At 48.5% G+C, this 111,377-nt stretch overlaps 1 protein-coding gene across 1 annotated transcript; it reads right to left on the bottom strand.

Moving 5' to 3' along the window:
• Positions 1-28,392: 28,392 nt before the first annotated feature.
• Positions 28,393-86,989, bottom strand: SMOX (spermine oxidase). Its single transcript, XM_075420288.1, has 7 exons — positions 86,808-86,989; positions 53,657-53,891; positions 49,074-49,300; positions 39,630-39,803; positions 36,315-37,014; positions 30,226-30,386; positions 28,393-28,861 (listed from the first exon to the last, which is right to left on the bottom strand). The coding sequence occupies exons 2-7, from the start codon at positions 53,862-53,864 to the stop codon at positions 28,724-28,726; spliced, it is 1,608 nt and encodes a 535-aa protein (XP_075276403.1). The 5' UTR covers positions 53,865-53,891; positions 86,808-86,989; the 3' UTR covers positions 28,393-28,723.
• Between the last annotated feature and the right edge of the window lie 24,388 nt (positions 86,990-111,377).

The raw sequence follows: 111,377 nt of genomic DNA, 5'->3' as shown, positions 1-111,377 counted from the left end.
ATGATAAAAACAAGTCAGAGGAGGACACTCTCAGCTTTGTGCCACGCAGGGACAAAAGAGTTGCACCAGCCATGTCTTCTCTCAGATGCTCCCTGGAGCAGGAGGAACCTACATGCAACCGTGACCCATGGGCACGAAGGAAGACAGGAGGAGGGAAGGCTGTTGCATAGTTGATAGTCAAGAACAAGCTCTGGTGAAAGAATTTCCATCACAGTGGGGTATTTTAAAGAAAACTGAGATCTCAGGTCATTTCTGTGGAAAATTTTTATTTTTCTTCTAAAGTTCCAGCATCACTCACAAAACCACTACCCGTGGTGAGATGGAAATAGCATTTCTTCTGCTCCAGTCTCACTCCAGGTACTCCTTTTCACAAAACGCAGCCTGACGGTACCGCTAGATACTGGGCATTGGTGTCTTGGGGCTGGGTATCATGGGAAGGAGTCTGAGCTGGAAAGCCCAAAGGGGGAGAACAGCAAAAGCAGACAAAACACCTACCTCACCTCTAGGACTCTAGACCAAGATCCTATGGCAGAGTCTGAAAGGCAGTGAGGGGAGAAACATCGCTCAGAAAACATCCAACAACAAGTATACCAGAAATGTTTCTTTGCAAAACAAATGGCCAAACACAGCCCAAGGCTGGCTGTCCTTCAGGGATGGCTCCAGGCAGAGACAAAGTGAGCAGCCACCAAATGCAACTCAACAGCTCCGGGGACAGATTGTCATGACTGCGCCACGTGTTTTGCTAATGCTGGTGTGTGGTTGAGTCAGACTGATGCTGGGGAAGGGGGATGGATGTTGTGTTCCCTTTGCCCGTAGCAAAGGATGCTCTTGGCTGATGCTGCTCACATTATTCAAAGGGATTTGTTTCCCTTCTGTGTGACTGTCAAGACAGGCTGCTGCCCTGCTTGGATGCCAGGAATAAAGCGTTAGGTGCTTTGCTGTTGACTCCTCCAAGCGTGTGATATGAAAGACCCATGCCATGGCCACAAGGACTGAATGAGCCTTCGGAGCCACAGGGCTCAGCTTGGCGTGTTGCTTTAGGCATCCTTCCTTGCTCCAAGTTTAATCCAATGACAACATTGTGTGGCCTGAGCCACAGACAGGATCAGGGGCCAGGGCTATGCAGTCTTGATGTCTGTCAGAGCCCAGGCTGGTGCTCGCCTGGCTCATCTCACAGCAGCCTGTAAAAGACCATGCATCTATCAATGTAGCCTTGCAAGATCGTAAATGACCTTTGCAACTCCCAGTGCCTCCTTCTCTTCCTTGCCCCATGCATCCCCAGATCTGTTCCTCATGCCAACCAAAACACACGCTATGACTCCTCACACTTTCCATGTGCAGGTTGGACATTGCTCGCACAGAGGAGCAGATCCACTAGGAGGGGGAAGAGTTCTTAGGCATCTTGATCCTGGGAGGAGTTCGGATCCCTTACCTCATCGGAGGCCTTGGTGTGCCTTCCCCAAGGCACAGCCCTTGTAGACAACCTCCAGTTGCAGAAGACATTTTCTTCTCTGGTGGGCAACCAGTGGGCAGATCATTTGCCAAGCACCTTCCTACTGCTGGCCATGATCAAAAGAGCAGTCAGTTACGAGGACCATGTACTCTTTCATTGCCAGTGACATGAAGTGCACCCCTAAAATTCCACTAATGACTGTCCAACTAAGTTCATTATTATTTTTATTTTCTGTTTTTTTCATTTTTATTTATGTTTCATGGAACCTACCACTTGGTGTTTTGGTTTCTCTTTGCTCCGTGATGGACTCGTCAACATTTGAGACTCAGCATTCGCTGAGCTGCTGTATTTGGGTCCCAGTGATCTGTTCCCCTGACCACATCTAGGAAGCTTTCACCTCAGGGTTCTCACACTGCTGGTCAAACCCAGGTGGTCCTGCCCCAATACCCTCCTATGGGGCTTAATGCATACCCTGAGCCTGGCACATTGTATGACGGGAACTTCACCAGGAAAACCTGCCAGGGACAGCACTTGTAAGAGCTTGATGAAAATGCTGCTGAGGCTTTGTGGCGGATCAGCTACTGGGATGTATGACAAACACACACACATATATATATATATATGATATACAACTGGGACAGGAAAGGAAAAGGCAAAAGGGAAAATCAAAAATAGACATAATATGAAAACATTGGATCAATATTTGATAGCAGTTACAGGCAAAAAACGGCATGTTAGGGGATTTGGAAAAGAGATGGAGAATGGAAGAGATGGAGAATAACCTTGAAAATATCTTTGCACCTCTGAATAAATCTATGATGTACCTGTAATTTGACTGCTGTCTGCTTTCTGATTAGCCCAGCTCAGAAAGGGTAGAACGGACTTAGAAAGGGTTCAGAAAAGGCTGACAAAGAACAACCAAAGACATGGGAGAGTTTCCATCCGAAGAACAGTTAAATCAAAGGGCACTTTCCCAGAAAAACAGGATGACTGAGGAAGAACACAATGGAGGTCTATAAAACCAGGAGTGTCAGGGAAAAGATAAATAGTGGATGATTGTTCATTGTTCTCATAATACAAGAACTAAATGACATCAAACCCAATTATCAAAATGAACAAAGCGAGGTGATCCTTCACATGGCGCTTACTTAAATGGGGGAACTCATCACCACAAGATACTGCATCTGCCAAAAGTCCATAGGGGTTAGAAAAGCAATTAGGTGTCTTCATGACAGAAACGTCCATCAAGGGCTGTTGGAAAAATTTATATAAACTCTGAGCTGAGAAGTCCCTGAGGCAGAGATTGTTGTCAGCTGGGAGCATATTTCAAGGGATATTTCACTGCAGGCTTTTTCTTTCCCTCTAGCCCTCCCAAAGTTCCCTTCATCAGAGAGTGGGGAGCCAGCTAGAAGGACACAGGCTCCAAACCAGCACAGCCATTTGTCCCATCCATCTGCAAACTGGGTAGCCCACCAGTCCCATGGTGATGTCGTTCATTTTTTTCTAAAATGAGAATATATACAGAAAACTCAAGGTTGGTCTCCAACGCACATTAGATCAACAAGCTCCCACCACTTTGCCATTGCTGTGTGCCAGTTCCCACAGGGAAATTTCTGCTACTGAACTCAGAAATTGAAAACCACCTCTTAAATAGACTGACTTTTAAAGTCTTTCCATGGAGGACAGGCTTGTAGCTGGGGTCAGAAATTGCCCAGAGGTTTCCCAATAAACTTCGTCCATCTTCTGCAAAGGTTTCAATATTTAAAGTCCATTATGGACTTCTAGAGCAAAAAAATATTGATGCCGAATGTAGATGTTTCATGCCATTTGAGCCATCCTAGGCTATCCAAGACATCTGTACTTGGCCAAGAAGTAGGACAGAAAACCTGTTGTGCAAAATTGACTCAAGAACATGGCAGAAGGACCTGATCTACAAGCTGGGAGCAGAGGAAAATGTTGGACAGAGGACAGAAAGCAAAAGTCTGATCCCCCTTTTTCTTTAGGGGAAAGGGGGCACAGGATATTTGCTGTGGTTGAGTGCATCACCAAAAGTCAGATAACACTTGACTTGCAGGATGGACCACACCACTTAGTCCCTACAGCATGCTGGGAGACAGAGTCCTGCCAAGAGGGTGGGAAGGACAAGTCAGAGATAGCAACTTATCTTGAAGTCTCATAAGGCCGAAAAAAAAGGGTTTAGAGCAAAATGTTCAGTTCTAAGCCAAACTTAGCCAAATTTAAAGATTTCCTGTGTGCAATGCTGGTGGATAATAGATCTCCTGAGGTTTGGAGGGTAGGGTGCAGACATCAAAAATAATTTTTATGCATTCTCTGTAAACATTATGTACCATTTATTATGCCCAGCTCTCCAATTTCATTTTCACAACACAGCCTAAAGCACATTTCACACAGTTTGGAGACTGCTGGACTTTCTGCCCTTCTCTCCTTTACCTTCAAGAAGACTGAAGCAAGACATGGACTCTGCCCGTGACAGGTCCAGTTGACCAACACTAAAAACCTCACTAAGACCTTAAAGAAAGCATTTACGTATTTCACAAAATATGAAGGCCCAGTCAAGGTCCCGTGCTGAATGTTTACTCTTCTTTCCTCCACAGCTGCTACCTTCTGGATGGGAAAAAAAATCCCTAAGGGCTACTGTTGACTCTCATTGAAATCTGACCGTAAATTAAGTAACAGCACCACTGCTGAGAGACACAGCATTGTCTGTTCAAACCCTGCTGCTCTCTCCTAGCAGATCTATGGTTGCTGGAAAGCCTGACAGAATGACACGTGGATCAGAAATTTTTCTGTTGTAGCAGGAGCGTGTTTTTGGAAAGAGAAGGTCCAAAAGCCTAGCCCTCTCCATGACCAGGAGTCTTCAGGTGGCATGGTTAGTAGAGGAACGCTATTGCAACAGCCTTTCTCCTTGTCAGATGCAAAGTTTCCATTTCCAGAGTTTCACAGAAGGTATTTGAAATGCAGAAACCTGACAGGAACGCAAAAAAGACCCAAAAACCCAAAGCCCAACATAAACCGATTTTAACATGCAAGGCAAGACTATAGCTACATTGAGTTATCCCAAAAGCTCTTTGTCATTTGCAAGTTGCTTTGACACAGATTGGAATTTCCTAACAAATTATTGGAAAAAGGGAATGCCCTTGGGTAACCTTGTTTTTATCACAGCGAGGTAGTTTTATGGATTGAAAAGGTTGGCTACCTTGACAGTATTAATGCTAATCTTCAAGTAAATTGCCATTGTTTTATGCATGTTTATTACCACAGTCTTCAACAGATGATTCACAGTAAAAATTAAATTTAACTTTGATTGCTGTGGTGCTTTTATTTCTAACCTGTTTTAGGTTTGCAAGTTTAAATGTTGCTTCTCAAAGCTTTAAGGGATGGGGGTTTGATGGTGTATAAATATATTTTAATATAGGTATATATTCAAACATATGTATAAATAGATAAGTCTGAATAGATACATGTAGATACCCTTATAAATATGTATAGCTTTTATCCTTCAAATACTTCTTTGTGCTCTTTTGGTGAAAACACTTCCATCTGTGCCTAACTTCATACCCAGGCTGTCCCCCATGTCCTCCTGAGCCAGAAGCTACCAACCAAAAGTAAGCATGTGGAACGCGGCTGCTGAATCACCACATGGGTGACACGGAAATCAATAATGAGTTTTTTAATATTCCATTACTGAAATCAGTTGCCCAGAAAGGATGTGGATTTTCCGTCACTGAAATTCAGGCAAATATTTCTCTTAGGCAGCATTTTAGACAGGACGGATCGTGCTGCAGGTTGTGGGGCAATTTAAGCCTTGGTAAGGTTCCTGTGAGCCACATCATTCCATGTTCTATATGGTTCCATATGTTCTTCTCCCTAATCTGCCCCTGAGGAATTGGAAACTGTTTTTGTTTTGTGCATTGGCCATCTATTGCTGATTGCACAATAGGTATATATCCCACCTCCACCTTTTCAAACTGGGAAAGGATGAAAAACTGTGCTAAGAAACTGCCTGTAAAAAAGAATAAACATTCCTCTGTTAATTAATTTACTAGTAGACAAGGTTTAGCTTTTCTGTCCAGTCTCCACTTTCTCCTATTAGCTTCTAAATTTTCAGCTTTCCTCTGGCACAGTACTATTCCTGAGAGTCATACCTGCTTCAGCTGAGCCCCAGTCTCTGCAGACCACATCTACAGCAGTGACCCCGTGGGATCTGGGTGAGGAGGACTCTGCCATTCAACAGGCAAAGGACTAGCAAATCCACTGGCAGGAAGCTGAGGTTAGGCAAATTAGAATTAAAAGTAAAGTGAGCACGGGGAGTAATTAACAACTGGAGTAAATTTTCTCAGAGATGTGAGGAGTTCTTGAAATGCAAAACTTGGGAGTTAAGAAAAGAGAATTATTTTATAATGCACTCTGGCTACAGGAAAAACTAGCAGGCTTGATGTAAACATTTGCTGTCCTGCCCTACTTATACAGGAGGTCAGGCTAAATTATCAAAATATGCTGTCTGCCCTTAAAAATAAATGTTTTTCTGCTTGACTTGGCAAGTCTTGCTGAGCTTAAAATATTGCCCAAAGACAGCACCTGTTTTGCTGAAAGGAGAAAATATGCTGTGCTGAGGCATCTGCCGCTGACCCGAAGGAACCTGGATGGGAAGATCTCTCCTCTCTCCTCTCCTCTCCTCTCCTCTCCTCTCCTCTCCTCTCCTCTCCTCTCCTCTCCTCTCCTCTCTCCCAGAGTCATTTGTTTATTTCTTACTTTATTTTTAGCATCCATTTTCTTTGCATTACATATTTCTATCAAGGGCTCTTGCAGTTATTTTTAACTGGTGGAAATTGGCCAGACAAGTTATTTTTTTACACTTTTCATTTAAGTATTTATTTTGGAGGGATTTATTAGCAGAGAAAGGAAGCTGACTGACAGCCTGAGCAGTCTCTCTCTATATATGTCCTCTCTCTAAGCCAAGGGATTGGATTTTGACACTCTGGGCATGTAAAGAAGTGGTCACAAATGGGTCTCAGATCGGTGGAATTTTGTAAACCCTTTTTTATCTGACATTTACTTTCAGCTTCCAAGTTACCCCGAGGAGATAACTTCTGTCCATCATAGACGGGCTGCCCAGTGCTTCCCCATTTTGAGCTCTGACACAAAATAAATAACTGTTCCCTGTCTGCTGTCTGTAGATAGGTGTAGTTAGTTCGTGGTTTGTAGACCATCATGTCCATCCTCACCATCTCTTTTCCACTGAAGGAGCCTTATCCTATTTAGCCTATCTGAATACAAAGTTTTTCCAGACCTTTTAATGCTCTCCTTGCCTTGACCCTTTCCGGGTCTATTACATCCTTTCTGAGAGTGTGTGGCCAAAGTTAACCCATTTCAGTTGTAGTTCCACCAGGGATATCATTAAGCTCATAACATCATCATGCACGCGGCATAATGATACCTTTCTTTATTCTCCGTTCTTTTCCTCGCAGTTCCTAGCATTTTATTTGCCTTTTTGACCACTGCTGAGCACAGAGCTGAGCTTTTTAGCTATTCACAAAGATTCGGCATCGCTTTCCTGAATACTAATGACCACTTTTGAGTGCGTGACCACCTATGCATAGATTTTTTCCTCATCTGCATTATTTTGCATTCATCAATATTAAATTCACCACCTGCTAATCCAATAGCATGACATCTCTTCCACAAATGTTCCTATTTAGCATTAGTTTTGACTACCCTGAATAATGAGGGATTGTCAGCAAACTGTCACCAACTTATTTACACCTTTACCCAGACCTTTTTGGAATATGTTGACTATTATGGGACCCAGCACTACCTTAAGAGAATTCTAATAGCCTTCCTCCATTGTGAGAAATGACTGTTTAATCATACTTTTTTTGCTCCTTCTCTGTTTATTCCACCAGTTATTAATCCAGAAGACCTTTCTCCTTATCCCATGATAGCTTAGAGAGAGCTAGGATGTGCTTCAAGATAGATTGTTGAATATTAGACACAAGACTGTAAAACCGTGAAACCTTCATAAAAGAAGGCAAGATTGACTATATGGGAAAGAGCATAGGAAGAGCAACAGATGATATCACTGGAGAGGAATTTGCAAAGGCCATTAATGTACAGATACTGTGTAAACTACACGTCGCATGCCAACTTCAGTAGATCAAATACTTTTTTCCATGGGAGCAATGGACAGCTGAATAGCAAAAGTCAATGTGACAGGCAACTGCAAAGTAAAAGGGTCGTGTATTTATTTCATACAAGAAAATGGTGCTTGTGCCAATGTATTCCCAAAAATACTTTTAGCAGCACAGAAAAAGAAGTCACAGGCAGTGAACAGATATTACCCAGGCCTTGCATGAGTTAGCTTATTCCCAGTAATGATATGAAAAAACAAAAACCATAATTGCACTAGGTTAGAAATACCTAATGTAGCTTAAAAATATTCAGACACCTAGGTTTCTTCACCAGCTAATATCTAACAGAGGGATCAGGCACCAAAATAACTGAAAAAGTATTTGGAAACATCTTCAAATGAAATTGAAACCTCTCAGTTGAGTGCAGAACAAAGAAGAAAAAGGCCTCCTGCTCCGCGGCTCACTATGAGAGAGGCTGAAAGAGGAGCTGGATGAACCTCTTGCTTCGAGAGTCTTAGATCAAACAGAGCAGCCAGAATACCACCACTATTTGAAAAGGAAAAAAAAGTAAAAAGAAAAAAAAGTTGACCTTCACATTTGCATAGGCCATAAATAATCAAGGAAAAGAAAAGCTGAAGAAGTATTCTGCTTCCTCATCCAGGGGAGACATCTGGGCACTGATCCTGACACATCAGCAGATCTCCAGCAGATCCTCTTGGGATCCACTAGTTTGGGGAGCATTGTCGGTTTGCTGGCAGACCGGGCTGCCATGCCAGGGGACCTGGACAAACAGGACTAGAGGAGGCCACATCAGTGGTCAGAAGTTTGGAGCACGCATACAAGGAGAGGCTGAGGGAGCTGGATTCATCCAGCCTAGAGAAAAGAAGCTTTTAGGTGGGCATCTGGTTGCACTGCTCTCGTGGGGTTGCAGAGAAGAGAGCACCAGGCTCCCCTTGGATGCAATGGGCTCAATGTTCAACAAGGGAAATTCCCATTAGATACGATTAAAAAAATATTTCCTCGGATTACAGTGCAGCCCTGGAGCAGGGGTCCAGAAAGGCTGTGCAGCCTCCATCCTTGGAGATGCTTGAAACTAGAATGAACAAGACCCTGAGCAGTCTTGAAGCTGGCTGAATGTTGAGCAAGGAGCTGAAATAGAGACCTTCAACCTCATTTATTCCTCAAGCCTATGATTCTGTGGAAAATAGAGCACGTATGCGTAAGGCCTCCAACTCTCCCCTTTAGGAGATGCTTTTTTTGTAAGCTACCATTTGTGTTAGGCTAAATTCCTCTGAGGCTCCAGTGAGAAATGCCATATTTTTTCCATGACATGCAGAGCACGGAGCTTTACAGCAGTCATTTTGTTCTGGAGAGAAGCAATAGGAGGGAGTGATTAGAGGCTCTGAATAGCCTTAGAAGAAACAGCTCTTATCAGGCTGCAGAGCAGCCGTACATACACCCCTCCAACAGCCTGAGAGTTGGCTGGGCACGTATGTTAAAGAAACTTCATGGAGAAATGTAGACTGCTGTCCAGAATATTGAAAACATAATAAAAAAGTAAAAATGCTCTTCTTCCCTGCTGGTTTAGATTTGTTTATATCAAGGGGAAAACACAACCCCTGTTGTTTCATTTCAGATGTGCTCTTAAGGTCGGCACACCCTGCACACCCACGTTTCTCATAAATCATTAATGATCTAAGTTTTCATCACTCGACTTTGTTCTGACTGGTTATAGCTCTTCATTACATCTGTCTTGTCATCAGAAAGGCCAGCGACAAAAAAGGCACCAAGGTCAAGCGATGTGCTTCCAAGAGAAAGAGCTTCCCTCCCCGACACCCCAGTATTTACTGTCTGCGTCTCACCAAGGTGGGTACCAGGAGAGAGGAGAGGAGTCAGCAGTGCTCAGCAGGAGATGGTTGTGACCCATTTCTCCAGGACACCCCACATGGGTGACAGCCAACATCTCTCAGAGCTCGTGTTTCTGGGCTTAGCAGCGTCCAGGAGTCATTTGGGGGCACAAGCAGCATTTGCCCAGATATTCGAGAACGTCAACCCAGAATGCCAGTCTCATTTGGATTTCTCTCAAGTCACTCCCAAACAAAAGGCGTGTAAATATCATCAGCTAGCAAAAAATTACTGATAACTGAAAGTGAAATTTGTCATTAAAGGTGGAAAATAAATGGAGTGTACTCGGAACAATCTAGACATAGAGAGACTGAGTCACTTTTATGCTAATACATCTTCACCAGACCTCCCCAGTGAATACATAAAATGGTCTTATTTATTGTAATTGAAGTTTATAGTAAAAGCACTTTCATATTCTCTATGTACGTACACAGCTATTCATTAAAACTTTTTTTTCTCTCCCTTTTTGTTTTCCGTAACTTCCCCCTATTCTTTTCTCTTTGGAAAGAGTTGCTTTCAAACAGAGCAAGCAGAGATATCTGCTCAGCTCTATAAAGGCCCAGGTTGGCTCACGTGGGTACCGTACCTCCATCTTCCTTCTCCCTGGTCACCTGTGACCGGTGTGACACTGATTGCCTCTCGTTAGTGAGGTGCACAACTTTATTTTTCGTGCCCTTCTCTGTCTGTTTAACGTCCTCTTTAACGACTCCAGGCTAAGAAACAGAAAATTGTTGCAATTACTGAAAGGTTGTTGCCCTGGTCTAAAATAGTTGTAGTTCAATAAAAGCCCAAAATGCAGCACTTAACTGCAAAGTGCCTTGCTCTAGGGTGGTAAAAATCAACGCCAGAGGAAATAAATATCAATCTTGCAGTCACTCTGACCTGCTGGGAGGGTTGCCTGTAAGCGTTCCCATACTCAAGTCCACTAATCCTGCAGCTGAGCTCTCCTAATGTTTTGCCTCTCTTCGCTGTGGCTGGCTCAGACCTCTTTCTAACCGGGAGTGTTATGAACCACCTCAGCACCTCTCCTTCTCTGTCTCTTTTCAAAATCATGATGGTGGTCAGAATACCCTTCATTCAGGCAGGGACTGGGAAAACGTCCCCGCTGTCAAACCCCCTTCCCCAGTATGCAGTTTAACTCTCACCTCCAACATAGCAAGGACATGTGCTCCAGGCCACCATCCCTCCACCTCACCCACATTAATGACCTGGAATTCGTTAGACTTTTCAAGATTTACAGCCTCTTTGCACCATAGCCCAAGCAACACATGAGCAAGCAGGGTGAGAAGGCGTGGAGACAACCACCCTACCAAATCCCAAAAGGGGTGTGTGATCCCTGATAGGGGTGATGACACTGGGTCTAGTGGGGTCAGGGAGCCCTCCCGCCTCATCGGGACATTTCATAGCATGAGCATCACCCTTGGTGATGCACTCTCCAGTCCTTGCTCCTCGTCATCACTCGTGCTAGGTATCTCTCCAGCTCAAGAGCAAAGGTGACAAACACCTCTGCTCTTGCCCTGGCAACGAGGTGGGATGAGGTCAGAGGACAAAGCAGTGCCAGGATCTGGAAAGCTATCTTGTACCTTGACCTAATGTGACATGGACATCACAAAAGCCCACCAGATGAAGCCAGAGACACCCCAGTGAGTTGAGTTCCCTGCAAAGTACACAAGAGGGATTTCAACATTTTGATTGCATCCTCACAGAATCATACAATCATAGAATATCTCAAGTTGGAAGGGACCCATAAAGATCATCAAGTCCAACTCCCTGCCCAAACTCGTCAGTGAAGAGTCAGATAATCATTCATGAAGGGACAAAATTAAGAGCAGATTCACCAGTAAGAGCCTATGTCAGAAAAAAAGACCCAGCAAAGTGTATCTTTGCCTCTCTGTGAATGGCTCAACACATGTAGAGACTCTGTCGAATTTTTCATATGGCTGTTGCTACCAGAGGTTTTGACTTTCTGGAAAAGTGCCAGAACTTACAATCAAGCATCTGGAGATGCTTGAGATGAGACCTCCCCGGGAGTCCTGCATCCAGCTCTGAAGCCCTCAGCACAGGACAGACATGGACCTGTTGGATCAGGACCAGAGCAGGGCCACAAAAATGATATGAGGGGTGGAGAACCTCTGCTGTGAGGAAAGGCTGAGAGAGTTGGGGCTGTTCAGCCTGGAGAAGAGAAGGCTCTGGGGAGGTCTTCTAGCAGCAAACTACCTGTACCAGAGAGACACAGGGCTCCAGATGGGTTGTTACCATTAATGTCTATCTGGTGTTTTTAGATGACAGGCACTGAGATGAAGGGATGTGTGATTAAAAAAAGCAAAAAAAAAAAAAAAAACAACAATAAAAGCCACTTCTTTTTGACAGTGGGAGCAGGGCCTGCCATGCCATGGCCCAGCAACGTGCTGTATTGATGGTCCTCCAGCAAGGCAAGGCAGGCTCACCATCGTGCTCTTCCCTTCTCGTTACCCTTCTCTGGAAGGAGAGCTGGTCAGGTAAACTAATCCCAGGAGCTATTTTCATTTTGAATCTGCAGGACAGCAGGTCCCAGCAGACCTATGGTCTTCTGCATCCTGTGACACCAACAGTCTGTATTATTTCATATCCTTCTGCAAAATAACCCCCTTATTTCTGTTGTAAATAATGCAAATGTTTTTTAGTCTCTCCCAGTGACTCGGCTGTCTCTAGGTTCTGGATCCCAGTTACCACTATCTGAGTGATTTTGTCATTCTTTTTTTGAGGACCATATATTGATTTTTATGTGAAGGCGCTATCAGTATTAGTCAGCATCCCAGTACTTATAAAACATACTGCTTTGTTTGCGTTCTTGACTGCAATTATGGAGTGAAAAGAGATTTGTACTGAACTGTCTGTCCTGACTCAGAGGTCTCGCTCTTGACCAGGCACAGGTTATCTGAGAGTTCTGTCCAGCTCAGGATTTGCTTAACTTCTCCTCTCTTCTGTGTTAGTTTGCTTTTTATCTGTGCTTAATTTCCTCTGCTGTGGTGATGTTAATTCCCTTGGCTTGTTTAGGTGCCTCTGAGGTTCTACCTTGTCTTTGACTAACTAAATTAGTTCTGTGTCATCAGCGGACTCATCTGCCTTTATTTCCAAGCCATGTATCAGCACATTAACCAGCACGGCACGCCTGGGACTACACCGAGCTGTGACCTTCTGCCATAATTGACCATTTAATCTTCCTCTTTGCATTCTCCTAGGGCAGCTATAGAGCCATGACAACAGTCCCCACTTATCCTGTGACCGCTTAGTTCCCTCAGGAGGCTTTTTTAGTCTGACCTTGTTGAAGACTTTCTGGGTATCCGAATGCACCATGTCTACTGAGTCTCCTTCCTCCACCGTTTTCTTGACACAGTCATTGAGTTGCCAACCCTCCATGAGACCGTTCTTCTCTGCAGGCAGCTGGGTCCATGCTCTCCCATCGTGAGCTATTTCCCTGAAACTTCATTATCCTGCTTTTAAATATCATTTCAAACTAATTTCCCCCGGACACGTGTAAGGAGGGATGACCTGTAGTTCCCCCAGTCACACATTAAGGCTTTTTGAATACACATGTAACCTTCCCTATAGCCCAGTCCTTGCTTCTTTTCTGTAGTAAGTCAATCAAGCCCTATTTAAATTGCTTTAAAATGCCTGCCTGGACAATCTGGACCCCCAGGGAAAGGCCTCCTGAGACAAGATGCAGATGTTTGCTTTTTATGGTTGAGTTTCTCTGCTGGTATGGAGACAGGTATGCAGGGCAGATGCCTGACATGTCCGGTCCATCCACATTTAACCCTACAACTAGAACTGGAAGGTCTATCAAGCAGAGAGACCCAAGTGTGAGCCATCTTGTCTCTGGAAACCATGCTGAAATATTAGCATGGGGCGATGCTTCAGCTCAAAATGCCTCAGGAGGAGATCAAAAACAGACTGCAAGCACCACTATGAGAGTTGTCTTGCTTCTCAGCCTCTTCCCTTTCTGTTGAAGCCCAGGGAGCGTCAGAGGGGTCACAGTGCCTGGCAGTTTTATACCCCTTCCACCTCCAGCACGCACCTCACTTGCACATTTATTTGGATTTAAGACATACGTGTTCTCCAGTTATTCTGTTCAGTTTCTGCAGAAGAACTCCCAGCATCAGAGGAAATCCTCAATTCATATACCGTCCACATGTTCCACCTTCCACATGGAACTAAAGCTTTACTATGAGCTTCTGTAACGAAACCATTGGTGCTTGGCTTCAAAAAATCCTGTAAATAATTCCTGGTCTGCCTCCTTGAGTCAATGGGGTTTCTGCCCAGCAAATACGAAGGGCTGGGTAAGCCAGAAACAACATGCAATACAAGGGAAGTACGAGAAGTACGTCAGAAAATCAGAATTGGTAGGACAGAGATGGAAATAGTGCCATACTGCAGAAGGCAGACAACCACTGGATTAGCACCTACGTGTCTATATGATGCAGAACCATTGGCAACCAGCTACCCCTAACATCCTGAAGTCATCCTGAGTCTTTCCCTTATCATTAATGGGCTTTGGATGAGGCCCAGGATTCTTTGACTTACATCCCAGTGTAAAGCATCAAGTATTTTCTGCTTACCTTTTCCTTTTTTTTTCTTTTTTTTAAACTCTACCCACCATAAGCCACTTTGTATTACGTTAGAGAGTCATTGAAAGCATCCCTCTAAGTCTGTCCACAACACAGGGGCAGTTCAGCACTGGGTAGAGAGCAGCCTTCAGAGGAGGGAACTGCTCGAAAACTCCAAAAACCCATCCACTCTCCAAAAATATGCGTTTCAGTAGATGTCCTTACAGGGGTTTTCCACCTAATGCTGGGCACTTGTCCTTGCCTCTCTCTTCTCTCCTCCTGTAGCCCCGGTCAGAGTTTCTCCTCTCTCCAGATGGACCACACAGACTTTTTAGCAGGGCCCGTTGCGATAGGACAAGGGATAATGGTTTTAAATTTTAAAAGGCGAGATTCGGACTAGATACAAGCAAGAAATTTTTTACGATGAGGGTCGTGAGGCACTGGCCTAGGTTGCCCAGAGACGTGGTCGATGCCACATCCCTGGAAACATTCAAGCTCAGGTTGTACGGGGCTCTGAGCAACCTGATCCAGTTGAAGGTGTCCCTGAATCCTGATACTTGTTTTGATGTATCTAGCAACCCTAATGGGTTTCTCTCTTCCTTGTGATTGCTGCACTTGTAGATTTGATATTTTCCTGCTTGGATGAATATTCCTATACATTTTGAGTACGGTCAGGCTCTGCCTTAGTCACAGCCCAGCAGATAAAAGCCACACGGATATTCATTCTCAGTAACCCCATGCCATCCCCGTCTCCTGAGAGGTCTGCCTGATATGTGGGTCAGCTCTGCTCTCAGGACCCGGATAGAAAGGGAGCATTGGGCTGAAGGCAACGAAGGCGTCCCATCGCACAGCCCGACCCACAGCACGCAGCCCTCCACAGCACTTGCAGAAAGGGCCTGACCCAGATCCCATCAGATGACTGGGGCTGCATACCTTGAAGGCGCATCGGGACGCAGCAACAGGACAAAGATGGACAAGCACATGTATTTTTTACCAAAATCACCAGGCAGCTTTGGGTACCTCCCACCATGTCACTTTTTTGATGAACAATTGTCTCCATGGGATGATGTTGCTAAGCTGAAGGGCTAATCTGCATGAAGCACTGGGTGAGGAACATGCCACAGAATAAAAATCTTCAGATGTGGCCATCTACCTTCAGGTGAAAGGAAGAGGTCAAAAATTTTCGCTGAAATGCAATACAGAAACATCTGCCCTTGTATGAAATACTTTCAGGGTGATGAAAAATGGCATTTCTACCTGGTGTTATTCACATCCAGCAACCAGCATCCTTGGGACTGTCTTCAGAGCACCTGTTTCTTGGAGAGCTCTCTTCCAAAGTCACATCCTCTTCCCTTTCTCTCTAGATTTTCTTGTTATTTGCTCTCTCTTTCTCCATACCCACAGAGGAACTCCTATCTGTGTCCCCTGGAAGGACTGATCGGTGGACTGGTCACTTCTATCCCGACACAAGTCCTCCAGCAAGAGGGAACCTACTCCATCCCAGGATGAATTGAGGTGGGTTACTTTAGGTCTAGAAGAAAGTGTCTCAGCTGTCCTCGGAGCAGGGCTGAGCGGCGATGAGCCTCACTTGGCTCAGCAAAGCTCCTTCTCTCCCACTCTTGCATTTCCCAGTGGAAGCATTTGTCCTGGAGCGACAGGCGTGTCTGCAGTGACGCTACCGCATAGCAAGGACATTACGCTGTACACAGGCTGAAGGGGATGGGAAAGTGGGAGGAGAGTGCAGGGCCAGAGCGAGCTTGGGGAAGGGATCCTGCTGGAAAATGAGTTCAGAGATAGTCCGGTGAGTTCAAGGTCATGCAGCCACTTTATAAAGCCCACGGCATGGGCAGCCTCTGCTTTGAAGAGCCCTGGGACTGAGGAGCATTGGAATTTTATATATTTAAAAATATATATATAAATAGATAAACATACAAAAAGATATAAATATATAGACAAATAGATAAATACACAAAAAATATATTAAAATATATATATTTGTTATATATTTGTATATATACACTTACCAAGAATTTTCAGTTCAAGCAAATAAAACTGACCCATCTGCAGTAACAACTGCATAGAGGTCCAGATCATTTAAAGGGCATTTTGTACAAATCCACCCTTTCCACCCACCTCTGACCTGTTGTTATCTGTTCCTGCCCTCTCCCTACCCCATGCCCAGATTATCTGACAGGACAAGATATCCGAAAGTGGGGGTACCTCAGCACTTCTTTTCATGAAGTGGGATTTCGTGCAGTATTTCAAATGCAGCTTTTCCATCTGAAAACGGGACTGTGTGAGGCACAGGATAGAAGTGGGCTTTACCAGAAGAGCCAGCCCTTGCTAAGAGGGCCAGACACAACACACTGACGGCGGCGTCTCCAGACGTGATTCAGGCAGCAGGGATGGTTGGCCTAAAATGAATCCTTGTCTGAAAAGGTATTATGGTAAAAAGCTGTCATTCCTCCGTCCTGATTGTGCTGAAAGCCTGGCCCATTTAGAGCCGATTGCATCAGCAGGCAGCTTGATGTTCCTATTCTTTGGGGATGGGAAGTTTTTTGCTGTTTAAATGTCATAGCAGAAAGATTTCCATGGGCTCAGCATCGTGAAACAACCATGGAAGATCACCTAGCCCTTCCCAGCAGTCCCATCTGAAGGCTGCTACATGGGAGTTAAATTAGTGTCTTAATTGAGACGGCAACGGAAATTAGAGGATCAAACCTTACTTGGTTTGTTGGGGGGGGGGATTTTTAAGCTCCAGAAGGGATGCTCTGCTTGGGAGATGGTGCACCAAATGTTCCTGTCTGGGTACAGGCGAGTCCCATGGCCCTCCCGTAACAAAGATGATAGACGAATGCACCCTCAGCAGAGGAGCCGTTGAGTTTTTCAGGTGAAATGAGACAAAAAGGGGGGCAGTGGTAGGTTTCTTTTCAAAATGGTACAGAGCTGAACCTTTCCAGCAGGTTGTCCCTAAGCCTGGGTGAAGAAGGAAGGTATCAGGGTCTGGCAGAGACCAAACGTATGATGGAAGAGCACGATGGGGTGCAACCAGCCCTGTGCACAGGGACCAACACACAGGAGCACGTGCCCAGCTTGCGACAAGGGCAGCCACGTGCCACATGGAGACAGGTGATGGGACATTTCGAAAAGACAGGACCTGAGTAAAACACATGGAAACTACTACTCCTTCCCTCTATGCACTGGTGGGTCCTCAGGAGAGATGGTGCCAGGGAATGAGTTATGCACCAGGTAAGTGCTCTGACAGGCTGAATGCAGCCCCTGGGCTGGCCACCCCAAAACAGACATCCTCAAAACAGGGTTCTGGGTATATCCTTACGCCAACAGGTCCAGCTCAGACTGTGGCTCTGCTTGCAGAGCAATCCAAGCCTCCATGGACCATTTCAGGGACACATCAACAGAAATCCACTGCCATGCCAAAGACCACCCTCCTTGACCACACCCCCTCAGCAGAAACTTCAGTGAGAACAGGAACTGCTCCAGGAGCAGAGACCCAATGCCGAGGTGGATTGTCCTGCTCAGCAGTGAGTGGTGGCACCCAACAAATGGATGTACACCAGCAATAAAGGAGGACGACAGTCCAAAACAAAGTCCTTACTCCAGGCCCTTTTTGTGACTGCAACTTGAATGAAGATTTAGTGCAGCCATGTCTCTGCAGAGAGGCCAAAATATCCTTTGTACAATCCTATATCAGGTCAACTGCTGCCTTCCCATTGAGCACTGCAGTGTCCAGAAACGTGAGCCAGGTAGCACAAGGTCACTGACTCAACTAGAAGACGTCCCTTGATGACTGCTGGAGGTTTGTATACACTCAGGTTATCAAGGACAGGCAGGTATGGTCCAGATCAGAAAGGGTGGTAGAGTGGGACTGGCCAGGAGCACAGCTCTGGGCATGTGTGAGTCTCTTCTCTTCCCTCCATGCAGGGGAACAATGGCTGTCATCACAAAAGCTGGTAAAAATTGAACCTTTTTGTGGGGTTCGCTGCTGTAGAGCAGGGCCTGTAGGCCTTGCTTGACCAAAGTCAGTGATTGAAGGACGCCCTAATGAAAGACTCAAGGACTGTGGCAAAGTACAACCAAAGTAAACAAAAACGGAAGCAAAAATTCATAAGGAAATGGGACTGAATGGTCCGCCAAAAAATGCAGGTGGCAAGTAAAGATGCTACTGTGAGAAAGTTATGTTCTGTACTAATGAGCTATATCCTGTACTAATGAGAAACTAGAAATCAAATATAATTAGTAGTTGTCACCATAAATATCAGGTACAATCTGTAGCTGTCACTAGAAAAATGCATGTTCCGATGAGATAACCCTGAAAAATAGTATATAAGGTACTGAATCTACGAATAAAGTTTGACATTTGCAGCATTCATATTGTATGCGTATGCTTTGTCCATCTTCACCACGGGCATGTCACAACACCTTTTCACCTAGGAAAAAGCAGCGTGACCAGGAATAAGAGATGATCTCTGGGCATATTTATGAGCACAAGCAAGTCCAGGTATTGTCAAGATGCTCTGAACATCCCCAAGTCCAGGAGGAAGCACCAGTTTGGACTCTGAAGTACAGGCAGGTAAATTTAGGGTTTCCAGCTGTGTTTTAAATGAAGTGAGCCAGGGCAGGGAAGGAGAGGTTTTGCACTGATGTCCCTGTACCGAAGTTTCCTGGAGATTTCAGGCCCTCAGCTGGTGACTCTTAGCACAGCACCACTGCCCATCCACATTCCCATCGGCAGGATGGTTGCATCCCCTCCCGCCTTGCCCTGCTGTCATCCCCTGCACCCATCCACGCCACCCAGGATGGCCACAAATCCTCCCCCGAGCCTCTGCCAAATCCTCCCACCTCCTTAGCATCCCACCAGCTCAGCCCTCGCCCTCTGCCCAGCCAGACGTGACCTATTTAGATCTGCTAATTTCTTTTTTTTTTTAATCTTTCACCTCCTATATCAACATCTCCAGTCCCTGAATATGACAGCCTGTGCTGTTGCCTTTCCATCAGGCAATGCTTCTGCGCCGAATGCCTTGGAAGTTTCCCTCTGGCAGCCACGCTGCCTGGGGCCACGTTGCCTGTGAGAAAACCAACGCTGTTCCTTCTTCTCCAAATATAATCGCTCATTTTACTGCTGCTCTCACACTCACCTCACTGAAGTTACAGCTACCCAGAGCAAACCACCCTGCCGTGAAGCTGCCAGGCTCGCCAGGTTGAGGAAATCTCTCCCAATACTCCACAAATGATTAAATTTTTTTTTCGTATTGGACAAAGCCAGCGTTGTTGGAATCTGAGTCCTTTGCTTGGACCAGTTTCATGCCGGTTGCTTATACTTTGTGGCCTGTCCCTCTAACAAGGTGTCACCAGTACCCAACCATGAGAAGGGAGGCCAGTCAGCATGGTCGCCAGACCATGACCACGTGTGACCAACTCTCCTTGTAGGCCAGCAAGGGACTATGGTAGGGGAAGAGGGTGGGAGGAGAGAGGGAGCTCCTGGAAGGTGCTGGGCTCTCAGATGTCCTTGCAAATCGTGGAAGTCCTCCATATTCAGCATCCCGGCTGCTACAGACAGGCAATGCTGCTGATCCTGAAGCTCCTGTGGGCCAAGCAAGTAAGAAGCAGGTGGACTGCCATCGCCCAAGACACGAAGAATCATAGAATCACAGAATGTTTGGGGTTGGAAGGGACCTCTGTGGGTCACCCAGCCCAACCCCCTGCCCAAGCAGGGTCACCCACAGCAGGCTGCACAGGACCATGTCCAGGCGGGTCTGGAATATCTCCAGAGAAGGAGAATCCACAACCTCCCTGGGCAGCCTAGGCCAGGGCTCCGTCACCCTCAGAGGGAAGAAGTTCTTCCTCATCGTCAGCTGGAGCTTCCTCTGCTTCATTTTGTGCCTGTTGCCCCTTGTCCTGTCGCTGGGTACCACTGAAAAGAGTCTGGCCCAATCCTCCTGACACCCACCCTGCAGATATTTAGAGGCATTTCTAAGGTCCCCTCTCAGCCTTCTCCAGGCTGAACAAGCCCAGCTCCCTCAGCCTCTCCTCGTAGGAGAGATGAAACCGGCACCAGAGCTCCTAGGGAGCTGCAGCAGGGCCAACATCTGGCACACACACGGGGTTGGAGATCACCCAGCTTCTCCCATCTACCTCTCGGAGCTCCTGCAAGCCCCCCGGGGACATCTTGGACACCCCAGGGCATCTCAGGTTCCGAGCCCCTCAGCCTCATCGAATGGAAATAAAACTCACTGATAAATGACCCGCTCCCTGGACCTCACCCCTCTGGGCTCCCAACTCTTTTGCTTCACTCACATGTGCGTAGGTATGCAGCTATTTCCCACAGCATATGATTTTTAATATTTCTTGATAAGGTTTTAGGTGCCACAAGGTGGCAGCACAAAATCACCTTTCCCTGCCTTGTGTTTGCAGGAGGGCTCCAGGCCAAGGAGAAGCCGGTGGTCTCACCCCACGGATGGCCACAGGACGAGAAAATATCCAGCCCCACCAAGCAGAGGGCCAGGATCCATCTTCATCACTTTCACCATCCGCTTATTACAAGCCATTTTGTTCTTTTGAGTTTGCCCACCATCAATAACTCCAAGGTGACTGCTAAGCCTGGCTTGGACACCCGGAGCCTCTTGGCTTCACCCCGCAGCACCGAGTGGCTGGAGAAGCCGGTTTGATGTGCTCAGCGGTGTTGGTCACTGCAGCAGAGGCAAACCAAGCCCGCGGGCATTGTCAGCTGAACTTTGGGTGAATCAGTCCTGAGGGCATCCAGCAGAAAGCTGCAACTCTTACCGTGGAGGGTGGGTTTCCAGCTTTGCATCTCCATGCAGAAAAAAGCCTCTGTAAGAGGGGATATTTATCATAGAGTCATAGAATGGTAAGGGTTGGAAGGGACCTTCAAGATCATCTGCTTCCAACCCCCCTGCCATGAGCAGGGACATCTTCCACCAGACAAGGGTGCTCAGAGCTCCATCCAACCTGGCCTTCAACACTCCCAGGGAGGGGGCAGCCACAGCTTCTCTGGGCAACCTGGGCCAGTGTTTCACTACCCTCATGGGGAAGAATTTCTTCCTAATATCTCATCTAAATCTGCCCTCTTTTAGTATAGAGCCATTCCCCCTTGTCCTATCACTACACATCCTTGTGAAAAGCCCCTCTCCATCCTTCCTGTCAGCCCCTTCAGGCACTGGCAGCTGCTCTAAGGTCACCCTGGAGCCTTCTCTTCTCCAGGCTGAACAGCCCCAGCTCCCTCAGCCTGTCCTCGTAGGAGAGGTGCTCCAGCCCTCGGATCATCTTCATGGCCCTCCTATTTGGGCTGTGAAGGAGGAGATGAAGGCTGCAGCGAGCTCTGAGCAGCAGCAAAATCAGAGGAGTATGCACGAGTCATGGTAGTGACATGGTACGGTCAGACGTAGAGGTGCACGTACCCCCACATCCCAAGCAGCTGCCGTTCCTTCCTGTCCCTTCTCCTAATCCTGCCTGTCCTCCGTATCTCCTCGGTGGGAGATCCCTGACAGGGCTCAAGGCCAGGTTGGATGGGGCTGGGGGCACCCTGGGCTGGTGGAAGGGGTCCCTGCCCATGGCAGGGGTTGGGACTGGATGATCTATAAGGTCCCTTCCAACCCAAACCACTCTATGATTCTGTGATCCACAGCTCTGTGCCAGAAAACCACGCTGGGAGCCATAAACACGCTGGTGCAGGTGCAGCCTGGATGATGCCCTCTGTGCGTGGCAGCGTGCACAACCACAGCGTCCTCTTAGTGCCACCAGCTCAGGCTTAACCAGACGGTGACACCAAAGGGGTTCTCTGCTCAGCACAGATCAGTAGTGACCTGCGCAAGGAGGGATGTTAAGCCAAAAGCCAGGACCTGGCCCACAGAACCGCCACCCTCCAGCGCAAAAGCAGCTTTGAGCACTTCAACTTCTCAAAGAACCCGTTTTTTAAAGCACTTCTTGCTACCAAGTTTGAGGATCAGCCAGGAAACAGGTAGCTGAGGACAGACGTGCGCGTTCCTCCGCGGCACCGTCACTGGGGTCATCGGGTGCCTCTTTCTACCAATGGGACGGAGCAGGAGAGGGGGTCCTGCAGGTTTTGGAGAAGGGGGAGCGGGGTGCGGGGGTCACACAAGCGGTCACAGTGCCCCGTGGGGATGCCAGGGCCACCTCTCCCTGCCCCATACTCAGGGTGGCCTTCACTGCTGCGGGGGCTGCTAATTTTAAGCACCTCTTAGTAAACAGTGGCTAAATTTAGCACCTCTGAGAGAAACATGAGCCTTGTTCTAAAGGCTGGATTGCTGGTGGCGGAGGAAGAGTAGCGAAGGACAAAGTGGGATCGCTCCGCAAGGTTTTTCCGTTGGGGAAGGAAGACTTGAAGCCCGCTAGAACTGACAGTGTTAAGTTAATGGCTGGACTCGATGATCTGGAAGGTCTCCTTCACCTAAATGATTCTATGGTTCTATGAAGGGAGCATGAAAACCACCACCATGCCAGGAGGCACGAAGCTTCAGCCCAGCCTTCAGCGCTGCTCCTCACCCTCCTCCTCCCCGCTCCTTCACCGACCTGCCCGCGCGCAGGCTCACAGTCCAGCTGCGCGCGTCCCCTGCGAGTCCTGCTGGCTTGCACAAGGGGCAGGGACACCACAGCGCGTCGCACTGGCAGGAGGACACCATGCTCAGCCTCCCAGAGCGAAGGCAGGTCCGTGGAAGTGGGTGATCGGAGCAGGACAGCATCCCTTGCTCCTGAGGCGTACACCAGGACCCAAGGCTGAACGGCACGCGGAGAAACCAGCCGTGGAGACAAGACCCTTTATTACAAGCCACCGCCTTGCGATATTCAATTCCAAAGAGATCCCCCATTTAGCAAAACCAGGCACCATTGTCACTTTGTCTACACACAGGAGAAAAAGGAGCTTTGAAACCCTGATTACCAGCACAGCGGCTTTTCTCGGCTACTCCATGATAAAGAAGCCACAGGAGAAAGCAGCCCTTTGGCTTTTCCTGGGTCATAGCCGCGTATGCCCAAAGAATTTGGTGTTCTTCCACTTTGCAATAGACCTGGACGCTGAGGAATCAGCTCTGGTTCCTTGAGGTTTAAGCTCTGGCAGAAGCAGAGTGACTGAAGCCAGGTTTTCCATCTTTTGTTCTCTTCAGCTCAAGTCCGCTGCGCCCTCTTCCCGCAGCACAACTCTCTCGCAACTCATTAACATCACAAAAAGGGGTTTGCTTCTGAGATAAAATGGGGGAAAAATCATCATCAAGTCAACGTACTGCCATCCTTTCCAACCTTCCAGCAGAATCACACAGAATCACACAGAATATTAGGGGTTGGAAGGGACCCCTGTGGGTCACCCAGTCCAACCCTCCCACCGAAGCAGAGTCACCCAGAGCAGGCTGCACAGCACCGCGTCCAGGCGGGTCTGGAATATCTCCAGAGAAGGAGACTCCACAACCTCCCTGGGCAGCCTGGGCCAGGGCTCCATCACCCTCAGAGGGAAGAAGTTCTTCCTCATGTTCAGCTGGAACTTCCTCTGCTTCAGTTTGTGCCTGTTGCCCTTTGTCCTGTCGCTGGGCTCCACTGGAAAGAGTCTGGCCCCGTCCTCCTGACCCCCACCCTGCAGATATTTAGAGGCATTTCGAAGGTCCCCTCGCAGCCTTCTCTTCTCCAGACTGAACAAGCCCAGCTCCCTCAGCCTCTCCTCGTAGGAGAGATGCTCCAGTCCCCTCCTCATCCTCGTACCCCTCCGCTGGACTCTCTCCAGTAGCTCCTCATCTTTCTTGAAGTACGGAGCCCAGAACTGGACACAGGACTCCAGATGGGGCCTCACCAGGGCAGAGTAGAGGGGGAGGAGAACCTCCCTCGACCTGCTGGCCTGAAAAATTTTAGTTTTGGAAAAACACTGTTTAGGCATTTTAAAACTATGCTGCTGTCTGCATTTTGTTCACTTGACTTCAAAAAAGCACAGCATTTATATCCCTAAGGAAAAAAAACTATGTTTTTTCTTGTTCCAGAAGGCACCTTTTACAGGGTCAAGACAAATCCTTGCTAGCTACTAACATCTGTGCCTACAGACACACATCTGCACAGCTCAGGGGCTGCTGAGACTGGGGGAGTGCTCCTGTTGAGCTGGAGGGCGTGCAATTAGAGCCTAAGTCAACAAAAGCCTCGTTAACAAGGGGGCAGAGAGGAAGGGCAGAGCCAAACGTCACTTGGGTTAAACACCTACCCCTGCAGTGAGGACAGCCGTTCGCCCGAAGGCACAAAAGCAAAAAGCTGAGCTTCAGACCTTCCTGCTGCACAGCCTCCTGTCAAGAGCTCGTCCTCCGAGGACTCGGATGTCAGCCCCGGTGACGCTGAAGCACGATGCGCCGCTCTCGGCATTGGGCTGTTGGCCTCGAGGCACCGTGGCCCGTGACGTCCCTGCCCGGCGGTGCAGAAGACACACGTAGACAGGCGCTGTGTGTTTGCTGGGTAGAGCCTCAGAGCCAGGAGCTGTTAGGCAAAGCCTTCTCCCCAAACCCACGTGGCTCAGGGGAGCCCAAACTCCGACGATCCGCGAAGCCTGCGCCTTTCTCCACTCTGCACCCAGCTCCTCTGCAGGACACACTGGATGTTGTCATGGATGCCACTGGCCTCGTGGTTCGTTAAAGAACTTATCACAGAATCACAGAATGGTTTGGGCTGGAAGAGACCTTGAAGCTCATCTGGTTCCAACCCCCCTGCCATGGAGCAGGGATATCTTCCACCAGCCCAGGCTGCTCAGAGCTCCATCCAACCTGGCCTTGAACCCTGCCAGGGAGGGGGCAGCCACAGCTTCTCTGGGCAACCTGGGCCAGTGTTTCACCACCCTCATGGGGAAGAATTTCTTCCTAATATCCAATCTAATATGTTCTGGCACATACGCAATCTAATATGTCCTTGCACAAACTGAAGCAGAGGGAGTTCCATCTGAACATGAGGAAGAACTTCTTCACTCTGAGGGTGATGGAGCCCTGGCCCAGGCTGCCCAGAGGGGCTGTGGAGTCTCCTTCTCTGGAGATATTCCAGACCCACCTGGACGCTGTGCTGTGCAGCCTGCTCTGGGTGACCCTGCTTGGGCAGGGGGTTGGACTGGGTGACCCACAGAGGTCCCTGCCAACCCCCACCATGCTGTGATTCTGGCAAACACTTACCTACGCAATCAGAGAACACTTTGAGGGAAACAAACCAGGTGCACAAACACGCAGACACATACTGCTTCAGAACCCTTTTTAAAAACAAACAATTTTATTTTCCAGAAGCCGGCTTGGGTCTTAGTGTCATAGGTTGGAAAAGACCTCTAAGATCATGAAGTCCAACCGTCACCCCAACACCAGCATGCCTGCTGAAACACATCCTGAACTGCCACAGCTACACATTTTTTGAACACCTAATTCTCTCCCTAAGCTGAGGGGCAGCTCAGACGCAGCACAGATGGCTTCCCACTTACCTCAGTCCAGTCCGCTTCGCACTAACCGGACCTCTTTGGTCCAGACCACGTTGCTGGAACAGGGAAACCCCAGCTCTGAGAGATTCTCCCCCACAAAGCACCATTTATGTGACCTATTCCTGACGCTGTGTAATCAGAACTGTTTATTTCCTTATGGCTCGCTGTAGGCGATTACCTTCAGGCTCCACTGAGAACCAGCTTGTCTCTCCGCCCAGAAGAGTACTTTCATCTTGGATGCCTTCCCAAAGGTTTGAGTGGTGCACATTAGGACAGGATTGTTGCATTATCTTCATTCATTCACCCCGAGTTAATTTTCAAAGATTTTTCTTGTTCACTTCCCCCTTTTCAACATTTGTAGCTATTTTTTCAAGCACATCTGAACGAATTTTCAAGCAGTTCTGCTCGGTTACCGCAAGAGATGCTCTTCAGATGACGATGTGCTCTCCAGATCAGACACAGAGGAGCTGGCAGGCTCACCAACAAACCTTCTAGAAGCACAGAATGCATTGGGTCAGAAGGGACCTTTAGAGGCCATCTAGCCCAACCCCCCTGCAATGAGCAGGGACATCTTCAACTGGATCAGGTTGCTCAGAGCCCCGTCCAACCTGGCCTTGAGTGTTTCCAGGGATGGGGCCTCCACTACCTCTCTGGGTAACCTCTTTCAGTGTTTCACCACCCTCATGGCAAAAAATTTCTTCCTTCCACCTAGTCAAAATCTACCCTTCTTTAGTTTAAAGCCATTACTGCTTGTCCTATCGCAGCAAGCCCAACAAACCTCGCCAGGCGTTCCTTATCCCCGGCGCTGGCGTTGAGTCTTCTCACGGTTCAGCAGCATTGGCCTCTCTGCCCAGAACATGGAGGAGAAACTGCTTCCACCCAAGCAAAGGAGGGAAGAACACCCGTTTGATCAGCCTTCAACCCCCAGTTGGTCCGGCAGTCCCCTCAAACCGTGTCTCCCGGCCTTTTGCTTTATCACATAAATACTTTAACATGAGAATGAATCTTGTTGATAAACCAAGCACATCTGTACACATCTGGGTCCAGCCTGAACACAAAGGGAGGGACACAGGGACACTCCCCGTGTGTCACAGGCTCTGGGTGCCACCTCCTCTCACACAAATAAAAATCACTGCAGTGTGAGATGCAGCATCCCCACGGGGAAAATTCAGCTTTCCAAGCTGTATCCTAAGGTCTCTGCTCTTCAGGGATAACCCAGGGTCGCCCAGCTTGTATTTGGACTAAGCATAAATCTCAGCTAATTGCATTTAGGAAGTTTTAATTGAAGCCCGTGTCAGGTACTACATGTAGGCTCCATGCAAAACAATTTTAATCCAGGTGCAATACAACTGAGCCAAGCTTTCACATTCCTTCAAAATTCCTTACTAGAGGGAATGCACATCGGTGCTGTCATTCAGAGTTTTGGACCTCCTTTCCTGGAGGTGGGGGGTGAAAACCTTCACCTGTTTTGGGTATTGTTGTTCTACAAGAGGTGGAGTTTCATCGCAGAATGCTGCTTCTCATCGCTCTCCCTCTTGCCCACGCTCCCACTCAGTCTGCCTGGTGTCCTCCACCTGGATTAGTCGCCCCAAGTACAGCCGTAGGCTACAGTCCACCTGCATCGGCATTACCAAGGTAGTCTGGGGGCTTCACCTTGCACTTTAGTCTGGTGCACTGGTGTGAACGCTCCTTCCACAACACAGTGCAAGCATTTTTGAAGGCCAAGTGACAGACTCGACTCTGGTGTTCTCTTTACAGGCTGCACCATACCTGGGGGGGAGCTCCTGCGGAAATGTTTCTGGTTTAGTTTTCTTAGAGAGAAGGCTACCTTGTACAAATCAAAACCATTTTGAGAATCGAACCAGTTTTTGAAAAGTGAGAATAACTGAGGCACTCCCCTCAAACCCCAAGATATCTTTCAAGACCAAACGTGGACACACTCCCCAACGCTGCTTTCGTCAAGGCTGTTTGTCTCTCTGCTTTGCAGCGCTGCGATTCCTTTGATAACTTCCCCTTTGATAACTTGGCTGAGTGAACCCAGAGGGAAGACAAATTGCCCCCCAGAATTGTAGGCAGGTTTCCTGAAGAGCAAAGGCCCGCACGAGCTGGCAAACAGGTGACACATGGAGTTAAACATGCAGTGGTACAGACTGATTTCTGCGCTGATCTGCACGAGGCAATGACTGCGTGTCTCAGGCACAATTCTCTGAACAGGCAAGTAAGATCAACCGGTACACTGAGTATCCAGATCTGTCTCAAGATCCATTGAGTATCCAGATCTATCTCAAGATGATAAGGAGACTGGAGTATCTCTCCTACGAGGAGAGGCTGAGGGAGCTGGGCTTGTTCAGCCTGGAGAAGAGAAGGCTGTGAGGGGACCTTAGAAATGCCTCTAAATATCTGCAGGGTGGGGGTCAGGAGGATGGGGCCAGACTCTTTCCAGTGGTGCCCAGCGACAGGACAAGGGGCAACAGGCACAAACTGAAGCACAGGAAGTTCCAGCTGAAGATGAGGAAGAACTTCTTCACTCTGAGGGTGATGGAAAACTAGAACATGTTGCCCAGGGAGGCTGTGGAGTCTCCTTCTCTGGAGATATTCCAGACCCGCCTGGATGCGGTGCTGTGCAGCCTGCTCTGGGTGACCCTGCTTCAGCAGGGGGTTGGACTGGGTGACCCACAGAGGTCGCTTCCAACCCCCACCATGCTGTGATTCTGTGATTCCTCCTGCTCCAAATTTTGTAGGGAGAGAGAAAAACCCTATTTTTATAACGTTGAATAAAAGAGTTGCAAGTTACTGAGTGAAGCGTCCAGAAAGTACCAAAGCACCCAGTCTTTTTATTACAACATTTATTTTAGTATAGAAGGCACTTACAATACAGAAAGAAAAAAAAAATATGATAGGCACCAAAAGTGAAGTTAGAATCCAAATGACAAAGAAACAGTTTACCAGACAAAGGAGCACCCTTCCCTGTTCACAATACAGCACACGGAAATGAAGCTATTGGCGACTAACTTTTTGAACAGTTAGGGCTTTTCTTCTTTTTATTTAATAGAAAAAGATAAAGGCTGTTCTACTGTGAACTGAAATAAAAAAAGAACTCCTCCACACACACCTGTACAAGGAATTGGGTGTTGGTGGCGTTGGCAAAACGTGGGACATTTCAGCTCCGGCACTGCAGGAGGTCCTGGTACATCTCGATGAGGTGAGCGGCCTCTCTCTGCCCGGAAAGCACAGCACCGTGGGTAGTGGAATAATATTTCCTGTGAGTGGCCTCCCCTGAAAACAACACCTGCATCGGCTGGAGAGGACGAGAAAAGCAGAAAAGCTCAGCAGGGCTCACTGGAAAGCAGACGCGAGGGGTACGATCATCAAGTCCAACTGTTCACCCAGCACTGCCAAGGGGGTAAAAGGAGACAAAACTTTCTGCGCCCTCCCACGCCCCCGGGAGCCGACGCCGGTGTTTTTGGGGTGCCGGTTCTCGAAATCCCGATGCGGAGGCCCGCGGGGACAGGCACAGCGCACGGCTGCGCAGGGCAAGCTTGTCCTCGGTGCTATGCCTGCGCGGGGCTGTTTGCAGGGCTGGGGCAGCGTCACAGGGCCAGATACGAGCTCCAACCTCACACAACATCTGCACGGGTCACCGAGTTCCATCTCTGTCAACTCCTCTTTTTGCTCCCCCAAATTATACTTCAGCCTTCTAAGCATTAAGGGTTTATTTTGCTTATTATGTCTTATCTTCCATCAATAGTTCGGTGCTTGCTAAAATTACTGCTAGCTCAGTTCTGAGGCAGGAATTTCAGGTACCTCTCTTCCCCCAGAACTACAGCGAAGGATTCCTAAAGCTTCTGCTCTTCTTTTTTAATAGATTTCTGTGCTGAATAAAATTACGTGGTGGGGTCAGGCTCTGGGCGGAGGAAACGGACTGGGCAGCTGCTTGGAGCCATTGTTTTTGGACTCGGACACAAAACCCCGACTGACGGGGTGAGTTTGGCTTAATGCGTTACTGCTCATCAGCCAAGCTGTAGTAACCACCTCCATGTGTGGTCTTGCTCTCCTTGCTACGTTCAGAAAGCGAAGGCAGCGTTCTGAGGAGCAAATTCGTTGCCCCCTGCCAGCAGGCGAGTCCCCCAGCCAAGGGCTGGGCCTCCCTCACCCTCTACTGTCAACACAGAAAGACTTGCTAATAGGCACCTCCAGAATCATAGAATCACTGAGGTTGGAAAAGACCCCTGAGACCATCGCGTCCGACCGTCAACCTCTGACATGTTCAGACCCAGACGTTAGCAGGGTCATTTATTTACTACTATGTATTCAGACTATGCTTTAAAACAGAATAACACATGCTTTCCTACAGAATTTTGAACTGGCCAACAAGGCTAATAATGGTCATTAAATGCAGAGATCACAATTCCAAAAGCCACACAGATGAGCAGCTCTTGGCAATTTCAGAGATGTGGGAATCCCCGAGATGTCGGCATTCCAAACACTAACGAGGTGGAACCCTACATACATCACTTATCCAGAGAGGTATGTACAAAAAACCTGGAAAAAGCACTACTGGAGGCCCAACACGAGATTCTCTTTCGACCTCCCGCCCAGAAAACCCACTACCCAGCGTCACATCAGCCTTATTGCCAGAGGGCCGATTTGGGCCATACTCACCGTCGTTTTGGAGCTTTCAGCGTAAGGCAGTGGTTTAGCGAGTTTCTCTACATCAGCCCCACTAGACCCGACTTGGGTGTAAGAGTAGGATCCGCGGAAGTTGGGATTGCTGCCCCAGGAGGACCGCAGGATCCGGCGAGGTTTCGGAATGTTTGGATTCCCTGGGGAAAAAGCAGGAGAAGACAAAAAAGTAAGACCGTGTCCAAGAGAAAACATGGCAATGGCTGTGCAAGGCGTGGGGTGGCATGTATTCAGTCTGATTTATTGAAAATACATCCTAGCAGAGCCTGCAGGCTACAGGGAAGAGGTCCTCAACCAGATCTCTTTTCTGTTACTGAGTTCTAGATAACAGAAATAGCATCCCTTTGAATCTCAGCTGCAGTCTTCCATTTTGGGAAAGACCGTTAAAATGTTTATGTTCTTAAAAGACTGGGGAGCTCCAGGGAACCCTGGACACAGTCTGGTTCAAATCACAGACCATCTCCTGGTCTCATTTGCCATGGGGAGCCTGGTGGTGATCCAGCATATGTTTGATCTCACCTAATGTTAGGTATTTAACTGGGTGCCCAGTCTACACTGGATTTTAGGTAGTCTTGTGAGAGAGGTGTGCCTCCAAAGAGGAACGTATATAAGGATGTTATTATGCAGGGGCACAGGAAAACCTGTCAGGAAGTTCTCAAAACCTGTTACCCAGTTGCCCCCAAAATGATCCTAAAATCCAACAGACCTATTTTGTGGGATGCACATGGCATGGGAAGCAGGATTTTGAGGCTGCAAGTAGGATTCCTAGATTGCTGTAGGATTTCCACTGCTAAGAGTATGTAGGACCTAGAATGAGTGCACCAACGACAGGGCCATTATCAGCCACTGTCCCCATCCCAAAGACCACAGGAGTACATGGGATCCAGGACTGTAGCCAAGGCAGCTGGCTCAAGAGCCTCAGGTAGAACTGAAATACGGAGGGTCATGCTTCAGAGACCCTCTTGCTAGGCTGGTCTGGGACCATCTCAGTGTCGTTGACCGAGATTTTGTTGGCGTCCCATGATCGTATCTGGCTTGGCAGGAGACGAATGGGGAGATAGGACATGGAGAATTGCCATGAAGAGAAATTCCCTTTCGAGGAGAGCTGAGACCCACCCTTGAGGCCACCCTTGAGGCAGCCTTACATGCCCAGGCAAGATTTAGCTACCTAGGTTGAGTCTAAGTCTTCCTCACCAATAGGGTTGTCAAGCATTGGAACAGGCTGCCCAGGCGAGTGGTGGAGTCACCATCCCTGGAGGTATGTAGAAGACGTGTAGATGTGGTGCTTAGGGACATGGTTTAGTGGTGGACTTGGCAGTGCTAGGTGAACAGTTGGACTTGATGATCTTACAGGTCTTTTCTAACCTAAATGATTCTATGATTCTAAGAGACTGCCAACACAAGGAGTACTGAGACATGTCTGCATCTTGCACAGTTCCTACGCCTCCTTCAGACCCTGACTACAACACTTCAGCACGCTTAGCCTGTGCTGAAGGAGATCCGAATTCCCCCACTTCCTTCATCATGGCACAGAGAGGGAGACATCCGACTGTACAGACTGGCCAGGCACTACATTACTTAGCTCTACTAAATGATTATTTAGCCGTGCCTTCAATTCCTTAAAATCAGCAGCAGGTTACTTCCCTGGCTCAGCTACTGCTTTTAGGAGTATCGTGTGTCAACCAGAATGATGAAACACAGGGCTGGAAGGGAGCAAAGGCACCTGGATGGCTTGCCAGAGCACACTGCGAACACTTTCTAACCACTAACCCCCAGATGAAAATATGGCACAGACTAGCAAATAAATACACCCTACAAACCAAACACATCCTGTGACTGAATGTTGTTTCAGGAGTAACAACTTAGCATAACAAAGCCTCTAAAATATGCTCCGCCAGGCTTCTTCAAAGCAGGAATGCCTGGGATGGAAGTGAAAAGCCCAAGGGAGTCTGAGAACAGGGAGCTCTCAGATGCGTCAAGCAAATCAGTTACCACGTTTTATTTTTAAGGGCTGTGGGAAAGCCCAGGAGAACACACCATGAAAGCTGCTAGACGACACACCACCAAGCAGGGCCAAAGCAGTCATCCACCACACCGCATGACACAAAAACAATCACACAATGTATTTTCAAATAAAAGGAGTCTCTGCAGTGCACTGGTGGTGTCTATTCTGTAGCTGGTGCAGGTTCTCATGCTCCGCTGTCAAGGTGCCCAGAAGCTCTTCAATACAAGAGTCAACAAGATGTTGATGAAAAGATGATCAACATTAGGAACACGCAGTGTTACAAGCAAGGAGATGAGGGCTTGTCAGCCTGCAGATAAGGCCACAGATCTGCTAAAAGACTGAAATTTGTTAACGAAACAGTTTGTGGAGTCAATGGCCCAATCAATAAACGTATAAAACCAGCAATATTTAAGAAAGCGATCATTCAGATTGGTAAAGCAACAGCGTTGTTCCTCTCTAGTGCTTCCCATGGATGACCTAGTACTGTGTGTACGAGCAGGTAGACAGCGGCCTTCCCATTGAGGAGATATTCTTCACAGAGTAACTTCATCACAAGGGAAACTGCAGCGCAGCAACATGAAGCACGTGGCCTTGGGCACACGGCACAGCTTCGTGCAGAGATGACCGAGCCAGCTGCCAGTGTGGAGCAGGGCTAAGGAGCCTGCGTAGATGAAAATGGAGCCATACAGCTCCCAGAGCCGACGCCAGTCTCCTTCCCCAGCATCGTGCTGTGTGGTGCAGACGCACCAGCTCTCGTGAGCTCCTCTGGGTTCTCCAGCACGTCAGACTGCGTGAGCATGATCCAAGTGTCCATTGTGCCCTTGCGCTTCTGCACTGATGCACCTTTTACTGTGAGGAGCTGTTTCTAACAGCAAGATCAAGAGCCCAGAAAGCCACCCGTATCCTGGGCTGCATCAAGAGCAGCGTGGCCAGCAGGGCGAGGGAGTGGATTCTGCCCCTTGACTCTGCTCTCGTCAGAGCCCACCTGGAGTCCTGCGTCCAGCTCTGGAGCCCCCAGCATAGGAAGGACATGGATGGGTTGGAGCGGGGCCACGAAGATGATCCGAGGGCTGGAGCACCTCTCCTACGAGGACAGGTTGAGGGAGCTGGGGCTATTCAGCCTGGAGAAGAGAAGGCTCCGGGGTGACCTTAGAGCAGCTGCCAGTGCCTGAAGGGGCCGACAGGAAGGATGGAGAGGGGCTTTTCACAAGGGTGTGCAGTGATAGGGCAAGGGGGAACGGCTCTAAACTAAAAGAGGGCAGATTTAGATTGGATATTGGGAAAAAATTCTTCACCATGAGGACGGTGAAACACTGGCCCTGGCTGCCCAGAGAAGCTCTGGCTGCCCCCTCCCTGGCAGGGTTCAAGGCCAGGTTGGATGGAGCTCTGAGCAACGTGGTCTGGTGGAAGATGTCCCTGCTGATGGCAGGGGGGTTGGAACCAGATGATCTTTAAGGTCCCTTCCAACCCAAACCATTCTATGATTCTATGACTTTCATTTCTGCTGCACACAGAGAGGAGGAACTTGGCTGAAGGTCAGACAGGAACAGGTAACACAAGCTCTGATCCTGAACTGTTGTTTGCAAGACAGAAAGATAACTCCATGTGTCCCAAACAATTCTGTCTTTTTGCAGCTACTGGGAGGTGTGGGTACATAGATTCATTAGTTATGGGGCTGATTATGAGACACAGGATTATCATAAAATCACCTCACAGATCTAAATTAAGACGCCCAAATTTAGTTGCCCACCTGAGAGCAGGGCATCTAAGATCCCATCAAGGCCAACAGAGATTTTTGCTACTACTCACACGTTCGTGTCTACAGCCACCAGAGAGACCTTAGGGTACACCAGGCATCCACATGCGGGTGGTAGATGTGACACAGAACCTAAAAGAGATCCTTTCCTCTCTAGAGAAACAGCTGGAGGATGGGGAGTGCAACTCAGGGCATCTCGAGCCGCAGCTTGACACATCAGTGAGTCCTTCAGAAGGGAGCAGGCCTGCAATTACTGCCTTCTGGCTTCTAACACTCGGAGCTTAGCCAACAAAGAAGCCAGAGCAAGACTTCTAATTGTACGAAGGCATCCCATTTAATCAGATTTAGAGGACGCTGCTTTTCAGCCATCCAGTTGCGACAAGCAGTAATTGTCAATGGTTCTTAGGTTAGAACAATCCTTATGCCCAAAGCGTTCACTGCAGGGCAAGGCCCTGGTAAATTCAGTCTGAAATTCTCCGGGGTTAGGTAACCCAGGATTAGCAGAAGGCTGAGATAGGGCTCACACTGCTGAAGAGTCTGATGGGCAGTGACCAGGTGCAGCATCAGCTGGAACAGCAACTGCGGCACATACCCACGACTCCGTGCCAACGTATTTCCATCCTGGGAGGAAAAGAGACACAGCCAACGCACACAAACAAGAACAACAGTGAAGGAGCCCAAGAAGAAAGAGAGAGAGTACACCCCCATCCGCCAAACTAAGAAAGACCCGCAGAGCCAAATTCCCACTGACGAGTCGAGGGGTTTTAGGAAAAAAAGGTCATAAGCAAGAAGCGCTGCAACAAACAAGGTTGTTCACAGGCTCTGGGAGATGTCAGCACTGGAACAACTTGACCTTAAAGTGCAAAGCCTCCCGCTATGCCTGCGTAGGGCAGCAGTTGGCCTGCTGAGGTCAGGAGGAATGCAGGCGTCTGTGTACTGACATTGCAACACAACGTAGGGATACCCAACACCACTGAAAACAACCAGCTCGGGAGGCAGAAGCTGCTCCGAGTCCAGCATTCAGCGATTCATCCTGCTTCTCCGCAGGCTGCAGAGCAGCCACAGGTTCATCACCCTACACAAACGCAACACCAAACAAGATGAAACAAAGGATTCCGTTTTGGTCACTGCGTTAGGGTTTCTGAATCCAGTGTCTGCCCTATGGTTTCTGAAGAGAGCAGTAAAACACAAAACCTCCTTTGGCAGCAGCCAGTTATGCAGGTAGTCCTCAGCTCCCAGGACTCTTTCTCTAGATCTCCACGTCGTTGGTAGCAAACGGTCTGTCAGCACAGAGGGAAGCTACACTTGTGAAGGCAAATTTCTTCAGTTAATTGGCAGTTCGTGGACAAGAGGTAAGGCTGGAAACCCACTGGGTGTTGAGATTTGGCTAACATGAACTAACAGATATAAATAGCTTAATCTTGGGATCTATCTCTAGAATAGCATAAAATACATCTAACCTTGAGGACGCTGCTCTTATAATTGCTTATAATTATGTATAAATTCCAAATCCTTATTTCAAGACTGCCAACGAATCAACCACTACTTCTTCCAGCATTACTATCTGATGCTTGAGCTCCGCAGACACCAAAAGCCCTTTTCTTCGGAAGGTGTGTAACCCCTAGAGAAGTGGCTGCAGACAAACTAAGGCCCAGCATGTTCCAGTATTACTACTTGTAGTGATTTCATCTCAGCTTTTCTTGGCATAATACACACAAGATGTGTCTCGCTCCAACTGCTGCCTTTAGTGTGACGCGTGCTCAGTAAAAGTGAAATCTGTGAAGTCCAGGGACGTTTAGGAAGGGCACCCAGAAAACTGGAACTCTCAAGATCAATGGATTCTTCAAAATTTAGGCTAATGAGATTTCCATATAGCCTCATGTCGAATGGAAGTCAGGGATGCGATTCAACCACCACATCTCAGCTGATCTGAGCAGGTTCAACACCACTAGCTGTACATGAGCTATGCTGCTTTCCACAGCTCAGACCAGTCCTCAAGCGCCCCGAGTCCGACAGCTCCATCTGCTAAAGAGTTATTTGTGATTAAATAAAGCAGAGGATGTGGAATCCTCCAGCACTTCTGCCCACCACTTCCTGAGCTGGTTATCAGCCCCTCCGTATAAATAGATTCAGGCACACCCGAGCAGGAGGTACGCTGGAAGCACAGGCACAGCCCATGCAAAGGGACATCAAATGCCAAAGAACTAAAAATTACTTCAGCGCACTTCCTTCCTAGGGGCTATTCAACACCCCAGCCCCGCTCTCCCTCTGTTCTCCACTCACCAAAGGAACCAGAGCATGGCTGACCTGTAAATTTCCGTAGCATTTCGGTGCAGGTTTCTGCCACAGTTTCATCATCGCACTTCTCCATAATCAAAGCCTCTTCTCCGCAGATCCAGCCACTCAGGACATGGCCGTACCTCTCTGGTGGGTAGAGCACATCAAAGCTGCAGATCTTCTTGTACCACAGCTCCTCGGGATAAGTCAAGCTCTCACTCTCTGCCTCGTCTTCCCAGACAAACTGGATGCTGTTGCACTCAGAGCTCCAGAAAGGCTCTTCGAACTCCAGGAAAATCTTGTCAGTCGTATTGATTCCTAGTTTCTCAATGGCCATCACCTTCTCCTCGGGCAAGCGGGGATGGAATAAGCTCTCGTGGCGTTTCTTCAAGACTCCCAGGGACACGGTCACAATGACATGGTCAGCTGGGATGAACTCACAGTCCTCGCACTCTACGAAGACATCGGAGCCCTTGTCCTCCTCAGGGAGGTCACTGTTGTGGTCAGCCACCCTCTCAATCTCCTTGCTGACCGACTGGTTCCAGTGGATGCACTTGACCGGCTTGCGGAGCTGAATGACAGACTCGGGAATGGAGCGGGCCAAAATCTCCACAATTTTAATGAAACCGCAAGGAATGATGTGATGAGCCCCAGGGATTTCGGTCCATTCCCCAAATTCACTGAGAGAGACTTCATCCATGCTGTGGGAGCTGCTCTCACAACTCTCTACCTAAGGAAAAGCAACACAAAAGCAACATTGCCACAGAGCCACTCATTTTGCTGCAGCACAACATTGCAAGGGCACAGAGGAGCTGCACAAGCTGGGAGTCCTGAATCCCACTCTTAAACAACATTATTTTTGACAGTAAAGAAGAGTCTGGCCATAGGATGTGACAAAATCAATCCTTAGCCTTCCTTCCAACCAGAGAAACCGTCCTGTCATGGTAACAAGCCGCATCAGCTTTGGCTGCACGGGCTGTGGTTGAATCATCCAGAGTTCAGAAATGATGTCTTTCCTTCTGCACGATTCTGGGTTACAGTTCTGACTGTTTTCAATCATTTAAAACCCACTTCACTGGCCAAGGACTGGCTGCTCGGTGCTCCTACAACAGAATCTGGAGCTATGTTAATCAGATGCTCTTTCCAACACTAATAAATGTCCCCATGAGGAGCCATGAAAAACTTTTGGCAGCTCTTTCCGCTGTCTGCAGCTTTCAGCATGCTGTCAGACAGACAGCAGTCAGCAAGCTACCAGTCTGCAGGAGGTGAGAGGACCCCGCACAGCAGGAACTGAAGGAGACAGAAAAGGGAAATGCCAAGATGTGAGATGCATTAGATTCACTGGATGTGACTATCAAAGCTTTGATAGCTTTTGATTGACCTGTCGGTTAATGTTTGCAGGAGTATTAGGCCTAGCCGTAGCTTCCAACAATCCCTGGAACAAAGGCAGGATGTTTGGCCTGTCTTGCGATAAGTAATGATAATACTGATGCATGGGACACAATGCTCTCAAAATCTTCAAATCACCAGAGCCACAATGATTTGCACGCTGTATTTCTTTCAGGATTTTAGGGAAAGGGAACATTATAATTCCTTGCCTCACCCTTTGGCCAATTTTCCAGGCCTTTCCAGGTTTTAATGACAGCGTTTCAAAGCCTGGCAAGCCCAGACCCTCTCCCTGTGAAGCATCCTGGTGCAGGGCAGGAATCTCTGTGCTGGGCTAAGATGTCGAGCAAACGAGTCAAAGGTGTACGAAGTATTTCACAGGCTGCTCCTGTGGCTGTATTGACAAAGTGGTGGTTGCCCCTTCCTGGTCATTGCCCAACGACTCCAGCAAAGACTGAGCAGGCATAACTGCAGGGCCAGGTTGCCAGCAGCTAGGTCTTGAAGCAGACCTATCCTGTGGGTCTGCTGGGGTTCCTGCCCACCTGATGGCTGAGCGAGCGCTCTCCAAACCTCACCCAGGGTCAGTTCTGCTGGCCCACAACACAAACCCTGCAGCCTGGGTCACCCAACAGGCCGCTCATCCTGCCTGGATGCTCCAACAGGACACTCCACATGATGAAGATAACAAACAGTGATGGCTATTTGATTCTTTCAACCATGAAGGAAAAACGTCAGGGAGAAAACCAGGCAACTACTAAGACTATACATTGCCTGGGACACCAGTTAATCCCCACTCTCTCAGCAACCACTCTGCACTGAGTCTTAAGTATCAGAAGCTTTGTTGTTCTCAGGTATTTACAAATGAGAAGGGATTTGCAAGACTTGCAGAAAAGTCTCTGGCAGTGGCAACCTGCAGCAACCACAGAAGACCTGTAGCAACCACAGCAGTAACCACCAGGAAAGCCAGAGCTGTATCAAACGACTAACACTGTCTGCATGGGTGATGTTACATGGATAACACAATAAACAACCACTCTTTACGTGGCAGCTGTGGAGATGCCCTGCGATACAAGCTCTTGGGTTAGGACACTGAGAGATCAGAACAGTCCTCAGGACACTGGGGTTCAACTCTCAGCTTTATCACAGATCTCCTGTGAGATTCTTTAAGTCTTTATTTCTCTTTGTTTCAGTTTCCCACCTGTAAACAGCGAACACTATACACTTACCCACATCACAGAGTGCTGCTTGCCTCCCCTGCCTCATTTCGTAAGTATTAAGTCATTATAACTGAAACAGGAATGACTGTTACACTTTACTTGTGGAGTGCTTGATGTAGCATTAAGTCCTCATCCCACAGAGATATCATTTAGGCCAAGGCATCAGGGAGATAAAAAGAACTAGGGAAGCGGTGAGGAAAGATGATTAGGATATGGGTTTATACAATCTACCTTTGATTTTATTGCTTCACCTTCAAAATGCTTTCTAGGGATTTCTTCAGCAAATTACTAGTATCAAAGTGACTCTTCTTCTGGTCTCTGAGATATGGACAGAGGCAGCAGGGGGTAAAAGACACTCAGACAGGCTCCTGCAGTCCCAGGTGTAATGTAAAAGACAAGACATTACTAAAAGAACCTGACAATAGAGCAGCTTCACGTGTTAAGAAAACATGAAGTCCCACCAGAAAATTTAGCAGGGCCTAGGAAAGCCCCTCCTAACTAGAAAACTAGAAGCTTAAGGTAAGAAAGGGGGAAAAAAAGAGTAAAGGCATTATTTCTCGCAGCCCACTGTCTTTGGACATGCCTCACATGGAAAAGTTGTCAATACAAACACAAACTGCCCCAGCTGCAAGAGACCACAGAAAGCAATTCCCCAGCGACGGGCAAGGCTTAGCCAGGGGTCTGAGGTTCAAGATTTGTCTGCTCTTAGTTAAAACAAAAAGCCAGTGACATGCACACACACCTTCAGGTACTGCTGGATCATGGCTAGCTTCAGCCTCTTGACGGCCTCTGTGTCATCCGGATCGGCCTTGACACGTTTGCGCACTACGTCCCGTGTAAAGACGCCCACACTATTCTGGCTCTCAGCATTGACTGGTTTACCTCGTTGGAAGAACTCCTGAGTCAGGTTATAGACCTGCCAGAGACAGGACAGAAAGACAGACAATGTGATTCACGGCAGAATCCAAGCCCCAAACAGGATGCTTCTTCCTCCATCCAAAACGAGCGCATTCAGATCACCTTCTCTCGCCAGCTTTAGAGCTCAGCTTTGGCAGTTTATTGTGCGCTCTGCTCCAGCACCACACCAAGTTGCACCCACGTCTGTGCTGGTTAGAAGGCAGGAAGCAACACTTCCCTGCAGGCAAAAATAACCACCCTTACTCACCTGCAACAGGCTGGTTACTCTTAAGTCGTTAAGTTACTATTAAGTTATTTTGAAATCAGAGCATGTCCGTTCTATCACTTGCAGAAGACCAATGTGAGAAGACCATTTCCAGTAGCTAAAGCCTGTCGTTCAGCCAGCTGTTTAGACGCTGCAGCTGGATCACCTCAGCAGAACAGGTCTGGGTTCGCCGCGTGTGATTTCTGGCTCTGCTGAGCAGTGTCACAGCCTGACTTGGCCCCAGTCTCCATCCAAAGTCTACTGGGAGTGAACTCAAGCAGCAGGACCCGCGTGCTTCCTCGCATTAAAGCACCTGCTCTCCTGCCACCTTGGTGCCTCAGGTGCCATCCCAGGTCGCAGGGCCCATACGTTTGATTGCTCTAACCTGGAACCAGCCCTTCCACCCTCTCCATTATTTAGCAAGAACGCCCAGGAATCCACCAGGGCGGGGGAATTCAGTTTCAGTTATTTTTTCTCTTGTCCCCTGAAAAATAGGCAGCAACCAACACAGGCTTAGCAAGGGAATTTTGTATGCACACATATTTCACTTGTTGAGCACCAAACAGGTACAGAACCTTGGAAAAGAAGGATATCCCTAGCAGCCCACCACCAGGAGCCAGCCTGCGAAGGACCCACAAGAAAAATTCCCTGCTAACAAACCATTCTTCTTTGAAGGAGATCTTCCTGACATTTTTTTTAACCCCAGTTTTCCATTGTATAAGCTACTTAAAAGCAAGAAAATAACCATTCACATTGGCCATCTGCTTGTGGCTGTCTGGAGTAACCAGTACTTCTGTCTGTAATACTGCCCAAAGAGCCTGCAGTTGAATCATGGCCCTTCCTTTCCGGGGAAAAACTCCAAGGAATCTTTTAACACAGGAAAGCTTTTAAAAGATGCCTCCCAGAAGTGCAACTCATCCCATTAATGACTCGTTTGTCCAGAATGAGTCACCTTCTCATTTATATCATGCCACAGGGGTGCACAGTACTCCTCCAAGTAGAAAGGCAAGATCCCTGCTTGGTGAGTTTTTCCTGTCAAAGACGGTTTGATGACAACTTATGATCCTTCTTTGGAGACAGATTATTCAGACATACTGAGGAGTTCAACTCAAAAGTAAATGCCTGGCAGGAAGCTGGCAGAACTGTGGCAGCCTCTCCTTCAAAGGCTGCTGCTTCTTATTCTCTGCTGATATGGCTAATTCACTATGCTTTAGTTTCTTCCCATCCCAAGGCTCCCCAGAAGCTTCACTTTCTCTTAGGTTTTAGGAGTAAAGTGAAATTGAGGAGGCAAAATAGAGGGACGATGAGGAAGGGGAAGTTGTGATGGAAAATGAATGGTAGGAGCAAGAGAGCAGGTCTGTGAGTGAATGGAGGAAGGAGAGTAGATAGGGACAAGCAAGGGATGAGGGGGAAACTGAAGAAATAAAAAAACTAAGTGAAAGAATGAAAAAAGGGTAAATAAACTACAAAACCAGAGAAGTAATCACAAGAAAAATGAGTGCAACTGTTGAATACAGAAGAGAACTGTAAACACTGACTGGGACACAGCCTCTCCAAGGAGATTTCCAGACAAGAAAGGTGGAGACCAATGCTCTACACGGCATGAAGGCTTCCAGCAAAGGAAAGGAAATAACGTCTAATACTAAAAAGCTCTTTGGCAGATTCAACATCCCACCGTTCTCAGGTCCACTGATTTCTGAGGCCCAAACCACTTCCAGCAAGTACAAGCTGCACAGACCTTGCGTCAGTATAATGCAGCTCAGCTTTCATAAGCCGATTGCACGCTATAAGCAGATAACGCACTCACAAGACAAGCAAAGCTGTGCTAAAACCCAGCTACCAGTTGGCCAAAAGGATGAAGTGAGCCATGGGGGTGTTTTTATTAACCATTGTATTCGTCATTGCCTAACAGAGAGAAAAGCAGAAATGCACCGTGCTGTAAACATCAAGTAAAGCCTTTCCTATATATGTCATGCCATCAGTCAGACAGCAGGTAAGCTTAATCGCCATCAGGATTTATTATTTTTCCTCAGATTCCCTGTTATTTCTTTGCTTTTCCCTTCTTGGGGGTGCTGAACCATTTGATGAAGAACAGAAGGCAAAGCTATTGTAGGCAAGAAGCAAGAGGAGAAACAACATCAAGTTCTACATTAAGAGATACATTATCATAATAAAAGAATCAAAAAGTCACTTCCAACATATTCTTAAATGTACACACGCAGCAAACAAATTATGTACATGAAACTACGGAAAAGGTTCACTGGCAGTCCCATTAAAGGTACGTTTCTAATGAAGTAGGAGCAGAACCGTACCATCTGGAGTTGGAGTCACCTGGGCTTTGTTTCCTCAGGTGGGAAACTGCTCAAAATAACAGAAAGCATCATCATGCCTACGGCACCGCCTCTGAAGTCACTGGGAAGAGGCATTTGTGAGATTTAAAAACACATTCTCCTTCAATCATTTCATCATGATGTGATGACAGAAGGCTTCCCAAGAGAGTTCAGCTGGGCTTTATTTCAAGGAGCCTGGTGAAACGTAGCATCCAGAACCATCTGAAAGATTCTGCTGATTTTCGAGTTAACCCTACAAAATATCCCCCATCCATCCAAACCGAGAGCACCGTGCCCATCAGCAAGGGGAGACAGACCATACCTAGTCCAGGCTCATCTCCCTTTTCTATTATCATGGGCCTGATACAAGCAGGAAGAAAAAATAAGGACAGACTGCATCAGCTCCCAGCTCCTACCACTGGCAAACTCACACTCCAGCACAACGTCCTAGTCACTTCTCACTCTAAAGCTCCTCTGGGTCTGGGCAGAACAACTGGCTGCAAGAGCCTGCCTGCAAGAACCACCAGCAGAAGCAAACGACACACAACATCTCCAGCAACTGTCCATTCTGTGCAGATTTCCATCCCTAATTCTGAGGGTTTACATACAATCCTGTGGGGAAATGGAGCTGAAGGTCAGAAATTAAAAAGGAGTTAACTGAATGGCCATAATCCTAAAACGGCTTCATGTTGGCTTACATCTTCTGTCTTCTTTCCGACCAGCTTTGGGGCATCTCACAACCAGGGTCTCTGCAGAGAACGTGGGTTCCACCAGTGATGTCCTCTCTGTTACCTCCAGGCTTCCACCTCCACGTGTTTACTACGTACGTGCTCCTCCGCCACAGCAAGAGGCAGTCTCTTAGGAAGAGCAAATCTAAATAAAGCAGTTTCTCAGCGCTGAAGGATGTCAGGAAAGCACATCCCAATCCACGCTCCTTCCTGCCAGCGCCGGTGACGATCCGTAGTATTGTGTTTTTTTCTTACTTGGCTTAAAAAACGCAGTGACTTAATCCCCGGTCAGTAAAAAACCCCGCTGGAGATAGGTCCACGCTGTTACCAGATCAGACATCTGTCAGTGCAATAGAGGGGCAGGGAGGGAACGGTGACTCTTGGTGGCCCTTTGGTCCTGCTTTCTAAGATAACGCAAGGGAAGGCACTGGACTTTAACTGGGGATGGCAGGAAGCCCAGCACTGGGGTGAGAAGGGTGGGGAACTTTGTCATTCTTTGGCTGCATCTCTCCCCCACAAGCTGCATAGCACATAGGAGAAAGCTGACAGATAACAAGGCCATTAATTAGCTGATTGTTAAAGGGAGGGTTCCTGTGAGGCAGGTCTTTAGGGACCACATCCTTACTGAAAAGCCTACGTAAAAATAGACACTTTTTCTAAATCAGGCTGGCTGATGGACTGCGAAATTCTTGGGCAGGCAAAGCAGAGTGATTTTTCACCTGCATTTAACTTGTCAGGCTCACCACCTCCCTTCCACCCTTCACAAACACCTGGGAGCTGGTCTTAAATATCTCTTTGGAGAGGGAACTGAGGATTTAGCAGGGACAGAAGAGCAGCTCTGAGATGGGTTGTCCCTATTCACATTTTCCCAGCAGTTACACTGAAGCTGCAGACATTACCCTCAAAGGTCACGCTCCTGTCCCTTTGCTTTGGGGGTCACGCAGATGTGGTATAAACAGGCAGAGGACAAAACCCACCCCCAGCCCTAGGATTCCCCCAGTTATCCTAGCAGAAGCGGAGAGGAAAGTGGAAAGATTATGAATATGTGACGTGGACATCACACCCAGGGCTGGTGTCTCCTTCCTTTGAGAGACTGACCAAACAGAGTGGCAACGACCCTGACCACTGCCAGCCCCGCACAGTGCATGGTCTAAGGAGGACAGTCTTAAAACAACAGCAGCTGGAGAGCTGTCCTGCCAACAGCAGGCTCAACACCCTTTCTCATGGTGCATCGCTTGGCAACGCATGGTTGGAAATCCAGGTAGGTGCTCTGCAGGACTGGAGACCTTCCTTGCAGGCGTTGCTCATTTTCCTAGTGCTCTCACGGAGGAGGATTCAGGTCACTCAATCACAAGTTTGTGAAAGTTCTTGCCTGACTCCAGTGCAGTGCCAACAGCCTCTCAGTTAAGACAGCCTCTCACAGGGACCTTTCTGCTACAGAAATGAAGAGCTGAGCAGTCTTACTGCTGGCTTTCTCCTAACCAAATAAAGGCTTCTGTGAGGCATCGCTACAGCTATTAAAAATTCAGGCTACTGCAAACAAAAAGAAGCAAAACTTGTACTGAAGTAGAAGAAGCCAGCCAAAAATGGTTGGATAAGTGCCCAGAAAAAGCGTAAGGACTTTCCAAATGAACTACTGAGGCAAAGCTCTGGAGGTACTGGGGTGCCTTGCCTTTCACACCAGGAAAATTCATAGAACCATAGAATGGTTTGGGTTGGAAGGAACCTTAAAGACCATCTGGTTCCAACCCCCCTGCCACAAGCAGGGACATCTTCCACCAGACCAGGTTGCTCAGAGCTCCATCCAACCTGGCCTTGAACCCTGCCAGGGAGGGGGCAGCCACAGCTTCTCTGGGCAACCTGGGCCAGTGTCTCACCACCCTCATGGGGAAGAATTTCTTCCCAATCTCCAATCTAAATCTGCCCTCTTATAGTTTAGAGCCGTTCTCCCTTGCCCTATCACTGCACACCCTTGTGAAAAGCCCCTCTCCATCCTTCCTGTCGGCCCCTCCAGGCACTGGCAGCTGCTCTAAGGTCACACTGGAGCCTTCTCTTCTCCAGGCTGAATAGCCCCAGCTCCCTCAACCTGTCCTCGTAGGAGAGGTGCTCCAGCCCTCAGATCATCTTCATGGCCCTCTTACAGAATCACAGAATCACAGAATAGTAGGGGTTGGAAGGGACCTCTGTGGGTCATCTAGTCCAACCCCCCTGACAAAGCAGGGTCACCTACAGCAGGCCGCACAGGACCCCGTCCAGGCGGGTCTTGAATATCTCCAGAGAAGGAGACTCCACAACCTCCCTGGGCAGCCTGTTCCAGTGCTCCGTCACCCTCAGAGGGAAGAAGTTCCTCCTCATGTTCAGACGGAACTTCCTGTGCCTCAGTTTGTGTCCATTGCCCCTTGTCCTGTCACTGGGCACCACTGAAAAGAGCTTGGCCCCATCCTCCTGACACCCACCCTTCAGATATTTGTAGGCATTTATAAGGTCCCCTCGCAGCCTTCTCTTCTTCAGGCTGAACAAACCCAGTTCCCTCAACCTCTCCTCGTAGGGGAGATGCTCCAGTCCCCTCACCATCCTCGTACCCCTACTTCTGGACACAGAAGAGAGACTTTGCCTTGCTAGGCTCCAGCTTCAGTGACTCCACAGACCCAAGTGAAGCACCCAAGGGAGACCCTCCGCGCCCTGCACATACCGGAATTTGGTGTCCGCACAACAAGGCAACCTGGGCTAGAGAGACACAGATGGAGCAGCAGAGCTAGAGGCAGCACACTCTCGAGGCTGAGCACACGGCAGCAGCTGCAGCGAGAGCAGGGCAGCGTGTGAGTGCATGGGAAGCGAGCCGGCTGTGCAGGGGTGGGCAGGCATCTGAAACCGTGACAAATTTAGCCCCGTTCATTCAGGACTACATTTTCCACTGTTAATGCCAGTGCTCCATCCCTGAGTAGGCTTTGCATCCATCACGTGGTTGCCGGTTGTTGTTGTGGTTTTTTTTTTCTTCTGTTCAAGTCAGGGCAGTGTGTGTCATAGCATTTGCTGTCTCAGCCTCTTCTGAAGGGAGAGACGCAGCCTGGGAGCTGACATGATGCCACGGTGGGATTGCTAACAGCAGGCTGCCCTGAGGCTCTCAGAAGGGGCTGGGATCTCCTATGAGGCAGAGGAGGAGCCTCACCTCAGGATCTGTTGATCTGTAAGACAGCTTTTTATCCTGGACAACTTCAAGATGTTACAACAAAACCTCTCCAAAGACCTGCCTCCTCAAAAAGCAGAGATGCAGAACTGAAATTCCTACTGTTCCTCCCCAGCACCAGTTTCATCACCAGTTAAAACAAGAGAGTATTGGCCAGGCAGGATGAAAAAAAAGGATGGTGGGGGATGAAGAAGGAAAAAAAAAAGAAAAACCAACCCAGAAATGCACCAGGCTAACTCAGCACATGTAAACAGAAACATTCTCTGCACCTTATGCCAGAGGAAAAGGTCCCCAAATCCACACTCCTGCTGCATATGATCCTGATTGCCCACCCACCCAGATACGTGTATTTCATACAGTCTTTAACTGCAGATTTTCAGGAGATCACGTAGTTCACCTTAATTCCCACTTTTGCTAAGCAGCGCAGGGAAGAACCCGGAGTCATCTGTCTTAAATCACTGAGGATTGCCCAACCTGACAGCCCAAAGAGGCTGGGACAAGAAGCTCAACAAAACCGCGAGCTGCCCCCGCAAGAAATTCCAGCACGCTTCGAAAGAAGACGGAGAAAGCACCTCCTCAGCAACATTTCTAGGTTGGCTGATGTCCTCTGCTTGGCTTAAGCTGTCCCTTGCATATTTTTTACTGCAAAGAGTAGCTGTGGACATTTTTACAATCCATAAATGCGAAAGCCTTTTCTGTCTCCTAGCAATAAAGATATCCTGTGGCAATGATAAGCTAATTACGTGTTGCATAAAGAAGATTAACTTTTAATGTGTTGTTCTCTCCTGTCACTGGCTGCCCCCTTTCCCTTGCTTTAAAAGGAAGGGTAGATTTACCAAATTAATCATTTCTAAAACACTGGCACCTTGTCACAGCCTTTATCTTATCGGCTGTATCTCAAAGCTAAGTAGCTCCCGTCTTTGTATTCTCATTTCAGAGTCTGCCTGCCTCCAGCTCCCTCCCTTTGCTGGAGATTTTCCTATCATCTTTGAGACAGGATGATCACCGAGCACTGCACGCAGTTTGGCAGTGTTCCACTTACATAAATAATGCTGCTCACTGCAGTATTTTCACTCCCTCCCTCCCTCTTTTCTAGTCTTAGTTGCTGTTAATCTTGCTCCACACACATCTCGCCTGTCTTTTCCTGGCTAGCCCTGGTTCTGTGTTCAACCCAGCAATATGAAAGAGTTGTTCGGATGAATTATCTCCACCTGCAGTTGTCCAAGAAGAATTCCCTCCCTGCCACGGGTTGCTAAATTCCTTCTGTAATTCAGTTTCTTTGAAATTCCTACACCCCACTCTAAAACTGTAACGATTTTGTGCCATCCCATCACACATTCCTGTTCAGAGCCCCAGGACAGTGTCAAAAGTCTTTACAAACAAACAAACAAAAAAATCCCCATTTCTGCACCACATACAAATCTTGATAATTCTTTACAGCCTACAGCGACTTTTCTCTTGGTGGCTTTCTAAATGCTCGTGGACATATTTTTAAACATAGAGTATGCAAGAGTCACCTCACTCTAGTGTGTGTTTAGCCAAGCGTCAAATGCTGGTGAAGCTCACTGTTGGATATAAATCTGAAGGTTTTAGGCATGGCTACAGCCTGATGAAAATAATAATGTTCTGCTCCGTTTTACATAACCCGCTGAGACATCACATTACCCGGAGGACTACACATTCTGCACTGACTCCCCGAAATGTACTTCAGAAGCGACATTAAAAAAAATGCGGGGAATAATTATAATTAACTTTGGCAAGCCTCCTTCTTTCACTTCACTCTACCTAATGCCAAATCTTCCTACTGAAAGCAGACAGAACTAATACCAATCTTTCACATGTGTTCAACACATAAATTAGTAAGAAACCCGATTTTCTCTGTAAAAGAAACACTAGGATGACAGCAGCAGTGCCAAGTTATTTGAAAGTAAATTTGACCCTTTTTTCCCCCCCCTTTTTGGGGGGTTGGACTAGATGACCCACAGAGGTCCCTTCCAATCCCTACCATTCTGTGATTCTGTGATTCCCCCGAGCCTAACACTGGCTTATTGCTTTTTCAGCAGAGGGTAATTGTTCCACTAAACATGCATTTTCATTTCCATCTTGCAGGCTTCTCTTTAGTACTTTTAGGTTCTGTGTCTGTAGCTGTTTGTTCGGGTTTTTTTTCTGTTTGGCTCTTCTGTCACATGCTGAGGCTCTCATCTACACTAAGTGAAGAGGACGTCACTGAACATTGATAACAAGAAGTTAAAATAACCTTAAAGTGAAGTCCATGCTGGCCTGAACCTGACAGAAAAGATGCTCCTTTTCTTCGGATGGAAGAAAACTTGCAATTCCTACGATACTGCACTGACTTTGACATACTACACAGCACACTACGGTATTTATAACATCAATAAAATGTCACAGGGCTACCATATTTAGCTGGTTGTTGCTAAGGTTTTACGTTCTACTTTGTTTAGTAATTTGATCCCTCCTTTACCCTTTTAATTAAGTAGCAACTTTCTAGAGCAAATGACTGGTTCTCCCTAGCAATAGTTGCTGGAAGTGATTAAATTGATGACAAATGTGGAAAGATTGTTCTTCCTAACAACAGTGAGTTAATCCCACATCAGGGACAAATGAGGTACAGTTCAGCAGATGAGAGCAAACCAAGTGTTGATTTTTTGCAAAGAAATTCAAGACATCACTGGGTTTCAACCTTTGTTCAGTACCTGGGACGTTTTACCTGTGAAAGGGTCCCAGTGTTTCACGCAAGACAGAGCAGCTGAATACCAACCTCGTTGTATAAATCACTGAATTCTTCAACCACATCTTTCGGGATCCTCTGCCCGTTGTTGGTAAGATGATAAGCCACCCCATTCTTGGAGTAAAGACTGATCCGTCCAACACTTCTCTCATCATCAGTAGTCTCTTCAAGTAAACCATTGTCTTCTGCTAGATGATAGACTGGGTTTCCATGCGAACCATGAATCCACGTCGCTCCCAGTTCAAAAGTGGCGTGCCCTGCAGGAGAGTAAACCAAGCAGACTAGTTACAGAAGCCCATGTTTCTGAAAGCGTGTCACACTCAACCCTCAATAAAATGTCCCTGTGCAAAACCAGAAGGAGACCACATGTCTGAACACCACTTCAGCGAGCTTTCTCTGTCAGACCAGGGCAATGCCCGTGTTCTTCAAACCAGTCCTTTGTGATACAATTTTAGATAGTGCTAGAAGGATGGAACGTTTCCAACAAAGATACACCACAGTGACACACCTCTGATACTTACGGCAAAATTCAGCATCTTCTAGGTTCCCAGTTCTTACCATGGTTGTTGCCAGCTGCTCTACCCTTGCTACTCAGCCTTTCTAAATCATCTTCTCTAAATCTGCACTTCAGAACATGACCAGAAAGCAGGGATGTACTGCTCATGCTGCAGCACAAGCCACGTGCTAGTGAAGGGAGTGTGGGAAGGAAGAGAGCTGTAAGAAGCCACTCTGCATTACTGCAAAAAGGACGTATAAGGATACTTCCAGAAATAACAGTTGCAGGGAAAGAACAGAATACCTAAAGTCTTCAAATACATATAATTTGAGAGGAGGGGATGGATACCCAGACACAGGAAGAAAAGCATCTACAGCAGAGAGATGTAGAAAAATCTGGATTGTCCTGTGAGAGCAACATTGGCCTGTAGGCTGAACCTTGTCCCGTGATTAAAAACGCGTGTTATTTACAAATACACCTCAGATTAACTGCAATACAAAATGCCTTTCCATTCCTCATATGAGTAAATGGGTTTTATTTTATTATTTACGCCTTTGAACATTTACATCAGGTTCTTTAAAAAGACGCACGGCCAGGTTAAACACCAAATGCACTTAGCCTTCATCACCTATACACTCTGCCTGCAAAACACACAGGGTTCGATCAGCCCCACTCTCTCCCTTCCTCATAACAGGGTTTGCACCAGGGCTCTGACTCCCCCTAAACCAGCGCTGCCACGACGGGGCTGATAGCACAGGGAGATGTTCAGCAGCTGAAAGAAGGTGCTAGAAATAAGCTTGGGCCTTGTCCTCCACCCACATTTCTACAGAGTCTCCAAAGTCCAAAGCTAACTGTTTCAAAGTTGTGTTCTCCCAGCATCCCAGCCAACACTGCACTGCGCAGCTCGCTCTGCAGAGGTGTGCGAATGCCTGATTAAGTGGGCTAGTTAATAGGATCCTGCCTGACGAAGAAAGGATTGTGCAGTTACCAGTCACCACACGCTGTTTAACATGTAAATACATGCTCAGACAGAGAGACACTGCAGCACTGCGCTGCAGTCAAGTTGAACGGGTGAAAGCGCCGAGGAAGGCTGCTCTCCAGCCGAGACGCTGCCTCCGAGGGAAGCTCCACGCATCTTGTTTTTCAAGCAACCACCTCGTCATTAAGGAGCACGCTGATCGCCCTTCAAAATACGCATTGCAGGACTTCAACGTGTACCTAAAACAAAGCAGGCGCTCCCGAGTGTGCGGCATCCAGTCACAAACGTGTGAATATTTAAGATGCCACCAACCCCACTGCGCTCCCAGAGCACCCAGCCCAACGGAAATGACTGCTGAGCGCTGGCAGCCGAAGGTACAAAGCTCATAAATACTGCACGTGGCAGTCACCTTGTTAATGCAATCCTCCCGCGAGTCATCACATGCCAGAGCAGCAGCAGGGACACTGCCTGCTGCTTGATGTCAGGAGCTTGCTCTCCGCTACACTAACAATCCTCCTCTAGATAGCTCTTATTTATGGGGCACCTCATCTTGGAAAGAAAAAAATACGCCAGCAGGCCCCGCTGTATTGATGCTCGGTAACAATTCCAAGTAGCTGTGTGGAATATAATCAAATACCAACAAATTAAAAATAGTCATTCTTGCCTGTAACACTTCGAAACGCGCTATCATCACTACCAAGCAGATCAGCCAGTTGTTACCTAGCGTAAGTTACACGATTAATCATTTGAAAGTGTAAAATTAAATAACATCTTTTTAAACAGAGATAGCTAATTTACTTCCAGGGCCTTAGAAGATTTTAATTTCAATATTGATCTACTTCAAATGAATCATCCAATACAACAAAAAATAGAAAAAAACCTGCTTCCTATTCTGTGAATATAATCACAGAGACACAAGCAGCAGTCGAAGCAGGCCTATACACTCAACAACACACCATACCAGCAATTTTCCAAAGGAATGCACAGACTGTGTGTCGAGCCTCCTGAGTACGCACAGGAACTTTCACAGTTCCCTTTGCAGCCCTCACTATTGCTCGGGCATCCCGTCGTGAAATACCTGCAGTGGATACGGATGTTACAGCTCATGTACAAAAAACACATTAGGGAAAACACTGTCCCCTGCAAGCCACGGCACAGCTCAGCGAGAGAGGCAGTATGCGGCTAGAACCCGGAGAAGATGTCACCGTAGCTCTGCTGAATGTTTAAATCCAATCTTTAGTCCAGTGTGCAGACAGGGAAGTGGCCAGAGAAGTTCAGCACTTCAATGCCATTTAGACAAGCAGATCACAGCGGGCCTGTGTAGAAGACCCTGAAGAACCACTTCTGTAACGGTTTTTGCAAGCTTTAGCCAGCTCTGAGAAATGAGCAGGTCTCGCCTGCCCCAGGCGCAATCTTGCTACTCCAGGCAGTACAGAAGAAGAAAACACAGCCCAGGACCACTCTGCCCTTGCACCAGCGAATCAGCAGGTTCCAAGTACGTGCCACTTCTGAAGATTTCGCCACCCAACAGAGCTCCAAAACTGTTCGCCTCAAGGGCATGGTAATCTGCAAAGCACACTAGGGGCCAGAACATGGATCCACCTCAGGAGAGAACTGCAGTCCATACCCCCCCGTGTAACTTCCATAGCTTGCAGAAGATGAGACAGACTGTTTGTACTTTTAAGTAAGGTATTAAAAGATCAAGACTTTGGATTCCAGTCCTCTGCTCTGCAAATAACAGTTACATCTACACACGGCACGATCTCCACCCAACTGAAAAGCCTGCTCTTGTCTCCTGTTCCTTGAGAAGTGTTAACGAACAGGAGGCAGATTCCCAGCAAAGACAAAGATATGAGTAACCATCAAAGGTGTCCAAAGGTGAGAGAACTGGTCTCGATACTAGTACAACAAAACTCTTTCACAGGTGCACTGACAAAATGATATATTTCTCCCTGAAGATTTCGGGTCTTTAACACTTCCCTCCTCTCACAGACACGATCCAGGATATTTTTAATACAGTGTATTGTGAGTAAAGGACACACTTCCCATTCTAAGCCCCATGCCAAGTCTCAGCAGAATGTAAAGTGCCCTATTCAAACCGTGGAGATTAGATTTGTCCGCCTGCCTTTTCATTCATTTCCCTTCTGAATGTTCATAGGACGCTGCTGTCTATTTACTGTGGTGAGTTCATCGAGTAAAATCCAGTCAGTGATGTAAGCACCTGACAGATAAAAAGAAAGGAGGGCAGCAAGAGGCCCAAGTTAATAAATACAGAGAGTGGCATCAGAAACAGAGCTAGTTAATTGAAATCAGGAAGGCAATTCAGTAAAAGTGAAGAGCTTTTAGCCTCCTGCGAAGCAGAGAGAAGCAGTGCCCTTCTAGATACCAGGGAAAGTTTCACCGACTACCGTGCTGCAAAGAGCAACGTTTGTTCCAGCTGTTCTGCATTTAGAGATGTTACAAGCCCATCCAACTGACATGGGATTAAAATATCCACTGTCTGCACCTTTATTACACACTGAGAAAGGAAGCCACAGAGGTAGGAAAGCTGCAAATCAGGATGAAAGGATACATTGAAGAGGTTTTTCCAGCAGCCTGATTCACAGTGGGTAGTGCCTTATGCAGTAAATTAGTCCTAGGGAAATGAATGGGGCTATTTGTGAAACAGAATAGCTTGGAGCTTGCCCCTTTGCAAGTGATGTAAGTCACGGAGAAACCAGCCCTTCACTAGCCAGGAGATTTACTGACTGCTCCTAGTCAAGAGTCAAAGCTTGAAAATGGTGGTGGAAACTGTCTTGATGCAGTTATTTAATCACAGAACGCTTCTCACAGACCTGTTACACAGAGTCCTTCCTATACCAGTGGAAACAGTCACCGAGGTGTCTTTTATAGGAACGCGGTTCTGGAGCAGCCCTCCCTCGAAAGAGACGCACAAGATAGCTCAGATTCACCCCCCTCACCCCGAAAGGAGCCCAAAGATTTATGTTCCTGAGAACACCACATCTCAAATCACCTTTTGCATGTGCACATTGACTGAAAACACACATTTCTAAGGTCAAATTCACTCAATGACGATACAAAGCCTCGCTAGCAGAACAAAGCCAGCCCAACGCGTTGCCCTCCAAACGCTGCTCTTACCAAGTTTCACGCTTTGCACGCGGCCTCCGATTCGGTCAGTCGCCTCGAGGATAGTTACATCCGTGAAACCGCTTTCCAGGAGCGCTTTCGCTGCCGACAGGCCCGCGAGTCCAGCACCGATAACTACTATTCGAGGCTGTCGTTTTCTCCGTAGGCCACTACTAAGAGGATCATCCGTGCTGTCTGCAGATATTTCACAACTTTGCATGCCGTCCAAGCTCTCTTTCTAAGGAACCTATGGAAAAAGCAAACAAGCGTGTTCAGGGAATTCAGCTCAAACTTATCCTCTGCAGTTAAAAACCCTGAGGAAGCCTATAAAAAAAAAAAAAAAAAGCCAGCAGGAAAGAAAGAAAACTTGCGAACTAGACCCAGCCTTCAAAGTGGGATGCATAGTAGGGATAACTGAGGTCAAACTGGGATGCAACAAACAACTTTTTGGCCTGGAGCACCAGTACTGGAAACTCCAGAAATCTCCACCCTCTTGTAACATGTAGACTTTTTCCAGAGAAATCAAAGGATTTTCATCTCCCATCTCTTTATATAACCTCCAAAAGTGGCAATTTTGCAGTAAAGACTTAAAAAAAAAAAAAAAAGAAAAGAAAAAGAAGAGCACATGCCCAATGCCCTCAAGCTCCACAACACAGTGATGAAGCTTCACTTTGCCTCTGTGGCAACCACAAAGCATAAGCTTCAGATCTATAACTACGGGACTAGGTAAAGAGGATTTAACTCCAAGCACGGAGATCAGATAACAAACCAACCATTACAGAAACGGGACAGACGGACAAATATTTCAACCAACCAAAGGCAACAAGGGCCAGCTGAAAAAATCACAGCCACAAGATGCAGCCCCTGGAGCCAACACTATCATAGAATCATGGCATGGTTTGGGTTGGAAGGGATCTTTAGAGGTCATCTAGGTCCAACCCCCCTGCAACGAGCAGGGACATCTTCAACTGGATCAGGATGTTCAGAGTCCCGTCCAACCTGGCTTTGAATGTTTCCAGGGATGGGGCATCAAACACCTCTTTGGGCAACTCGGGCCAGGGTTTCTCCACCCTCAGTGTAAAAAATTTCTTCCTTATATCCAGTCTATCTGTCCTGCCACATCAGGATCAGCCTCAGCCTTCGATGCAGGCAGGTTCAGACCCATTCCAGTCCTGACTAGCCCAACTCTGCCTCCATTTACCCAAGGCACCCAAGTGCTCCTCCAAGCAGTATCCTATTTTAATTTGCAAACTCCTAGAAGCCATCTTTTTACCTGTGTATACCCTTCGTTCTCAGGTCCCATCACCTTCTTTTAGTACACGGCCTGAGTCCATAGTTAAGCTTAAACCTTAATCAGGGGTCACCAGCGTCGGATGTCTTTACACACGAATGTCAGTGTCTAGTCATCTGGTGCTGGGTATGTTCACACCTGCCCTCAAGAGCAGGAAGAAACCGAGACCCATACTCCACCGGGCCTAAGACGACGTCAGTCCTGACTCACACAGGATAAACACAGAGCCCTTGAATCGGCGGGCGCCCAACGATTTGGATAAAGCGCATGCGTGATTCCTAGTCTTACCTCCTCCCTACCCAACGCTTACTGAACGCGGCGAAATCCTGCCTCTGCCTGTTACCAAGCTGCTGCATACTCCTTCCGAGCTCTCCCCCAATTCTCCCAACACTTGGCCAGTGTCAAAAAGTCCTGTTTCTCTCCTGCTTCACCAGGAGACTTAAATCTTCGCACTTAAGACACCGCTGGACTATTGCAGCATATGGTCATGTGTACTAATGAAGTACAAGCAACAGTGGTTTCATTTGGAAAGTACCTTTTTCTCTGGGATCTTGAAGCATTTATACATGCTGACCAAGCATCTCCCGCTCTCTCTAACAGCCGTGACACCAGCCTGCAGTCAGCAGCCACTTAAGCAGCAGTATAAAAAGTAAAGACCCCCTGCCAGGGGTCTTGACAACCGCTTTGAAAACGTTTAGTTTCAGCTGGAACAACTTCAGCTCAGTCCACCCTTATCTGGGCTCACCTGCAAGGGAGATCACCACAGCGCGTCTACAACAAACTCTGCTTCTGCCAGCACAGCTTGTTCCAGCTGCCGCTGAGCAACCAACAGGCGACGCTGAGCCAGCTCCTGCTGCAGCCAGGCTGAGAACTTCTACCTGCGATTACATCAATCATCTCACTGTTTTCATCTCCTGACCAACAGATCTCAGCTAGCAGGTATTTGTCATAGGGAGCCAGACACTGGTGTTTGGAGAGTTATTTCCAAGCTGAAGTCCAACATGTCAAGCATGCGATGCTTTCTAGAGTCACGGATCACGATCGTTTGACAAGTGGAAAAGCTGTGAGCAGCCAAAGCCAGGCAGTGGACTTGCTTCTGAGCAAGCTGGATTCAAAAGCAGTACAAGAGTTTGAAGAAGTAGTAGAGAACACTTTCCTCGCCAGTTCCACAAGGAACAGTAAAGATCTGGAGCACGCAGGGGAGAGGAGGATGCAAAGCTCCTTCCCTACAGCAGCTGGGGAGACGGGTCAAGTTTCCACTTGCAGACACCTTAGGACTTGCCTCTACCTGGCTTTGATGCAGACTCATGTCTCCTGTGGACTTTGCTCACCTGGGAGAGGAGTGGGTATTTTAGCTTCTTATCTCAATCCACTCTGAAAGTAGTTTTTCGGAATGGATTAAGACAAACTGGAACATGGCACTCCAGGTACAGAGGGCCACCCTCGGGAGTTACTCGGGACCTGCTCCATGGTGTGTAGATTAAACCCTCACCAGTCAGAGGCTGGTAAGAAAGACAAGACCGCTCCTCAACAGACTCACACAAACACGCACCACAGAGATGAGGGACAACGTTCTAACTTAAAAACCCAACAAAAAAAAAAAAGGAAGCATCATTTTGATCTATTTACCAGTGCAGGACAATAGGCAGGCACTGGGCTTCCTACAAAGAAATGCTTTTTCCACCATCTTCTTTTGAGGTTGAGTGAAGCCACTACATTTCTTGGGCCCTGGCAATCACTGGTCCTCTACCTCCCCTCCCAAGCATTCCAATTTATTGACTTTTAATCTACCAAGATAAGAAGGGAAACTTCTCTGGGTTCTTTTAAGATCTTGAAGATGGGCCCTGAACTTTGGGACCTCTGTATTCAGAGCTTCAGGGAAGTCCACCGCTTGGATACGACGGGCAAAGCAGCAGAGTTATTGCAGGGTACAGAAGGACTGCCACAGCAAGTCATATGGAAGAGTCTGGGGGTGGTACAAAGAAGAATGACCTTCTGGCAGTACCAGCTTCCAGCACTAAGGCCAACAAGGATGCTGTAAGGTAGAGCTAACATCCAGACCTCTAAGCCTAACAACCCCAGGCACTTCTCCCCCTCTCATCTGCCTACTCTTTTCTGAATCCCTCTACACTTCTGGCCTTCGCAAGAATTTTGCGGTGAGGAGCTCCACAGTCTATTAACCTTATGCAAATATTGATGTCTTTTTGAGTGGTTTCAAAACCGCTACCCAATGAAAATTGAGGACATCCCCCAAAACTACATTATAAGAAACACTGAACAGACATTCCCTGTTCACAGTCTTCTCAGCGCTAATGACCTTCATGTATGATCCTTGTCATCTCTTCTTCAGGAGGAAATAAATCTTAATCTGGCTAGTCCTGCCTCATTTGTGAGCTATTATAAACTCACAGCTGAAATAACTCCTACTAGAAACGTCTTCAGGATTTATTACAACCCATAGACATTCTACAACACTCTCCACTTCTCATCCAGCCTCCAGATAACACTTCAACGCACGTACTTTAATTGCCACAGTAAAGAAACATCTTTTCTACAATCTACATCCTATAGAAATTCAACATTTTTAGCTCAGTTCTTGAAGTACAGCTTTCCTAATCCTGGCTTCAGCAAACTCATGTGAATTCTTCACATGAAAGCTTCAGGAAAATGTTTTCCGCTCCTGTTTCAGCATTTTAATACTGGATTAGGTGACCTGTCTAGACAGCTGAGAAAATAACAGGGTATTTTGTGTGTACAGAATCCCGATTTGGAAACCACCCTTAATTAGCCAACAACCTTTACCATATGATTGGCAGGGGAAGGCAATTAAAATTTAGGAAGAGCTTGGGCTTTCCAGCCAGGATACATGCTCCACTGTGAAATGAACAGACAATATAAATACACAAATCCCGACTACACTTTATTTCAGTATCAATTATACACTCTGTCTGGCTCACAAGTCAAACAAGCACATAAAATACCATCTATTACATGCAATGCTCTACCTTCTGTACTTGCCAAGCCACCAGCCAGGGCCTGAGCCAGTGAATATTACTAAGTCCTCTGACACAAAGATAGTTTGGCTCTTTGCTTTTTCTTGAGTGCCAAAAAGGGTTGGGATTTTTTTTTTCCCCCTCTAAAATCACAGGGTAAGAAGTGCTAGCTGTTCTACTGTGAATCTCTCTGAGGCTGTAATTTTACTTTGTGTTCATCTAAGAGCATGGGTAGTACGAAATCATAGCTTGACTAACCGTAAAATTCCCCCCTTGTCTTGCTTACAGCTTTCCTGTGAGACAGCTAACAGGCACCAGCTATCCACAATAAACCAAAATAAAGAAATTGAAACACACATCTTCCTTCTGTCTGAAAAATACAGCTTTGATTCTCTTATCCATTGTGCATCTAAGTGTCTCACTCACAGCATTTCAGTCACTCCTTCCAGACCAGCTCCCTTTTCTCAGTCTCTACCACCGTTCTGTCCTTGCCTCTCTAGGTGCCACCACCCTTCATTCATCCCTTCTCACCCCTGCCCACTTCCTTCATTCAAACAAAAGCCTTAAAAAAAAAACCTCAAAACAACGCCCTCAAAAAAAATCCTGTGCTCAACTGCTGTTTCCCAGAAAGTGAATCTTTGCAAAAATCTATTTTCTCAGATGGGCATCATTCCACCAACCCGGTATGATGGGTTTCCACCCCGGCATTTGTGCCCTTCACTCCTACGAACTCCCTTCTGTCGATCTTTGTCATGCACCCAGCCCGCTGACTGCTCCCAGGGAAACGAATCGTTTCACCGGCACACAGGAGCCTTGGGGGCTTTCAGCAGGACTTCACACCATCCTAGCAATAACTTAGAAATAATTCTGAACAGATTCTTGTGTTTTTAATAAAAACATATTTATCTTTCAATAAAGATATATTTCCTTTAACACAGAGTGCCTTCTACCTATTTAAGTCACAGCGGCCCCGCAGACAATGGCAACCTAGAAATAGCATGAACACAAATGTCACGCCAACCCTCTCTACCTCTAATCCAGCAGCAACAGCAATAAACTTCAGAAGTATGTCCGCTTCATGATTTTTTTTCTCATTTAGGCACTAAAACCTTGCGGGTCACAAAGAAGCAGCCAGAGAATTAAGGCAGTTCAAAACTGCCCTCCTTGTCACAACAATCCTCTCTGATCAGGCTATTCTTCTAAGAGCCTTAAGAAAAAGGTCACCAAGGCTCCAACAATTTAAAAATACAAAACCAAAATAAACAAAAACATTTCTCAAGGAAATCTGCTATTCTTAGCTCACCTAAATACACTCGTGGTAGTACTGTCCTAGCTCTGATGACACACAGACTTAGGCAAGGCAACGTACTGAAAACAAGGCTTGCGTGCTCAAAGCCTTGTCTGGTGCTTGCTTGGGTTTTTTGGTTTGAATCATAGAATGGTAAGTCTTAAAAAAAGAGACCTTCCTCTCCCTTCAGACTTCACCTCACACCACAGATTGTCTTATACCCCCGAGCCATAGCTGTGGGCGCCCGGCATACCACAGACCACAATCATGGTCATGCTAGGTGGGACTGCTCTCACACCACTCCACTCCTTGGTTGTCCAGCCTGCATCTCCAGTCTGCAGCCTTTCAGGTGATGGAAAGGAGGAGCTAGTGGAGAGAGTCCAGTGGAGGGCTACGAGGATGAGGAGGGGACTAGAGCATCTCTCCTACGAGGAAAGGCTGAGGGAGCTGGGCTTGTTCAGCCTGGAGAAGGCTGAGAGGGGACCTTAGAAATGCCTCTAAATATCTGCAGGGTGGGGGTCAGGAGGACGGGGCCAGACTCTTTGCAGTGGTGCCCAGCGACAGGACAAGGGGCAACGGGTGCAAACTGAAGCAGAGGAAGTTCCAGCTGAACATGAGGAAGAACTTCTTCCCTCTGAGGGTGACGGAGCCCTGGCCCAGGCTGCCCAGGGAGGCTGTGGAGTATCCTTCTCTGGAGTTACTCAAGACCCGCCTGGACAAGGTCCTATGCAGCGTGCTTGTAGGAGACTCTGCTTCGGCAGGGGGTTGGACTGGGTGACCCACAGAGGTTCCTTCCAACCCCGTCCATTCTGTGATTCTGTGATTCTGTGAAGCTTACAGACCAGTTTAAAACAATCCCCTAACCTTTCTGAGTCCTCTTACACCAGCAGTTGAACTAGGATCAGGAGTTTGCTGTGGAGTGACCTCAACATCTCCACTTCCCACGCTTTCCTTCATGCTGTGCAGTGATACCGAAGCAGCCAAACAGCTTCACTCCTTGTGGATGGAACTAAATGAGAAGATGCATATCAGGAATCACAGAATCATAGGGGTTGGAAGGACCCTCTGTGGGTCACCCAGCCCAACCCCCTGCCGAAGCAGGGTCACCCAGAGCAGGCTGCACAGCACCACGTCCAGGCGGGTCTGGAATATCTCCAGAGAAGGAGACTCCACAACCTCCCTGGGCAGCCTGGGCCAGGGCTCCGTCACCCTCAGAGGGAAGAAGTTCTTCCTCATCTTCAGCTGGAACTTCCTCTGCTTCAGTTTGTGCCCTTTGCCCCTTGTCCTGTCGCTGGGCACCACTGAAAACAGTCTGGCCCTGTCCTCCTGACCCCCACCCTGCAGATATTTAGAGGCATTTCGAAGGTCCCCTCTCAGCCTTCTATTCTCCAGGCTGAACAAGCCCAGCTCCCTCAGCCTCTCCTCGTAGGAGAGATGCTCTAGTCCCCTCCTCATCCTCGTAGCCCTCCACTGGACTCTCTCCAGGAGCTCCTCATCTTTCTTGAACTGGGGAGCCCAGAACTGGACACAGGACTCCAGATGGCGCCTCACCAGGACAGAGCAGAGGGGGAGGAGAACCTCCCTCGACCTGCTGGCCACACTCCTCTTAATGCACCCCAGGGTACCATTGGCAAAAAATGCATCCCAGCCACTAAGAAGCATTCCTTACGGGGCCAGAACACAGCAAGTCCAACCCACAGCCTCCAGGGACACACACTCTGTCAGTGACAGCCACGGGGACCTCAGCACTGACTCTTTCCCTCAACATATGACCTCGTAATACCATCACATACCTACTGGTCTAGAAATAGTTTTGGACAGCTAAAATGAGGTTGGGAGGAACTGCACTTCCAGAAGCAGCAGCCAGTGGCAACACTTCCACGTGCTATTCTGAGACTCCTACACAAGGACCCGCTCTTCTTTCCTAAGCACACCATTTGTCTGAATTTTTCAGTCCTTCTGTACAGTGTTGAATTGACAGTCTTCACATTAACAAGTGTAACAGCCAGTCTGGAGGGTGAGAAATGCATCATCAACACAAACAAATTCCCTGCTGACCGCAGAGACCAGGCAGTTCCAGCATAAACCGACTAAAATTTAACAGAATCACTTTATTCCCTCTAGGTTTTCGGTTAATGGGAATTAACCATCATCCTTAATCAGAAATCTAAACAACAGTATTGTGTGTGTTTGAAAGGAGCTCAAATAAAAACAATAAGACTTCATTTCAGCTGAAAGATTAACTGGAAGCACAAGAAATAAACACACTACTACTTTATTCTTATTTTAAGTGCAACTATTCAAGATACCATCAACACAAGAAGGGGCACCACACACGCATGTGTTCATAACGCAGGTTTGTCATCACAGTCTGAAAGTGTTTACAAACAGAGAATACTTTTGACACCAAAGGATTAATTCAATCTAAGCAGAGACAAAGCGAAATTGAGCAACCAACAGCAGAAGCCAGAAGAATTCAGAACAGAAATAAGACATCTATTTTTAACAGCAACACTAATCAGCTGTTGAAACACTTTTTGCTAAAGACAGAGAGGATATTGCTGGAAGCTTTGAAATCAGAATCCAGTCTCTCATAGACATTTACACTCCAGTCCCACCAGAAGACAGAGCTGTGGTGCTGGGAATGCTCCTACCTACATGACGGAGATTGCCAGGAGAGACGTTCAAGACAAAACTTTCTGGTCCTTGCACCTCAGGAATCTACCACGACGCCGACCGGTGTGTCCGTGAGCACACACACCATCAGCATGCTGCTGTAGGGATGGAGCACACATGCAGGGGGTTCCCAGTGATGCCTAAGGAATGGAAATTTGCACAGACCAAGTGCACGGCACTTCCCGGGCCTCAGGAAACAATTTTAAAAAAAAGCAAACTTCTTGACAGAGAGCTTCAAAAGCCTTTTTTCGATAGATGTAATAATCTCTATTATTTCATGAACAGCACACAGAAGAGCGGTTATCTGAAAGCACTGTTAGCAGAGCCCATATGCAAAAGCTCCACAACGGAAACAGAAAGGCAACTTCTTTCGCAGATGCAAAGAGACTCCAGCGTCCAGGCCATTAACTCACCACAGTCTGGCACTACTTGTACCGAGCAACTGCATGGCTGTAACGAGTAACCTTTCCCTAAGTAACAGCAATAACAAAATTTTCAGTTATCATCTCTAGTGCACCTTTTTTTTCAAAGCTGAGGGACAAGTGCTTGGAAGAATTATTCTAGTTAAAGCAATTTTATCTCCTTCAACACCTTCCCAGGCTTCAGACTCGGGCTGTCCACCGAGTGCAGATCAGGAGCAAGCAGATCGTATCTCTGAGTAGACACAAAAATGAAGCGGAAGGAGATTTCTGCGCTGGCCCCAGCGCCGCCTGTCGCCAGTGCCTCCCGTCGCTCTTAGCTGTGGTTCTCCACAGCTCCTGGCACAACAAACAAGCATTTTGTAACTTCTCCCTCTTTTCCCCTTTCATCAGCCTTCTCAATAGCGAGCACATTAATGCTTACTGCCTGTTAGTCCAAGACACTCTTTCCAAGCTCTCCAGGCTATAAACACGTCAAACTGGAAGATATGTCTCTTTTCTCCTTCTCCACATACCCCTCCTTTTTAATCCAGCGAGGCTGCACGCCAAACTCGCTCACAATCCTTTTCAGAATCACCACTTCTACCAGCACGGACACCCTTCCAGCAGAAGGCAGGAGCATTATTAATTGAACTTAAGTGCTCCGCGTCAGTCAGCTACGCGAGTGAAACAAGCCCGCTGTTATAAAGTGCCTTTGTACAGCAGTTGTGCAAACACCAGCCCGGCAAGGTTGCGTCTGCAGCGCAGCGGGAGGTTTATTGCACACCTCGTTTACTCAGCTACCTGGAGAGCCGCAGGAGCAGGATAATGGTCCTCAGCCATCTACATACACACCGGGGCCCTTCCCAAGCTCATAAATCTGTGTGATCGACGGCAGACGCACCAGTGAGATCGAGATTAACTCGCGTTACACCTGCACGCACTGGAAAGCCACCTCCAGCTCGGCTGAAACCACCTGGAGAGCGGCATTTCATCATCATCCTCACGTGCAGGCTTCATCCAATTCGGTATTTCAGTCTGAACAGGTTTGCTGGCTGGATGTGGGCAGCTGGAACAAGCCACTCAGCCCCGGACCAGTCCTACTGCCCTCTTTTGCAGGCAGCTGCCAGGCATGGGCAGGCAGCAGGTCTTGGCAGAGGAGACCTGTTCTGACAGCTCAAAGAAACTGGAAGTGCTGGTTAGAAGCAGCCCCTGACAGGCCCTAGTCTGACCTCCATCTCCAAGCAGGACCGTCACCACCACCGTCTCCTCGAATGCCATGTTTTCCGGTGCTTGAAACAAGCAAGACACATCCAAAATCCCTGCTTTTCCCCCATCAGTGCGACATCGGCCCCTTGCTGCTCATCACCACTTCATGACTGACTGGAGCCAGGAGCCTTCTTGTAGATGGTGCATGGGGCCATGCAAGCCTGAGTGAGCAATTCTGTCCAGACCCAGGCAGGTTTTGAGTGAAGCATCTCCATCAACTCTGCAGCACCCTCTCTACCGCACCCCACACCATCGACACAACCTGTTTATCCTGTGTGCCTCACCTTTGCCCACCAGCCCTGGTGATGGAGAGATGACCCCGCTCATCATTCTCACCGTGGTGGTACGAGGAAGCCAGACAGCTTTTCACAAAAACAAGCCAGCACTCCGCTGCAGATGAGCAACTCGCATCCTGACTTCTACTTCCACAGGCAGAAGCCGAAACAAAGTGGTTTGATTTCCAGAGAGCTGCTGGAATTTACAGGGGTGGCTGTGAGAGAACAACAAGCTGGAACTGAAGACAAATGCTACCATGCGCTAAAATTTGCCCATGTAAAAGCCTAAGCCATCAAATGTGGCTTGGGGTGCTGAAAAGGCTGCAGTTCAGTAGCGTTGATCCTACATTAGCATCTACCAAGCCCTATTTACAAATTACTGACCCACTCCAGTGACTGACACACGGTGAACGCAGAGCTGGATCGGACATCAAGGCAGGAAACGCATTAACAACGAACCACGTGCGCTCTTCGACAGCAGCATGAACAAAACGCTTCCCGTTCTATCCACAGGCCAAACCTGCAGCCTTGTGCCCAAAACCTTTTCACCTTGTTTTTTTAAGACAACAGAGACCTTCACACTGACTCTGCACTCCTTTTCCTCTGGACGCATCCCAAAAGAGACGAGGGGAAATCACAGCACTAACCTTCGCCCGTCCAGACTCAGGTCTCCTTCAGCCTGCGCAGATGAGCTCAGCTGGGCTGCCTAGCCTCTGTTCTTGTAACAAAACACTGCAAGCCTTATCTTCACTTCGCCCTCACTTCCAGAAATATCACCTCCCCACAGCTCAGGAGAGACAGAGATGGAACCATATTAAATTGCTTCCTCTTCCCAACCTGGGAAGAAGCTGTGCTTCTTCAATACACACACAACAAAACATGGACTCCTACTTCTAGTGTGACCACTGATGATCTGTAGTGACCTCAGGCAAGCCTTTTCCATGTCCTATAAGGACGACCATACAGAGCCACCTCTGTAAAATTACTCCGCTAGTTGTAAACGAGAAGCAGGCCAAAGCTGCTAGATCTTAGAGTTGAGGCCATCAGAACTTATGCAGGCTACAGGCTTCAACCACCACGTCACTCCGTGGACTTACACTGCTGGACTAGAAAAGGAAGCAGAAATGTTTAAGTTCAACAACAACAAAATGTTCTGATAAACAATATTTTTTGTAAGTATGATCCAAGACAGCTGTCCTCTTTGTCTCTTCCCACAACACCATCATCCAGCAAAAATGCGGGGCACACAGACAGAACAAACCATAAAATCTGAGATTTTATATCTATGTCTGAATCAGCAAACATGGTGGAAAAGGCTCCATGATACGATCTCCTGCTAGCTTGCAAGTGCCGGGCACCTCCTTTGCTGCCTGAATTCCTGAGCAGCTTAACCGAACCATACCATCATTAAGGTTGGAAAAGACCTCTAAGATCATCAAGTCCAACTGTCCACCCAACACCACCATGCCTGCTAAACCACATCCAGAGCTGCCACATCCACACGGGTTTTCAACACCTCCAGTGATGGTGATTCCACCACTTCCCCGGGCAGCCTGGTCCAATGCCTGACCACTCCCTCAGGAAAGAAATTTTTCCTAATATCCAATCTAAACTTCCCCTGATGCAACTTGAAGTCATTTCCTCTCATCCTATCGCTGGTTACCTGGGAGAAGCCACCAACACCTGCCTCACTACACCCTCCTTTCAGGCAGTTGTAGAGAGCGAGAAGTGCCCCCCTCAGCCTCCTCTTCTCCAGACTGAACAGCCCCAGCTTCCTCAGCCACTCCTCAGCCGACTTGTTCTCCTGCCCTTCTCTGGACACGCTCCAGCCCCTCGATGTCCTTCTTGGAGTGAGGGGCCCAAAACTGAACACAGCACTCGAGGTGCGGCCTCACCAGTGCCCAGTACAGGGGCACGATCCCCTCCTTGCTCCTGCTGGCCACACCATTGCTGATCCAAGCCAGGATGCCGCTGGCCTGCTTGGCCACCTGGGCACATGCTGGCTCATGTGCAGCCGGCTGTCGACCAACACCCCAAGGTGCTTTTCCACCGGGCAGCTCTCCAGCCACTCCTCCCCAAGCCTGTAGCGTTGCAGGGGGTTGTTGTGACCCAAGGGCAGAACCCAGCACTTGGCCTTGTTGAACATCATACGATTGACTTCAGCCCATTGATCCAGTCTGTCCAGATCCCTCTGCACAGCCTGCCTTCCCTCAAGCAGATCAACAGTCCCACCCAACTTGGTGTCATCTGCAAACTGACTGAGGGAGCACTCAACCTCTTCACCCGTATCACTGATAAAGATATGAAACAAGACCGGATCCAAAGCTGAGCCCTGGGGGACACCACTTGTGACCGGCTGCCAGCTGGATTTAACTCCATTCACCACAACCCTCTGGGCTCTACCAGCCAGCCAGTTTTTTTACGCAGGTAGACAACATCCACCGTCTTTCCCTCATCCACTAGGCGGGTCACCTGGTCATAGAAGGACATCAGGTCAGTCAAGCAGGACCTGCCTTTCATGAACCTGTGCTGGCTGGGCCTGATCTCCTGGTTGTCCTGCACATGCCTGGTGAGCGCACTCAAGACAAACCGCTCCATGGTCTTCCCCAGCACGGAGGTCAGGCTGACATGCCTGTAGTTCACAGGATCCTTCCTCCCAGCCCTTCTTGTAGATGGGCATTACACTGGCAAGCCTCCATGAAGCTGCGTTGCAAGAGAAGACATAGCTAGCCAGTGTCCAAATCTCTGAGTGATCAGACCAGCAGCCCACAGAGAGTGGGGAATGTGGACAAAACAGTACCTGGGATAATTCAGTCTTCAAGACAAAGAGGGCCGGCGAGCACTGCAGCAAGCATACCCATCATGGGCAGACTGGTCTCCCTGCTGAGAGATGATTTGTGGAGCTGGAAGGGGAGTGGGCCAGGCAGACAATTTCAGACCCCAAACCAGCAAACACAGAGCAGGGAGGGAGCACAGCTCACTTTGTAAATGGGAGCTAGCATTCTGACTTCATAAATGAACCTGCTGAGGAGCACACAAACATCACACGTGATTTATACGCCCGTGAGGAATCCGCTGCTGCAGCCCGTGAACCCCGCTGAACAATACTGACTTCAGGCAAAGAAGCGTCAGGACGCTTTGTCTCCTTGCACACCGACGTTCAGGTTGCATCGGCTGCAGGAAGGGTTCCAGGAACACGCCGAGGGGCTCCCAGAAACACCTGCCCCAGTAAGCCTCCTCCACTCCCCACAGTCACCAAAGATTTGCTAACTGGGAAAAATCTCTATACTTTTGAAAATTTAGAAGAGATTAAAACAAACAAAAAAAAAAGGGTCACTGCATGGTGCTTTTGATCAGGACACCACTGCACATTTTTACCACTCTGATCTAACTTGTTCTAATGCCTGCAAATATCACTCGAGTCAAATGAACTTGTTCAAAGCTGATTCAGATGAAGGCTACTTTTTAAATTGGGCAGTTGTTGACAAGAGGAATACATTTAACAAGCCCCAAGCATCTTGGCATGCAGTATAAAGACATCCTATTATGAGTTGTGGTTTTTTTTTTTAAGCTAACATATGGGCAGAGCAGGTTGTCTGCCACAGGGCACTTCCATACAGTGCTTGGCACTAACAGAACTGCAAGGATATCCAAAAAAATAAACCAAAGAACATCATGCCAAGAACACAGGGGATGAATCACACCATTTAAAACTCACTGATAAAATGCACCACTATGTGTTTTTCAAACCCTTCTCATGTGAGGGAAAAGAAGAGAAAATAAATCAAAATAATTGGCTGGCCTATGGCTGATTCTCAAGCGTGTCCCTCTGGCTGAAGGGCACCGTGAGAATACGGCGGGCTCAGAGAAGATAAGAAGGGAGCAGGCTATATTGCACTACTCTTCAAAGGCCCCTCTGACAGCCTTGGCCAGCCAGTCAGCATCTTAATTTACAGTATGGGGATAAAATTAAGGACTAGATGATTTCCTCCACCATCAGAAGCTTCTGTAGAAGTGCTAGGAGGTGGTCACCATTCCCAAGTGACTCCGAGAGAAACGGGCTGAGAATGAAGTCAACGGCCTTTCAGGAACACACGGCAAGGGCATGCTGTGACAGCAAGATGACTCAGCTATCGTCAGACTGGTTGAGCTTTTGAGACAGTCTTGGAGGCACAAGTCTCTTCCTTCCCCTTTTCATTGCAGCTTTTCTGGTCACACAGAGCTGGTTAGCTCTTCTGCAGCTGAGTCGGTGATTTCCCCGAGCCGTGCGGGCTGAGCTAGTCAGATCAGAGCACTGAGATGCTGCAGTTACACAGAATCACAGAATGGTCGGGGTTGGCAGGGACCTCTGTGGGTCATCTAGTCCAGCTCCCCTGCCCAAGCAGGGTCACCCACAGCAGGCTGCACAGCACCGCGTCCAGGCGGGTCCTGAATATCTCCAGAGAAGGAGAATCCACAACCTCCCTGGGCAGCCTGGGCCAGGGCTCCGTCACCCTCAGAGGGAAGAAGTTCTTCCTCCTGTTCAGCTGGAGCTTCCTCTGCTTCAGTTTGTGCCCATTGCCCCTTGTCCTGTCGCTGGGCACCACTGAAAAGAGTCTGGCCCTGTCCTCCTGACCCCCACCCTGCAGGTATTTAGAGGCATTTTGAAGGTCCCCTCTCAGCCTTCTCTTCTCCAGGCTGAACAAGCCCAGCTCCCTCAGCCTTTCCTCGTAGGAGAGATGCATGTGCCCGAGGCTACAGCATTACACAGGATGCAGGTAAAAGGAGTTTCACAGCAGCAACAAAAAGCACAGCTTTGGCACATTCCTTGCACAGTGGAGGAGCAAATCCAGTACATCCTCTGCTCAACAAACCTCCAAAGACAGAACAAGTATACGCTGTAGCTGACGTATCAGGATGGCCTTTATTCTGGAAGGTTGCAGGGATAGGTACAAGGGTCCACCTATCTAGAAGGCATCCCACAACATCTACTCCATCACCAGGGACGGCTTACATTGCCACAACACTCTTCTACTGCATCAGGAGAAAGTGGAGAAAACAGGGACACCAGAGTGGTATTCAACCCGCTGCAGCGAACGGGCTGCTCCTATCTTAACCCTGGCGATAGAAATTGTGATCTAGCCACAAAATCCAACACCCGTGGTAGAAATCGCTGTGCTTCCACATCCTATAGACCATCAGGGACCTATCAACACCATGAGCTGGCCAGAACCTAAACCAGCACAGCCAGACGCGGTTTGGCTGCGTTAGCCTCAGACAACAGGGCAGGTTAACAGCTCAGGAACAGAGCTGCTGAGCTAACGAGGACAAGCAACAACCAGAGCCAAACTGGCCTGCCCGTTACCGTGTCTCTACAAGCTTGCCAAGCCCCGGTTGACCCCGTGGTGGGAATCTTCCCCTTATGCGCAGCTCCTCGATCACATTCAGTATTGGGAGGTACCTGCCACTGCTAAGCTGCTCATGAAAGCAAAGCTTGGTGTTTCAGGACTTTAAAAGGAAGGAGAGACAGACAGTAAACTACAGAAAAAAAAGAGGTTACAAAATAAAAACACTGACATAATGGATGAGAACAATGCTGCAAACGAGTTTCCTGCAGAACTTGTATTCTGACTGCCAAAAAGAGCTGTACCCTACCCCGTCTGCATAACCGTGTGATCTTATCTTCACTACCCTCCTCCTCTCTCCAATTGTTCAGGAAACATAATTGATAAAACCAGCCTTAATTAAATAGGAAACTTGCCCGTGTTTGCACAACTCGGAACACAAAGGAGTCTCAGTGAAATAAACACCGGTGTCCATATTACATGTGGGAATTCTCTGTGGTTTGGGGTTTTAAATTCATTGCAGCGAGCTTGGGAGCAAAGTTTCAACAGGAATCTTTTCTTCTCCTCCCATCTCACGTAACAGGAGGGTGAGACAGGGAATGAATCCGCACGCAGAGAGGCTCAGTACTGGTGGCAACTCAATGTGTACATGAGGATCATTTCAGGACACACCATATGAGACACGCTAGCCCTAAAGCAATTCTTTCTTCTCATCACTTCTCAGAGCCCAGACCTAACAAACTTCCCTGAAATAGCAGCACAGCTCTCTAAATAGCATCATTTCTTCTCTATTTGAAAGCAACACCCACAATGAGTCTTTGATTTTAAGCCATGCCTGTGCAGTTACCACATCTTTACCGTTCAAGCCACAAGGAAAATCATTATATGCAACAGAAACACCAGGGAATGAGAACCAAAATCGGAAAAGCCGAACTCTGCACGGATTTACGCCCACAGTAACTGGATTGACTTCAGCCTGGGACAGACTAGACATGCCTCGAGGAAAAGCGTGTCTCTCCAGGTAGGGCTGTACTGAGGGGACCTCTCCTGGGCTCGTGCTTTGCTGGAATGTTTGATGCAAACCTCATGCTCCAGCTTTAAGACAGCAGACACATAACCAGGGCTGGCTTTCGCACGCTGCAATACACACAGCATTCTCCATCCTGCTGTCTGCCCAAACACGCTCATGTATCAGGTGAGAGCCCAAGGCAGGGGAATTCAGGTTGAGAAGAACGTCCTTAGATCTCGCTGAAGTCAGCGTGACGGCTGGCAGACTGGTTTTCTGAGATTTTTACCCACCAGAAGCTTCCCTCGGAGAAGACAGCCGTTTTCCCCACGGTGCTGGAGGTGTGGGGTTTTGCGTATGGCAACAAGAAATGGTTCAATACAAAAGCACAGACCTTCTCCCAACTAAACTCTGCCGGCATTCAGGCCGTCGAGAGATATCCAGAGGAAATCGGTGACTGCTGCAAAAAAAATCTTATACAGGAACATATCCCTGCTGTAAAGCAACAGAAGCAATTCACCCTGCTGAGGGATTTTCCTCCCGAGCGCTAGGCACACCGAAACAGAGCAGAGGGCAGAAACAGCTCACGAGGGACAAGGAAAAGAAGGGTCGGAGAGGAAAGAGATGACAACACAACACTGACATCTTTGGCTTTATTTCCACCTTGTTGCAAACTTCAAAACAAAGGCCGAGGATGAAATATTGTCCAGAGATTCCAACAGAACATCTCCTCCAGTCACTTCTTGTGCTTTGAGGTTACCAAGTGCCCTGCGGGCAACTGCAGCCCGGAATGCCACGGGATGCAGGCTAACGATGGATTATCATTTCTGCAAGGCGCCTTTCATTCCTCCCCACGCACCTGAACTCAAAAGCATTTCTTCTCTGTGACAATCAGGATATTTCACTGAAATAAAGAGAAGTTTACTTTGCATTGCTCCTCTTCAGGAAATTGTGTCTCAAACAGCTTCACAGAATTAAGATAAAACATTGCTCAGAAAGTGAAAAATTAAATAGCACAGGCTGAGGGAAAAAACAAGAAAAAGAGATTTTAGATCTAAGATTTTTCACAGAGCAGGAAGACTTGTCATGTGGTAAACAGTAGAAACTGGGAACTGGGACACCTGCGAACTATCTGTTCTGCCACAGCCTTCCTATGTGACTGGGGGTAAAAGAATGACAATTCTGCCCATCAGTTGCTAAAAATATAGCACAATATGAATGCGTTTAGATGGGAGCTCATTTTGTTCAGCACGTCACGCTTTATCCTTTCAATACTCCAGCTTCACCACATGTAAAACACATTAGCGCCTAGCTGTGCCAAAAAAAGCATTTCAATTAATGCCTTCAAATGAAAAGGAATCAGTGCAAAGTATCAGATACCCACCAGGACCGAGCTATGCAGAAGTCAGAAGAGATGACAAGCCAGCAAATTTCAAAGCACTGTTTGCATCCATCCCATAGCTATATGGTGAAATCCATACAGCCTATAGACAGCCTGGCATGTTGCTAACAAAAAACTGTCATTTCTAAATTTAGCAGACACTTCAATTATTGTGTGATGCTTCAAAAGCAACAGAGATATAAAGCAGAGTTTGTAGGACGACCATTTAGGCTTAAATGAGAGCTTCGCTCACTGAGCAAACTCCTTTCTTAACTCCCTTCCTGTTTGGACATTTGATCCACTTCTTTTTTTTCCACTGCAACCACAAGGGTCTGTCCTGCAGTGAATGGATGGGCTTTTTTCTGGGATAACTTCCAGGTTAAAGAGAAAGGATTTACACTTGAATGAAACATAGGCTCTGTATTTGGAAAATTTGTTTTGAAAACTTGGGAAGGAAGCAAAGCCTCCTTCATTTAAAAAGGGACTCAATTAACATTCTCCAACAAATCTTCCTATCGAAAGAACAGTCCTTGCTGGGGGACATGTGATTTGAAACTTGTTCTCCTCGCTCACAATGTCCCTTTCTGAAATACAGGCCACTGTTTTCGAGAGACACGAGGATCTTTGCACAGCTTTCCAAAGGACTGCCTGTCGCAGTCAAGGTCTCGACTCCAGACACGAGATGTTCTATGACTTCAGCTCAGGAAACTTAAAATAGTGCCCAAAGACCCTAATGGAGGCCTAGAGTGACACGTTCCCTCTGTGAGCACCGTGGATCCCTCTCCAAGGACAGCTCACCCATGCTCAGCCACAGCCACAAGACGAATCCTCCCTGAGAGCTGAGCAGCATCACACGTCTCACTGCCTTGTCTGCTTGAACACAGCGCTGCATGTCTGGTTCGGGGTTTAAAACATGCTGTAAAGAAGACACTAATGACCAACCAAGCAGGTGTTCTGCTTTTGATTCCTAAGTTCCTGGGTGTGGGTTTGATCTGCAGCTGGCGGCGGCCAGATAGTACCACCATAACGGTTATCTTGGTTTTGAAAAACAATCCCGAAAGTGCTGAGCATGTCTAGGTACTGCCCACGCAGGAGAAGGAAAACAACCTATGCCATTCTTTTTTCCAGGTAAAGGGAAAAAAAAAGGCCACTGACAATTTAATATCCACTTGACAATTTAATATCCACTTTTATTTCAGAATTCCCTTATCAACCGCATATGACAGAGCATTCTTCACCCTTTAATAAGTATAGGTCAAAGTCTAGCCCGATTCAAAGCTGACGATGGATTGAGTATGGGAGTTTACTTCAGTACACAGCAGACCGGGATGGGAGATAAAGGTATTATTAGTGTATATTGTTAGAGAAAGCATGCAACCTTCACCTCATTTAACACTATGGGGAGATTATCTCTAACAGACCACTCTCATTCATTTCTGCTGGATGCCTCAGACTGAAACCTGACCCAGGCACGCAGCAACAGAAGGGAACAGTTACCTGCAGCTACCCACCGCCAGTGCCTCAGCTAGGAGGGAAAGCTTTCCACGTAGTGAAAACCAGGACACAGACTCTCTCCACAGCTCGTCCCAGTAATTTCGATGCTGAGATGTGAACTATATTTTGGAAAAAATATGGTTTTCCCTGCTGACCATGCTTTCAGTCCAGGCACTAAATCAGGTGTGGATAACTATTAAAAACTCTTCTGCATGCAACAGCTACTCTCTAGCTCATCCAAAATAAACGAGTGGTTTGGGAGTTTGTCTACACTGAAACGGGCCAAAACAGTTACCCTGCAATCTTATCCCTTCACCCAAAATAGTGAAAAAGGGATTCAGTAAAATAGTGAAAAGTGACTCAGCTGTTTTGTTATTTAATAAGATTTTCCACGGGAAAGTCAGCATGCCTTAAATTCACACTACTGTAAAAGTGGAATAGTTTCCTCTTATGGACAAGTGTGTGACTCAGCCCTTGCTGGGCACAAAAACACAGCTGTCAGGACAGAAAGCATCAGAGAATCCTCCAAACTTCCCATACAAATGAACCGCAAGATACTTTGCACAGCTGGTTGAGCTGCTCGGTGATAAACACACTTAATGAAGTTTACATTTGCTTAAGACACTTAAAGATTACGAGGTCTACTACTGTCTTTTCTGCCTAATACAGATGTTGGACAGCACAACAAGCTGAAGATACTTCTTAGATGACGTAAGCAGGCCATAAATTAAAAGCCCTAGGCACCTCACCCAAGATAGAGGGTGAAAAGTTGGGATCAACTGGAGCCTTGTGTCAAAATCCTTCATCAATCCCAAGGGAATCCACACAACCTTTGGACAGGACACACTTCACAGTCACCCTCACATTACCTTGAGTTAAAGATCCCCTTGGCAGAGGCATCTTTTGTACCCAGACACGTCCCTTGCAGATACCTTCTCCGGAGAATGTCATAGGCGGAGGCAACTAGTGAAATGTGCTCATATCCACGTCTTTCAACACATAAGCTAGCTGCTGGGAAAATATAAACACACATCTTATACAAGAGTCTGACTTTGTTGTCGTCGCACCTTTGAAAAGAGCCAATCCCCTCCAAAAGTTTTAAAATGGGTAAAGGCAGAAACTGCATCTTCTCAGAGAAAAAAAAAAAAAAAAAGGGAAGACTATTTCCATAGCCAAATAGCTTCTGTCCTCCATGTAATGAGCTGGTCATGCCAACCCACATGCAAGCTTTCTGATCCTGCCCATTCTGCATCTTCTTCACATGCTGGAAACGGGCTTTAGGACCAGGAACCTGCTGCAAAATCCAGGTGTCCCACATATGCGTAGGATGCGTCTCTGTTCTATCACATTGGATTTAAAACCAGAGATCAAGTTATCCTGCACGTTGTATTAAAAGACACCTCTGAAAGTGACTTAACCACTAGAAAAACTGTGCTTTTAAAGGTGAAATTAGCTGGCTAACATGGGCAAAGTCTGAAAGTCTCTGCTCCGGGACTCAAACACTGTAACGTAAATGCTGCAGACATACAGAGCCTCTGCCTCAGAGTTCCTGGAACTGAAGTGATGGGGACACAGGACCGTACTTACAGCGCTGCTCCACGCTGCAGGTTCTCATGTCCATTTGTCACCAAGTGCCTCCTCCCCTCCCTGCTCCAAAGCAGATTAAGCTTAATATACTTATGTAGTTGTGAAGTGTACTGCCTATTATCCAATTAGACAGCTAACGAGATCTGAGTAACAGCACGTAGGCACAGATAACCGTTGGCTGATATCTGGTACAGATTAGACACGTTCTTTATTTTTCCAGCCCTTGCAGAAAAAGGGTTCGGATTCGTTCAAAGGCTGCTCTGAAGACTGGATTCAGGTAATTGCTTAATTTTGTTTGGGACCCATAAACACATCACATTTGTTTCCTCTTGATCTCCTGGAGCTGTCTTATGGCAACTGTCCCGTTACAAAAGTCCTGATAAATGTAGTGTGGCTTGCACATCTAAACTTTCAGTGTGGGCGGGGGCAGATCCCTTCACCTTTAAAGTCCCTTCCAGCCTCAAAAAAATCTATGGAACAATACAGGATCTATGCATCGGCAGGAAAGAAATATATGCCTGTACAGAAGTGATAAGGATATTGAGAAATGCAATCTTTATTATCTCTGACACTGTTCCACATGATATTCCCATAAGATCCAGCTAAGAAAACATGAACTAGATGTAATCACCACAAAATGGCTGCTTGACAACATAGTTCTCAAAGTGTAATTATCAAGGGTTTGCTATCTAACTGGGAAGGCACTGGAAAGCGGGTCCAGCCAGGCACAGGAGCTGTGCAATATTTTCATTACCAGTTAGATGATAGACTGGAATGTATGGCCATAAAACCAACAGATGATTCAGCTGGGAGGATTTGCAAGCACTACGGTGTGCGGGCTTAGATTTCCAAATGATCTTGATGCACTGGTCCAACATCAACAAGAAGAAATACTTAAAAAAAGAGAAGTCACAGGTACAAATGCAAAATGGGGAGCAACTTCCTACCCAGCAAGATTCCAGAAAAGGCTCTGGCATTTTAGAGGATCATGGTACAATTTTGAGGTTCAACAACGTCCCATAGCTGCATACAGGCAAACCTTAGCCTGCAGCGATGATCCATGGAAAGTGCTTAGCTACACCTTGCAAAGCTTTGCCCTCAACTGCTCGCTGCCGTGCAGCCAACACGCTTTTTCTAAGAGCAGACTGGAGAGAATCTTGTGGATAACAGCAACATCAAAAAACACCAGGTATGAGATTAAGCTGCATTTATTTAAGCCAGATATGGTCCTAAGCACAGACTAAGCCAGGCAAGGAGGCAGGCCACAGCCTGAAGGAAGCCTCCTTCTTCCTAGGCCCAGCAGGAAAAATGCAGAATGTAGCTCTTCCGAGTTTGACGCTCTGGCTTTAATCTCTCTTTAAGAACAACCTAATGGCCATCAATGTGGATGGAAAGAACAAGAGTCCATGGGCTTACCAACATAGAAAGAGAGACCAGAAACCACTTTTAGATTCCCATGTGATTTCACTTCACACCCCTCTTCTTCCAGCACATTTCTCCCATAAAAAAGCCCGAGGTAGGTCAGTCTGAACACAACTTTTTCACTGTCTTGAAGCAACTCCCTCATCCGCGGGTCTTGAAAAGAGCAACCACCCTACAGACACTGAACCTGACACTAAAATGGGGAGATACAGATTGGATGGGCAGAACACAAGGTGGTTAAAATTTGGTTGGATCGTTGAGCTCAAAGGTCAGCCAACAGACTGAAATCTTCACTGGCAGCCCTATGAGAATGGTGCTCCCCAACGAACAGCCAGTAGCGACGCTGACGGCGTCCAACATCTTAATTAATGCCCTGGACGATGGGATGGAGAGCTCCCTCAGCAAGTTCAGAGACAACACCATGCCGGGGTGAGCAGCCGATACACTGGAGGGCAGGACTGCCCAGCAAGCTGGAAGAACAGGCTGAAGGAAACCTCATGAAGTTGAGAAATACAAATAGGAGTCCTGCACCCGAGACAACAAATACCCATTGTCAGCACAAACCGGGGACTGGCTAGGGAGCAGCTCTTCCGAAAAAGCACCTGGGGGTCTTGGTGTGCAGTAAGGTGAACAGGAATCAGCAGTGTGCCCCTGCGGCAACAAAAGCCAGCCGCATACTGGGCTGTATTGGGAAGGACAACAGCCAAGAGCCCAGGGAAATGGCGCTGCTTCTCCTCTTGGCACCGAGGAGGCTGTGCCTGGAGCACCACCTAATTTAACTGCGCTCCCCAGAACAGACATTGATAGAGTTCAGTGGAGCACCACTAAGATGGTCTGGTCACTGGAACACATGATGTAAGAGAAGAGAATGAGGGAATGGGGTTTAACTTTGAGTAGAAATGATGATTAGTGGGGGATCTAATTTCTGTCTTCAGCTGCCTAACGGGGGGGTTACAGAGAAGATGGACCCAGACTCTTCCCGATGAGTAGAACAAAAAGACGAAAAGCAATGGGCATAACTTGCAGCAAGGGAAATTCTGATCAGACAAGATGAAAATACTCCTCACCATGACAGCACCACACATGGCATCAGCCTGCCACACTTGACTGCAAAAGGTCCGAAACTGGATCAGAAAAGTTCCCAAGAAACCTACCTTCTATTCCAGCCCTGCCTGGAGCAGGAGGTCACATGCAAGAGCTCCAGATGTTCTGTGCAACTTAAGTTACTCTCCAGTTCTATGAAATCATCATGAAGAAACAGTGAACAAGGGATTTTGCCCAGTAGCCTACAGCACTCTACACCTGTTCAGTGATAACATGTACTTTAGACTCCAAAGCTGTCAATAAAATACTTTCCACATGACTAAAGATCCTTGTATCTGTAATTAAGGGAGAAAAAGAGTAAGAAAGAAAATACTAGCGCTTTCAGTGCTATCTGAAACAGAACAAGAGAAACTGAGGACTCACATTATACAAGCTATCATACAAAAGCTCTGCAAGAACACTGTGAGGAATTCAAAGATACATACTGATAGTTAAAACAAACAAAATCAAGACTGCTTCTCTCTACCCGCTCTTCCCACCGCAATAAATATCAGTCATTGCCAAGAGTTGTTTCAGACCTGTCCAGACCAGCCTTCATTTTGGTGTCAGCTTCCTCAGTTGTCAGGACAAAGGCTATGTGTACGTAGACATACCTTTCATACATACTTTCTACTCTCTCCCGCTGAAAGATAAGAACTGTTAATAGATCTAGAGAAAATGCCTGCAACAATACACACAGACAAGTTTTTTTCTTTTTTTTTTCCCCCCAAAATGAAATGAAGCACTCCTCAAAGTGAAGCACTTCGACACAGTTCAGATGAAAACTGCCACCTTCCTCTGAGTATCCTGCGAAATGAACTCCCCAAAACCTGACAAAACAGACACAACCGTGGGGTACAAGAAGGTCAACGAATGCAAACCACAGTGTTTTGTGTGACTTGGGCATCTGTCCACCTGGAAGCCGCAAGACCCCCCCTCACTTCACCCAGATGGACAAGCAGCCCTCAGATATCTGTCACACGACAGCCATTTGGAACAGTTTTCCTAAAATTACAACAACCAAACAACAACCACCTTCAAGCAAACGGCTAATTGTTCCTTTAAAGCTGGCTGGCATGTCACCCAATTTACCTTAGGAAGTAACATTGCTAGTGCCTAACTGCTGTGTTTTCTGTCAGGTTTTATGTTTGAGTGCTACCTCTCCTCTCAGAATAATCTCCGCAGCCACATTTTATCAGCTTTGGAAACGCATGAATAACTGTATCCTCCACAGAAACGAAAGGACAGTACCTACACAGTCAGATGCAGGGAGCGTAACTGGTGCGGGGAGAGAGAACAGGTTACTCGTGAGCTGCAGCTGGGACGTCACATCAGGAGAGCACAATTGCCCAAGCTGCAATCCAGCGAGTCATGGGGAAAGCCTTGGTGAGAGCAGCTGGCGAGGACCTTCACCTCACAACAGAGAAGCACTCTTCAGGAACAGTCAGTGAAGCTCAATAGTACATTCCTGTGGAAAAGATGGCACTCCAGATGGAAGAGCATGTGCCCTGTTTTTATAGTGGGTAGAGAGACACAAAGTCATAATGAAACCTTCCACGACGAAACGCTTCGTACAGCTACCAGAAAGAAAAAGAAATGCATCCATCATATCCCAAAGTCTACATACGAGAGTCATAAAACTGTCTGTGTCGGCTCAGTACAGGTAGGTGCTGGACACTGCAGGCAAGTTTTGGGCCCTGCAGCTCCCGAGGCACGGCCCAGACATTCCCGAAATCTGCTGCAAAGCGAGGACAGAACGGCTCGCTCTGCACAGTAACAAAAGGGCAAGAGGTCAGCAATTATCAACTGCAGCACAACAAATCGAAGTCAGAAACTAGGAAAATCTTGGTAATGATAAGAACAATGAAAGACTTGAAAGGATCACCCGGGGAGGATGGGGAAAGTCCATCACTGGAGGCTTTTAACAACTGTGTTGGACAAACATCTGCTGGGAAAGTTTAGATAGATCTGACCCAGTCTTGGGGCAGGAGGTCAGATTAGACGACTTAATAAGGTCCCTTCCGGCCCTGCCGTTCTTTGCTAATAACAGAAATATGACAGCAGAACACAGCAGCAGCAGCCCCAGAGCTTCCCCAATGTTTCCACAGTAAGCTGGAGCAATGCTGTGAGATCCTGCGTGCAGCGGTTGCCCATTCTCACACGGTAACTTCTCTCTCCGTTCCTGGGGGAGCAACACAGAGGTAACACAAATGATCAGGTCTCACAGAAGAGGCGCGTGGACAGGAGCTCCCCGGCAAAGCCTTACCAAAGAGAGAGTCCCTCTCGCATCCCACAGCGCGGCGATGGTTGTTAGCAGGAGCCCAGCTGCACTTTTCCTCCCATTCTGCCTCCTTCACGTCCCACCCTGCAGTCAGAGGAGGAGCTCTTTTTTTCCTTAGGCCATTCTTCTGTTCCTCCCTGGAATATTTTCATGTGTAAGATCTTCAAGACTGGATCCCTTTCATGTTTTGGGGAAGCCCTGAGCAATATGTCTGTGCTTCTAACAACAAAAATAGCTCGCAGATCGTCTGCTTAGCATTACAGACTCTGACCTCCCCTCCAGCACTGCCTGGCCCTCTGCTCGGCTGGGAGCCTGGCACAAGAAATCCCACCTGCATAAACTCTTTGTGCAGAAATCACTAGTTAGCACTGACCTTTCGGTCACCCCCAAGATCTGGAACCTTCAGTGCCTGCTACCAGCTCGCCTGTGGCAGCCAGCTATCAAGAGCAAAGCTGGCTTTACACAGGACTGTCATCAAAAGTTTGGATCCTCTCCCAACGCTCCACCGTTCCATGCAGGGAGCCCGCCACGCCGTCCTGGATCCCACTCGGAGGGAATCAGGGAACAAAAAGGGTAATGAGCTAGTGCTTACCTCTAAAACCCGTTGTCACGCTCAGCCCTTTGTCAAGTTCTCTTCAAAGTCCAAACAGAGGCACCAGACGCTACTGTATAACTGGAGCAATGGTGTGAGCTCCCCACGACTATAAAAGGGACATTTAATTTAGCCTACTACATTACTGGAAGAACTGTGCTCCTGCAAGCATTAATTAACAGCACATAGTGTTCCGTGAGATCAGACCATCCAAGCGGCAGAGTGTGAACTGCAAGCCCCAAAGTACTAACCTTTATCTCAGGGTTAGAGCTTGAGCTATCAACTTCAGCAGAAAAGGGGGTGTTAGGAGCTGTTGCTTCCTCGCATGCCCCCCACAACTCCTCCCAGCTCATTCTTGTAAGTGCAAAGCCGATCTCTATGCCCTCAGTCATGTCTGCCCGTGGAAGCACGCAGCAAACGAGATGACAAAAGCGGTCCGAGGCAGGAATATCCACTCGTGTGTGCGTGTGTGTTCGTGAGCACATCCCAGCACTTCTGAGGGCACAGCCTGGTAATCCCAGGAAACTTCAGATCTAAGTTTGCACTGTCCTTAAGGACAGTCCTGTCTGTGCAGTGCTGACAGCAGCAGCCATGGGACGGGCCAGGGGCCGGATCCAACTGAAAAACAATCCTATAAACATAAGTAATAATCTGCTGCCAGGCGTGTGGGCTCCCTGATTGAGATCTCCCTCCCACAGTCACACCAGAACATTCACAAGAACAGGACCAACCCTTTCACTAGAAGCAGCACCTTGAATTTGTACAAGTCACCCGTAAGACTATGCCCTGATGGGGGTGGAGAATTGTTATGCCAAGAGAGGAAACAAGCAAGGAGATGGGAGAGCGCAGCAAAAATATCTTAATGCAGTTTTCCTGCTGAAGCCAATGTCTTGCAAAACGACGCTCCTTCCATCTACCCAGATTTTCCGACAGGGTCTATGATTTTTTGGAGTTCAACCAGAGTATTGCCAGGCACGCTAATGATGGATGTCTTCCTGGCAGAGTCCTCTGGGATTGCAACTGTGGCCGATTCCAAAAAAGAAAATCCTGTTAGAAGAAGATTGGAGATCAAAGCAGGAGGTTACACCTACATCCTGGAACATGCATGCCCATGGGACAGAAGAATTTTTAATTCCGTTTCAGACTAAATGTCTGTCCGTCCAACAGAAACATGAGGTTAGCACACTTGAACGTTACACCTGTACAGTCTCTTTGGGAGAAAAACCGTTCCCCACCTGCCCTGCAAAATGAATTAAACCAAACAGAGCTCTTATACAGGAAAAGCAACTGCTCCTTTCCTATGCAATTCCCAGCTTTGGGATAGGCCAGGACCACCTGCTTAGCTCAGCCCAAGGTATTTTCTGGATATATTGGCTACAAGGCAGCTTGAGTAGATACCTCGCAACATAAATGATCCACACCAAAGTGCTTTTTTTTCCTTTTTTCCTCAAAGTGTGCAAACATCATCATATCCTGTCCAATATTTCAGTCATTCCAAGCATGCCAGCAACCTATGCTGTTAAATGCCACTCAGCTAAATCTAGAGGACACAGCTAAGAAAAATCCAGTATTATGCAGAATAATGAATGATGAAGAAATTAATAACTACCCTTCCTTCAGAAATTATCTACCTCCATTTAGTTCTCTGCTTTGTCAGGCAGGAAAATAAATATTTTCTTATTTCTTAAAAGGTAGTTCCTGCCTTTGAACTCAGTAGGTATAAGGAAAAAAATAAAAAGAAAAAAATGGATTTTAATGAAATTTTCAAGACATTGTAAAGACTTTGCAGCCCTGTAAAGACCTATTGGATCAAAGAAATGCAAGTGACCAAAACCCAAGATTCCCCACAAGCTGAAATCGTCTTTCTTTACACCAGCTCAGCTCTCTGGGCTCCCCACAGCTGAATCTGCCTCGCTTACTGCGACCTCCATTCTGCCAGCGATCTGCTCCCTGGCCTCCAGCTCTCTCCCTCCGCCCTCCTACTCTCAGCAACGAGATAAACGTGGTCTCGGAGGATGATGTGGAAAACGGCTCTGAAGAAGGAATGCGCGACAACCAGAGCTCTGTATAAATCTCTACTCCAGGGCTGCAAAAGCTGTTTCCCTCAGACCCAGCAAGCTCCCAGCCACCATCATTTCGAGTTAGCCGAGAGCACTAACAATAGCTGTCTTGTTTTACCGAGACTTCCAGAAAACCTTAAAGGGTGGCCTGGTAGGAGAGAACTACCCTGAAATAGCTCAGGGATCAAACTCCAGTGCGAACAGCTCGGAGGGGCTTTGTGACCCCTCTCGCGTGACATCCCTGCTGATGAGCTTATCTCATTACCTTCAGAGCGACCCCGGCCTTCCTGAGCGCCCAAACACTCCCTGCTGCACCCATCCCTATAGCCTCATGTCCCCAGCCCTGAGGGGTCATGAAAACAAAAAAAACCAACACCAAAACTGTGCTTAAAGCCAAGGACACGATTAAAATTCATCCAAGCGATACCACTTTTTAAAAATCTACTGCATTTAAAGATCTCCAGAGAAAAAGGTCACCAATATATCAGGTCACCAGGGTGTCGCTGCCCATGGCAGGGGGGTTGGAACTAGAGGACCTTTGCGGTCCCTTCCAACCCAAACGATCCTCTGATGTATACAGTGCATGTCTCAAAGGAGAGGTCTGTGCCCTGCTGCTGTCAGGTTCAGCCTGCAAACAGGTTGCTATAAAAACCCCACGCGCTGAGTTATCTGCAGCCAGGGCGGGCAGCGCAGGGCTGCCGGCTGAATCCCCACCACTGGCACCGCTCCTCCGGCCCGCAGCCCAATCCCTCCCTTCACCGGTGCTGGTTCAGGTACCCAAAGCCTTTTCTTCCCACACAACGAGTAAAGAACACATTGTATATGTTGGTGACGTGTCTGGTCAGGTGAAGGTAAAGGACAGTGCCATAAACTCCATGAAGAGCATTCACCCCGCACAGTGAAGAGCAATACCGCTGTAGCACCAACTGACAACATTCTGCTTAGGAAAAGACGTCGCATGTGTCAAGTTTAACCTCAAGAGGCTTTATCACAGGTTGCAGTGGACTCTCCGAAGGTACAGGGAGGAGCTAAACCCCCCCAGGCTCCCCACAGGACGTTCACAACTGTACACAGACACATGCAGAGGACCTTAAAGCCAGGTTCTTACAGAGCCGCTCTCCAGAGAGGAGCCAGACACCGCACCAACGCGCTCCCCGCGTGCCATGACGCACAAGGTGCTAACCAGAGTCCCCACGAAATTTTAGTTTCCCAAGAAGTTCATATTCCCACCCACAGTATTGCTGGAATTTATTCTTAAAATGAAAAGAAACCACAGAAACATTACATTTCAAAAAAAGAGCAAAGATTTGTAACCGATTTCCATGGTGACTACTATAACCTCAAGCGATATTACTGTGCGCACACCCACATGCCCTCTGCGGAGCGTGGAATACCTGGACACGTCAAAGCCAACACACAAGCAAGAGCTGATGAAGACGGGACACATCATCCAGGCAGCTGAAAATTTTCATGTCCCGTCAACAGGAACACGACAAGGACGATGACCTGGTCTGGAAACACCACAAGGTTTTGTGATGCCATTTGTTAAACAGCTCACTTCTTAGGAGTCCTTAACACGAGGAGTCAGTCACACGCGCTGTTTAACCGTTGTGCTTCTATCCCCTCGCCACGGACCTGGTCGCACACTTGGTGCATAAGAGGATTTGAACCGCGGCTCCCAGCAGTCAGGAGACAGCACCTTGCTCGCCAGCCACCGTGGGTTACCACCACTCCCGTGCCACACATCCATTTTTGCACCCAAGCAGAGCAGGACAGATCCTGAAGCCAGACGCTTTGACGCTCTCTTGAGAAGGAAGAGTTCAAATCCATTTTTCACCCACTTCATATCCACGAGGTAATCTTTATACCTCTTTCATTTATTATTTACCACTCTGACACAACATTTTAGCTCACCACCAGAGCTAAAAAAAGTTATTTAATTTCCAAAGCCTTCACTTCACTAACTTCTGGAGAGGACTGTCTGTGGCCACTTGGAAAGAATATTTCTACATTTCTCCATTTTCTGGTCTGTTAATTATTGTTACTGAGAGATGGAGACAGCAGTCAGATTTGTGAAATATGACCGGCTGTATTTTAATATTGTTCAAAGGCACAAAGAAAACAATTTCCATGTCTTTTTTTATATAATCCCATCATACAAAGAAAGTAAATTCACATATTTCAGAAGCCAGCATCACCGTTCTCCCTGGACCCTCATTTGGGGCAGAAGGAAACTAGTCAGAGAATCCTACATTTCATTAAAAGGAATTATTTTTCTGGGGGGATCAAAAGAAACACAGAACGATGTAACTGGGGAGGAGAGGACAGGCAGCTACTCTCTGGAAGCAGGCAGCAGGAACACACTACACACAGGAATACACCTGCAAGCTTCTGAGGCAGACGTGGGCAGGAGTCCACCACCTCCTGCAGATGGAAGGTTGTGAAAAACCCAAATCACACTGCTCAGCTGGGGTGGAGACCGGTCAAAGAGCACCATCCCACCTTTTCAACTGAAGGGTCTTGCTGGAAGCCCATAAACTGTTAAGACTCCGTGAGGAATGTTAGCAATTTCACAGAGCTTTCCACACTCAGTTGACCTGGTGGGGATGGAGGAGTTGAGGTAGAGATTCCCTCAGCCCAGGAAAAGACAGAGACAGCACAGTTAAGCTGTGACAGCACTTGGGCACATTTTGCTGGGAGAGACACAAGAGAGAGAAAGCCCCTCGAGTGAAAACCAGCGAGGGCTATCCAGGAGCGCTTCCAGCAACGGCAGAGGTAAGGACACTGGTTCCCAAGACACTTGTGGGGTGTCCATGCTGTTCCAGCCACACATTCCACTGCTTCAAGAAAGCGTGGCACAAAGTGGTACAGCTCAAGGGCAGCTTTTCTGCCGAGCCACAGGATAAATGACCACGGCACCCGACATCAGCTGGAGGTTTCAGGACTTAAAGACCCAGACCTCCACACCTATTTCCACACGCAGTTTGGCTGTAATACCAGCTAGCTGCTCCTCTAAACTCATAGATGCCCAGGTAAACATTTTCAGCAGCTACACGATGATTTGGATCCAGGCACTGAGCCAGACCCAAGACCGTCAGTTTTTTGCCAGCTCAGTTGTCATCCAAATCCGTTTCCCAGTCTGGCTACCCACTCCACAACGGGGGTAGGAGGGAAAGGCAGCACTGTCTTTTTTTAAAGGCAAAGCCAGCTGAAGCTACAGACCTTGCTACTCGCTGAAAAACACTGTACATCTGTTCCACAGCAGTGCCACAACAGATTAGTTTAGTGCTGGGGCTAACATTCTGGAAAGGGAAAAGGACCTAGGAGAGCAAAACGTTATCACTAAGTCAACAAACCAACACGTGTAAAAGACTGAAAACATACAGCATTCTTGCACAACGCGCAGCAGTGCTCCCAGGCTGATTTCTCCTCCTCCTCCTCCAAACCTGCCTGTTAACTCCGGGAACAGGACCGCGTCGTACAGGCTACGGGAAAAGTGGATCAACAGGGTGAGCTAAGGACAGAGCTCCGGACTCGACTCTACTCGTGCAGGATCACAGAGGGGACGTGCGTTAGCCGATACATATGGTTTCACTTTTACGTAAAGCTTATGTTTACATCTAATATATCAGGGCAACTGCAGCCGGCCCCAGCGCTGGATCCGAGACAACGTGCCTACACACCGCACACGGGATTTTTAGGGGCGATCGGAGAGCAAGGATCCAGCGGAGCGGCTGTATGTCTGGGGCTGAGGATGTAAACTGCTGAAAAAGCTTTGTTTTGAGGTCAGGCTCAGGAACCGATGACCGGCTTTGTGCGCGCTTCGCTGCTGCTCCTCCGGGGCTGATCCCTCACCCAGCACAGCGCTTGAAAAGCCGGGGCGATTCTACAGAAGTCAACGGATTTGACTGAACACAGGCGATCGGCACGAACCACCGAGCCCCCGGCCACCGCAGCAGTGAACAAGAAAACACCAAAAAGGCGCACGGAGCCGCGAGCCTTGGCGGCTCGTCACTCACACCCCGCCTCACGCGCCAGACCGCGGCGACTCTCCTGAGCCAACCTTCGTCCTTCGTGCCATCGCCCGGCACGCCGAGGGCAGGGGAAGCGGCGCAGGCACGCGATCCGCAGGCATCGACGCACCGGGGGGGGAGAAGAAAACACAAAAAAAACCCCACCGAAACAGAAAAACCCCAAGGGAACGTCAGCAGGTTCTGCACACCAGGCGGTGGGTCCTTTCCCCCAACCCACTCCTCCCCAAAACCACGGGGAGGGATAAAAAGGATAAAGCAGGCAACCTGCAGCCTCCCGCTCCCCAGGCACATCTTGGGGCTGAGGAAGCAGGGCTGAGGGACCAGGGCTGAGCTGGCTTCGAGGATTTTGTGGGATGGGGTCCCTCAGGAAAACCCCCACCCCCATGGCAGCCGCCCTCGGCAGCCTCCCGCTCACCAGGCACATCTTGGGGCTGAGGAACCGGGGCTGAGGGACCAGGGCTGAGGTGGCTTCGAGGATTTTGTGGGATGGGGTCCCTCAGGCAAACAACCCCCCGCCCACCCTCGCCCCACCGCAGGCGGGAAGCCCCCCCCGCGCCGTGCTGTGAGGGGAAGGGCGCCGGGCGCCCGCCTTCACGCCAGCCCCTCGGCGCCGGGGGCAGGTGCCCGCCTGGGGGGGGGGCAGGGAGCTGAGGGGACCCCTCGCAGGGTGGGGGATGAGGAACGGGACACCCCCCCCTCCACCCCGTACCTCTCTCTGCGGTGGCCGGAGGGGGGGAACACGATGACGGGGTCTCGCCGCCCGCCCGGGCTCGCCTCAGCGCCTGGCTGCCGTCCCCGCGGCTGAGCGGCTCCCGGCTGCGGCTGCTGCGGGAACTGCGAGGGGAGAACCAGCGCCGGCCTGTTCTCCAGCCGCCTCCCCTTCGGCCCGCCCCGGCTCCGCCTCAGGGATCCCCCGCCTCCTCCTCCTCCTCCTCCTCCTCCTCCTCCTCCTCCGCTTCCTCCGCCTCCTCCTGCCCCCGGCCGGGTGCCTTCTCCCGCGGGACGAGGAGACCTCAAACCCCAGCCGAGCGAAACGGCAGACCCCCTCCCGGGGTTAATTAATCCTTTTCCTTAATTAATCCTCTTCTTTTCCTTTGAGGACGGGCCTGGGGAGAGGACGGCGCCGGGGATGCCGCCATGAGCCCTCGGTGCCCCTCAGGCACAGCACCCTGGCTGATGTGGGCCATGGCCTCTGAAAAATATATAAATGTAAAGGTATAAATCCTCCACCACGCAGACCACGAAGGCAGGGAAACGCAAAAAAAACCCTCACGGCGGCGTAACGAGCCAGGAGACTGCGTTCAGAGCCCTAAAGCAGAGGGCACAGGGCTCTCCCAGCCGCCGAGCTCGCTGCCTTGCATAGAATCACAGAATGGGTTGGGTTGGAAGGGATCTTAAAGCTCATCTGGTTCCAACCCCCCTGCCACGAGCAGGGACATCTTCCACCAGACCAGGTTGCTCAGAGCTCCATCCAACCTGGCCTTGAACCCTGCCAGGGAGGGGGCAGCCACAGCTTCTCTGGGCAGCCTGGGCCAGTGTTTCACCACCCTCCTGGGGAAGAATTTTTTCCCAATATCCAATCTAAATCTGCCCTCTGCTAGTTTACAGCCATTACCCCTTGTCCCATCACTACACACCCTTGTGAAAAGCCCCTCTCCATCCTTCCTGTCGGCCCCTTCAGGCACTGGCAGCTGTTCTAAGGTCACCCCGCAGCCTTCTCTTCTCCAGGCTGAACAGCCCCAGCTCCCTCAGCCTGTCCTCGTAGGAGAGGTGCTCCAGCCCTCGGACCATCTTCGTGGCCTCCTCTGGCCCTGCTCCAACCCATCCATGTCCTTCCTATGCTGGGGGCTCCAGAGGTGGACGCAGGACTCCAGGTGGGGTCTGACGAGAGTGGAGTCAAGGAGCAGAACCCCCTCCCTCGCCCTGCTGCCCACGCTGCTCTTGATGCAGCCCAGGGTACAGGTGGCTTTCTGGGCTGCCAGCGCACATTGCCGGCTCGTGTTGAGCTTCTCATCCACCAGTACCCCCAAGTCCTTCTCCTCAGGGCTGCTCTCAAGCCACTCTCCGCCCAGCCTGTACTTGTGTTTGGGATTGCCCCGACCCACGTGCAGGACCTTGCACTTGGGCTGGCTGAACTTCCTGAGGTTCACAGGACCCACCTCTCCAGCCTGTCCAGATCCCTCTGGATGCCATCCCTTCCCTCCAGCGTGTCAGCCACACCACACAGCTTGGTGTTGTCGGCAAAACTTGCTGAGGGTGCACTCAGTCCCACTGTCCATGTCACAGACAAAGATACTGAACTGTCGTGCCTACGAACCGCCTTCAAGCGTTCTGAGGTTTTATAAAACACGCTCAGCTGCCCACCTGCACAGCCAGGGTGAGGTTGCGTAGCCCGCCAAAACATCTAAAGAAAACAGCAAGAATAACACAGGGCTTGGGTTTCCCAGCTTCAACCAGGTATTAAATAATAATTGTGCAAAGTTTGCCATTCCACATAGACAGCGTTTGCAGGCCGTTTTCTTCCAGACCTGGCGCTCCTCTGACTGCCTTTTACTGCTGCTGTCACCTCTGGAATCGATAGCTGCAAAGCACCTCGAAGTACCCACATGCTGAAGCCAGGATGGTATTTGGCAACCAGTACAGGACAACGGGCACCTCATGGCCACACGCTGTGTTTGAAACGTGGTTTCTGAGCCTGCGAGCCAGCGCTGCTGGGCACGGTGGGGTGATGACGGAGAAGAGGCAGCAGCTCTGCCCTCACACATGCCCCGCATCCTCAGCACAGGGGCTCCGCCGAGCCTACAGACAGAAGCAGAGCTTTGCAAATTAAAGGTCTTCAAGGAAATGGGCCATATCCCTGTTTTAACCAGCTATATCTGGAAAGAGAGGAATTGGCAACGAGGTTGGTTATGTTGGCTGGAAAGAGCAGCCTTTCCCACCGCCCCGAACAGAGCCCGGGATGATGAGGAAACTGGGTCAGTTCGATGGTCCAGCTCGGAGCTACCTATCTGGAGGGGACGGAGGGGAAGCCGAGGTATCCTGCCCGTAGTCCTCAGCATCTCACAGAGCAGTACCTGCCCCCGGGGCTGCCTCTAATCAAGGCCGTGTCCTTTTGTAGCCAAGGAGAAGCCACGGCGAAGAACAGACTGGTGCTCCCTGTTCCCACAGAGAAGCTGACCCATGAGAGATTCTAGTCATCCAGCAGCTGGGAAAGCTGGTGAGCCAATTCCTACTGAATGGCACTTCTATTTCCTCCGTAGCAAATAAACAACCATGCTCCAGGGCTGCACTAGCTCTCGGCTCGCTTGGCTGCAATTTGAAGGATTTGAACTAAATCTAGAAAGCTCTGAGTAGCTGGGGTCCCCTGGGCTCTACCCTCTTTCTCCAGTTTAAATTTGGCAGCAGAGCCCAGCCGGCTCAACGGCCCTAGGCATGCTTGCAAGACGTTTTGAGGGGACATAGAAATGCAACTACCTGTGGGAAAATACAGCTGAAGTGCACTGCAAGCACGTGTTTAATACAGTGTTTGATGCATTAAGAAAGAGGAGTTGACAGAGGTGGCTGATGCTGGTGCCGTACCCGGACAGTAGTTCCAAAGAAATATGATGAAATCCTAAAATAAGCACTTTCTCTGCCTCTTGACATTTGTTTTCTTAGCTTGTGGTCAGTGAACAGCTGGCCTTCAAGGTAAATAGAGCATCTTTCCTGGGAAGAACCCACGAACCACAGGTTTGTGAATGAAACGCAAAGTGAATGATAAAATTCCAGAGGGTGTAACCTAACAGCTAGGGAGAAAGACCTCCTTGTGCAACAGACCTGAGAAGACTGCCAAGAGCTGCAAGCCGGAGGCATAATCGGCGTAAAGACAGACAAGGGTGTTATTGCCTGGCAGGTCTCTTTCTGGGAGGGTTGTTGAGTTTTTTGCACTGCAGCAAGACGTCTCAGGGATGGGCAGGAATAACTCAGGTCTCGTGTCCTTCAACACATGCACAGTCAAATGGGGAAGGGAGTCCGGCAAACTAAGCAGGAGAGCTCATGGTGGGCACGAGGTGGGTGGAAGGGTACCTGGACACCATATTAAAGCTGTACTTTGGGGTCTTGGAGTGTCTGAACTCTTGTCAGGGGAGTCTATTCTATGGATTGATCCTTTTTTTTTTTTTTCTGCCAAGCAAAATAATGATTTAAAGCCATTAAGCGATTGTCCTCCAGATTCCTGTTGACCAACACAATGTCCCATTCCTAGAACTGTCAGGCAAGATGAGGATCAAGCTTGGCATGAAGGGTTTTTTAGGAAAATAAAGGTCAAGCTGCCTGGAAAAGAGAGCAGGAGTGGAGATGAAATATAAGCAGCGTTCAGCACCCCTCCATGCTCCAAAACACCGCATTCCTGACGTTCAGTATCAAAAGGCTTTGCCTCTGCACCGGGTTTGTGTGGCAAGGTTTTGGTAGCAGGGGGGCTACAGGGGTGGCTTCTGTGAGAAGCTGCTGGAAGCATCCGCCATATCTGATAGACCCAACGCCAGCCGGCTCCAAGACAGACCCGTCACTGGCCAAGGCCGAGCCCATCAGCGATGGTGGTAGCACCTCTGGGATAAAATAATTTAAAGGGAGGGAACAGCAGCAGGATAGAGGAGTGAGACTGTGTGAGAGCAACACCTCTGCAGACCCCAAGGTCTGTGCAGAAGAAGGGGAGGAGGTGCTCCAAGTGCCGTAGCAGAGGTTCCCTTGCAACTCATAATGAAGACCATAGTGTGGCAAGCTGTGTCCAGCAGTCCATGGAGGTCCATGGTGGAGCAGATCTCCACCCACATCCCGTGGAAGGGACCCCACGCTGGAGCAGGTGGATGCCTGCAGGAGGCTGTGACCCCGTGGGGAACCCATGCTGCAGCAGGGTCCTGCCAGTACCTGTGGACCCGTGCAGAGAGGAGCCCACACCGGAGCAGGTTTGCTGACAGGGCTTGTGACCCCATGGGGGACCCACGCTGGAGCAGCCTGTTCCTGAAGGACTGCACCCCGTGGGAAGGACCCACGCTGGGGCAGTTCATGGAGGACTGTCCCATGAGAGGGACCCCACGCTGGAGCAGGGGCAGAGTGTGAGGAGGAAGGAGCAGCAGAGACAACGTGTGATGAACTGACCACAGCCCCCATTCCCTGTCCCCCTGTGCTGCTCAGAGAGGAGGGAGAGAATTGGGGAGTGAAGTCAAGTCTGGGAAGAAGAGAGGGGTGGGGGGGAGGTGGTTTTAAGATATGGTTTTATTTCTCATTACCCTAATCTAATTGGACTGGTGATAAGTTAAATTAATTACCCCAAGCTGAGTCTGTTTTGCCTGTGATGGCAATTGCTGAGTGATCTCTCCCTGTCCTTGTCTCGACCCACGAGCCTTTCATGGTATTTTTTCTCCCCTGCCCAGCTGAGGAGGGGAGCGATGGAGAGGCTTTGGTGGGCACCTGGCCTCCAGCCAGGCTAAACCACCACAGCATCTTACTGTTCTCACCCATCATTTCTCATCCTCAGATTTAAAAATGTTGCTCAAAGTGCCGTTGTCCACTTGAAGTCAGCAACCTTTCAATGCAAAGCCGCCTGCTACAAGCCACAGGGCGTGCAGTGCTTTACAGATTGCCCCCTCTCGCCAAGGCTCGGAGCCGGCAGTAAGAGCGTGTCTGCAGCCTCGCTGCATGTCAGAAGTTTGGCACATGCTCAAATCTTCAGGGGATCCACTCGCACACCGACACCTAGCAGGACCCTTGTCAAGTTAGAATACAACTCCAAAGCAAACAAAAAATATGTAGCTTAGAACAGGGGGTTTCCGATTTTCTAAGCCAGGAATCATTATCATTAGGACACCTGGGTGCTGATTTTGGCTCCTGCTCTGGGCTGGGTCACGTGCGACGGCAGAGCCGCTTGTCTTCCCCCAAGGAGTACACTAAGCACAGTTTGGAAATGCCTCTGCTAAACAATTACAACTCCAAATAGCCCAGCTGACTTTTCCATCCTTTACTCTGTTTGTTTACTAGGGAGAGAGTAATCCGTTTTACTTGCAAAGCAGACAAAGCAAACTTAAGGTGAGGGCTCAGATATAGCGCTTTACGGTCTTTTCATCCGTACGTAATACGGAATTTCCATGATTCATTCACCCACTTGAGGAACACTTGAATAGTCAAACAAAAACATGCATTCCCGGGAGAAAAAGCAAAACCATGTCCGGTGCAGGAGAGAGAAATATTCTAATATAAATACAAAATCCCACTACCAGTTTTTTATCTGAAGCAAGACTACCGATCACAAACACAACGGGGAAGGACAAAGATCAAACCGTATCGCTTCTTGTGAATGTTTTTCCCCTTTTCCTCACGATCCCTTGACAGTAAGTCAATAAAAGATTTTACCAGGACTACAAAGGGAATCTGAAAGCCCAGCAACCTCCCGTTGAAAGCATACTCAGGCTACAGGCGGTTTCAAAAGCCGCTTCAGAGAGCCTGCCCTTTGCTAAAAAGCCGTGTGACCTTCCAGTCGTTCCGGCGTAGCTGCAGTAATTCATAGGAATGAGTAACAAATGACGTTTGCTGTTCAGTCATCGTTTGACAAGCTGTCTAAGTGGCAAGGAGATCTATCATGAGTATTTCCCTGTGATGATAAACAATCTAGACACAGAACAACCATCCTGCTCGCCTTTAGGGGCAGAAACAAAACAAGCCCAGGTGATGAAGACAATTCCTCAAATTCCCCTCGCAGTTTTTTTCATCTTTATTCCCTTCTAGGAAGGTGATTTCCAGAATGATACAGCTCAAACAATAATTTCTTTCAGTAACCTGGGAGCTACAAGCTTTAACACTTTCCTACATGGATTCCTGGAAGGATATAGCTGACGAGAATAGTATTCAGTCTCAACAACAGTAAAAAGAAATCTGCTTGTAGAAGATCCATTGCAACCCTCAATAAATTGTTGTAGCGAGCATGCACTATGAATGTTTGAAACATATTAGTATTTCTAGATTGTATCTGTCAAGCTTCATCTTCCAAATACTTCTTCTTATCACACCTTCATTCCACTACATTGGGGAACTACTGGAGAAAGTCCAGTGGAGGGCTACGAGGATAATGAGGGGACTGGAGCATCTCTGCTACGAGGAAAGGCTGAGGGAGCTGGGCTTGTTCAGCCTGGAGAAGAGAAGGCTGCGAGGGGACCTTAGAAATGCCTCTAAATATCTGCAGGGTGGGGGTCAGGAGGATGGGGCCAGACTCTTTCCAGTGGTGCCCAGCGACAGGACAAGGGGCAACGGGCACAAAATGAAGCAGAGGAAGTTCCAGCTGAAGATGAGGAAGAACTTCTTCCCTCTGAGGGTGACGGAGCCCTGGCCCAGGCTGCCCAGGGAGGTTGAGGAGTCTCCTTCTCTGGAGATATTCCAGACCCACCTGGGCAAGGTCCAGAGCAGCGTGCTCTGGGTGACCCTGCTTGGGCAGGGGGTTGGACTAGATGACCCACGGAGGTCCCTTCCAACCCCTAACATTCTGTGATTCGGTGAGGAGTCCTTCCTGATGCCATTTCTGCAAGTTCTCATAGCTAAAGTACCCCTTTGGTTTCACTTGGATTAGGAAAATTGGGAATGCTTTCCCGGAGCACAGGCAGAACACTGGTGGAAAGCCATCTCTGTCTCATGGACACCCAGCCCGCTGCACACGCTGCGCACTGGCCCAGGGCTGTGCCATCCTACAACCGGGCTGGCTTCCACAGCCACCTCGGACACAACATCTGGTCCACTCGGGAAGGAGCCTGGACAAGAGCTCTGCCTTACATGGGCTGCATCAGGGCTGCAGGACTCTCTGGGGTATATGGCGGCAACACCCTGAGTTGGTACAGCCAAGGCCGTTTGTCTGTACTGGAGAGAGAAAGTGCACAGGAGACAAATCCTTCCTGGACCTTCAGTCCCCGCCATCATCAGGTCAGCAAGGCTTTTAGTGCATAGATCCCAGTTTTGGCATTTCATGCTTTTATTACACACTTTTTTTTTTTCCCTTGCACCCTGCTACATCTCTCAAAAATCCTGCAGAAATTCATCTTCAGGAGACAACAGTACCCCAGCCACACCACAGAGCAGATGCCTTCGAAAAAACGCTGGAAAAAATAAAGAGGCAGAAAAATGGGGCTGGTAAAGAGCAGTAGAAAACTGTCATGGGTGAGAACAAAGATCTGCGTAGGCCAGTATGCTGCCTGCACAAGTGGGAGAGCGGGACTCACCCCTCTCGGCTCCCACTTATTTTCTGCTCGGGGACTTTTTGAGATAGACACGGTTGCTCTGTGTTTAGTAACCGTCTTTGGATTTTGTTTTCATGAGCTTGCATGCTCTCACCATGTAAATATTGGTGACCCCAACGCCCTGCAGCAAGGAGTTCCACCAAAGAACCGTATCAACGACACCTCCTTGGGTCTGCTTGGAGCTTGCTGTCTTCATTCCATGCCCCCATGTTCTTATATCAAAAGGGACAGTGAACAGCTGACTTCTCTGCAAGTCTCTCACTACTTTGCACATCTCTAGCACATCCTTCGTAAGTTATCCCCATACCCAGCTCACGTAATGCACCTTCTTGTGAAAGCAGTTATGGACCTTTACTCCACTTTGTCGCCAATTCAGCGTAGGTTGCATGAAACCGCAATGACTGAAACTATTTTGAACTTAAAGAATCCAGGAAATGAAAATTTGGCAGGACAAAGGAAGAGGGTTGAATGTGGAAATGCGGGAGGCGGCTTTGCCGCTGACGGCAGCGCAGCACCTGCCGCAGCTCACAGCAGGTAACAGAGGAAAGCGCAAGCGATGGCAACTGCGGTGAGAACAGTGGAAAAACCCAAACTGGTCCTACGGGTCTCATTTTCATTCTCTAGCACTGGCAGATATACTTCCAGCCAATGTCTCTCTCTACCAGCAACTATCACAGAATCACAGCATGGTGGGGGTTGGAAGGGACCTCTGTGGGTCATCCAGTCCAATCCCCGAAGCAGGGTCACCCAGAGCAGGCTGCACAGGACCTTGCCCAGGTGGGGTTTGAATATCTCCAGAGAACGAGACTCCACAACCTCCCTGGGCAGCCTGCTCCAGTGCTCCATCACCCTCAGAGGGAAGAAGTTCTTCCTCATCTTCAGCTGGAGCTTCCTCTGCTTCAGTTTGTGCCCGTTGCCCCTTGTCCTGTCGCTGGGCACCACTGGAAAGAGTCTGGCCCCGTCCTCCTGACCCCCACCCTGCAGATATTTAGAGGCATTTCTAAGGTCTCCTCTCAGCCTTCTCTTCTCCAGGCTGAACAAGCCCAGCTCCCTCAGCCTTCCCTCGTAGGAGAGATGCTCCAGTCCCTTCCTCATCCTCGTAGCCCTCTGCTGGACTCTGTCCAGTAGCTCCTCATCTTTCTTGAAGTGGGGAGCCCAGAACTGGACACAGCACTGCAGATGGGGCCTCACTAGGGCAGAGAAGAGGGGGAGGAGAACTATCTCACTGTTTCGGATGTTGCCCCTAGAAGGCCAAGGGCTGATATGTGCAGAGGCCAGAGAATGATCCCGAGAGTCCTCCTGCGTCTCCCACCATTTCCATCCCAATCTCAGCAGCCCCTGCCTTCCCTGCTCTGCCTTCGCTCTCTGGGCACAGCGATGCCCGCAGATGCCTGCTTGCAGACTGCAGCCATTCTCGCTGAGCAAAACGGCCCCGTTGTTTCACTGTGCCCCGCTGTCTGCCCGTGCCTGTCTCCCAGCTCCTGACGACACCGAGTTCGCAAGCTGTCCGGTACAGAGGCCGCCTTTGTCTTCTGCACGCGTACGCTGCCGAGTGCTACGAGCCATCCTGGTACAGCATTGCCTACAAATAGCTCGCCCCACAGATAACCTGCAGTCTCTGAAAGTCGCAGGTCTTGAAGATAAGCCCTCATACAACCTGCACAAAATGGGAAGCGAAGGCACCTCTGGAGTGAAGAGAAAAGCTCTGAAGAAACAGGCTAAGAAGCTGAATAGAGAATACAGCCTCGGTACACCAGCAAGCAGCAGAGGAAACGAGTGCCAAGGGGCAGGGGAGCGAGGGTTATGTATAACCTGCACACGGACGTAACACAGCAACTGCTGAGCCACGGGGGGTTATTTTTGCAGACAGCCTCCAAGTTCTGTGCATAAAGATACAGCACTGCTAGCAAAAGTAATCCAAAAGAATAATGATCCATCTAAATTATCTGAAATAGCTCTCTGTTTTGGTTTTGGCTGCCGCCGGCAACAAAAGCGCCACGCGGCCACCCCTCCCCCCGCTGGCGTGCGGAGGAGAATGGAAAGAAAACAGGCAGAAACCGGTGGGTCGGGATAAGGGCAGTTTAACAGAACAGCAAACAGAGGGAAACAGGAACAACAACGATACAGATAAGGAGAAAACACGACAAAAACAGACCCGCTCTCTCGGACCGCACCGGCGCCGCACGCTCCCAAGCCGCGAGAGCGTTCCCGCCGCGCCACCCCCCCACCGGAACCCCGCGTGACGTCACAGGGTATGGAATACCGGGCTCTGTTCGGCCAGGTGGGGTCAGCCCCCACCCCCCGGCTGTGCCCCTTCCTGGAGTCCGGTGAAAATTAACCCTGTCCTGGCCAAACCCAGGACACTCTCCGATTTAGCACCTTCTTTACATAAGGGTACGTATTTTGGATACGAAATATCTCCAAGTAGCATTTTACCCTTCTACAACTTGCAACCTATCCATTTACTCTTTCACATTTTATTTTAATAACAGGGGAGTCGAGCAAGCTCGACTGACAGGCTGGTTCCCAGGGAAACACGAGCAACTTATTTCTCTTAAGTAGCAGGCACAAATGTTTCCTGTGTCAAACCATGCAGCCTGCTGTGACATTCAGATCTCTCGAATATAATCCCAGAAGGACAGAATGTGTTTGCCTGGCTCTGAGGTGGGGAAGGAGAAAGGTAGCAGCACGCTACAGCTGGTGACAGGCACCAGCAGGGATCTGGCACCCAAATCGCTTTTGCGGAAAAGGGTCCCTTGTCCTAATCCGCAAAGGAACGGAAAAACAATATTTTAACAAAAAAACTGGTAAAATTACTGAGTGTTGCTGGGAGAGAAATGGAAGAAGGGAATTAGTAATAACAAGCCATCAAAATCTCAGTCAAAGTGCTCGGCTGGCTGCCCAGTGGTGTTGGGACACATGAAGAGCATAAAAGCAGCCCCACTGCTCTGGCCCAGGGTCTATCCAGTTTGGGAAGTGGCTTTGACAGGTATAGATAAAGGTGGGAAGGGACTTGGAAAAGAAAACGGAAGACAAAGCTGAGCATCCTCATAAGGTGCTCTCTGGCAGCATTCAGGGCATCTCAAAACCTGAGATGACCAAGGTAGAGACCTGCGGAGAGCACGTTCCTGCTGCACGTGACTCAAGGATGCTGTCCCAGCTCCAGTCGCACCCCCGAGGTGCTGTGGCTTTGGTGGCTAAGCTCGTTTTGCTTTCTGCTGTTTCAAGTTAACAAGATGAAAAAAAAACCCAGACAAAATGAGTAGCCATGAACGGGCACATGAGGATGGGGCAAACACATACAATACTTCTCCCAAACACTCTGCCTCCTTTATATTCAGCTCAAGAGATGTCTTGAGCCAGATGGGATTCGCCTGCTTAGCAAATCCAGCAGACCTCTCATCCATGTACTTGCCCATTTACCTCCTGAACCTTCTTGTATCCACAATACCCTTCAGCAAGTAGTTTACAGCTCAGCTACCCGTTGCACGAGGACCCATTGGTTTGCTCGGAACCCGTGTCCCGTGTCCCATGTCCCACTAACTCCATTTGCTAGCCGCTGGTTCTTGTACTGGCCAAGGAGGCACTGGTCAGCTGTTCCCTCGCCACCCCGGCCCTGGCACACAGGGTTTTCCAGACCTCCCTCATATTCTCCTTCAATATCTAGGGCCACATTTTGCTTTCACTTTTCTCCTCTTGGCCAATATTCAAGTGGTTTTTCAGTGAGCAGGTGATAATTTGAACTTGGAAATATTCCCCTCCCCCCCTTCCCCACACAGTTTGCTTTTTTGTTAAAAAGAAGAAGAAAAGATTTCAACTTTTTTTTTTCCCCCTCAGTTGCTTTAGGACTCAGAAGAAAAGAAAAAAGATAACAAAATACAAGTTTTGCATGCCAAAGTTTCCAGGTGCCCAATGTTCTGTTACCGGGACGCTGAACAAACAGCCTGCGAACACGATCCCCTGCCTTTGTTCTGCCAGCTGGAAACCGCAGGTCGCTCTGCGCCCGGGCACCCCGTGGAGCAGAGCCTCGGAGGAGGCGATACTCGATGGAGCAAAATGCTCCTTTCATCGGAGAAAGGATACCAAAAAGGGACCTGGAAGTTTCTTACAGAATTGGTGGGTTTTTTCATTCACTGACGAACATTTTCTATTAAAAGGTCTCTTGTCCACACAAGTGACTCAGCCCAACAAACAGCATTGGTGATTCATTGCTCCTGAGTGTGCCAGCAGCGGCTGGTGACCTGTGTGGTGCTGAGTCTCTTCCTCACCAGGAAACAGCCATAATAAATGCCATCAGCAGCGTGATTCAGTCAGGAGGACCATGGGCTGCAAGTCTCCCGCTCAGGTGCTCGCTCCAGATTTCCCTTCCCCAGTCAGCGTTTTCATAGAATCACAGCATGGTTTGGGTTGGAAAGGACCTTAAAGATCACCCAGTCCCAACCCCCTGCCACGGGCAGGGACCCCTTCCACCAGCCCAGGCTGCTCCCAGCCCCGTCCAACCTGGCCTTGAGCCCTGCCAGGGAGGGGGCAGCCACAGCTTCTCTGGGCAGCCTGGGCCAGGGCCTCACCACCCTCATGGGGAAGAATTTCTTCCTTATATCTCATCTAACTCTCCCCTTTTTCAGTCTAAAGCCATCAACCCTTGTCCTATCACTACCTGCTCTTGTTAAAAGTCCCTCTCCAGCTTTTCACTCCTGTTTCCTTCAGCTGTTGGCTCCCCATGCAAGGACTGGCTCTTGCTGCACATCTAAATGGTGCCCAGCATGGTGGAAACTAAGCTGGGTGCAGCAATGCAAACGCCAAAGTGACTGCACGGTGAATTCACGCAGACAACAGAATTCAAACCATTTCCCTTAACTTTCCATGAATACACACACACAAAAAAAAAGGTTACTGAAAGGAAATTGAATGGGCCAAACATCAAAGGTAAAAGATGATCCTTCATGGAATTACTTGCTCACAGATACACATCCCAGGTCATACATCCCAGTCCAGCTCCAACTGGAAACTTCTTATCAGGTCATTAAAACAAGTCAAAATAGGAGATAAGGCAGATTTCTAATTCAGTCTGACAAATGGTGAGAATGCTTTAAAAAAAGTCATTCCTCTTTTCTGGGTTCAGGCCAAATATCCGAATAGCCAGCAGCTCTCCAAGTCTGATGTTTCAGGTTTGTCTGAATGCTGCAGATAATTTCCGCACAAATGGAGAAAAGTTGTCTCAAATAAAATAACTGTGACCCTTCGCAACTTAAACATAAATCTTACAAAATAAGAATGACTGTTTGATGAAACATGTCCGTTAAGCCCAGTTGTCTTCCTAAACATGAAGGGTCTTTTTCAGCTTTCATGACTGCCGCTGTACTTGAAGGCTGCTGTGATCTTCCCACTGCCGAGGCATTGTGCAAATCACAGAACAGACCCGGCATGGTAAGGCGTTTAATTCATGTACAGTTTTTTCCTATTCCTCTCCAGATAATGAAGTTAATCTCATTAGAATCTATCTCACAAGTAAAGCCCAGCCTGTGGACCAAAAGACCACAGCCCACTACAATCCTATCCAAACACTGTCAGGTTTTCTTATCTCCCAGAGTCTGTTTTCCGTCTCTGCCACTCAGTCATATCAGTGTTTATGCACTTGCACAAAGCAATGTGATATACAGAAGAAAAATGCTACGTAAAGTCAAAAACAGGCATAGCTTTAAACTTTTTTCCACTTGAAGACCCCTCAAAGCTTGTGGAGGATCAGACCCCTCCTGTGCATAGTTCAGCCTACAGACCACGGTCCGACTTGTCTTCGTTACCTCCTGCTGAAACTTGCTGGTCGTGTAGGTGGATCAAAGCAGCTCCCTTTAAATCCTTTGTTGTGCTTGCACAAGTGGAAAACAGCTCCTATTAAAAAAAAAAAATCCTCTCTGCTTGCCAAGCCGTGTGTAGAGATTGTGAATCACTAAATGGCAGCCACGTGTCAGCAAAAGTAGCAGGAAGTGCCTTGCGTTTGACCTTTATTTACAGTAGCAAGAGCGCTCCGCAGCATATAGTTACGACGATCTAATTATCCTTGCTCACCAAGAAACGTCGGATCAATTGCCTGCATAATATTTTTTTTCCATTAAAAAAAAAAAAGAATAACATCTGGCTAATAGTTACCGGGCTGAAGGAACTCTGCGAAAGCCCTTTCAGTCTGTTGCTGTTGTGTGTTTGGAAGGCAGAGGACTTCTTCGGAGGTCTTCCTCTGGGATCTGAGTGGAATGGGGGACGCGAAATCAAGAGCACTCGACAAGCCTGTTGACTGATCTTTTGGCACACCTCTCTCATTCGATGCACACCCTTGTTTCACCGAACCGAGCTGTGAGTTTGGGAGGCCATAAAGTGCTGAACACTCTCCTTGCTGTGCACAGGTAATTTGATAGATATGCTTATTTTTCAGTAAATCTCACAGATCAGAGAGCGTTACTGAAACAAGACAAAGTACCTCTGGGCTGCTATCCAGTGGGGATGTGTTTGCATTCTGCAAGGGTGTAAGTGGCCTGCCTGGTTCATCCTCGTATGCAAGAGGGCAGTTTGGTACCTTTTCAGATTAAGGGCCAAGTCTAGCAGACGTGGTGAGTTAAATTAACGTCTCCTTGCCATTAGAAGGGGGTTCTTTATTTCCCTCTATCCTCTTGGCTCCTGGGCAGTGGGATAGCGTTCTGCTGGATTAAGGAGTTCAATCTGCTCTCAGAAGGGTCTGCTGCAGTGGAGGGAGACCTGCATTGGCCATGAGTAAGGCAGAGGGTGAGAAACAAGGCTGAGATGATCTCCATGTGAGGTCAATGCAGCCCAAGCAATGGCCAGTTTTTATAGCTTGGGCATCTGAGAGCCGCACACTGGGTCACACAATGAGGTAGGTGAGGGGTGCACATTGGGACACGTTAGGAGAACCCCAGCAGGTCCAGCCATGTGACAGAAGAGGGGTCTGTTGCCCAGAAGGGATCCCATGAGCACGGATTCCTAGCACCACTGTCTCCCTCCCAGCTTGTGTCTAGGGATCAAGGCAACCTCCTGTGTCTGAATATGGGAAGAGAGCAGGAGGGCAACCAAGATGATGTATGAGAAAAGAGAGGGAGATGCGAGCTGGGAGTATAAAGATGAGTCCCATGGGCTTCCCAGACTGATGAGGAAGGGCAGTGATCACCCTCCCAGCACTAGCCTGAGCCAACACAGAGCCAAGACTGAGCCAGGCTTTGGCCGGTATGACCGACTGAACCCTGCAACCACATCCCCACAGGTCCCAGCTAGCAGCACTTAGAAGAACCATAGCCAAGCCAAATGGCCCTTGTGAGCTGTCAGCCATGTCAACACAACACACCACCTTTCTGCAGACCTGTTGCTGAGGAATCCAGCAAGAGATCACAGAGGATGGTCTAATCACGCTATCAGTTCCCTTGTGCTGCCCTCCCCATACCAACCACGTTCTACACCCAGAAGTTCAAACCTGCCGGGAGAAGAAAGCACCAGTCCCTGCTGCTCCATCATCTCTCTCTGCCCTCGCTGCTGGGATCCTCACCGTCAGCACCAGGACAGGGATAAGCCAGCATCCCTCACCTGTTCAGAGCCTAGGGTCTGTCCTATGGCAAGCACTGCTGCAACTCCACTAACGAGCTCAGTGACACCACGCTGGGCAACCCTGCCTCTCCTTCAACTTCTTTTAATTAAAGCTTTGCTAATCAGATAGAGGTCTCCATTCTACTTTGGACATGGGTCAGGGATGCAAGAGCAGCCTATTGCCGTCCCTCCACCGTTGGGTCTCCCTGTCTGGTCAAACCAACTCAGCAAGAAACTGAGCATTTGATGGTTAAATGCCACTGATACCTAGGTTAGTTGGTGGCCACTCCCAGAGCTGGCATGTATGGACAGTGTCAAGCCTGTAATCATACTGTCCTTCATGGATTCCCATTGTTCCCCCTCAAATTGCTTTCTGGCTCTTCCCCACACTTCTCCTCCCCCTGCTTTGTCTGGTTTAAGACTGTGCTGATCCCCATGTTTCATTCTTCAGGATAAGGTGGGGCCGTTTCAGAGATCCAGTCACTACCCAGCACGCTCAGCTCTTCTCTGGAAATCCCTTCCCCGTGTCCACAGCAGTGCGCTGGCCTCGGTGAGTGTCTCCAAACAACCCCAGCACCATCTGGATCTCACCCGGCCTGTCCAAGGACTCTGGCTCTGACTCCACGTCAGGTCTGCACCACAGCCACATTCTTGGAAAGGGTGCATGCACCCTGACGCTGGGTTGCTGCAGCAACCACACTTGACGTCACCACCTTTCCCCACATCCACCCCTGTCATGCAAGAGGTTGTGAAAGCCTCTTTGGCACTCTCAGGCAGCTGCATATTTTGATGTTGAGGAAGGGACTCCTATTCGAAACCAGGAGCGTAAGGAGCAGATGTGTCGTGTCTCCAGAAGAGCAGGGTCAGAGGGCAGGACAATCTGCCTAGGACAGCAGCGAACGTGGAGCCGCAAAGCAAAACAAACAAGCAAGCGAAAGCACGGTCCCACGAGGCTGGAGGTTGCTGCCAATGGAGCAGGTGCAGAACGGGCTTGGCAGCACCAGGATATTCTCCGAAGATATCCCGGGCTGTCTGCACAGGGGGATTGCTGCTCCATTACAAAATCCCTCTTTCCTGCAGTGCTCTGGGGACACAGCTGGGAGCAGAGTCACCATTCAGCCCACGTAGTCCCAGCAGAGCAGAGCCACTGAATGGACTCCAGGAGTGTCGATCTGCTTGAGGGAAGGAGGCTCTGCAGAGGGATCTGGACAGGCTGAATCGATGGGCCAAGGCCAATTGTATGAGGTTCAACAAGGCCAAGTATTGGGTCCTGCCCTTGGGTCACAACAACCCCCCACAATGCTACAGGCTTGGGGAAGAGTGGCTGGAAAGCTGCCCCACAGAAAAGGACCTTGGGGTGCTGGTCGACAGCCGGCTGACCATGAGCCAGCAGCGTGCCCAGGTGGCCAAGAAGGCCAACGGCATCCTGGCTTGGATCAGCAATGGTGTGGCCAGCAGGAGCAAGGAGGGGATCGTGCCCCTGTACTTGGCACTGCTGAGGCCGCACCTGGAGTGCTGTGTTCAGTTTTGGGCCCCTCACTCCAAGAAAGACATCGAGGGGCTGGAGCATGTCCAGAGAAGGGCAGCGAGGCTGGGGAGGGGTCTGGAGAACAAGTCTGATGAGGAGAAGCTGAGGGAGCTGGGGTTGTTTAGTCTGGAGAAGAGGAGGCTGAGGGGGGACCTTCTCGCTCTCTACAACTACCTGACAGGAGGGTGTAGTGAGGCAGGGGTTGGTCTCTTCTGCCAAGTAACTAGTGATAGGACAAGAGGAAACGGCCTCAGGTTGCGTCAGGGGAGGTTTAGATTGGCTATTAGGAAAAATTTCTTTACTGAAAGAGTGGTCAGACATTAGACCAGGCTGCCCAGGGAGGTGGTGGAGTCCCCATCCCTGGAGGTGTTTAAAAAATGTGTAGATATGGCACTTTGGGATATGGTTTAGTAGGAACGGTGTTGTTGTGCGGATGGTTGGACTTGATGATCTTAGAGGTCTTTTCCAGCCTATGATTCTATGAGTCTATGATTCTATAACTCCATCCTGAAACGACTTCGGCACCCTTGTGGGAGGTGAGTCCTGGAGCTCGTTCCAGACCTCCTGCACAGGTGGCTCTTACCTTTGGTGGTAGCCATGGCCATTTTACAACCAGGGCAGAGACTGGATGCCAGAATGCAAAGTTTTTTATCAGATGCCAGAAAACATGTCATTTCTATGTTGACACCTTTTATACAGCTGAGATGCTTCTGGGACAAGAGACACTGCCAGCTCACACCTTGTCATCAGGGGTGTCCTGATCTTCGGCATCCTGTCTAAAGCCCATCCTTGCCGTTGCTCAATTAGCAAAACCCAGGTTTTATGATGTCACATACATACCAGAATCCCTTGAATCTTCTAGCCTCCAATTTGGTGCTTTATGCGGTAGAGCCAGATAAGCCTAAAACTCCAGTTAAATACCATGTGTGTGGGGAAGCGAAGGAGGAGGGACTGACACATGACTTTCAAACACGTGAGCTGGTTACTCCTGGAGCGTCCCCGCAATCCCTTGAGGAGCACATGAATTTTCAAGCAGGAATATTTGTTGTTTCCACAGCATAGGCTTCTGGCTAGCTAAACCAGGAGTGCTTCATTAACATGAAACACTGACATCTCCTCCTTTTGTAAAGCTGCAGAAACTCATAGGGCTTGGAGGCCAAGGCAGGATCTGGAGGGCAGCTTCATGGGCAGTTATCAGTAGGTCTCTTCTGTGGTCTCCTGAGCAACATCCAGAGGGGAAATAGAAGGGACCAAGCCTGACTCTTAGTCAGGGAGAGCTACTACGGACCCCACACAGGAGGCAGAAGAGAGACAACCCTGCAGCTTCCTTCTTCCAGCCATGGATAAAGACTGTGGACCTTCCCTAGCCCATTCAGACTCATCCTGAAGGGACAGAAATAGAAGAGGAGCAAGAACAAGTAGTCTGATGTGCAAAAGAGCTGATAATGCCCAATGACTCCATGTGGATTTGTTGCCTTGTGGTCCCGCTCTGGTGCAAGTTGACTGCAAACTTGTAACAGCTTTATATCCATGAGCCTTCTGCCATGAAATTTGGTGGAAGTTGGTCAAACGCTTCAAGAGAAGTTGAAGCAGAGAAGGTCACAGATGAAGCCAGTCCCCTCTTCCTTACATATGCAAAGAGTGCTCACAGAAGTTACGTTTCTTTAGGACACCAAGATAAAGCTGTCCCCATGGCAGATATCCATGGAAACAAGCTCAGTAGAGACAGGGGAGCCGGGAGCAGAGGCAGAAAGCCAGAGCCTTTACCCAAAAGCGGCAGGTTAGTCAGGTCTGGGATGAGGTTACACCCCAAAGATGGGATGGACATCATGACGCAGTCATGTTTCTCAACACCATCCCATTCCCAAGTCTGCTTCACACCATGCAGAGCCAGTCAAGCTGCTGGGGAATTTTCTAGACAAACATTTCTTCCCATCAGAATATGCAGATTTGTAGAATGCTGAATATTTTACAGAAAACACCTTGCATTCAGTGAACCTCTGTTGGGGCACAGGCAGGGAGATGTTTCCACTGGACAACACAGATTTCCATTGGGAATGTGACTACTGGTTCATGTGATTGTGAGAGGAAATCCATTCAAAGCAACCTGTCCATACTTCCAGGGAGCCAGACTTGTAGATTTGCAATCAGGATCCCAGGCAGAGGACCTGAGGAGCTCGAGGCTTTTACAAAAGTGTCTCTGATATCTCCTAGTCAAATACTGGGATAAGCTTGGCAGTTCCTGGCTCTGGGGCATCTTGGTACAAGTGCATTCCCAATTCACACTATCTCCAGGCTGTTGGACTGTCCTTTGGTGAGTTTCATTGCCCCATCAGCCAGGCAGCCCAAGGAGCCATCCAACCAAATGGCCCAGGTAGACCTAAATCTGGTTGGACTGCCTGAGGTCACTGCTCCTTCTTTTACCCCTGGAAATCCCTGCAGCCACCATCTGAAACCAGCAGAGTTCCCGTCAGCTCGGAATAGAAGCTTTAAAACTGGCAAGAATCACACCAGCTCCAATCCACAGTGCTAGGTCGTGGGGTCCATGTTTGAATCTGGAAGCACTCGCATTTGGCATGGCCTCAGATGAAAATGTTATGAAATTTCCATTTGGAATGGAAAATACGTATTTCTGTAGCCAGTGAGGACATAAATGAAATGTACCCTTCCAAGAAATTTCTAGTGCTGACTACACTCCCACTCTGACAGCACAGAACCCTTCAAACTCATCTGCTAGCCATGCCTTTCTATGAGACAGATGGTCCCACCAAGCTACATTTCTAACATGGTAGGAGAAATCCACTTGTTCCTGATCTCAGGGCCAACGATTAGCAAGTCCAGCCAACAATTTCATGGATACAGATGAAGCAGAAGTGAGAGGACAGTGGCCCACAACCATCAGCTGTGTGAAGCCTGGGAAGTAACGCATCTAGGATGGTCCATGCACAGAGTCTTTCTCTCCTGCAGAACTCATGCACTATTTGTTGCCCTTGATAGCCCTGGTGTGCGCAGTGGAGAAATGTTTATGCTAGGTCCTCGCCTCATTTGTTGCAGGTGTTGGCAGATATAGTGACCAAGGCAGAAAAAGGCAGGCTTTTCTCAGTGAGAAGCCTTTAATGACATTATCGGCGATATAATAATAGTGACATTCCTGAGAAATTTGCAGTCTCAGCTTGCCATTTTTCTTACGCTTATCATTTCCTTTGCATTGGGGAAGGTGTTCAATAGCACTGTCTTACAGTGTTTTGACTGCAAACCCCACAAGGAAGCTGATCCAGGCAAACTGAAAAAAAAACAGAAGAACATTTATGGACAGACACCTCAGTTATGTCTGATAACCCCAGCTGAGTCTCCAGAAACCAGAGGTTCCCAAGGGAGGAAGGGGCCCAGCTCCCCGCACCAAAGAAACAGCAGTCTCTACCCTGATGTGGAGAATGGCAGAGGATTTTCATGGGCTTGGAAGAGCATTTGGTGCCAATGGGAGGAGGTTTCTGAGTTTGCAGGTTAAAATGTAGGGGATTCATCGGGGGGTGTTGCATGTTGCCTTGCAGCCAGAGCAGGCTCACAGCTTCAAACATAGGATAAAAAGTTGGTGCCTTCCCTCAGGAGAGAAGATGAAGTGAGGGTGGTGAGGCCCTGGCCCAGGTTGCCCAGAGAGGTGGTTGATGCCCCATCCCTGGAAACATTCTAGGCCAGGTTGGACAGGGCTCTGAGCAACCTGATCCATTTGAAGATGTTCCTGCTCACTGGGGGGGGGATTGGGCTAGATGGCCTCTAAAGGTCCGTTCCAACTCAAACCATTCTATGATTCTAACTATTCTAAGTGGATGGAGACGAGACAAAGGAGTGGAGCACGAATCCAGGAGAGCTAGGCTTGCTCCTCCTGCTGCTGTTGCTGGAGGGGACAGAATTGCCAAGAGAGATCGCAGTCACCTCCCCTCTCACCCCCCTCCAAATCCCTTAGCCATGGTGCCAGATAAGAACTCAAGCTTGAATAGGCTGGTGACCCAATTAACAGGGCCCAGGAGGGACACAGCAGCATTTCAGATTTTACGTTAGCCGGAACAAGGGAATAATGAAGAACTGTAAAGGAGCATTAAGGGAGCAGTGAATCAAGAAGTGAAATTCACTGTTTGTTTTGGAGTGATGATGTTATGGATAACTCCAGGAGGCATCTCAGATCACACAGTAATCACCTCTGAGGTGTGTATCTACACATGTCATCTATATCCACATATATTCACATGTCATAGAATCATTGAATATTGTAGGTCAGAAGGTCGGAGATCTCTGATCCAAACTCCTGCTCAAAGCAGGGCTAGTTAGCTCAGGTTGCTCAGGGCCTTCTCCAGTTGAGTTCTGAATATCTCCAAAGATGGGGATTCCCCCACCTCTCAGTGCTCTGGTTCTGTGTTTGACTATCCTCATGAGGAAGAATTTTTTGCTTGTATGTGGTTGGAATTTCCCGTGTTGCAGCGTGTGCCCACTGCAAGTTGCCCTTCCACTGTCCACTTCCAAGACAAGTCTCCTCTACCTTGTCTACACCCTTACCATCTTGCCCTACATTTCTGCTGGCTGAACAAACCCTGCTCTCTCAGCCTCTCTTTGTATCTCATGTACTCTAAACCCCTGACCATCCCAACAGCCAGCTGTACATTTATGTCCATACATACTGTCTATATCCACTCTGAACCAAGAAGCCGAGGTGGTTGTGGCTGCTCTCTGGAGAGGGAGTCATGGACCCTTCCCGTTCTCCTGTTGGGAAATGCCCTTCCCACTGTCACTGGTCCCACTGCTCCCATTGCAAGATAACACACAGAAACTCCCAAACAAAACCAGGCCAGGACAGCCAATTACCCTGTTTCAACCTTTTTTTGCAAATGAGGGCCTTGCAGGTCAACTATCCATATGGCCAGTCACATGTGTGGAGTCTAAATACTTTCTCCAGGGCTTAGACCTTCCCATTTTACTCTGTAAAACAAGGCTGTAGACTTTTTCATTATTAAAGGTTGAATAGCTCCTTCAGGCCCCTTGAACAAGGTACAAATGATCTAATTAATTGGACTATCTCCGCACTGCCAAAGCCACACTCTCCAGGAAGCAGTTTCTGGTCTCCAGGCTAAAAGCTGTGGGCTCTTGTCTATACTATTAGCCTGGAACAGACTAACCATGTCCGCTCTGAACTGTGCTTGCTGCAAGTCTCTTTTGGGTCCCCTGGTCCTTTTGTGCACAAAATGAAATCATACTTTTTTTTCATTTCAAAGACCTTGTGAGGGCTGTGTCACAGCCCACCAGACTGGTGTCCAGGGTACGTGTTGAGTGCCCTTGGACAAAACTACGGGCATATGGGCATGGCAGATGGTGCAAGACATGCTGGGATAGTGCTGGAGACCATCTAGGTTGGCTGGAGCCAATCTACAACCTGAATGCTTTTAGCCATGATGCCCTAATGCGGCAGCAACGCATATGGAAGGAAGTTGCAGGCTGCGTGTGGCCCCCAACCACAGGTTACTCAGCCCCAGCATGAGCCCAGCACTGACAAACATGGGCCAGGATGACACTTCCCCATGATCAAGTTATTCTGTCAGTGTCCATCATAAGCTGCAGCTCATGGTCGTTGCCATGCTTGGTGGGCTTCTGGTCTCGCTCAAGGGACCAGTTCCCTAACCCCAGGACAGCCTCAGTAGCTACATCTACTGCTGGGAGATCAGCCTCCAGCCTGGCTGTCCGCGAGGTCCTGGCAATGCACACGAGGCACATACATGCTCTTCAGGGCACCTACATACCATTACTTGTCCTGTCACCCTGTGGAGTGGAGATACACCTAGTCTAGGCAGTTGGGCATTTGCCCCTTGCCTCTTCTGCAAGCCAAACCGTTCCCTCCCGCAATTGCCTTCCTACACCCAAACACAGCATTTACCTTTCTCTCAAAGTCAGCAAGCCAGTGTTACTCAAGGTCAGGCTATTCCAACACCAGCTGCAGTGTTTGTCATGCTTTTTTGACAAGGAGGCAGTTTCAGCACGTACAGCACTTCCTCTTCTGAGACATCTGAGGACTCAGACTGTGACCTTTGGCTGCTGTTTGAGTTCAGCAGGACAGGCTGCGACACAGCAATCCCAAGGGTGAGCGGGTTGAAAGAGAAAAGCCCTTTTCCTCCCCCTCTGTCTCTTTATGGGCCAACTCAGACGTGGCTTGGACACAAACACATGTCCTGGACACTGCAAGGTCGACCTTCTCCATGCAGACCACAGCTGAAGCAGTGAAGTGGCCCAGCACTGGCTCAAGCACAGGAGTGAAGCCTCAGCCCATCCTGTGAGCCTGAGGGCAACATTTAGATTCAATACCTGACTGTCGTATGGCTAAAACTAGGGGAAATTAATCCCAATTGAAAGTCTTTATGCATAAATATGAAATAGTGCCTTCCACAATGTAGCATTTCTGCCCAAGATGTCCCGCCTGGGCACTGGACAAGCAGCACAGCTAAACCAGAGCGAAGGGATGATTTAACTCATTATCAGCGAATGCATTAAACTATCTCAGATGCCTCCTTAGTGCAACTGGGCAGGACACGTTATGCACACTAAAGAGAAGAGAAGCAAAGTTATGACCAGAGTGCTGGATCTTAGACTCCCAAGCCTTCTGTTCATGGTGTCCATCTCCTGATAAAGCAGGAAAACCTCCAAACTTAGAGTATTTTATGCTACCTGGTGAAACTTGGACTTGGGCACATAGAAAGCCACAGCTCTGCACACTGGGTCTGCCCTCTTCCCACAAAGGCTTCTGATATCTCAACTTTAAAGTACACTACGTGCAGCACTGCAGTCTGCAGCTATTCCAGATTTCCATCTCTTATTAAGACAGCTCAGTATGTGGCCTATGAACTTCACGCCTCTGAATCCCAATAACGCCCTTTAGCTCGTAACAGGCTAATTGGGACCGCATTTGCAGTGAGCAGCTCCCACGCTAGTCCTGCCTCAGAGGTTAATGTGTTAGAAATGAGAAGGGCTTTCTGCTCTGAGCAGTGGTAGAGAGATGTTAGAGTTTTGAGTAGAAATGTTTCCTTTCAGCTCTTGGGAAGGTAACCACGGAATCCAAGCATTTCATTGTCAGCCCAAGGGACAGGAGGTCTCCACTGATCTGAAGCTGGTGTGTCCCAGTGGCGTACTTGGGACTGACCTCTAGATATAACAAACCCCACCTTCAGTGCTGCTCAGTTGTGGCTTCCCTGATGATGTTCAGAGGCATCTCAGAGACTCGGTGCCCACAGTGGGATGACGTTGCCCAAGTGTGGATACCAAGGACTGAGAAAAATACTTCTTCCCCTCCAGACTTGTCTTTTGTACCCTCCTCTCCAGACTTCAGACCCTGCAGCTGCAAATCAGAAAGAGCTGTAACAAGTCAACTAACCAGCCTCATGTCTTACCTTGTGAACAAAGTCACCTCTCGCTTTTGGCTCTCAACAGGGCAGCTCTCAGCCAAGTGCACATCTCGGCTTGCCCCGGGCTACCTCTGGCACGAAACGTCCTCCTTGGCCCTGTGGAGGGAAGCCACATGGGGAAGCTGATGTTCATTTGCAGCTGCAGCACAGCAGAGACTCGTAGCCATCAAAACAATGAGTGCTGGCATTGTGACTTCCCTCTTCCCTTGTAATCTGTGGGAAACGGGAGGAGAGTCGGGCTCTGCATGAGGAGACTTGACAGCCTGGAGCTTCCCAGGCACAGGCACGTCTTTCTTTGCCTTGATAGACCACCCACTGGTAGCCAAAGGGAAGGTGCTCAGCCTTTAAAGGTCATCAAGTTGAGCTGGGCTAGCGTGGACCCCAGACAGCACACAGCACAGTTCATGGCCCAGTTTGCTTTGGTCACGTCCTTAAATCAGGGTGGTGATTTCCATCCCTGTTGATTCCCCCGT

The sequence above is a fragment of the Opisthocomus hoazin genome, chromosome 5, assembly GCF_030867145.1.
Source record: "Opisthocomus hoazin isolate bOpiHoa1 chromosome 5, bOpiHoa1.hap1, whole genome shotgun sequence".
NCBI classification, from domain to species: Eukaryota; Metazoa; Chordata; class Aves; order Opisthocomiformes; family Opisthocomidae; genus Opisthocomus; species Opisthocomus hoazin.
This window is presented reverse-complemented; position numbering and strand designations above follow the sequence as displayed.

What these genes read in the sequence shown, in the direction of transcription:
- SMOX (XM_075420288.1), bottom strand. Translation starts at nt 53,864, where the DNA reads ATGCAAAGTTGTGAAATATCTGCAGACAGCACGGATGATCCTCTTAGT. An exon ending in TGATCCAGCAGTACCTGAAG is followed by an intron (nt 37,015 to 39,629) that starts GTGTGTGTGCAT and finishes GCTTTTCCTTAG; the next exon opens with GTAGAGAGTTGTGAGAGCAG. An exon ending in AATGCTACGGAAATTTACAG is followed by an intron (nt 30,387 to 36,314) that starts GTCAGCCATGCT and finishes CTTTTTCCCCAG; the next exon opens with GGAATCCAAACATTCCGAAA.